The 144179-nt window shown below is 36.1% G+C and overlaps 2 protein-coding genes across 4 annotated transcripts; one reads left to right on the forward strand and one right to left on the reverse strand.

Moving 5' to 3' along the window:
• The first annotated feature begins 7854 nt into the window (after positions 1–7854).
• On the forward strand, positions 7855–47345 carry LOC134853044 (uncharacterized). Its single transcript, XM_063868971.1, has 4 exons — positions 7855–8190; positions 13709–13865; positions 40169–40260; positions 46796–47345. Exons 1-4 carry the CDS (start codon positions 8166–8168, stop codon positions 46996–46998), a joined length of 477 nt encoding a protein of 158 aa, XP_063725041.1. The 5' UTR covers positions 7855–8165; the 3' UTR covers positions 46999–47345.
• Positions 47346–52808: 5463 nt separating this feature from the next.
• LOC134853337 (ankyrin repeat domain-containing protein 17-like) lies at positions 52809–100277 on the reverse strand. Of its 3 annotated transcripts, none has more exons than XM_063869312.1 (27): positions 100260–100277; positions 95034–95115; positions 94824–94937; positions 94697–94757; positions 94235–94536; positions 93355–93921; positions 92833–93225; positions 91946–92554; positions 76137–76320; positions 75203–75837; positions 74578–75045; positions 74073–74392; positions 73646–73832; positions 73138–73426; positions 72241–72793; positions 71833–72045; positions 66683–66851; positions 66171–66368; positions 65415–65598; positions 64267–64665; positions 63599–64063; positions 62835–63053; positions 59238–59941; positions 57945–58637; positions 57188–57690; positions 56456–56947; positions 52809–53340 (listed from the first exon to the last, which is right to left on the reverse strand). In XM_063869312.1, the coding sequence occupies exons 2-27, from the start codon at positions 95104–95106 to the stop codon at positions 53287–53289; spliced, it is 9048 nt and encodes a 3015-aa protein (XP_063725382.1). In that variant the 5' UTR covers positions 95107–95115; positions 100260–100277; the 3' UTR covers positions 52809–53286. The 3 variants fall into 3 exon arrangements, with proteins under 3 accessions (XP_063725382.1, XP_063725383.1, XP_063725381.1); XM_063869313.1 differs by having other exon boundaries at positions 56456–56926; positions 66171–66371; XM_063869311.1 differs by having other exon boundaries at positions 66171–66371.
• Between the last annotated feature and the right edge of the window lie 43902 nt (positions 100278–144179).

A 144179-nucleotide genomic window follows, 5' to 3' on the forward strand; every position in this document is an offset into this window, starting at 1 on the left:
GCGATCTTTTCCATCTAGCTACAGTCGCTTAGGAAGATGTGGATATCGAAAAAAAATTTTGAACCAATTAAAAGATACCACTCACAACCACCATAATTTAACGGATCGTCAAAAAATGTATCGGAAAACCAGAAAACAGTTAGACTTGAAAGAAATATCCGAGAACAGACATGAAAGAATCGCATCGATTAAGACGGAAGGATGACGACAAAAAAACGGCATCGATGAAGACGGAAACTAAACTAATCAACGCAATTTCTCTACTTAACCCTCGGAAACGTAAAAAAAGGATCTTTGGACAAAAATTCACAAGAGTGAAAGTTCTTCCAATTTCTTTCGCGTTTGTCAAAAAAAAAACAAATGTCACTTTCGAATGATCAAATTGCTACACAAAAAACAACGCGAAATAGAATCATTGGAAAATTTTTTGGGAGCCTCAGCCAAAACAATTAAAAAGTGTCACAAATTCGCCGGTAAGACACATGGATAAGAGATATTTTCATTTGAAAACAAAAAGCTCAGATATCCAGAAAAAATACTGACAGAAACTCTCCCACTTCTGGAACCAATAAACTTTGCATTGATAGACAAAAAAGGAAAACCAGTCATATGAAAATGACTTATAGAGTTAAATCCAACGGATCATCTGTACATAAGTCTTACAATCAATTTAACGTCAAAAGAGAACCAACTTTAAATATTGCGCGAAACAATACCTGTATGAAATGAGGCCATACGTTCTCGAAAGTTCACCTTGCAGTCTGTTCGGCGAAAAAAAGAAGCTGCACATTCTGTAAACACAGATTCTCGAAAGTTCACCTTGCAGTCTGTTCGGCGAAGAAAAGAAGCTGCACATTCTGTAAACACAGAGGAAACTTTACTAGACTAAGTAAATCTTGTCGTAAAACTGTAATTATTGTAGATGCCCAAAATAAAGATAATACAGATTTTAATTATTCATCGCATCAACTGGATTTAAATAACGACCGTGTAAATAGAGAGTGCTGTGGAGTGATCAATACATGGTCAGAATCCGGAAAAAGCGACAACGTTGATTTTTCTGTATTAAATCTAACTACGAAGGAAAAATGAAGGTAAAGAACTCAAGAAAATGCTTAACATCGGCCTCGCTAAAAAAAAACAGTTAAAATTAATTATACAAGTGGACTCTGCCAGCCTTGTTAGCTTCCTCAAAAAAGAAATGTCATCTACGAACTGAAATTACGTGACCACCCGTTTGAATCAAACGACAAAGGAATTGTATTGCGGCTTTACTGACAATGCCATTAACATCACTGGCAAACTGATAGACCCAATCTTCTCAATGGGATGTTCAAATCAAGAATTCCACTTTTTCCTAACAGAGAGGAAAATCATCCGATATAAAAACTTGCCAAAAGGAGGAAAAGAGGTCTCACAGAAGGAGGAATAGAGGTCCTCATTTTCAGACCAAAGTTATATGTTAACCTAAAAAGTTTAATTCTAATGCCAAAAAAGATAGAGAAATCGAATATAATTCCACTCTTTTTAAAAAAATAATCGTTCGGGTTGGAAAAACAAAAAATCAAATTAAAAATACCCTTTTTTGAACTTCTAAAGTTTATTCAGTTACAGGATAAAGTCATTACACCTCACTTATTTCAGCCAGTAAAATCCAAACTAAATCAACTCAAATCAGAAAAAAAAAACATTGAATAGTAGGTTAATTGGGAAGAGAAAGATTCATTCTGCAATTTTTTATTAATTGCAAAGAAGATGAGTCAATCAACTTAGCCCCAGACTCTGAGCTCACCCACAAGCAGATAAACAAAAACAAATAACAAAAGCCCAAAAATCACGACCTAATTGATGCACAAGTTCTGAATGATTCTGTTGCAGTCCTTCGGTTCACTGATTTAAATATGAAGAACGCCAATAGCCATCTTTCACTGTATAATTTCACTAGTAATCAGTGTAATTTTGTATTTTATTATAGTAGGAGGGAATATAACCGGCACCTATCAGTTTTTAACTGGGTTTCATGGACCTGGCGATATGCTTGACGAATTTGAAAAAATCAGGTACTCAGAGTTAAAAAAAAACCCATTTAAAATTTGTTATTTAGACGGTATTCTAATTGCATCCAAAGGATTTTTCTTACAACCCAAAAACACTGTTGATAAATTTTCATCAATTTTAGACTACTCTAATATCGACATAGATTGGCTGATATGCAAACGTTTCCAAAAACAATTAGAATACTCAGATTTAAGTTTAAGAATCTGGAATTTCCCTGCTGATAGATAAAACAAAAGCAATCAAAGACCTAACCATTCCAAAAACCTGAAAGAATTTAGATCGTTATCCGGGTCCAGGAACCAGTACCTTAAGATCACCGAAGCCTAGCATCCTTGGGAAGCCGACTACACCACCTGTTAGTTATGAAATCATTTTTTCATTGGATAGAAGGTCACACAAAATTTTTCGAGAGAATTGAAAAAGAAAAAGTAAATCTGACAAAATGAATCGTTTCGACGAAAACCGTAACACCAGAAAAATTACCCTCGCTTCAAATAATGGACTCTTTAGATCAACTCCACGAGAATGATTGGAGTACGGTTTCTTTTGCTTCAAGATCTTTAAGCCCGCGCCAATCGTATAACTTCACTAACGATTTAGATTTTCTAGGTTTGGGCGATAGAATTCCTTAAAAATTACCTATATGTATCAGATTTGAAATTGCTATGGATCACAAACTCCTCGTTTCTGCCCTGTCAACAAGCCACGGGAATAAAACTTACCACAGCAATTTAACTAGATGGGTTGATTGTTTGTTTCCGTTTAGTTTTACAATTAAACACTTGGCAGGAAACGATACGGGGTTCACGGAGCCTCTCATTTTGACGAAAGTTTTGTGGTGGCAACCAAAAACAAAAAAATGGTTCGGTATACCATACGTTTAAATAAAAACTGTATTGCAATGGGATTGGTCAAATTTGGAAGTTTCCGATTACGGAAGATTGCGTGATTACTTTTTAGCATCAGTGCTAAAAACTATGAACTTCCAATTTGTAACACAAAACAAAATCGAAATGAATTTTCTAATTCTAAATAATTTTTTTCGACTTACTCTAATTTGATTCTTCAATAACTTCTATTTTAATTTCTGATTTTTGTTTTTTAATCCTTAATCAAAGCCTAAATAATTCTTTTTCAGATAGAAATTATGTAAAAACGGTAAATATGGCAAACAAAAAAAATTGCAAATGGTCCGTCTACTTCCGGTACTCAAGTTTTTCTTAGAATTTCCGCTTTTATTTGAGCATGAAACATTTTTAAATGAATACCGTGAAAATTTGAAGTTGCTCGAACAACCTTTGGACTTGATTACTTTAATTGATGCAAAAGTGGTAGATCTCTTAACTGAAGAAGGCCCAATAAGGAGACCTATCCTTGAAGCACTTCAAAATAGAGTAAAGACGATTAATTCAATCTCCTTAATTCCATCATTTTGTAGGCGAACTTCATGAATTCGACAGATTGTTATTTATTGATGGCAAACTCGTTATTTCCTTTACACTCATAAATGCCGTATTGAAGATCTTATCTGTATGAAGCCCACCCTGGCAGTTTCTGTGCGAAACATTTTGCACAACGCATCGAAAAATTTTTTTCGATGGGATAAACTGTTGAGAGTTCAATAAAATGGGAAAAAATTAGAATCAGAGTTTCACAAAATAGCAAAATGTCTGAGCCAAACAAATAACTTTGGACCTTGCCATTCCTCTGGATTCTAAGACGGGAACAAAAATTACATCTTATGTATCTTTATAATTTCAATGTTTTCCCATTCCTAAATCTACCTCAACAAACACAGTCATAGACTTTCTCCAAGACTACATTTTTATTTCGCATGGCATTCTAACTTCTATTTGCGTAGATCAGGCCTGTTTTTTGTTTTACTAGTGATTTTTTGAAAATTTCTTAAGACTCTGATGCTCCTAAAATAATAATCGGTACAGTAGTTGATCCCCATTCCAACGGATTAGTCAAAAAACTTGTTCTTATTGAAATATTTAAATAATTGGCAATGGCTCAAGAACTTCAAAATATACGTTAGAAGACGTTATCTCAAAATTATACGAAAACTTCGATTTTCATTTCAATCAAAAACTTAATGTTCGGAAAATGAAATTCACGTCAATAGAAAACCCGATACCATTTGGAGACAACCTGCGTCTTTTAAATTGTGCGATAGAATTTCAGACAAAGGGAAGTCATTTCTAAGCAAGGAACGCACTCTAGACTGCAATTCAGATGAGAGAGTTGAGGTTGACTAGAAGTACACTGTGATGCCTGAGAACCAAAAAATTTCTCTGTGTAAATGGATATGAATCCAACTACCCTTCTCCCTCAAAACCCTCCTCGTCAAGGATACCACTTCAGAGTCCATTAAAGGTAACATCCTTCGGAAAACCAAAAAGAACATCAATGGAAAACTCCTTTAACAGGAAATTGAACCAGGCAGATAGTAGTTAATGCTTTTAAATCTACAATGCTTCTAAATCATCTGACGTAAAAGTCATCAGAAAGTCGGATATCGCTTTCACAAAATCCAACTCAACTCATTTTTGATCTTTCAGAGGAAACGCTTCTATATTCCTTCATCACATTTGAAGCCCATCACTTACTTTTGTTTCCGTTTATCCTAACTGTTCATAATTTTTAAGGCCAATGCCCATTTTTCCGGATACATATTTTAACTTAACGTAGCTTGACGTAACCTCAAACTTAATACTTCATCAGAAAAGAGCTCATCTACTGAAACTAGAGATAAGACTAATTTGGTCTTTTTCTTAACAACGGTTTATTTGTGACAGTTTTTGATATACAATTCATGAAAAATAAAAAAAGACAATAAAATGAAATTTGAACGTAAACCATTTAGTACTATATGCCAAGTTTTAATTTTAGACTCAGAATTTTTGTTTTCACAGTAGTTCAAAGTAAAAGTTATATATCAAGAAAAAAAACCAAAAGTTAATAGACAAAAATTAAAGTTTGCGTCGAATGAATGTTTTTCGAGACAAACGGAAGTATTCGTAGAACCAGTTTTAATCAACGTCTTTCATTTTTGTAAGTGTTTGTGTTGTATCGCGTGTGATGCGAAGTTCCGCTACGTCTCTGTATAGAAAGCTTCTTATCCATACTCCGCCGGAGACGTAACGGAACTTCGCATCACATGGAATACATCAAAAAAATTAAAAGAAAATTAAGACTTTGAAAAAACTGGGTCTACGAATACTTTCGGTTGTCTCGAAAAAATTCATTTGAGGAAAACATACCGCAAAACATTTGCATAGTAAATTAGCAACGGAACAATAGTTAACAAAGATGACAATCTTTGAGCAGGCACCGATTGAGCGGACAAAAAAGTTTTTGAATAACATTATTTTTATAAATTAAAAAATATATATTTCTTGCAAATGTAGTGAAAATAGCTCGCAGCACAGAAAAGATCCGTGATTTGGCAACTAAGACAACAAAAATTGAGCATACAAAAGAAAAGCAGAATATTCAAAGTTACCGGAAAAATTTTCCAAAGTCATACATACTGAAAAAAGGTTCGACCGGGGCTCGAAACCAAAAACGTAGGATGCAAAGGCGACCACAATACCTCTATGCCAAGTGGGAAAGAGTCTGGAAAATTTTAAAATTCAAAATTGAAGCAAGTAAGAAACACAATTAAGTTTTGTAAGAAAAGTTGTCTACGGGACAAAAAAGAACTAGTTCCCGATTGCAAGACACTTGCTATAGCAAGTGTACAAAGAGGGGGAAAGTGATACCGAGACAATGGGCATTAAGTGGAAACTAAATGAAAGGAGCCACCCGGGTTGACGTTCATAGAAGGAAAATGCTAATCATAGAGTTTCATATATGAAGTCTATGGAAAAAATGCTTATCATAGAAAATTCATACAAAATTTAAAAAGCGTTTTAAAAGTTTTTAATGAACATTTTTGGTCTAATTGCCTCTTTTGAAGCTTTCTGGTCATCCAAAAAATAATTTGAAATTTTTAATAAAAAATGCTTGTCATACAATTTTCATGTACGAAAATTATAAAATATTCATTTTGTCATAGAATTTTTTTTTCTTCAAAAATCACCAAAAACCGTGTCTGGGTAACTTTAAATAGATTTAAATAAGTGTATCTATGATAGAGGGCATATTGACAATCAGAAACATAATTTTAATTTCGGTCAGAAAAATGCTTGTCAAAAACTTTTCATATATGAAAAATGTATGATATGCATTTTTTCATAAACAAAAATAAAAACTTGAGGTAAAAATTTTTTTAGTCCTTTTTTTGGCTGCAAATTTGCTTTTGTGCTAAAATATAACTTTCACGAAAAAAAAATTGCAGGCAAAATTTGACATTTTTGAGTTTATAACGCAGTCCAGGATGAGTTTCTCACCCAAAAAACCCAAAAATTACATGAAAATGTTTTTTAAACACGATTATTATCTTTTGTTTCATTTGCTAAAATAAAAATAAGTTTGTAAAAAAACAGGCCTTTTTTTCTCAACCATCATAATTTTCAAGCTAACAATTATCAAGCCTTATTCAAAAAGTTACTTTTTTGGTATTTATTTCCATGTGAAAATATTAAAATTAACCTTTATGGCTGAAACCACCAAATGCAGTTCATCTGCGTGGTAACTGCCACTTACACTCTGGCTTTTCTCATGACAAAAACTCCTTGGTTAATGTTTTGGTGGAAACACGAAATTTCGAAACAAAATTTTTTAAAATTTTTATTTATGGAAAAAATCCTTATCATACAATTTCATAGTATGGAAAAAATGCTTATCATATATTTTCATTTATGGAAAAAATGCTTATTTTGCTATTTTCATACACATACTTTCGCTCTATGAAACTGTATGAAAGAGTAAGCATTTTTTTCATATATGAAAAATGTATGATAACCATTTTTTGTCAACCCGGGCAGCCAACGGAAAGGGCAGACGTTTAATCCCAAAAATCAAAACAAATTGTTCGTATCTAAAATTTCAAGTTGATTTCAATACTTGAATAGGAATATGTACAAGCCTGGATAAAATTAAGTACACGCGCTTAGATATTGTATCTTTTTGGGTTTGTATTCATATATTTCAACTTCAGGTAAAAAATTGTCATCGTCCCAATGACATTGGTGATGTTAACCAATTTACACAATTTGATTAACATTTCCTGTATTAAAAGTTCTACCACAATAAATTTCAAGCTGAGGCAGAAAATTAAAAAACTCAAAAAATAAATATGTCAGCCCGTGTATTTAATTATATCAAGGCTTGTACATACTATTAATAAAGTCCTTGAGTTTGTCTGACGACCTGCTCCTCAATCAATTGTTGGCCTCCAAACTGTTTGGAGATACGTGTAAAAAAAGTGCAGATTATTTGAGCTTTTCAATGCTACAATCGTATTTAATTTGACATTTGGATACGTTACGGTTCTTACATCTTTATAAAATGTCATTTGTTTCTAATTTTTTCCCTGACATGATTTTCTAATATGCAGTTTTTTAGGCAATTCGTTTCTCTCCATGATAAAACATTTGTCACAGGGATAATTTTTTTTACAAGGATCGTTTTCACGATATGTGTGTTTCGCTCTGATGTTTGTTTTACTTGTTTTTTTTCCTCAGTGAAGACCAAGAAGTCATATGATAGTTCAACAATATCACCAAAGCGTTTTACTTAACTTTTATATTACCAATGGTATCAAGAAAAGAGAAAACGTTTTAACTTGAAACAAAATACACGTTAAGTTTTTGAGCTGCTATGAGCTAGATCACTTGATTACCCACTTATCAGCACTGTACAAAGACTTGGCAAAACAAATGCTTGCAAAAATATATGCTAGACTTTCTGTAGCAAGTGCTGGTCCGAATATTTAAGAGTAGCTCGACCTTTAAAAGCTGTGATTTGTCAAAAAAAATCAACTACATTTACTTTTATTAGAGAATTCTAAACTTATATGAACTTAACGACTTTTGCTCGAAAAAAAAAAACAAAACAAAATAGAAGTTTCACATAACTTACCAAAATTGGATAAACACTCGTAAACGAAGATAGTTGAAGCAAAAAAAAACTTTTTACAAGCAACTTGCTCCATTAAAATGGCTGCTATTATCCGTGGCACAGGTAAACATCATTTTATTTTCATTTGATCAAAATTGATCAGCAGTATGTTGTTTTTTATACGACTGATTAAGATCCTAGTAGGATTTTTCTACAAGAAATTATAGGTACTATAAAAGATAATTTCTGACGACGTTAACTTAATGACAAAAAAGTTTTCATCAGCGATCAGGGGCGGATCTAGGATTTTCTCGAGGGGGGGGGGGGTAGCGGATTTTCAAAAAAAAATTCAAAAATTTTGTCGAAATTTTTTTAGTTCGACCAAATTGATTTTCTGAGCTCTCCCAAAGCACTAAAAGACCCTGTTGTGGCCGAAACTTCTGCGCCGCAGGCAAAATTTTGAAGAAACAGGCCAAAAGAGGCATTTTTAGGCACTTTTGGTAAATTTTTACCAAAAAATTGCCATTTTGCGGCGCGCGCTCCCCCCTGAAAATTAGTATTCCAACGCCAAATTAGTGTTCCAGAAGTCAAAGTACTTCTGGCCATTCCGTTTTGCAACTTGTCGAGTTTGAACGGAATTTTTTACTGCCGACTTTTATCCGATTTTAGTGATTCCCTTTGTGTTGTATTGCAAGCGGTGTGGAGCTCCCCTTCGCCTCTGTAAAGAAATTTGCTACTTGCATTAGATTTTTGTGTATTACTTCAATTTCCAGGTCGTTTCCATTGCATTGTACATGCAAGAACGTTAAATCTTTAGTGACTCTTTTTTTTCATTAATCAGGGTCTTTCTCACTTGTGTTCGGTTACGAATATAACCCAAAAACTTCGAGAATGACTAAAAAAAATTTAAAAACGATTTTTTTTGGTTTAAGGAATAATACAATTTTAAAATACAAAAAAATACTAGACGTTGACTTTTCATGCAACTTTCTGTTCTTATGGATATGCATGAAAAGTGAAGGACTAGCATTTTTCCAAATATGAAAAGTGTTTAATTATTGGTCAACCCGGGATGCTTCGGTCGCGGTTAACTTTCCGTTGGCTGCGCCGGTCTCGGATGGGCTAAATGATTTTGTGATCTAAATTAGCTTTTCCTACAGCTGAATTTTGCATTTGCGCAATCACTGCACGCACTCAAGGCAAAAAAATCTATACGACAGAAGCTATTAAAAGTGTATTTCTTCAATAATAGAAGAAAATCGCACGATCAATTGAACATAACATAAGAGTTATGTTCAATTGATCGTGCGATTTTATTCTATTATTGAAGAAATACACTTTTAACAGCTTCTGTCGTATAGATTTTTTTGCCTTGAGTGCGTGCAGTGATTGCGCAAATGCAAAACTCAGCTGTAGGAAAAGCTAATTTAGATCACAAAATCATTTAGCCCATCCGAGACCGGCGCAGCCAACGGAAAGTTAACCGCGACCGAAGCATCTCGGGTTGACCAATAATTAAACACTTTTCATATTTGGAAAAATGCTAGTCCTTCACTTTTCATGCATATCCATAAGAACAGAAAGTTGCATGAAAAGTCAACGATTAGTAATTTTTTGTAATTTAAAATTGTATTATTCCACAAACCAAAAAAAAAAAACGTTTTTAAAATTTTTAAAGTCACTTTCGAAGTTTTTGGGTTATATTCGTAACCGAACACAAGTGAGAAAGACCCTGATTAATGAAAAAGAGAGTCACTAAAGATTTAACATTCTTGCATGTACAATGCAATGGAAACGACCTGAAAATCGAAGTAATACACAAAAATCTAATGCAAGTAGCAAACTTCTTTACAGAGGCGAAGGGGAGCTCCACACCGCTTGCAATACAACACAAACTTAAAAAACTAAGTGGACCCAAGTTTTGTAGGTTTCGATAAAAAAATAATGAGAGCCATCTAAAACTTTCGTATGTCTCGATAAAAGATAACAAGGGCATAGCTAAAATTGGAGGTTGGTGTTTGATTACTTTGTTTTACTGATGTGTGATGAAATGTGCAATTTCAAAAATTGGCTGCCCAAAATCATACCTGTTTCTCTACTAAAAGGAAAGTGGAGGTCAAAAGCTAATGACAAATTGCACTTGAAATCTTCCTAACGACATAACCTTTTTTCTTACAAAAAACTAAGGAGACGCGTCTTCTACATGAAAATTTTTCACAAATGCTTCAATCAATTGAACCCTAGAGTAGTTTGTAAGAAAAGTCATTAAGTTTCTAAATATCTATTTTCTGCAACAAGAATGTCGTAGCAGCTAGAAGGTTTCCAAAACCGGGTTTCTCGATTGACTTAAGAATTGGCGGGGTAGTTTTCCAAAAAAAAAGAAAACGTTTCCAACAAACAGTCAAAAAATCTAAAATTTCACTTGTCCGAGAATCATAGCTTTAATCGTGAAAAGGTTTTGGGCGTAGCCACTCATACAAAAAAGATTCACACAAAAAAGGCATTTCGATTGAACCGAAAACTCAGATTACAGAGGGTATTTCAGATTCGAAAAGAAGTCAATTATCTTCAAAAAACGGTAAAAAAAAACAATTGTCTTTCCGAGTGCCGAAAATACTGTGTTAGAACTAGAGTTTCATGTAACCTCGTATATCCCATCCTAATTCCCCAGAGTACTTCGCTACGAAGGTGTTGTTTATGCAAATGATGCAGCGTGGAAAGCTTCTCATTTTTCACCTGGTTGTTGCCTCCAATCAAATGGCTTTTACGTATGGTATGTCACGCTTTTCACATTTTAAAACGCGTCTTTTTCCATTTCGACAATGTGCTTGGTTTCCATTTTTTGGATTTCAACATGTAAGTTTTTATGCATTTACTTCTTCTTGACTTTAGTCTCTAAGGCTAAAAAACAATCTTGAGACAAGTCGTTTCTGATCTGTCGTTTCGGAACTGTCGTTTCTGAACTGTAACTACATGGAAGTTGCAACTTTTTGAATTCAAAAGGCAAATGAACGACATTTTGAGAATTATAAGTTTCAAGGCGTAATCTAATGAACGACATTTTGAGAAGTATAAGTTTCAAGGCGTAATCTAACCGGCATAAAAGTACTAACTTTAGAGGTGACTCAGTTGTGGAAGCATCCTTGCAAAAAACAAAAGAAACTTCGAATTTATGAGCTAAATATAGTTTTTTGGGAAGCTAATGAACTTAACTTACATTTCTTTCAGCCAAAAAAGACAGATAACGAATTTCAAAGAAATACTTGGTGCGGCGTCAAAAAACGATCATAACTGTTTTGACGGCATTAAGGGCAAAACTTGCGGAAGCTTAAACTAGAAAGTTAAACAAAATTTTCATGCAACATGACTGTCAATAAGAATTCTGTGCATAGATTGGCACAATAGTTTTCCATGAAAAATTGCCGGAATAGTTCTTTTGTTGCCTCATCCGTGCAAAATTATTCATGAGCTGTTTTCTTTCGCCGGACCAGATAGCTTTTTCACTTTTCTTATCTGTCAATGTTTGGTGCTAAAAACGTAAGTCTAGTTCATTAGTTTCCTTAGTTTCCCAAAGATCTAATTTTAGTTCCTAAACTCAAATTCCTTATGTTGTTTGCGAGGGTGTTTCCACAGCTAGAACACCTGTAAAAACAGTTTTCTCAATTTTTTTCTTGAGAAAAACTAGAACACCTGTAAAAAACTAGAACACTTGTAAATAACTTTTTCTCAAATAAAATATCTTAAATTGCAAAAACTTTTTTCCTGCATATGTCACAATTTCAATCTTAAACGGCAAAAAACGTGAAAACAATTTTCGTTCATTTGTTTTTTTTTGAATCCGTAAAGTTGCTTCAATGTAGAGAAGGTGCATTAAAAGTAGAGAAGGTTACTTGGACTGCTGCTTTTTTTGTTCCGGCCATTGAAAAGGTGGAGGAACTTTGTATTCGGACGTGTTTTAGTTATTTTTTCTTTTTTTTTGTTTTCCTCGCAAAATCAGGTACCACAAACAATCATCGGAATGGGTCGAGTGATATATAATAATAAAAGCTTTTCCAGTTGTGATTCGAACGATACTAAAAAATTTGAAAATTACTCCCCATATCGAGAAAAACCGATTTGAAATTTTTGAGTTTTTGTCTCATTTTCTCAGCGAGTGAAGCGAGCGAGCACTCTTATTTTAAATGCTTAAAAGCTTACAATAGGTTAAGTGAAACCGTAAAAGTTTAGTTTACTTTGAGTATTTTAGCCCTTTTTGGAGTCAAAGTTATCAAAAACTCAAAAAACTGCAAAACTTGAGAAAAAAAAATTTCTCGTTTTCGAGTAACGTTTCTAAAGAAATTATTTTTCACTTTGCTTATTTTATTATGAGCGTCGAATGAACCTAATATCCAGTTTTTGCTCAGCTCCTTTTATTACACCACGCCGAAAAAAAAACGACAATAATTTTAAAAAAGTTAAGACTATGGTTTTTTTTTTTTTTTTTTTAAGACTATGGTCGGTCGGAACATTCTGTGCCACTTGCACAGTAACCGACTATCCTTGTTCTTTTTTGTTTTTGTTGTCTGCTGCTCAGATTTCCAGAATGGTTTTTCTTTGTCCGTAGTTGTGTCAAAGTTTTTGGCAATTGGCAATGAGGAGTTATTGTAATTGTCGCTTGTTTTTTTTCCTTGAATTTCGAGGCAGCGTTGATTCCTATCCTAACATCGAGTTATTTGGCTGTATAACTTTTGCCATTTTCCGTAGTTTTTGAAAACTAACTGGGAAAAAACCAAATTATTTTTAAAACGGATTAATACGCCAAATCTAACAATTAATACTTCCTACTTTTTCTTGCTCAATAGCTATTTTCAATTTTATTCAAAAAGTTTTTTTCTACTTAAGTCAACCATAGAAAAACTTAAGACTATGGTTGTTTTTTTAAGACTATGGTCGGTCGGAACATTCTGTGCCACTTGCACAGTAACCGACTACCCTTGTTCTTTTTTATTTTTGTTGTCTGCTGCTCAGATTTCCAGAAGGGTTTTTCTTTGTCCGTAGTTGTGTCAAAGTTTTTGGCAATTGGAAATGAGGAGTTACTGTAATTGTCGCTTGTTTTCTTTCCTTGAGTTGCGAGGCAGCATTGATTCCTCTCCTATCGTCGAGTTATTTGGTTGTATGTTTTTTGCCATTTTCCGTAGTTTTTGAAAACTAGCTTGGAAAAAACCAAATTATTTTTAAAACGAGATAATCCGCCAAATCTAACAATTAATACTTCTCACTTTTTCTGGTTCACGAGCTATTTTAAATTTTATTCAAAAAGTTTTTTTTTACTTATCATGTACAGTTGTTTAGTTCAAACCAAATCCAGTTGTCTTCTTTAGCTTGGGAACTGAGTCCACTCAACTGATGTCAAACATTTCTTCGATTCTTAGTTGTTATAGACTTTGATGCTGTTTTGCAATTCTTAAACGGAGTTTGCAAGCTTAAGAGATCACAAACAACTATAAGTTTGCTGGCGTGACAAAAGTACTCATCATTGCAACATAACATTGCAACTTACCATTGCGACGTAGCATTGCAACAAAGTTTATTAAAGTCTTTATTTGAGAATAATTAGTAACTTCTAGATAAATGTTTTTGAAAAAGTAATGTTTTTTTTCAGGAATTCTGCAGCTTTTGATCATTGCGCTGGCCTCGAGTCTCAGCCTAGTTGCGGCTTATGTTGACGGCTGCGAGGATGACTGGGATTGCCAATATTGGTATGACGATGACGAGTATCAGTGCTGCATCAATGCAGATTGTCATAAATACTGCCTTTTGTTAGTAATTTATTCTTTTACTCTGGGATTTTTTCGGCGTTTTTTAGTGAATCAAATTATACTCCAAACCCATATGTACATTTACAGACAAAATTACATCAATGCAAGCTTCTTCCATAGCACAACAAACTTTGAGAGGGGTATAACTTTTTCAGCTTTGTATAAAGATATTTGTTTTCGTTTTATAGCCACAAAAGTGATTTCGTGAACTGCCTCATGCTCTAATCATTCTGTTTTGAATACAGTTTTTTTGACTGAATTGACATCGAGGGCTCTTGCTTGATTGTGAAAGAATTTCCACTTTCGTTTCCGCTTCCAAATGGGTTCTGCTTTCGTAATACATTCGCTGTAGCGTATCCCTTTTCTGGCAGTAATCTTGATTTCAATGTGTCACCCGCCGTGACACCTGGTCTGATACAATATTCTCACTGGATATCGCTTAATTTCATATTGGCAGGGAAAATATCACGTATGAGCTCTTTTTTGATGTCCTGCATCCAGACATAATTTCGCTGCCTGACCCCATAAACTAGGATAAAGATTAGATTGCTTAGGTCAGACGTTTACCTTCAAAACGGATACTACGCGTTTGTCATTTCCCACTTTCTAAAATTTTTTAAGTCCCATGTTTAAAACAACTAACAAAATAACAGCACGTTTTAGATCAAGTTTTGAGTTTTTAGTCTTAGTTCATTTTTATGTATTTGTTTTGGTTTCAGTATAGCCTGTTAATTAGTCTTGTTTATTTTTTGGTGATCATGTCGGGCAGGATGACACCCGGGTCGAGATCCCGCTCAAAAACCGCTCAAGATTTGAGCGGTTTGAGCGGTTTTCCAGCAAGATTTGAGCGGTTGGAGCGGTTTGGGCGGTGTGGGCGGTTTTTTGGAAAAACCGCTCAAACCGCTCAAATCTTGCTTAAAAAACCGCTCAAAAACCGCTCATTTCTTGCGGTGATTTTTGAACGGTTTTTCAAGCAAGATTTGAGCGGTTTTTGAGCGGTCTTCCCGGGTCGAGGTCCCAGACTCAACATTTCTCTTCTCTGCAAAACTCGAACGAACACGTTCATCCAGGGGCGACCAATATGTAGTAATTTTCCAAAAAGTGCCCAAAAACAGCAATAAAAATCCTGACAGCATATTTGTTGTGCATGTCTAAAACATTGAACATACTCAGTAGAACAAACACAGCGAATATTTAGCTTCCAGCAAGTCCGCATAGACTAACGGATAAGGCGTCTGACTTCGAATCAGAAGATTGCAGGTTCGAATCCCTCTGTGGTCGACTTTTTATTAGATAAACCGCTCAAAACCGTTCAAATCTTGCGCGGTTTTTGAGCGGTTTTTGAGCTGTTTTTTTAGACAAACCGTTCAAAAACCGCTCAAACCGCTCATTTTGAAGCAAGATTTTGAGCGTAATTGTCTAAAAAAACCGCTTAAACCGCTCAAATCTTGCTTCAAATTAGGTGAAAAATCTCGACTCGGGCAGTGTACCCGGGAATACTGGGATAAATTTGGATTTGGATGGTGACTTAAGCTCTCCTAGTGAAACTGGTACTGGTTCAAGTTCTACTGAGCTAATTCTGTGATAAAGCGGGCTTCCGAAAAATCTCGTTTGTTGTTTGCTTTTTTATTTGAAGTCCTCGTAGTGTGCCTTACCTCCAACCCGTAATTTCGCCTCATCTGTGATGTAAGCAACTTTAACTCTTTTCCCCTTGAATATATTTTAAAAAGGCAGTCCTAACTTACGATGCAAAACATTCTGGAGTACTCTAACCTTTTTCGGACAGTTTAATAGCTCGAATTCCAAATTAGGTTCTTTGGACGATTTGGAACCTGATCTAGACTACATTTTATGATTGGATAATTTAGATATTTTACCAATGTAAAGTATTTAATATTAACCAATCATGATCCATCTAACTAACAACCCACTTATTTGTAAGTGCTGAAGTTACTTGTAATTTCAGCACCAGAGAGATTTGAATTTAACTTAGAAATTAGTTGGACTCTCCCGAGCACTTCAGCAACCGCAATAAACCAGTATACCCTAGATCTATTGAGCCTAGCAGAGACTAGTTAAACAATCTGAGACTAGATAGTATAAGAGTAAGATTAGGATCGGTATTAGACTAAGAAGTTGCACGAATCTATCCGGCCGAAAATAAGATAGCGTGACGAGCAGACGGTGTACCCTATCCGAAATTACTCTATGAGTTAACCAACTCGGTCATAACTCATCTGGTGCGACCATAAGTCTCGAACAAGACCTTAATAGCTTAGAATTAACCAAAATAGATTAGAAATTAGACAAAAACATTTACAAAATGTTATACGACAATAATTTAATCGAAATGTCTCTACGACTCAATAGATCAGAGCCAATATTCCGAACCATAACAGAACTACCCGGAATTGGAAGAAGACCTCGAACCAGAGACGACATACGACAAAGTAGAAACTTGCCATATAGCTATATGATAGTTAGGCAAAAACCAGAACAAACTTTTATATTTAGAATACTACTAGCAATGAATTTAGATTTTCATTTGCAAACATAAAACCTTGAAGTTAATCTTCAAAATCATTTCAGGCGCTAAACCAAATTATTAATATACAATAACGATTGATAAAAAGATCTAAGATCGTTTTCCTAAAACTCTGCAGTAATATACAAAACATGTTTGAAAAATATTTATTGAAAAATAAAAAATAAAAATTAGTAGCATGACAATAAATGGTTAGTAATCATAAATCATCCTGTTGTTCCAGCTCCATCACCTAAAACATAACAGCAATCATAAACCCACTAATATCATCAAAACACTAAATCTTTCCTTTACACACATTTAAAATTTTATTAAAACTTAAATTCACTTAATTTTAAAACCAGATCATCAAGGCTTATCCTTGGATCTTAAATCATTTTCTACTTAATTAAATTTCAAATTTGATCATCAAGGCTTATCCTTGGACCCAACAGAACAACTTTGTTCTCCCCCACCCACTTAATTAGTGTCTAACGACCTCAAACGTCGATTCACTACCCAACCCTTTCTAAAGACCTAAGACTAATAGAAATTTTTAAACAAAACTAATCATTCAAATTAGGATAAACAGTGAAGAACTTCGGTTATTCATCCTTCACTTGACCCCCCCTCTTACCAGACCCAGGATAAATCTTAGACTTAGTAAGTTTAAAATAGTATCTAACGAACTACTCGCGTTCTAATTATACCTGAACCTTGTGGATCGATTTACTATTCTCCAACCCTTGAACACAATCACTACCCCTAAGTAAGATTAAGTAAGTTAACACCTTAACTTATACTAGCCACGAGAAAGTAAAAAATCATTCTTCGGAATCGATATACTTTTCTCTCCAACCCTGAACAAATAGACCCAGGTTAAGCTAACCAAAAAATCGTAAGAACTAACAGTTTAGGAAAATAGAAATCATTTAACAACCTTTTGCATCCGTCATCCTAAACCTTATGTCATTTAAAAACCTAGGAAATAAACAAACAATCGTTTTACACAATTGTGAAATAGATAACAAAAAATACGACCTTGTAATCACACCTCATACACAAACAGTTGGATACATTCGAACAAAACGACAAACACTAAAAAGAAAAATAATAACGAAACAAAGACAAATAACACGAAAAAGATTTTCAAAAAATCGAAACGCATTTTCAGAATCAGAAACCAACAGTTTAGACGAACTTTACAAACTAAAAGAATCAATAGATAAAAATTGCCCACTTCACGATCAATTATATTTTTCTGACTCAGAAACAACTTCAAATTCATCAAAAAGAGGAAAAAGAAGAATAAAAAAGCAGTATAAACACAAACCAGTACATTTATACAATTGGAATCAACCAATTCGACACATTAATAATTACATATTAACAGTCATCGAACGAAAAAATGAGCTCAACGCACACCCCAGGTGAAGAAAGTCCAGATGATGATGAAATCTTTCCTTTTATAGTAGATGCAACCACTGATAGAGGACAGCATATATTTTGCAAAAATTTACTATTAAATTTATTTGAACCCGGAATCAGTCCATGTAAAACAGAGTTCCCAGATGTAAAAATCAAAAGACAAATCATAGACCACTACTTAAAAGATATATGCAACATAACACAACAGTATGGAATCTACTCCATAGAATTCACCTCACCAAACCATAATAATAGAAAATATACAATTCAAACAGACGATCTTGATTTAGAATTTTCAAAAGTTTTTTCAGAATATATAAAAAGCATCCAATATCATAACTCACAAAGAGCAAACTCCATATTCACCAATGAAGTTTTCGCAATAATATATAGTTATATTTCGATATTAGAAAACGAAATCCCAATAACAAATGTCTCACCGACAGAAACATCTAAACATTTAAGAGTACGGCATGAAATCACACTACTCTCTAGTTATTTAAACATCATTAAAGAAAATTTCACGAAAGACGACGTTTCACAACATACAAAACACGATCTACAAAAAATTTTGGCATGGTTCATAATAGATTATTTCACACACAATATTGATTTAATTGCACAAGCAAGAAAAAATTTTAGACCCCAAAACTCGAACGATGATACCGCTATCACAGAACAATCAGATTATGTTTGGGACCCCGAATGGTCTCATCCCGCATTTATAAGCTTCCCACAATCAATCTCAAGTCAAGCAATAAGTACGATATCTTACATAAGAGATTATGTAAAAGTAATACCATTAACCATTGATGCAACACCATTAAACTATAATACATTTTTGCCCGATACAAAAAATAATAGTTTAAACTCTACAGTCATACACAATGAAAACCTCAATGGAACTAGGAATCTTACTCAACAAGATATCCAGACACCATCACACTTCATAAATGAAGAAATTGTACACACAACAACTACACAACAAAGTATTTCACCAATACGCCCAAATTTAACAACACCAAGAAATACAAATCCTTCACAAACACAGGTAACCTTACAATCAACCGTTAAACCTTCGGTTGCTCCTAAATATTCACATATGGATTACCAAACATACAGACCCATGACAATACCATCAAAAACACGCAAAACATTCACTAGAAACAACTTTGCAGACCATAATTATAATTATACACATCCATCAAAAACATATAACCAACCACAAAGAAATTTTAACCAATATACAAGATCTCGAAATTGGGATAACCCAATGACCCAACCTAATTCAATAAATTTCCAAACAAATCCTCCACAGGATCACAGTGAAAATTACCCATTTTTTCAACAAAATAAAAATAAAAAACAGACATCTTATCAAATGGATTATTTATCCTCAGATGATGATTTCTTACAACCAGATATATTTGCACCAAATACTCAAGAATATCGTAGACAAGGAATACAGAGAACACGTACAAATCATAGAAATTTTTCTCCACAACCAATAGATGCACAACATCAACAACCAATTCAACAACAAAATCTAATTAATACACAATCTTTTCAACCAATTCAACAACAAAATCCAATGACTGCACACTCGTATCAAGCATCACAAATGCAAAATGAAATACCACTCCCATATTATCTCCAACAACATGAAATAACAAGAAACCAACTTTCAAATTTTTCTCAAATGCCAAATGCAGCAGAATCATTACAAATGACAATGAATCCATACCTTATGGGTGGATCATCAATAACATCAAACAAACCTTTAATGGTTTTCACAGGAACAGACCCTGAATACTCCGTAGAAGATTATTTAAATGCAGTAACAGCAAACCTGATTTTAAATATTGGACCTGAACCAATTAATACGCCAATACATCAAAATTGGATACATCGACGCACAGCGTTAATACAAACAACCTTAGATGGCGCAGCCCAAAAATGGTTTTCAGTACTACCTCTAGAAATAAAATCAAACTGGAAAAGGTTTACACAGGAATTTTCAAAAATGTTTGACTCCGAAAGAAACAAACAACAACAAAGAGTTTTATGTAATGAAATTCGCAGATTACCAAACGAAACCATCAAGCAAATAGCAGTACGAATCGAAACACTAGTTCGAAAAGCATTTTCATTAAATACGCACGACTATAAAAACACAAAGATGACAGAAATCTTAATGATGACCTTAACACCACAATTAAGGAAAATAGCAATAAAAAAGAGAGCATCCCATCCTTCTTCAATTCGAGAACCCGATTTAGATTTTCGAAAACTAGTAGACAAATTAGAACAAGCAGAAATCACGATGAAACTAGAAGAAATGGAAAATCTGAAATTACAATACGTTAACAGAATTGAAACGACTCCCACTAATATTAATAATATACAGGAATCCGAGACAGACCTCGTTGAAAAAATCACTGAAATACTCAATATTTACGAAAAGAACCCAAAATTTAAAGGCAAACCATCTTTCAAAAAATGGTGTAATTATTGCCGACGATAAGGACATAGTATTTCCGAATGTAGACAAAAACAGCAAGACAATCAAAATAAACCTCAAAAATATAAAGAACCAAATAAATCATTCTATCAATACATGAAAAAAGATCAAAATCTACCGAACAAAACAGTCTACAGCAACAACAGTTCAGGAAAACCACTCCCGAACAATACAAATTATACAAGAAATCAATCACCATATAACTCAAGTTATAGAGGAAGATCACCAGAACGAAGAAACACGCATAATTCATCACAAAATCACTACAATAGACCAAATAGTAGAAGTAACTACTCCAGATCAAATTCAAATACACAACGATTTGTTTCTAGATCTAATTCCCAATCAAGAAATAACTACTATCCAAACAACCAATCACGAAATTCATCATACAATAGGAATAGAAACTACTCCTATAATCGAAATAGAAGTTATTCAAACAACCGAAACCAGAATTACCCGAACAATCAATCAAGGAATAACTCATATAATAGATCGAACTATAACAGACCAAACAATAATTACCAAAACAGATCGCGAAATAATTCACAAAATCGACACTCAAGTTATAATAATCGTTATAGAAATTATTCCCAATCACCACACCGGAATAATAATAACTATAATAATTCTAATAATCGCCACAGAAGTAGTACACCTAAACATCAAAGACAAATCAATCAAGTACAATCTAATCCAGAAACAACATCAGACCCTCCAGGTATTGATGACACAGTAACTGATACGTTACAACTCAATCAAATAAACTGTACATCATCAGATTCAGAAAGTGATACTGAAAACACTCTTTCTATCAATATGATAAAAGTCGAAAACGACTATGAATCTGTCATATATGAACAACCCTTTTCATCACACATATATGAAAATCAATCAGAATTTCTTCAAAATTATTACACTACACCCATAAATTCCACACCAACGACGCAAGAAACAAATGAGATTAACACTACAAATCAAACCAATAAAAATACCAAAACAAAATGCTTGAATACAAACCACATTTATCAAAATATACAAAAAGAACAACCCAAAGAAAAAATTTGGACAATACCATTTCTCTTAGAAAGCCCAAGAAATAAAGAATTTCAACCACCAGACCTTGAAATAGATTTTTTAATTGATTCAGGAGCAGAATCAAACATAATAAACATCCCCACATGGAATGAAATAAAAACTTTACACCCAAAGCTAACACCTCTTGAAACCTCCAGTAAGTTAGCAACAGCACAAGGATCAACATTGATAAACTACGGAAAAATCCAATTATTTCTCCTCCCCACCAGAACAATGGAACAAAGCAAAATTTTAAATAAGCCATTTAAACAAATATTCCATATCACTGACATTAAATATAATATCATTGGAATACCATTTATTTCGAAGTATATACCAACAATTAACATACTAAATAGTAAAATATTAATCAAAGATAAATATACAAAAACAAAAGAAACATCCTTAACATTTTTTCAAAGATTAAATAAACAACCACCATTCTTTTCAAAATTCTACCCGATATTTAACCAACAAAGAAAACACCTAAAACCACTATCAGGAAATATCTATAATTTTTCAATCAAACAAGTTCACCAATATGATAAAGAACAAAACAAACAAAAATTTTATATGTCAGAATTTGAATTCAAACCCATTCACAAATTTTTCAAAATCACAATCTCATCCATAAAATATTTGAAAAATTCGAATTCCGATATCATTTCCTTACATGTCTATAACAACACACCTTACCAAGTAACATTACCTTTAGGACTTTTAGGATATTGTGAAACCAACGCTACAATATCACCAATACACGAAAAAGCCTATCGCGTAAATAATATACTCCAATTACTAGATATTTGCCAATCTACAATTCTTAATGAAGAATTATCTATAAATAATATAATAAGTAACGAAAACAGAAATACGGATTATTTCACAAAAACTCCATATTTCAAACCTACATTCAACATAAGTAACTACACAGAGGACCAACAAAAATTTTTAACAATGTTTAATTTCCAACATTCACAAATAACACAAGACGAATTCGAAAAATTAGCCAAACAGCTAATTAAATATTCATCAGTCTATGCAACATCAAAATTCGATGTTGGAAAAATCAGTTCATCACTACATCTCCCGTTAAAACCAGACGCAGTTTTCAAAAAACAGAGAGCAAGTAAAGTACCAATTCACTTACATGATAAAGTGAACAGATTACTCGACATTTTAGAACAATACAACATTATATCACCAGTAAACAAAGAAGAACAACCAAAAGGCAACACATTTATCAACCCTGTTATCATTCTAGCTAAAGGAGAATCATTAAAAATCGTTCTCGATGCTAGATACCTCAATTCACTTATAGATGAATCAAAATGTAATTGGCCCATTGAACCAATACAAGTTATTTTAACAAAAATAAACGGCAAATACTTTACAACCGCCGATATGAATAGTGCATACAATCAAATGCCACTAGATGAACAATCACGACGTTTAACACAATTTGTTATCGGAAACCAACAATATGAATTCAACCGCTTATTCTATGGAATATCCATAGGACCAGCAGCATTTTCAGCTTTTATGAGCAAAATTTTTAGACCACTAATACTCAAGAAAAACGCAATCACCTATTTAGACGATGTTTTTATGCAATCACAAACAAAAGACGAGATGTTCATTGTTTTAGAAAAATATCACCAAATACTTCAGAACGAAAATCTGAAGGCCGCCCCCGATAAATCACACTTCTTTTTGACAAGAGTTAAATTCTTAGGACATAATATAGAAAGAAAAACAATCACTCCATTGAAATCACGTATAGACGCTATTCAAAAACTCCAACCACCAACAAATAAAAAGAAAATCCAAGAATTCCTTGGAATGTTAAACTTTTTAAGTAAATATGTTTATAAAATGCAATTATATCTACGACCATTTTATAACATCCTTAGACAACAAAATAATTTTGAATGGAACACAGAACATCAAACACGATTTGAAGAAATAAAGAAACTTTTAACTGAACAAATTTCAAACACAATTCCAGATTCAAATCAACCATTTTATGCAATGTGCGATGCTTCGAACTTTGGCATCGGTGCAGCACTATTACAATCACATAATGGTACAAATAAAATGAACCTCATATCAGCAAATTCTCGATTATTCACTCAAGCTGAGCTACGACTCTCAACTCTAATGAGAGAATGTACAGCCATAATATATACACTGACAGAATATGAATTTCTGATACTTGGATCAAAACACCCCACAGTTTTATTCACAGACCATAAACCAATCATCTTTCTTTTTACACAAAAGTCTAATCCAAACCACCGAGTTTACAGATTTCAACTAATTCTAATGAAATTTCCAAACTTACATATAGTTTGGACTGCAGGAAAAAATCTTGCATTACCAGACACCTTAAGTCGAAATACACCACCTGAATTACTTACACGAAAAACAACAGTTGAAATACCCAAAAACATAAAATTCTACCTTGCAGAAAACGAAACATCACCCCGATTGGAATGCAAATATGCAGTAAAAACTGATATTGAACAATCACAAATAAATAATTTACAACATTTCCCACTTTATTTAGATTGTCAAAATAATCATTATGAAGTTGATCTACTAGGAACATCAACTTTCAAACCAATCCCATATTCTCAATGGATAAAAAATAACACCCAACAAAAACGAACAAAACAACACCCGCCTAAGAAAGACCATTTTCCACTAATTGAAAAAGAAGATTTAACTGATAAAATAAATTTATCAGGACCACAAACAAATGATTCAAAATACACAATAAATCAAGTTTTTGACCTCCATGACCCACTTGACACAATACCCTTATCTAAATTAGAAATCGAAAACATTTTTCTCCCCCCAACAGAAACAATTACAATTTCAACACTGAAACAATATCAAAACCTTGACCCAGTAATTCGACAACTGAAATCATGGCACAAATATAAAACTAAACCTATCAAAGCAGATACAACTATTTTAGGAAACAAAACACTCCTCCGATACTTTCGCAAATTTAACAACACAACAATTAACGAAAATACAGACCTTTTAGAGTATAACCTGAATGAATCTACAGTTCCCTGTCTCCCTTTAAGTATGATTCTTATAGCTTTTAATATTTCACATACGCAAAATATTAAAGGACACTCTGGATCAGAAAAAACATATTCAAATTTTATACAAAATTTTTACTTCCCAAATGCACCAATTTGGATAAAAGTACTATGCAATGACTTTATAGTATGTCAACTAAATAAACCTTACCCAAATCAAAAACAAATAGCACAAAAACAAGATTTTAAAGGACAAAGCTTGTACTTTAACCATCGTATCTCATTTGATACCAAAGGACCAATTTCACCCTCATCCGAAGGAAACTCCTACATTATGGTAATTGTTGACGCATTTACACATTATGTAGCACTTAACCCAGTACCACATTGTAACGCTTATTACGCTTACACAACACTCTATGAACACTGGATAGCAAAATTCGGACTACCAGAAATTTTAGTTACAGACAACGGTACAGAATTCATAAATAATGAAATTATCACACTATGTCATTTATATAACATTAAACACAAACCACGTACATCTCATGCACCTTGGACAAACGGCTTAGTCGAAGGTATGAACCGTTCATTACAAGAATATCTTAGATGTATCATCAACGGAAATGATACAAAATTTACCGAATGGTCAGCAGATGTAAAATTATTTCCCTTAGCATATAATTCACAAATTACGACAACTTTAGGAATGTCACCATACGAAATGGTTTTTAACCAAAAGCCACGCAAACCAATAATGTTTACAGCAAATTCTCATAAAAACGCACAAGGTTATTGTCAACCAAATAAAGACTCAATTTGTTATAACCTACCTTTACATACACACGATGAAGATCATTTTCATCACCCACAAATTCTTAAACTAGCCTCCGGTACACACACCGAATGGATTCTAAATAGAGATAAAAAACACAATGAAATTTATCAAAAAATAACAAAAAAGTTATTACAAAGACAAAACATTAATGAACAAATCAATTCACGTTTTACACCAGCCTCCGAATTAAAAATTGGAACATTTGTTTTAATACCTAATTTTAATACTCAAAAAGGAATTTCTAAAAAATTACAACCCCTTCGAAAAGGACCATACCAAATAATTGCAAAACCCACTGATGTCACATATAAAATTACCGACTCAAACAAAAAAGAAATCGTTCAACATCGAAACAACCTATTACTTTATTACCCAAAAGAATACGCACTCCGCGAATTAACTCAATTATATTCTTTCACAGGATTAAAAATCATTCAAAATGAACCACATCTGAAAAACACAGAACAAAATGATAACCCCACCGAAAATCAAAACACAAAACCAAACGCCACCAAAAACAATACACAAAACCATAAAGAATCCCCAAAACAAAGAAAAAATAGAAAAATGACCGAACAAATAATACCCCAAGAACAAATCGACAAATCAGAAAATCGAAAAACAACAAAACTCCGAAATCAACCACGTAAAAACTATAAAATATTCATCCCCCAATCTAAAATTTTAAAGAAAGTGGAATTTCAAAAGTAAATTTAACATTATACTCCACAATCTTGAAACCTCCGAAACATTTTTCATTTACATTTTTCAAAATAACATGCTGACAAGTACGCAATAATTCTAGTTCAAAATAGACCAATAGGATTCATCCAATCCGTCACTTTCTCTAACTCAAACTAAGACCAATTAGACGAATCATATAGAACTCCAGGCACATCTATAACTATAACCTTACGACCTCCAGGTCAAAAATAAGCAAACCACTCCAACTTGACAACTAAAATAAATATCACCATAATACCGTACCCCTCCCTTATCTAATAACCCAAAGATCAACAATATTTCCCCAACTCAGACCACGAATACCCCCAAAACAAATTTGTTAACTTAGCCTAAAGTAACAAAATGAACATTTTAATTAGCCTAAAGTATAAAAATCTCACCATACCCCGGATCATTTGACAAACAAAAATAAAGAAAAAGACGACCTCCCGATCACCATAAAAATTGCCCCCAACAATTTTTTACAAAACTCAACCCACTTGTCAAAAAACTAATAAATAATCCGACCACACTAGAAAATCGCCTCGAACAGCAAAAAATATTCGACCAAGAGATCATTTCTTAAATGCTCTTCTCTCAATCAGTTACTCAAATACTCATAAATTTTAAACATTTTTTTACAATACTTGAAACCTTTATAATATTTCTTTTTGATATACTTGAATCTTTTCTAATAATCCTAATCATTTTTTGTAACATTTTTTTAATTTTCTACACTATACTCGAACTATTCCTCCAACTTTCCAAAACCCTTGATTATATCCACAGGTACGATTCATATAACTTGTCTAAATGATACGAAAAATTTTCAGTAGAACTGATATTTTTTTATTGTTTGTAATTTTCATAGCATTCTTATCATCCCTCATTTTGACAATATGTAAATGTATAAAGAAAGCAATCTTCACATTTGCCCTAGCAACAATCCTTCTAATTCTTTTTTTGGAAGAATATTATAATAAACATAAACCTTCCCACTAAAGTAACAATTCAAAAATCCATCAAAAATTGCTACCCAACAGTCACAGAATCAGTCTTCACCGACATCATCCCAAGATAACCCAACACCACCTACAACTACTCAAAATCCTCAAACATCTACACGAATTTCTTTTCAAGACAATCCATACACTTTTGAAGAACGACATGCTCGTTTATCAGAACCACTAGAACCAGTTCAACGACAAGCACCTCTAAGCGAACCAACATATAACCTATACCCAACACTACCACAAGAACTAAGTAGAATAAGAAATCCTAGTCAAAACCAAAATACAGTCGAAATAAATAGACAAATTATACATCCTCGACGAAACAGAAATTTTCAAACTCCCCGAGTTCATTTTGATATACCTCAATCCCCATCACAAAACACTCCAGAAAACCCCATTGGTATATTACCAGAAACCCCTACGCTTCTTTCACAACGTAGCACCTCAAGCCTACCATCAGATTACTTAGGTTCAACACCAACATCTGAACAAATACGTGAAAATCCCTTTAACCCCCCAAACCAGGCATCACGACTACCATATTGGACAACACATTCATTTACACAAGGTGAATTAAATTTAGTCAATAATCCAATAGATATTTCTACGGATACAACAACATCCTCATCACTACCAGAAACATTATCACTACCATCAACACCATCAATAAGCCAGATTTCACCACCACCTTTTAACTTAAATTTTCCAAATAATCTCGACGCCAGATATCGAGAACAATCATCAATAAATATTCCTTTAAGACTAGATTGGAATACATTTACAGCACCTCCACCATTATTTGGACAACATCAAGAAAGTAACCGCCTTCATAACTGGGCACTTAATAGATTACAATATCGCCAAGATGTTCACAACGATATCCGTGATCACAATATTCAAATACTCCAACAAAACAGTTTACAATTAAAGTTTGAAATCACAGTTAAGTTAAACAATATTACCCAACATCCCTACCCATTAAACCCACCTAACATAACAGCTCAATCACTACCACCACCGTTTATAACTACTGAAGTAATATACAAATACGACAGATATACCAAAAACACAATTGGCTACATTACATTTTATAATCCATACTCAGGATTATCATACACATGTATATTCTAAAATTATTAATTTTTCCCCAACTCCTTTTTCTAGTAATCTCAAATCAAAACATAAACCCTTCCCCTCGTACAGGACCACAAGATTTATTAGTAACACATTACGATTGTGAAGAAAATGAACAAAAAACACTACATAAATATGCAATAAATCAAGTATCACAATGTGAAACAGAACCACAAGCTATAGAAACCACAGATGTAATAGCAACACTCTATTCAAAAGCCCGAGCAACAACAGTTACAGGTTATAAATTCACAGCAACATTTTCCGAAAAGAAAGTACATTGTTCACAAGTCTCGAACGGAAACAAAAACCGACTTGACCATGAATCATTCTATCAGAGTAATATAGAACGTCTTTTACATCTCAATCCCGACGATTGTAAAAGTGAATTACTTAGACTAAACATCACACAAAATAAAAACTCCGCAAGAAAGTTAGTTAATTTTCAAGTTTTTTCAGACTCTGTACATCAATCACAACTTGAAAGACACCAAGGACATATAAAACTAGACGAAAAATACCCGTATAACGGCGCACACGGACGATTAACCTATGACCTACACGATAAACATTGGATACCACACATTGGTATAAATGACCCATCAAACTGCAAAGCAGACACAAAAAATAAAGGATACCAAGAAATAATGTTTTTCGATTGGAAAATACAACTCGAAAAAATACAACTAACACGAGATTTATCAGATAATACAATGATCTATCAAGGAATCCGATTACCTTGTAAAAATGATCAAGGTTATTGCGACCCTACAACGAGAACACAAGCAACAATTGTTTGGTTCCCCGAAGATACATGTACAACATTTCAAGTAGCAAAAATACACGCTCGTATGATAAAATTTCACGAAAAATATTTTATACAATCAATTCCATATGAACAAGTCCATCCATCACGAAAACTAAGTTCTAATTTTAGAAACATAGACAATATAGAAAATAAATTGACACGTTTTCAAATATATCAAGAAACAGAACTTGCATGTAAATACAGGAATCCACTTCACAGAAAACAATACTCTGAAATATTAGTTGAATACGAAAAAGGATTCGACATGACCACTGGAAAAGTAAAAATCGACCCATATGCCACAGGTCATCCTCCAAACGAAGGAACATCCTATATACCAGTTAATTTTGAAAAAAGCAACGGACAACCTGGTGGACATCTAAAACCCCATGACACCAGAAGCACACGCTTACAAGAATTATCACTAATGAATACTACATATTTCGGTAATATCCACTATGATATTCATTTAGATATGAAACTAGATTATACAATTAGCCGAATTTTTCAAGAAATGTCACTCTCCGAATTAGAAACACTACACCAACTATGCGAATTAGAACGAACACAAATATTACAATCACTTGCACTAGCAGTATTAAAAATACCCTATGCAGGATACTTATTATCTGGAAATAGATCAAATTTTTTGGACTATGAAGGAAACATCTTATGGTTTTATACTTGTACTAAAAAAGTATCACCACTATACGTTTTTGAAGATAAACGATGTTATAAAAGAATCCCTATCTATTATAAGAATAAAGTACATTTCGTGGATACACTTTCACGAAGAACCTATTTCTGGGATACCGCAGTCCCATGTGGATCAGAAAACAGCCACAATGTAGTACAACTAAACCCTGATGAAAATAAATATTATCTTCTCACTCCATATCCCACATTAATGCAATCACTCAAAAAATTTTCACCAGAAAGCATTCGCGCTATTGCTCGAAACCCAAATATAGACTTACAATCAATAGGAATCTATTCAAAATCAGATATTCAACATCACATTAGAACACAACAATTCCAAGAATTATTAACACAAATGGACACTATACAAAGACAATCAATAGACCAAAATTTACGCAAACTTGCAGAAACCGCAGGATTTGCCGATATCTACACGCAAGACTATAGCGGATATTTTAAAGACATTAAAGATTATATATATCTAAACGGTGAAAAATACCGTCCCCAAGATATATCACCAATTAACATTTTTAGCTTTGTTACACTCAAAAATGAGATCCTCGATTTTCTAGGATGGCCCTACTACATCTTAGAAAAATTGACTATTTTATACGCAATGTTTAACTTTATTGGATTTCTTTTCTCACTCTTAAAAGGAATCTATAACACATGTGCTATACACACACAAGTCAATAGACAAGCAAGTGTAGCACGCATACTCTTTGCAGGATTTTTTGGAATCTTTTCTACATCTATAAACAAAATTCTTTTAGACGCACAAATAAAAGAATATAACACAAAAATAGCAACACGACAAAATACATACGACGAAGAACATAACAATGTAGACATAACGCCAACGGCACCACAATTACCACCCCTACCAAATAACCATCCACTATCCCTAGTACCACGAAATTTTTGAAATTTAGCCATCACACATAATCCAAATTTTCGACTCACCACATCACAAAGTCCCATCCAACATATATTGACACACCAGTCACAAGATGATAATACTTATGAACAAATTATTGAACAACCCCATACCACCGCTTTTCAGTCTCAAAATAATCATTTTTTTAGCCCACGATGAGCCGCCAACTTGGATCACTACACCGATCAAATTCCCACCCAACCAATCTTACCTCTCCAATCCCAATAATACCACTTTTTGCTTTTCCGCCACCCGATTTTCCATCTAGTAATGTAACATCAGGCATGAATTCCGACACTAATTCACACATCTCAGTTTTATATTCCATCTCACAACTCAATAACCCGAATATTGAAACCCCCGATGATTTTGCCAACTCAGAACCATCCCCATCCAATAATTTTCATAACTCTTCTAAATTTTCTCAACCCCCTTTTCAACCCATATTATCCAATAACCCTGACCCAATCACTTCCACACCCTCTTATGCTTCCCAAGTTACCCCAACCTACTCCTCACTTCATTCTGACCAATCATCTCATTCTCCAGACACCCCCCGAATCTCCCCAGAGCTAGATAATTTTATTACCCTTCAACAACAACCCTACCACCTCCATACCCCAACAATAAACCAAATCTCCTCCACAATAAATTCATCCAACCCCCCTACCCCTACACCCTCTTCAAATTATACTGAATCATTAGCACCATCATACACATCAACTGAATCTTCACTAAACACTAATAGAGCTTACCGCACTTTTAAAAGAAAGTTCCCCAACCATCCTTTCCCAGAAAAACCAGGAACAGCCCGTGAATACATCAACCACCCCAAGCATACTAACACAAAAGAATTTTTAGCCATCACCTTACCCTCATTCCCACAATACACCTTAAACACCCCCCACGACACTAACGAAACACGCAACTTTGTAGATGAATACGTTTTAATGCCCACTCTCTCTTGGACCTCATATTATCATTTTACTAACCCTCTTTGCTTACCTTTATCTAACACTCACATCGATATAGAGCGAAATACGGACATGCTATATCGACTCACTACACCACTAACCGCTAGACAATTTACTTACGTTGGATATAAAAAATCACTAAAAACACACACTGCACCTAGAGCTAACGAATATACACTCGAATACTATGATCACAACATCATCAGAGCTAACCAAGATCAATTCTTAGACGACGATCGCTTCGCTAATCCACAAATTACCGAGAAATTTTTCATCAAGACACCATATATATTTACACTAAACATCTTCGACCGAAAGTTTGATCACATTATTTCAGAAGCACTAACAGACACACAAGCATACGAAAGTTTTAAAGAACGCTTCCAAATATTTTCACTAACCTTTCATTTCCTTGCACCACACGAAAGAGATTTACACTGCTCACACGATATTATGTTGCGCACTAAACAAACCCACACATATAGTTATTATCGCTTCATCCAAAATCACTTTGACCTACACACACCCTCTAGACAACCACACCATCGTTTTCAATTCATTAATTCCAAATACACTTCACCATTTTTCCTAAATTTCACATATTGCATTAAAGATACTAACCTTCATGGTATTCTTCGCAATTATGATCCCATAACCCAAATGTACATCTTCTGTCCCATCACCAAGACCTTCAACGCCGAAGAATCCCGACCCTTCCTTATCCCGCACGAGTTTGTACAACCTATAGAAATCCCAATTTTAGAATTCATCCACAACACTAAATTCAATCACAAATTATATAATCTAATCCAAAACACACCTTATGAGTTTGCAGTTGGCACTGAAGAACTAACCACTATTAAGGCACTTCAATTGCTTTGGCCACTGCTTCAGACTAAAAATATCATCCGCATCTTAGCTAAACTACTAACAACTTCCGATCTCATCCACGACATCTTCCCCCACGGTTTTTTCCCCGACGACTAACAGGTAAGTATGAATTAAATGAATATTACTAACTAATTACAATATTAAAAACTCACCATACTTTATCCATGTTTTCTTTAGATTTTTAGCCTTCATCCGACAATCACCTACAAACACCACAAAAGACAAATAAAAATCGCAAATTTCATCAAACAGATTTCAAAAATTCTATTAATCTCTTACACTTATAAATTTATAAATTTAATACCAATGCAGTAAATTCATTTCTAAAATTTCCCCCACAAGCAGTAAATCTAATTATGATGAAAATTTGTAACTTAAAATTCGCCCATAACTAGCAGTAAATTTCCAAATTCTATGCAGTAAATTAATAAAATGCAATTGCAGTACTAACCTTTTGATATTCTCATTCATTCGCACAGAAATTCTATCCACACTCGCACAGCTCGCCCACGAAGAATTGTTTAAAATAATGAATTTCAGTTTCAAGTTTTCACACTCAACAACTCTAACATATAATAACATGTTTCAAACCTTCCTTTAACCCGGTTGGAAAGGAATCATATACTAAACAAAACTAACCAACGCAGCTTACTAAATACCACAAATCATAGAATAACAGCATGACTAAGAAAAGGAAACCAACGGTACCCAAACCGGATTAACCCAGTTTAAAACTGGATAATTTATTCTTTTGAAGACTATTATAAAGTCTAAGAAAGAAATAATAAAACACAAAAAAGTCGAAAGACAAACCCATACCACAAACAATTTGATTTTTGGAAAAAGGACATAACCAACAAGACATAAGAAAAACCACAACAAACCCAACATAAAACGTTGTCACATAACAGGACCCCTCACAAAAACCGCATGAAATCATACTCCCACTCCTGGCCTAACCCACCAGGAAGGACGTCCTGAGCATGCTCTATAGCCGGCCTAACCCACCGCGCTACATCCACGCTTTGTGACCACACCTCTATTTTTAATAAGAGCTACTCAAGTGTGAGTAACTCTTCAAAATAATTGAACTAAAACAAAAAGCTTTTGTGAAAACAACTAACTAAAATCATAATTAAAAAATATTAAACTAATAAATGTTTTATAAAATGTAAATTACATTATGCAATACATAGATCAGAATACAACACCAAGGACGAACATCTAAAGACAAAACGACCCCACTACACTCGAGAGAGAATGGCCAACCACAATCGATATGCCACTCACAATCACAACTCAAAGGATTTAGAGTACGACTTGACTTCGCAGAAAAGGACTTCATTGAACTAGACCAATGACCACCTCGATGTTCAAGTATACGTACAGATCCGAGTAACCAGGCATCCCCTCCACGCACAATCTCCACGCCATTCCCAAATTAGATCAGACACAAAAGAAGTTCTCCACGCAGAACAGAAAAACCTGACATAGCAAACCATTCTGAAATCAGATTTGAGTTTGTTGCAAAGACTTAGTCGTTGTCACTAGAAGACACAACGTCTTATGTCTCTAACTCCAGCTTCCTGGAACTTCTTTAACAAAGAGGAAACAGAAGAAATATGATGTTTGCCAAACACCAACGTCCATCATCCATCCTTCGAATTGCAGAAGAACTATTCTAAAAAACTCTGTAAAACCCGGATGGGTGGAACCTGATCTAGACTACATTTTATGATTGGATAATTTAGATATTTTACCAATGTAAAGTATTTAATATTAACCAATCATGATCCATCTAACTAACAACCCACTTATTTGTAAGTGCTGAAGTTACTTGTAATTTCAGCACCAGAGAGATTTGAATTTAACTTAGAAATTAGTTGGACTCTCCCGAGCACTTCAGCAACCGCAATAAACCAGTATACCCTAGATCTATTGAGCCTAGCAGAGACTAGTTAAACAACCTGAGACTAGATAGTATAAGAGTAAGATTAGGATCGGTATTAGACTAAGAAGTTGCACGAATCTATCCGGCCGAAAATAAGATAGCGTGACGAGCAGACGGTGTACCCTATCCGAAATTACTCTATGAGTTAACCAACTCGGTCATAACTCAGATTTCCGTTTTCCTTCTGGGTCGCTTGGTTCAGATAATTTCAGAGGCTAGGCGCAATCAATGGATCTCTTTCGGTCAGTTTCCGCAAAAGTTCAGATCGTTCGGCGGGCGACATGTGTCTCTGACACCACTCGTTGCCAGCCTCTACTAGTGTTTCCAGTGTTGCTTGATTCTGTCTTCTGTTTGGGTTTTTTCAGTTCGAACTTCAGTTTTGAAACTTTTTGTCCATCTGGTATTGCCTTCAGTCTGCTTCTGGAATCCGATTGATCGCGCATTTCTTCTCAAGTCAGCATATTTCAATAGAGATGTTCCGGAACTGAATTAAACAACTTATCTTTTGCCATAGAGAAGTAACTGTTGGGTTTCCGACCACATAAGGATTAGAATGCGATTTACATCGTACACAGTTTCCTTTTAATTGCTTGGATTCAAAGTTCAACTAAGCCACGACCTCGGTGGTATCCTACTGGGTACAAAATTGAGCTGAATATTTTTTCATTGCAAAAAATCATAAATGTAAAAGTTAAAGAGTAATTTTGATCAGTTTGAACTGATTTTAATGTGCTTTGCTATGCCCCTTTGTATAGATTCTGCAAGAAAAATGATTGTTTATTCTGCTTCCGTATATCTTGTGATTAACGCTGAAGGATCTATTGAATGCTACCAAAATGTATAATTTTCCCCTCATTGTCAAATTTGGTTCTGCGAAGTCTAGTCGTAGTTTAATATTTGGACCAGTGAGTTCTGGTAGCGGTTTCGAGGAATCAATTGGTTTCGCCGATTCAAAGTTCTTACCATAGAGTGAAGACCATCGATAGATCTGACATAAATCAACGATCTCCAGGTGTTTTTGTGGCCATGAAGTTTACGTAGCTGCGTCAACCTTTGGCTCTTGGCCAGGGTGAATCCGGTGCAAGCGATTCATTATTGCGTTCTTGAGACTTATCGTGATTGCCGCTTTGTTGTCGATAATCACTAATTACCGTGAAATTGTCCCTGAAACTCAACAGATATTTCTACAGTCGCAAGATTCCTTCGCGATATTTTCTTGGAGGGGCAAGGGGCATCTTTTGACGGCAGTTCGCCCAATAGATCGCCTTCCTGTAGGTCCGACAGACTCGTTTTGAATGACTTCTCGTCTTTTTAACAACCGGATGACATCCCACATCAATTTTATTGACTCGTGATATCATACAATGCAATCTTGCGGTTTTTTAAAATTGTTTTCAGTCTCAGTGATGCGAGTTTTTTTGCGCGAATCTTCAGAACTATCTGCAATTTTTTAGGCGACATGGTTGCTAATCTTTTTCTTTCTAATTTTCTTGAACATGATTTCCGGTAATCTTTCAAAGTTCCTCCCTCTCTTATTCGAAGTTACTGCTAAGCTGGCTAACTTTTTGGAAATGGACCGCAAATTTAACTTATCTGATGACACTTTTGATGGAACTGAAAATTTAAAATTGTTTGGAAATTGTGATATGGGATTAGAACTAATTGAAATTTGTAAACTAGGATTAGAGTTAATTGAATAGTTGCTTTTGAAAATTGTTGAGTTTGAGGTTATTATTTTGAAAAATAAGGTCCGAGACAATGACCTTTGGATAAACTCGGTTGAGCTCAATTTGCTGCTCTCTCGTTGGTTAAAAACTTTCACCATGCCGTCTCCCGGTTGACGACAATTCTTCACGTTTTGTGCATAAAAATGCAAACTCGACTCTCATTGGCTGAGATTTCCAATCACATGCTCGCCGTCTTCTCACGGTAATTTTTGAACTCGAAGGAACAAGTTTGATTGGTCAAAATAATCGTTCATAATTTTGCCACACTGGCGCTTTTCTGAAATTCGGTCGGTAAGAATTTGATAGGACGAGAAAAATCTCTTCTGAGTTTGCGACCTCTTGTGCTGAGTAAACATCGTCTCCAGGTACAATCACGTTAATATTTTCATAAATGTCGTTTCTAATAGCTTTGTTTGCTTGATAGATACTATGACAGGCTGAATCAAAATTCTTTATTGTTATGGTAACAAACTGTTCCGCAAAATTACAGGTGAGGGTGCATATTATTTGGGATCTCTCGATAGATAGTCGGCTATACCACTTTTTCCCCTGCAGTATGCAAAAATGTATAGTCGAAATGCAACGTCAACTAACTGGTTGATCTTGATTGGTATAAGCTGTTCCCCCTGTTTTCTGTAAGGGCCGATTTTTTGACCTCATGATCTGTAAAAGTGTGGAAATGATTTCCTAGTTTTTTTTTTAAATTGGCAAGACCATAACACTGCTAATCATTTTAGTGAATCGTATTGTTTTTCTGCTGAATTTTATTTACAAATCCCGATGTGAATGATATTGGGGCCCATATCGAAACATATATTTACATATATATAGTAAATAAATTAATAGTCATTGCATCTCAAAATCTTGAAAAAAATTTCACGCAATAGCTCTCCTCAGAACTAACATGCACACGCTCAGTTTTGATAAAGAAACACTCTATTGTAATTTTAGATTAATAACTTACATCACAAAAAAACCTTCTAACTCAGAAGTTTTTCTTAATTTTTTATAGACATATTTAGTTTGCAAACAAATGAAAAGAAAATCAGCGTTTTTTGCAACCTTGGCTAATTTTGATTTACTCCTAGAATATTTGTATATAAATACTTGGCTATACTTATAGATAGAAGACAAAACTGTAATTAGCTAAAGTGTAACAGAGAAAAAATTAAGCTGAAATAAAATTAAGCTGAAATAAAATGGGTGTAGAAAATGTATGTACATAGCTGAAAGAGTTAGTGAAAACCGTATGCTACTAAACCCTTGATATCGGTGCCGCGTGTATAAAAAAGGGGCCATGATTGCACGAGAGATCACTATGAGCCAAAAACTGCTCGTTCTACAAAATCCATATGAAAAATGTGAACAAATTTATTTTCAATACTTTGCTTTGTAACGCCACTCATTTAGCCAGAGTAGCACGTTCAGCAATTATAACGATAAACTCTTTGAGAAGCGGAACGGAAAATAGTGGCTCTTTTACACTTCCACTCTGTCAAAACTTCTATTTATAGATTTGTCGAACGTGCTACAATAGCTAAAAACGTGATGTTACAAAACAAAGTAATTAGAATAAAATTGTTCACAATGGTTATTTTTTTCACAATGTCAATTTTAATTGCGTCATCATAACGTTTGAAAATTTTTTCAAAAAAGACATTGGAATGTTTGGAAAGTAGAAAAGCTAATAAAATGTTTTGGTACTCTTTTCAAACTTGAGGATACTAATTGTAACAAGTTTTTTTTTTTCAGTATGGCTTCAATATGAGTTTCAAAAACGAGTTTCAAAACGAGATAAAAGTGTAAGAAAGGCTGTTCCTAATATGTATAACCAGCATTTATCAAACGCCACATAAAATTAGAAATCAAATTTCGAAAAATCTTGGAAAAAATTATCTTGAAGTGCACAGGGTTTGTGCTCAGATTTTTTAATACAATTTCTGCATGCAAACGTTTTTTGTGTGTATAATGTAGGCCTGAGAAACTTTCTTTTCTGTTTTTTAAGTGGCTTCTTTTACTTGCACATCATTTGCCTCATACACATCATTCGGCTCTCAGTAATTTTATCTGCGTGTTTGGGTACAAGACAAGAGGATTATGAAACAAAATAGTTTAGGTAGCGTTATAAGTGTTATAAGTATATACTTAGACGCGAGGCCGAACTTTGCATCAGTTGCAATACAACGCAACCCTAGCATTGCAAGCTAGCCAAAAGAATATGAGACGATATTGACAAAATCGAAAAAATAAGACAAAAACAAATTTCAGAAAAAATAGTCATAAGACCAAAACCACCAGCATCAAATAATCAATCAGTTTTTACGCAGCAGAATCTAAGCCGACATTTAGTGGGTACCCATTAGTGGGCACCCATTGAGCTGAAAACGAAAACAGCCATAACAAAATGTTTTTATTATAAAAATCTATGGAGCAATTAGGATATAAAAATTTGAATTCTTGCAACAAACTACCTGAATTTTTTAAAATAATATTGACCGTTTTTTGCTTTTCAAGGGGCTCAAGATAAAATAACGAGACCGACAATGAACAAACCGAAACCAATTAGGCCGAAAAAAAATCTTTTAATCGAAAAAAAAAAGAAAATCAAGGAGAGTTTACAACGAAGTTTACAATTCAACCACCTGCCGACCCGAAGGGTCCCCCCTTTGTACTATTTTGAGATACCCATTTTGGCTGACGGACCCTCAAAACTTTCTAAAGGCGCCTTCAATATATACTAAGCGCGCGCCAAAAAAAACTTGATTTTTCGGTCAAAATTTTCAAAAAAGTGCTTAAAAACGCTTTTTTTGGCCCGTTTTTTCAAAATTTTGCCTGCGACGCAGAAAGTGTGGCCAAAACAGGGTCTTCTTTCTAAAAGACAGATTGTTCTGACTTTCAAATAAAAGAACATATTACTTGTGCTCGCTACGGTTTTTTCTCCGGACAAAACGAGATTCTTAAAATAACCATTTTAGCGGGACGATTTGAGGCATGCTTGTTTCTATAATTAAATCCTCACTAAAGGCTAAAATGTTCACATTGTGATTTAAATAACGTACGGGAGGGGGATTTAAGAAATTCTTAAGAAAATCGAAAGTATCCCGAGTCGAGATTTTTCGCCTAATTTGAAGCAAGTTTTGAGCAGTTTGAGCGGTTTTTTTAGACAATTACGCTCAAAATCTTGCTTCAAAATGAGCGGTTTGAGCGGTTTTTGAACGGTTTATCTAAAAAAACCGCTCAAAGACCTCGCAATATTTGAACGGTTTTGAGCGGTTTATCTAGAGAAACCGCTCAGAGACCGCTCAAATCTTGTGCGGTTTTTGAGCGGTTTTTTTCTATAAACCGCTCAAAACCGTTCAAACCTTGTGCGGTTTTTGAGCGGTTTCTTTTAGATAAACCGTTCAAAAACCGCTCAAACCGCTCATTTTGAAGCAAGATATTGAGCGTTATTGTCTAAAAAAAACGCTCAAACCGCTCAAATCTTACAAACTGTCCAGTGGTTATTTTGCTCGAGCATTTGAGAAAAGTCGCTCACATTGTTTTTGGTCAAGACATCGAAAAACTTTTGCTTGATTTGAGATCGGTTAAGCACTTTTTTAAATTGTAGATAGTATTTCAACTGCATCTTAGCGTGGGTTGACCAAAAATGCTTATCCTACAATTTCCATGTATGAAAAAATGCTTGTGCTACAATTTCGAGAAACCGTTCAAAAATCACCGCAAGAAATGAGCGGTTTTTGAGCGGTTTTTAAGCAAGATTTGAGCGATTTGAGCGGTTATTCCTAAAAAACCGCTCAAACCGCCCAAACTGCTCAAAGTTTGCTGAAAAACCGCTCAAACCGCTCATATCTTGAGCGGTTTTTAAGCGAGATCTCGACCCGGGATAAGAAATCTTAAGTCGAACATTTCTCAGTGGACTTCTAAGGACAGTCGGAGCGCAATCAGGTTTGCGCCCTGGAACAAGTTTTTCTTGTTTGACTATATTTGATTATTGTTTTACAGGGATGTGTTCTTACTGCTGCTCATTCCGTGTGCATGCTGCGGAGCTCTTGCCGCAGCTATCTCTGTCGCCGTCTACTGCATCCACAAAAACAGTAACTTCAACTTAAGATAAATCTAGGAGCAATTTATAAACACAAAGTTAAAATTGAGAAAAACTATAATCCAATTTATATCAGAAAAAATATATAGAATCTACGTGGATTTTTCAAAAATATCGAGGAGCAAGTTATAAACACAAAGTTAAAATTGAGAAAAATTATAATCGAAATCATAACAGAAAAAAAATTATTATCGACGTAGATTTTTTGAAATTTCATGGATTTCATGTCGTTGTTTTTGCGTAATTTTGATAACTTCACAGGGTAGCAAGATACAATTAATAGTTAAATGGTCAAAGCATAAAAAACAGGGAGTACTTTTTTATTGTACAGACCTAATTCAAAGAGATTTTTTTCTTAAAGAACTCAAATTTTGGAACTTTAGTTTAGTTCGCTGTACATATGTATCTTATTCTTTTGTTTCTGTCAGTTTTTGTTTTGAGTTTTATAGGCTGGTCAGTTCCTTTTGTTTCTGTTTTGGTTTTTATTTGGTTCCCTCACTTTCTTGGATCCGTCGGATCATCACCACGCCAAAATTTGTGACAGTTTTACGTCGATCTGCGTGGTGGCGTTTTGTCGTTTGTGCTTACTTCTGGAGTCCTTTCGATCGTATCATTTTCCCGCGTGGATCACTTTCCGTCGCCGTTCTCGTTTCCGCTTTACTTACCACTGTCGCCGTTGGCGTGCATGCTTCGTTCGCAGTGTCGTCTGAGTCGCTGCTCGATTCAGCAGTCCGTCGCTTCTTCTGTTTTTCCGGTGACTTTGTCGTCGTCCTTGCCGCTCGCTTGGCTGGTGCCTGTTTTTCACTTTGCGCCCTTGGCTTATCCGCCCCAGTGGTCAGACCGTCGGTTACATAGTCGGCAACAAGGTCTGCTGCTGTCCGCTTAGTGCTCGATGATGGACCTGCGACTGCGTTCAACCGTTCTGGATCTTATCTAAATGCGACACTGCTTCTTCGTAATGAATAGCCGTTTTTCATTTTTACCGTATGCGGAGTTAATTTTTCATTTTTTGGTCATGTTGTTTTTATAGCTGGCTGGGTTTTTGGATCGGCAGGGTCTGTTAGCTGGTACACTGTGTACGCTTCCTTGGGTGGCTTGGCTGCTTTGTGCCGCAATTCGGGGGAGCCTTGTAGTGGTGATGTTCGATTTCTCTTTCAGCTAGATCCTGTTTGTCAAAAATCCGGGGGCCACCGTGGTTTTGTGGTGCCATTGAGAGGTCGCTCCGCTTGTCCCAGTCCTCCATCCGGAAAAGTTCGTCGTTTGATCTCCCGCTCTTCTCGACTAAAGCACACAGTTTTTGGGTTAATACTTTATTCCAATTAAAATTTTCAAACTGGGACGTTTTACTAGGTTTCTCAGCACCGATTTTGCTTCTCTCCCGAGGTGTGCTTCATATTGAGTTAACTTTGTTTATTGTGAAAGACAAATCCTAAGGCGCTCAGTGCAATAATTAGCGGTTTGAATCGCTGTTCTTCTCTTCAGGTATGTTATTACACAAATTTTTAGCGAACCGATTGTTCTTGCTACCATAGCAATTGCGCGATGTTCTCGAACTGGAGATTTTAACAATTCAATTTTCCCGTTTTCTCAAAATTTTTGTGTTTTTTGGAGAAGAACCCAGAGGCTTGGTGCATGTGAAGTTTTCTACGGTGTCCGTTAGTGGCTATATAATTTTTCAGGAATTTAGAGCAGACAGAGGTCAAAGGCCAGTGAGAAAATACATCGACGGCTATAAGGGCGTATTTTTTTCTTCCTTTTATGTAGCTAACTGGCCCCCAACGTTCCAATTGCACTACCTCGTTGGGTTCCGTTGTTACATACGTTTTTTCAAGATTAGCCCTGGCTATATCTGGTTCCAGATTTTTCCGTGCTTCTAAGCAGTCCTTGCAAAATTTGGCCGACGATGCCGAATTTCTGTGCATCATGGGCAACCAGATGTCCTTGGAGGCGGTATACATTTTGTCGCAGCCATGGTGGTAGTAGTGTAGTCGGTTAAATATCAGGGTCGCCAGCGCCTTCGGTATTACAGTTTCGCGTCCATCCACAGGCAGTTTTCTAGGACCGCGAAGTCTGTGAAAAGTAAAAAGTTGTCCATAATACTGTCTAGATTTGTGATTATTTACTTCGCTTTCCGGTTTTTGTCTCTGATTGCATCCCTAATGATCTTCAGAATTGGATCCTTCTTGATGTTCGCCCCACCGTTTTTAGAAAAAGTACGCCTGGGTGTTCCACTCTCCGCACCACCTTGCTGTCCGTTGATATCACTGAATCTATCCACTTGTCGGTGTTTATGAGTGGTTATGAGAGAGCGGAGAATTTAGAGGGAAACGAAATTGTCATGTTGAATTTCTTGAATGTTGTAGAATGTTGAGGCAGTTCTTCCTGGGGATTACTTCAATATCTGAATCGGAGCTGCTTGAGCCCAGTATTGAGACTGCATTAGAAAGGTGATTTAAGACTTAAGTGAGGTTAACGTTTCCTGACTGAATTGAGGCATTTATTATTGCTCTTTTTTATCCGGCTTATCTGGTGTTGAAGTTAAAAAAAGTTTGGGCCATATCGTTGCAGTTTGAGTTATTCAAAAAATTGACGCACAGAAAAGAAAATGAGTAACTTGCTTTTAGATCTTGAGAACGAAGTCTGTTTCTCCGTTTTCCACTCGTGCAAACATTACGCGATATGCAAAAATCATTTCTGCCATTGGCTAAAGTTTGCTCGCATGAATTCATGCCCTCAGCTGGCTCGCTTTGTTTACTTGATGTATTTGCATATTAACGGAAATTTGTGCTACCCTTGGCTGTAACGTAGTTTCATGTTTTTCTGCGCTCTATCGCTCCCTTTTGGCGCGTGTGTTCGGGAAATATCCTTATTTTTGACTTTTTATACTTTTTATGATTTCCGTTGGCGGTTTTAACACTTTATTTATCATGTTTTTCTATGCAACTGTAATTGTAGAGTCAGTTTGACTTTTAGGGGGCGCATCCGACGAGGGGTATCTTGATATACTAAACTAAAATTGATATAGGAATAATCTACCATCCAAATTTTTGAGCCGTAGAGATGTTCTATTTTAAAATCATAAAGCATAAATCTGTCGTATCATTGTATTTATCTACTGAAAAACTTTTTATTACCATTGGGCGAAGAAATTAGTAGCATAAGTAATACTTTGTGATCTGAGATGACTGTATAAAACGTCCGTAAACGTAATTTCTGTAAAGTTCTTGCGCCCATACGACGGCTAGTGATGCGTTAAGATATCTTGACGGAAATGATATAGGTTGCAAATCATCTTGGATGTTCTGTTTCAACATTGCGCCTAGGCCATAGTGACTTGCATCGCACACAATTCGCGTTCCCCGGTGTATCTCGAAAAGTTTAAGCTCAGTTTTGTTTGCCACTAATCGCTTAAAAGAATCGAATGCCGCCTCGCATTCGTTTTTCAAAATGAATTCGTTATTTTGGCTTAGAAGTTGTTTTAACGGTTCGTTAATTTCTGCAAGGTTTGGTAGGAACTTGCGTAAGCTATCCAGGGAACTCATTAGCAGTTTTAACTGTTTTCTGGTCCCCGAAGCTTTCAATTCATCTATCGCTTTTGTTTTTCGGATTATTGGTGTAATTTCGGTAAAGATTTTTTCGTGTTCCAGCCATTCGCAACTTGATTTTGCGAATTCGCCTTCCAAAGTTTTCATGACGCTTTTGCAACGTCGAATTTCTTGGAATTTTCTGTACAAAAAAAATGTGTTCATTTGGGTTCCTTTTGCCTGTGGGACCTCCTTTGTTAGGGTACCCATGATTTTTGAACCTCCGCGGGCGTCGTTGTAAGTCCATTCTGAAAGCTAAAAAAACCAGTAGACTTTCCCCCCACTAATGAGAAGTTACAGTGTTCGCTTGTTTTTGTTTCGAGATCTACTTGCCCGTACAGGTACGTTAAACCGAGAGTTGTAAAATAGACTTCCCCGTATTTTCTTTTACCAATTATTCGGCTTATTCCGTCCAATAATTCTTCTATATTGGGAATTTGATACTTGTTCTTGTGAACCTGCTTATTTAATTCTCTTGATTCAAAAGCAAGTTTTAAACTCCCATCCTTTTTCACAGTGATTACGATTGGGGACACGGAATGTTTATCCGAACGTTCTTCGAGTTTTACGATACGTCCCGCCTGAATTAGACGCGTTATTTCCCTCTCTACTTTATCCTGTAGACTAATGGGCACTCTCCGTTTTTTTTCAGTTGCACTGTTCTTAGTATGTCGAAGAAATCTGCCCGTACTTTGGCTTTTCGTATATGTCCTATTCTAGAAAACAACTTTGGAAACAACTTACAGAAGTCTGGTTGCCACTCATCCAACTCAAGCTCCTCCCGGCATTTGTGTTGTCCTCCGTCACTGTCATCACTCGATCCCTCTGGACCAGCTCCAGTTCCAGTAAACGCATCAAATTGCCCCCTAAGATTGATGAGTGGTTTCCTGCAATAATTGAGATCTTCTGATGAGTGACCCAACCATTGAGCTCAATCGTTGCTTGAGCTTTTCCAAGCATATGGATTCGATTGTTGTTTCAACCCAAGAATTCATTCCTTTCTGGAATTAAATGGATATTGGCTCTTCCCATGGCTCGTATTACTTCTGGCAAGCTAAAGATAGTAATCGGAGAGCCACTGTCAACCCACAACCACTTGTTTTTGCCACACATTTTGGCCAGGACTCTAGCGTTTTGAATTTTGATTTCGTTTACTCTCTGCTTACGTTTTATCGCCATTATCAAATATTTGCTGCACGCAGTGGACGAACCGTATTCTCCATCAATCTCATGAATCACCCATCCAACCGGTTGTTCTTGGTTATTGCTTTCCATACTTAGCTTGCTCCGGTGGTGTTCTTGCTCTTCCTGCACCATTCCAACTTGTCCTCTTCCTCTTCAATGGTTAGTTCCCGACATGTCCCACAGCATATCCTTCCGAAATCTCCTACTTTTCTGCATGCATTTCAAGTAGCATTTTTTGTTGGGCAAAAACTTAAATGTTCAAACGTAAAATTAGGAACATCGCAATTGTAGCATTTTTTTCGGGTTTGACCCCCTTGGTCCGTTTCGGCGTCCGCTTCGCCCTCGGTTTCGGAAATAACCTGTTCCCCGTCGAATATTTCCTCAATGGCTCCAACTTGATGTTGATATATGGCGCTGATGCCGCTGGCTTTCCCGTGTACGACTTGTACTCTCTATTCCCTCGTTCATAGGCAATCCTATTCACTTCTTCCGGCGTTTTTGCTGAACCCGATAACTCCTGCTGGCAATCCTATTCTTTCATGTTCATAATAATTATATCTCATACACTTTCCGCCGCATTTGTGAAATTGCACCGTCCCACCAGGGCGCTGAGTTCCAAGTGGAACCTTTTGAACGTTTCGTGCTCTCGTTGTTTGCGTCCATAAAACAAAACCCCCTTCGTGCGTCACGTTACGTTCACTTTTAAAAACGCTTTTAAAAACCCATGTAGTCCAACACTCGACGATTTTATGTCCACTCCAGATTGCCTGGCTTGAAAAATCCGCTGCGCTTTGTCTCCAATACAAAGATAAAGATTCGAACTAAGTTTCTTCTATTCACGTCCACCGGCAATGCGGGGACTTGGGGAGCTGTTAGCGTGGCAGCGAAGTAGAAGTCGTCAGGATCAATTTCGTAATTCGCTATCATCACCCCATGGATTTTCACAATCCATTCCACCCAGTAAGTCGTGGGTACAGTGTTATAGAATCCCAAAAGGAAACAATGTTCAATGGGCTCTCCCCCCGCTTTTTATCTGCTGACTGCGCTATGTTGAAGTAGGAAAAAGAGTAAAATGTTGAGAAAGTAAATTATGGTAAAGATCAACTGTATTATATCAAATTGAAAGCAAACTGCACATGTTATTTCAGGCGTCTCCAGACGTAGAAAGAACAGTGATTAGAAGAGAGACTGGTGGCCAGACATTCAAAAACTTTATATAAAATTAAACCGTATAAATTGTACCCCAATGTCAAGTTGTTCATTGTTACTAGTTTTGTCCGCCTAATTTAAATCAGCGCTGTAGTATGACTGCGACGGCCGTTTTGCCAATCTTGTCTCAGTGCTCACTGGAGATATTCACAGAAAAATTTGTTTTGCTAGGCAGCTTTTTGCAATCCGGGAACATTTCTAGAGTTTTCTATGGCGGAATTTACTATGGCGGAAATTTTCAAATATGAAGATGGAGTTTTGGAAAACTAAAGCTAAAAAATCAGGATAGAAATTATGAGATTCAACCAGTTTGCTATCAATTTTCCAAGTGAAATTCAGAGTATAAGGGAATATAGTACATAGATACCGAAAAAATTGACGTTTAAAAAATAAATCTTTTTTTGGCCCTGTGTTGCTTCTAAACGATCTCTCAAAAACCCACATTTTTCTAGTACTTTTCGGGAAAATGGGTTTTCACTTTATTTTTAGAACCTTAAGTATGTCATGTGGCATCCCGAAAAAAATATCTAAATTACAAGTTGATTTCAGAAAAGAAGAAACGAGAACTAAGTCACTGGCAGCGAGGAGCGGGCGGAACCATGGCTGGACTGATCCCCTTAAACTACACCTACCCTCCAGAACCGACTGCAGGAGAGCACCTGCATCCAGATCCACCGAAATACCAGGCTAAGCAGACTCAAACGTCTGATGAAGAGAAGACAGTGGCTGGCAAATATCAACGCATGGAATAATCTGGATGTGTGAACAAACAGCTGAACAGATTCAAATTAATTTGAACAAAATGGCAAATGATAACCATACTTAATAGCACATAAGGTTTTCTTGGGTTGTAAAAAACTCCAATATAATAGTATAAAAGAAAGAGTAAGAAAAAACAAAAAAATTATTGTGAAAACTTGAGATAGATTAAATTATTTTGTTATCAGTTGCCAACAGAAAAGCAGATAAACAGATTTATGAAAAAACTGTGCAAACTCCAGCTGTTGCAAAAAATTGTAAATATATTGTAAACAGATGTAAACATTACAACATTAGAAGAGGAAACAAAACGAAGATTTTGAATAACTTTTTTATGATTTTCTTGTTTCTTTGCATATCAATGATTTTCTTTTTAAGCTAGAACTCATCGACGCGCTCATCGATATCTAGGGATCAGTTGTTCAATTTATGTATTCAACTTATGAGTCGACTGTTGTATTCTCTCCATTTTGTGAGTCGAAAAAAGTCCGCAATTGATTGCGTTTGTTTTTTCAGATCTATGAGAACCTTGATCAAATGATCTATAGCTGGGTGACAAAGGTTGGTTCATCGATGTCCACTGCCAAGTTGATTAGTCAAACTATGTCTGTTATTGACTTTGTGCATCAAACAAATTCTGGTACGGTCTTCAATAGTTTGATCGATTTCTCCCTTTTCCCTCACCCTTACGTCGCAGTGCTTGCACAAAGACGAAGCTGCAGTTCGCAAACACAAAGAAGACACCGTAGAAAAAAGCTCTGAAAAAAAGCAATTTAAAAAAACAACGACAGCAAGAGAAATCAAACTTCAAATCGAAACATCAAATCGAAACATCGGACTAGACACTATTAGTCTAAGCTCCTCGCATCTGATCTGATCGATGGTAGCTTTAAAACAAGCTGACAATAGCCACCAATAAAACACGTAGAGAAATTGTTAATTTTTCAATGTTTTGAAGCAAAATAGTATCAAAACGAGAACTTTTATTTGCAAGGAGGTTTAGAAAAAAAAGGTGCATCAGAAAAAACACAACTATGCATGCTAACGCGCTTGTGTTTTGATCAACACTTTTTTACTCTTGAATTTAATGAACTGTTTTTTAAATGATTTTTTTTGCATCATTAAAAATTTAATACTTTTTTTCTTGAGGTACATCAATATTTTTCAACCAAATGTGAGCAAAAAATTCTAACCACTTGGGATACAAAAAAGAATGGCTGGGATACGAAACAAAATGGCTATGATTGAACCCAAATGAAAAGAAAAAACCGAAAATTGAAAGAAAAAAATCTTCAAAAACTCGCAACGACCCTTCAACACCGAATAGTTTTGTTTGTTGCCAACATATTGTGAGTAAAATGTTGACTATCGCTGGTAGAAACATACTCAACAGACTGTTGTATACAGAGGCGAAGCTGATCTTCACACCACTTGTGATACACAAATGATCGAGTATGACTGAAATTAAATCAAACGAAAAAATCAAAAATAATTAAACAAAAATCTTCAAATAAAGCAAAAAATCTCAAAAATAGTATAACAAAAATTGCAAAAAAGCCCAAATAAATCCCAAACGAAACTACCCGCATCATCAAAAACTTTACAAGGAGCTTTTGGAATACTTTCAAATTTTTCAAAAAAGTCATTTTTGCCAGAACTAAGCCGGCAAAAATAAGTTGAGAGTCAGTAATCTCAAGTAACTGAAAACAATCAGTTTGCGAAAATAAGGTCACAAAAGTCAACAGACGGCGATTGTACGAAAAAAAAACGAAATTCTTGTTTCCAAAAAAAACAGGTGCCGGCGGGATTCGATCCAATTTCCCTCTCAAGCAGTTTTGTTACTTCTACACCAGATGCGCCAGACGCTTAATAATTAAACTAAAATAATGCAAGAAAAAACAATCATAATAATTTATTTTAACGTGCACTATTACCCTTGCGTGCGATAAGCAAGGGTACTGCAACCGGGTACTAGATTTCTCTTCCCGAAAACAACTTTGTCCACAGGACTCATCTGGACTCATCTCTAGCTTGTTTCATAAGGTATTCAATTTTCGTAGCGTTCCTGGCCAACTTAGCCTGGAGGTAACGAACGTGCCTGGGTCGATAAAGGTCCTGGGTTTGAGTTTGACCAGGACCTTTTTTTTCAAACGGAAATGTTCAGTTTAAAAAAAATTGACGGCCAGTTATTTTTCTGCCTATCTTTTGTCGGCTTAGCTGTCCCATCTTGGAATAATTTTTTTTCTACGCCCATTTTTTAATGATCTCCTTAGTGTTTGATTTACGCATAGATTTTGTAATTTTACTCACCCGGACTTCATATTTCCTTCTTTATTTTTTTTTGCACAAAAAAATCCTCGGCGCAATTTAATTCGGCATTTATTTGTTGGTTCAATGATCTAGTTTTTTTGTCGTTTCAAGGAGAAACCATTTTGAGACTTTCCTTTGCCCTTTTCACGTTGGTTGTATTTTTACCAATCTGTTTGCTTAAATTTCAATTTTTTTTAAATTTGGAATATTTTAAAAAATTTTTGGACAAACTTTATTTTTTCTCAAAAACTTCTTATTTTCAAAAAAAATTATCATTTGAAAGACCGCTTGTTCCTTTGTGTGCCTGCATGCTCTCCTAGAGTTTTTTATCATTGACCCCTCTGTCTACAGCCTTCGAAAAAGTGTGGGGGAAAATTTGACCTGAATTTTTTTTTCGTTTTTCGGAAACTATCTCTCAAATATGAGTTTTTGGTTTTAATGGATAGAACTGTTTAGAAAAATTCCCTTGCATAACTGGCTAAGATCAATTTGTTTTACACATAAAGTTATGGCCCTCGGAAAAGTCAAGTTTTTGATTTTTGACGGTTATGTGGATCTTGTGAATTTTCTTGAAAACTAACTTCTCAAACTGATATTGTGAGTTCAATGAGATAACAGGCAATGGGAAGCTCCTCTGCATTAGCGGACACTAACATAAAGTTTTATAAAAGAAATTATTGCACTCTGAAAAGTCTAACTTTTGATTTTTTTACCGTAGTTTAAATTTTTTGAATATTCTCAAAAACAACCCTGCAATACCTGAGATTTTAGGATTCATTCTCAAAACGCGTTTCGTGAACTTCCTTTATTTATGCGACTACGCACAAATTTTTTGACTCCAAAAGTTTTGCCGCTCGGAAAAATAAAAGTTTTGATTTTGACCGTTCTTTAGTAAAATTTTTGACTTTTCTCGAAAATTACCCTGCCAAACCTGAAGTTTTGGGTTAAACGAATTTTAAGATTGCGTGAATCCCTTCTGAATAACGTTTCTGTATAATTTTTTCACAAAAAAAACCATGATTATCGGTATTGTCAAATTTTTGATGCGTTAACCGTTTTCTACTTTCTTGCTGACTATCCTGCTAAATCTGGTATTATAAGATTAATCAATTGAACAGGTTGCCGAAAACCTACCTTTCAAATAAGCAAGGCCCAGTTTATTTTTTAAAAATATTATTGCCTGCAAAAAAATCTAAGTTTTGAAATGGACGATTTTTTTTTGGAAACTTAATAATTTTACGCGAAAACTACCGGGCAAATTTTCAGGTTGTGTTCAATCGAGAAACCCGGCTTTGGAAATCTTCTCTTCTTGAGCGGCCAGAACCTGCTGTTTGCAGAAAAAATTCATGGCTTTGGAAAAGTCTTTTGAACGTTTGTTAGATCTTTCGACCGTTTTTCAGAAATTTTTTGATTTTTCTCAAAATTTACACAATCAATTCATGGTTTAAAAAGCTTTTGAAAGAACGAGATGCAATAAATTTTCCTGCAGAAGCAGCAATTCCCTAAACTTTTGTTACAAAAAAGTTATCTCCTTGTGAAAATTGATTGTTTCTAACTTTCTTACTCTTCAAACTTATTATAGTAGAGAAACAACTAATGATTTTATCAAAGCCCAATTTTTGAAATCCTACTTTTCGTGCCGCAATAAACACGTACCCCCAACTTCAGTTGGGTCTTTAATTGTTTTTTTTTAATCAAAACTTTAAAAAAATTTGGCGCACCTAGTTTTTTTTCAACATCTTAACTTTTTTTCGACTTATGTTTTTTTAATGTGTGTTGTATCAAAAGTGGTGCAAAACTCCGCTTCACCTCTGCAAAAAAAAATAATTTTTAAAGAGAAAAATTACCACTATAGAGCTCTTTGAGTTTCAAGAACTTTTACGATTGACATTTTTGTAGATAGAAAAGTACAGTTTCAGTTATGAGGAGAACAAATTCTAGATAGAAAAAATCAGGAACTAAACCTCCGACCAGATTACACGTCTCGTCTGCTTGCATCTGCTCAAAGTAGGTAGCTTGAAAACAGGCAACACTTGCCACCATGCTAAAGCGCTTATGTTTTGATTAACTCTGTGTAACTCTTCAACTTTATGAACTGTTTTTGAATATTTTTTTTTTGGCTAAACATTATTTCATTAACAGCAAGATCATGGTAAAACTTTCAGTTCGGAAAAATCAAAAGCCAAGAAGACATCCCACACTTAAAGAAATCCTTGCTAGTAGCAATTTCAAGGTAAGAACCATAGCCAAAAGCCAGCTGGAAAAGAACCAATAAACAAAAGCTAACAGAAAAAATTATTTAAAAAAAACACTTATCGAATTTTAAAATAAAACTATGTCCTTCAAGTTATTTGAATTTTTAGAACCAATTGAGAATACTGCATAAAGACACATTTTTTTTATTCACTGGGAAATCTGATAATTAAATTTCTTTTTTACAACTGGATGTCGATCAAGTTTGTTCGTGACCGTAACACTTTTGCTGATCGATTTCCCCATTCTAACAAAGGAAATAATGAACTTTAAGGGAAAAAGTCAAACTGCGAAAAAAAACACATTTGTGCCGGAGTAAACTTTTAAGACTGTTCCTTCAAAGAAAAACACAGCTCCTAAATAAGAGTCTGAACATAGTTCATCGACTCTTATAAAAAACTTGAACTGAATGATATCAATCTAGTCATGATATAAAGAAAAAGTAATACGTAGATAGCGGATAGTTGGTTGTCATCTGCTGAGAACTTTTTTTCTCCGAAGTGAGTAGAAAATGAATAAGTGAAATTTCTACATGCTAAGTTGATAAGGTTATCGAGGATAGTAAGATTGCTACAGGACGAGACGTCATAAGTCAAGAATTGTTCACACCGTTTACAGGCCCTCTAATGCTTGGCAGTTAGTTTAACTTACTTCAGTAAAAATTATAATTCGAACTTTTTATACCCATTTAACTCGGAGTCACAAATTACTATGTCAATCTCCATGCAATTAGCTGTTGTGTTGTGAAACGCTAAATTGTATTTAAAGCTGCTTATTTATCCAGCTTACTTAATTTAAGCAATTGACTTCCGCGATTCAACTTCAAAAACGCTATTTACAGGAAAATGACTCGCTACGGATTACACGAAACACTTGCTTCCCCCGAAACTAAGAAGCCTGCTTTTAAGGAAAAAAATCTGGTTTGTCAGCTCCAATTAAATTAAAACCTTACGCCCGATATGTTCGCTATCAATAACGTTTACGGCCTGTTGAACCTTATGCTCGTATGGTACCTAGTAAATCTCCGACTTCAAATTTATCGAACGGTTTGGCATGTTCAAAATTTAGACATTTATGGAATTCTTCTTGGCACGCGGGAGGGTGGGAATAGTGCTAAAAAGATCCCAGACCAAAATTTAATTTCGGATATTTTTATTTTTTGGGATCTAACTTTGGTTTGTAAAATTTAGGCTAAAAACTCAGTTCAGAACGAAAAAATTTTATTACAATAATTGGATTATTAACGTAATTGTTCCATCATAGCATATAAGAATCATCGGTACCAGCAGACTATTTCAGTTGTTCAGATCAGAAACCAGGTTAAATGCAAGTTGCTTATCAATCTATAGTTTATCAAATGCACTACCAATACACTCCTCAAACTATCTCTTTACTCTTTTCTTCTGCTCTCTTGCTTTCTTTTCACCAGTAGTACACAATTTGGGTTTGAGTTTGGGTGGGTTCAGTTTCGAAGCGTGCTGCTTTCTTCTACGTTTGAAAGACGCTTTCTTCTATATTGTCACGTTTGCATAATTTTGTAACCAGTCATGTTTTTATTCGTTTAGAAGGGAAATGGTTGTATCGTGTCTCCTGATTTTATTCAAGAGTGGGGGTAGTAATATATCGTTATAGGTGTTCTCGCGTGTAATAGGAAACATATCAGCAGAGTGTCGAGGGTGGTAGGTAGTAAATTCGTGGGTCGATTTCTCTTCGGCTGATTACATTTGGTTATAGTCGCCGTTGCCTACACCTGATTGGCCCCACGAGAACATCTGAAACAGAAGACAACAATTAGTTAAATTCTGAAACAACGTCTCCACCTCTTTACTTACCAGATGCATCTTTTGTTGATCAGTCATAGCCGTTTCTAATGATGATAATAGTAATAAATTCGTTTACGAATCGAGCACATTACAGAATGTTTTTTATTATAAAAGTACAATTTTAGTAGCAACGTTTCGAATGTTCACAGTAAATAAGTCTAAAAGCTTGTTCTAAACACCAAGACGAAGCGGAACCTTCATCCACCAGCGATACAAAAAAAACAAAGACGATACAAATCCCAAAAGCTTCACTTCAAAAATATTCAACAAAAACGGTGAAAAACAATCAAATTTTTCCAACTTTTAAGTATTGGAAAGGCATTTTAATCGCACTCCACATAATACGAACTACATGCACTAAGCAACTTCTCCATCAACTTACTGCGCCACTAATGCTGCGCAACATTGAACGCGTTTAATTTAAGCAGATATAACTCACGCCTAATAGAAACTAAACGAGCCTCGAGCCCCTGACCTTAGGGTGCAAAAGCAACGACGTTACCTCTAGGCCAAGTGGGATCGAGTCTGGTAGTTATTAAGCTTCAAGACTAAAGCAAGAAAGAAAAGCAAATAAGATTTGTAAAAGTTTCTTAATGAAAAACAAGTCTAGTTCCCGATTACAAGACACTTGCACTAGTTCCCGGTTGCAAGACGCTTGTTCTCGCAAGTGTATTTATAATCCATTTTTGGAACCAAATTTCAGTCGCATTTTTTGGAAATTTTCCGCAAATGTAACAACAATCCATTTTTGGAACCAGAATTCACTCGCGTTTTTTGCTCCATTAGAGCTTTCCTGAAAAAAAAAACACGAACAAAATACATAAACATAGCCAACAGACAGCTGGAAAAGAGTCGGTAAAGGCAACTAAACAGAAAAAAAACTGACTAATTGAATTTCTAGAACAAACTATGATTAGCAGTTTTTTGGATAAATATGACATAATTTAAGAAAACTGGATCAAAAGAAACAAATTTTTTGTATTTCGCTGGAAAGTCTGCAAATTAAATATCACTTTCGAACTTAAAAGTCGATCATTTTTTTCGTGACAAAAACACTTTTGCTGTCCGATAAAGGAAACTCCTTCCTTTTAACAAAGGAAAAGAACTGAAATTAAAAAGAAAAAACTACTCGCCCAATTCACTACTCGCTCACATTTAACAGAAAAGCCGGTTGCTATGCAAGTAGCACTGAATGTTCAGACACAGAGGCAAGCTGCAACTTCGCAGCCACGACCGAGACAGCCGCAAAAATTCAAGCGCTTTAAAATGCACAAAAACTTAAATTTTGCATGGAATAAATTATCACACCAAATTGCGTGTAAAATAAGCATTTCAAAAATCTCAAGAAGTAAATTTCTGACGTGGCAAATTTTAACACAGAGGCGAAGCTGAGATTCGCATTACTTGAAATACAGCAAAAAAAAAGCATTGCAAGCTACCAGAGAGGAAAGAAAAGAGCCACTAAAACCAAGCAAAACGGAAAAAATTTCGAAGAAACTACATATAAAAAGCTTCAAAATTTTGCTGGAATGATGTTCTATTTGCGGCAGACACGTCCAGAAACATATTCGACGGCATTTAATGAAAAATCAAAAACAATTTTCGAGCAAAAAAATGTGGTCATGAAAAACTTCGAACCATAAATTCTATTCTGAGATTTATAAATTCGGTTCTGAGTTTTGTGCGATCCGGAGGAAAACATATAAATTATGGTTCCCTCGAACGACCCAAAATTAGGTTAGTTAGCCGGCCGATGAAATATAAGCCAAAATCATTTAGACAGAAAAACTTTCTAAGCAAAAATAAGGAAATATACGAAGTCAAGGCTAGTAGAAATACAAACTGCAGGAGTAAATGAAAACACAGAAAAGCTACTGCAACGAAAACATAAAAGCAACTCATGCAGCAAAAAAATGGAAGATGTAACAACAAAGCCGAAAAAATATAAGCAGACGAAAAACAAGCCGACAATTTTTTTAAACGGAATATTTCCCGTTTGAACAAAAAAAAACAGGACCTGGTCAGATTTAAAACAGGACCTTTGCCGTCCCAGGCGTATTCGTTACCTCCAGACTAAATGTGCCGCAGATACTAACAAATTTCAATTCATCATAAGCCAAGAGATCAAGTGATTCTGATAACGCGAAGAGGTTGTTGACCCGACGAAAAGTCTATATTCCGATTTGATAACGCTTGCTAATCGCAAGCGTAATTATTATACTGCTGCATGAAACAGCTGTTTTTTTTGTTCTATTGATAAAATACAAAACCATCCACTGCATTAACTTATTACTAATCAAAATTCAAAGCACATGGTACTATAATGCAAATGCAGCCTACTGATTCAAAATGCCAGCAAAAGTAGCACTTTCATTTGCGACTTAGATTGGAAAGAAATTGCAATGTACTCTCACACTACGCTCCGCACGTGTAATCACTAACAGTTAATATAAACATTCGAACATAGAAAAAGATTCCATAAGTCATAGAAAAAATTAGGGTAATTGAATAAGATTAAAAATTGCACGAATGAGACGCAATAATATCCAAAATAAGGTGAAAAATGAACTAAAACTAAACAGAGCTGATATTCAGAGTGATAAATTTAGTATCATCAAATTATTCTGATAATCGAAAAGTTCATATCAATTTTTTTTCGACGCTGAGACAAATTTTGTTATAGTTTTAGAAATCCAAATCATAGATGAAAGGACTTAAATATAAAACTACAACTGAAAAAGAAATCAAAAGTCAAACTACTAAAATCAATTTTTGAGCGCGAACAAAATTTAAGATTTTTTCCAAAACAAAAACGAACAAGACCTTGTTCCTATCCACTTCGAGAAAAGGTCGGAACAAAAATAAACTTTGAAAAACAAAAAAATTTAGCCACCTACGAAACTCAAACCACAGACTTGCTGATTGCTGCCCAACCACAGAAATGAAAACCTCTGAATTGTTTTTTCAATACTAATTGGAGAACTGATTTTGAAGAATAACCAACTCACCACAGACACACACAAGCATAAAAATACAGTTCCAGTTTAACACTGAATGTTCTCACCGTGTCTGCTCCATTGTGAGCAAACTGATGTTGGGCAGCCAAGTTCAAATTCAGAGACCTCTCGTCCATCATCACTCCTCTGTCACAATCCATGCCCACTCCGTTCGAGAGAAAGGGCGCAAAACCCCCCTGTGCTCCCGCTGCATACGACTGCAGATCACCGCGGCCACTTGAGGCCGAATTCAGACCCAGTGCGTTGTTCATGTTCATGTTGCTGCTGTTCCCATTCGAAGCACCAAAGGGAAGGAACCCCCCGTTATGCATGGATCCCATTGGGTTTACCATACTAGGTTGGGGTCCGTTTGGGTTGCTCATTGCAGAGTGGTGACTTGGGAGCATTTGCTGCTGGGATAGGTTGCCAGACTGTGGGTTGATAGGATTGAAGAACTGATTTGGGTTGACCCGGAACTGGTTCATGGATCCAGGGGCCAGTGCACCCATGTGTTGTGAGTTTCCAGAGGCGACCATTTGCTGCGAGACAGATAAATTACCCTGGAAAATTCATGTTACTTGAAAAACTAAATACACGTCGATTGCTTTCAGCCTTTGAGTACGTTATTCGAATAATAACACTTTCACCTCTTTGGTCTATTACTATAATAAATTAGGACCAATTTTTATAATTTTGACAAATCACTTTTTTATTCGTTTTTTCTTTCGACTGCACTGAATCCTTATTAACTTGAATTCAACATACTATCACTACTCCAAAAAACCCAATGTTGAACTTACGTTCATATTTTGCTGCGATGAGTACATATTCTGAATAGAGTGACTATGCATCGAAGCCCCTCCCCCTCCCTGCACTCCCGAAACCCCAGCAGACATATTCCCCGCTCCCCCTTCGTGCCTCATCATGCCCCCACCCATTCCCCCAACAGCTGTCGGATCCACATTACTCATCTGTTGTTGTTGACCCCCACCCATCGACACTGACGGATTCTGTTGGAGGTCGTTTGAGGGTTGAACGCCTGACGAGGGTTGGGGGTAGAATGAAGGTGCATTAGATGGGTGCTGGTTATAGAAATTGGGTAACTGGTGGTGCTGTTGTTGCGATGGTTGTGTCATAGGATTCTGTGCATGTGGGGTAGTGAAAGAGTTCAAAAATTGCTGGCTGCTTTTGTCCATGTTGAAATTTGAGAACGAATTGAACAAGTCAGGTGTGTGATTCGACTCCAGACTGCTATACATTGGGCCTAAGTGTTGGTTGTTTCCTGATGTCAGCCCAGAGAAACCTAGCATTGATTTCAAAAATGACTTCAGCATTGTGTTATTAACATTTGGAATATAATTGATTAAAACTCAATCATATCAAAAATTACGGATTTCTTTAAAATTTTGAGAAGTGATCAACAATGAACAAAAATATTTAATCTGATTTTGTATTACCATACGCTAATAATGAAAAACTTTAGGAGCAATTAAACTGAAGTTTTCCGAGACCTGATTATATTCGTTCGTACTTCAACCGCCTATTTAAATTTCTAACCCAGGTTTCCTTGCGACTGAATTCCACCTCCGTGTGCAGACTTAGCCGCTGGCGCCTTTCTTTCAAACCCAATCGGGGCAGGTCCATGTTTCTTTTCACTTCCAACCGAACTCTGCTGACCTCCAGGTTGATTCTGAGAAGTCGGAATATGAGCCGACGAGTCACTTAACAGACCGGAACTCGAGGCCGAAATGTCTTTTTGGGCACCAGAGTTATAGGACACCACGTGTCCACCTGGTGCGGATTGCGACTGACTTGTCGACGCCTGACTTGACGATAGAGGCGGTGACACCTTCGGTGATGCGACATCGCCTGCGGCGTGAACTGAATTACCTGACGGGTTCCTCGACTTCTCGGGACGTCCGGTCGGCGTTGTGTTCGGATAGTTCAAACTGACATTTAGGCTAGCTGGCCCAGTTGGGTTATTGGACAATGCAGTCATTGACTGACTTGATTCAGGTGACTGAGAGTTAACGGAAGAAAAGAGAGACGAGGGGTCCGATTCTGGGGGGTTTAGACTGCTATTGTTGTTGAACAAAGTGTCCAATGGTATGTTGACAGAGTGACTCATATTGGATCCTCCCACTAAACTGCCTGGTTGTGAGTTGTTACTCGACTGTTGTTTGTTACTACTCGATGGACCGCCCACTGCAGATGAAGTCATACGCGAATCAGATGATTTCAGATTCGAATCTACACATTCAAAATAAAACATTTAAACCATGCTGCAGAAAACTTCCGAAGCAGTCTAAAATCAGGTTTCCATAAACAAGCAAAACTTAGATTATTTAAACAATTAATGATTAAACGCCAGTCAAGATATGAGTTTAGACTTGAACTTCGTCGCTAAAAAATGGACATTAATAGTTATCACTATGATATACATGGCACGAATAAATCAGGGTGACCAGCCAGGGTGTCTCAATGAACGGCAAGTCAATATAATCCCCCAAAAAAAACATTTTCGCCTTTTTGACTCAACTTATAGCGCAAGTAAATACATCTTAAGTTCCGAAAATATGTTTTCTCAAACCTGCTTCAACAGTTTCTTTTCCAGAATGTTTAGATTCAGAGTTTATTTTCTCAGATGAACTGCCCGTGCTACCTGAAAAACCTGCTTCGATCTTTAATGGAAAAAACTTCTTGGCAAAAACATTGATTTGCTGGAACTGCTACCGTGGCACATTTTCTTATTTACTTCTAAATAAATTACTCGCCCGTTAAAATGTTCTATAAATTAATAGCCTCGGCCGAAATTTAATATAAATCTATTCTAGACCCACGAATCTTCACCTGAATGATGCCCTCTGCTGTCAAACTGTCCTTGAAATCCGCCATAACCCCTTCCATCTCCTGTTTCCACATTCGAGTCCAGATATCCCTGCCAAATCTTAGCTGCCGAGCCTTGGTTAAAAATTGAGCTGAACGCATTGTAATTTCCGGCATTATTCTCCATACTTCCGTCTCCCGTTTTCCACGCAGTCTGATTTTTGTTCTGGCTGGAACCCTGGGAAAACGAAGATCTCGATCCGACCGGCCTGCTACCAATAACTCCAACTGACGGGTAATGAGTCTTCCCAGCTCCTCCGTTCCCTCGGGACGCTTCCATAGCTATAACTGCTGGAGCTCCCGACATCTGACTACCTGATTTGTTACTCGGCCCGAATGAAGAGTAGTTTCCTGTCGTCAATGGTGCTCCGGATAGGATCGGGTTCGAACTCGAGACCGGTTGACCGAAACTATTGACATGTCCTCCCACTATAGAACCGTTTTGCGATGTTTTTTTAGCACCCGGCGCAGAGGATGTAAAATGTCCCATAACTCCTCCTGAGGAGCTTACCGACGATAAGGATCCCTGCGGATTCAGGTTCTGGTTATTGGAGTGGGTTAGAGTTTGGGCTAGATTCTTCGGAATATGCTCTGTTATGTCTACTGTCGGGTCTTGGATCAGAATGTCGATCAGCTTCTCAGCCCATTTAACAGATTCTGCGCTGCCACTGAACAAAATAATTACATCTCATTTGCATGGACAAGGAACAAATATATCAACTTTTGACCGGAGGTTGTAATTTGCCTAATTCTTTTTTTTTGAAAAACTCATAATATATTGCATAAAATTCAGAAACATCAACAAAAGCTCATTTATTCTTTCGCAGTTTCTGTAAAAAACTTTTGAAACCGCACAAGCACAATTGAAAATTTGCATTTCTCAAAAAATGAAACAAACATTTCAAATACTTACTGGTATATTCCGGATCATAAAAGTACAAAAATTTCCTCTGATGTTCCATTTCTGATAGCCAGATTTCCAATTTTTTTTCTGTTTCGATTGAGTCAGTCGGAAATTGTGTTGTTAACGTGTAGTTTTCACATAACGAATGAAAAAATGTTACTCTGGTGGACAAAATTGAGCGCAAACTCACGATTTTACTCTCTAAAACGCTTGTTTTTAATGTCCACTTTGGTTTTTACATAGACCGAGAGAAAATCACAGAATTTCCATCTATGAAACTATCCAGATTTGTTTTCAAAGACTTACCAATTTAATCCGGGTCTGAAAAAAAAACAGATTTCGTCATCTGCACTAAATTTTTCAATCCGCGTGAATAATTAAGAAATGACGAGTTCAAGAAAAGTTTCACACTGATTATTTCAATTTTCTCGCTGAGAAAGTTTAACGTCGCTGGAAAACAATTTTACTCCGCTTATTCAAAAATGTGTTGACTACGATGCAGAAATCTGAAATTTTCCGACCCAGATTTCATTGGTAAGTCTGTGAAACCAAATTCTCATAATTTCATAGAGGGTAGCTCTGATGATTTGATCTTGGTCTATGTTAAAGTTTTACTGAAAATCGAAGGAATTGTTCTCCAAGATGGTTATTGAAGAGATAATTTAGAGCGAAAAAACCTGAATTTGCATTTAATTTTGTCCACTAGTTTATAAGGTATCATAGTGATTAATTTAGAATTTTGAAAATCATTTGTTTGCATTAATTTTTTCTTCAGTATAAGTATCTCTTGCTGATTGGCTTCAAACGGTATAAAACGTAAAAAGAAACAACTGGACATATAATGGAGAAAAAAGTTACGCAACTAAACAATTGACATGAAAACTTGTGATCACAAAATCTTTTCATTCCTTGTGTGAAAACAAAACGTTGGAAACATATTTTTGTCTGACTCATGAATTGAAACAGAAAAAAATTGAAATCTGGCAGACAGTGAGCCCCTTACATCAAAGGAACAAAACTCGTATATTTTGATCCGGAAAGAACCAGTTAGTACTGAAAATTATCATTTCATTCTTTGAGAGATGCAAATTCACATCACACTTTCTCGCTCGGCTCAGATAATTTTGCGAAAACTGCTACAAATTTATCAATAAAATCATTGAAAAATGAGCTTATTTTAGTTGTTTTGTTAAATGTTCCAAATTTTTGTAATTTTCTCAGATAAAAACTAGGTACATCACTATCGATGGGAAAAAAACTAATATAGTAGTAACCAACTTATATTCTCTTTTCAAAATATTTCTCTCATATTTTGTTTTTAATTTCTCTAGTAGCGTTCGTTTTTTTTTCTTCAGTATAAAAAGAAAGATGGAAACGAGCTGTAACGAGTCGTTTTTTCATCTCAAATTTTCTGCACTTCATTTTTTCTGCATAATTTTGTTTTAATGCACTAAATTTTTTTCTTGTTTGGCTAGAATTAATTTCTGTCAGCTGCATTTCCTAGCTCACTTAAAATAGTTCATAGAAAAAATGCACTTCTAAAGTTAGGCAACCAAGTTTTGCACATTCTTACAAAATTGGACTGAATGAAGCATCTAATTACACAATTGCATACACGAAACTTGAATTGCTCGTTGACATTTTTATTCTACCAGAGCAGGCTCTATTGCACGCTCTTAGTTCTACTTCAACAACAACATCAACACCCCCCCTCCCTCCCCTGTATCAAATTAAAAAGTATATCTACAAACTTATACAATCAAAAACACGAAAAAATTCATAAGTAGACGCAATAGAATCACAAAGTGCACTTTGGCATCAAACTGCACTCTTAAATTTTACACAAAACAGGATGGGTAGAAAGCTGAGAACATGCAATTTGCAACGCATCCGAACACCATTCGACTAAACGTCACCATTCAGCTAAGAAATACCGTGTTTATTCAGTAGTATATTAGCCCATAAAACTTTGTTTGAACTCCGCAAATACACAACCCATCGCGTAATTGCTACCGCATTATATCTATTACCTATGGCTGCTTAAATTTAAGGTTGGTTTTAATTTGGTTACCTAATTGCTAGAATCATTTCACTGATACATTAATTATCATTTCATTATAATCACCGATCCCATTTTGAATTTGAGCCAAATTTTCAAAAAGGCATTTACGTAAAAATATCCACATTTCTTAACAAATAACATAAATAACGTAGTACTTCCATTTTTCAGCTACATTTTTTCCATTAAAAACCAAAGACTGATGATTGCATTTAACTCGTGAAGATGCACAAAGTCTACCAAAGATTCAAAGTGCAGTTCCCGGTCTACTTTCAGCTAGTTTTGAATATTTCGCAACAATCTATGCAATTTATGAACAGCTTCTTTTAATATAAGATTTTACATAGCCAAATAAAACAGTCGGAGGCGGGTCACTGAACTCAGAGAGACCAATAAAAAGCAAGGACAAAAATAAATCCTATTAAATCTCTTGAATTTCCAGAAGTTTTTATGATCGCTCTTTCTGAAAACAAAAAAATTAAAACCACACTCCGCTTGCGTAAAAACAGAACAAAAAATTAATTTACGGAAATCACAAAACCTGATGCGTTGCTGTCAAATTATTTTAAAAAAACTGCCTAAATCGCATTTCACCGACCGAATGTTGACGATTCTGTCACTGTTATTGCCCCGCTCTCTCTCCCTCTCTAGCTGTCTGTCTGCCTTGCTACTACCACTACTGTGTGCCCCTCCGTTGCCAGACTGCTTGTCTATCTCTATGTGGGCACAGGTGGCCTCCCGGATGGCGTTGATGTTGCAGCCCTGTCTGCCGATCACTCGACTGATGGCACTTCCAGGAACTACTGTCTTCTTAGAACTAAACAAGCTCAATCATTTCGCTCACTCACTTCGTTACACCAAGGGTGAAAACTATATCATACAAACTTAAATTAAAAGCAAAATTACGGATTTTACAATAGATATAAGCGATAACGTTTGTATTGAATCGAAATTAAAGTAACCTATTTTTGAGAAGACGTTTTTCATACGCGTTGATTCAATTATTCATGTGTTTGTTACGAGAAAGCAGCTCCATTTTAAGAAGTCAAACATTACATCATAAAATTTAAAACTTCACAAAGCTTCTGAAAACTTAAAGGAACAAACGTTGCGACTTAAAATATTAAACAGAACTAGAAATAGAAAGAATTAGCAGATTAGAAGAGCGAAAAGATAAACGAAATCTAACTCGTATGTGAAAGGGTACCTGAAACATCAATCACATAAGTTCAAGGTGATACCTGAAGAGCCCAACTGGCTTGAGTCAAAAGAAAGTCTTAAAAGCTTAAACGCATCTTTTGGTTTGCAGAATTGCAAATTTTGAACTGAAATTTAACAAAATTTAAGGGGCACGTGACTCACATTAAACTCTTCCTCGACACAGTCACTTCTTTCCAGCCCTCCTCCCCGCGTCTCGCCGGTTTCCGCGGACTCACATTACTGGACCCATTTCTAGTCGGAGTCACCGACAGATATCCACTGCTGCTATTACTACCACTAGTCGGCGGCATTACCTCCCCATTTGTGGGGGACAAGTTCACGTTCAGTGGTACTGCAACTTTGTTCATGTTTTGAGCATCTTGATTCTTCGCACTCTGCGTGAACGTCGATACAGTTCCTCGAGAGTAGCTACCACTCGATACAGTGTAATGCATGTTGTAGTAGTACTGTTGGTGTTGACTGCTGGTTGCGTTACTAATATTTGTGTTGAAGGGGTGGGGTTTCAAGGTGGATGGAAACGGACTGATTCTTCCTCCTGCCGAGGAGCTAGGCGTTGACGTTTGGGGTCCATTTGAGATGACAACGTCGGAGTGGCATTGCGAAGAACTGGAAGTAGAAAAATGTCTTCGAACAGTCAATTGCAAAGCAATTACTTAGCAAAAGAGCAGTTGCGTGCTGCTCCTTTGGTAAATAAGGAGCAGTTGCGTACTTACAAGTAGTAGACATTATTCTTCACCTCCACAAAAACCAATTTAATTTAAAAAAAACTTACTTTTTGCAAAAAAAAATTCTTTTGTGAAAAACTTTACCTTTTACTTCCACTGGTAGATCCGGACCGTGTCTTATCTTCACGTCCCCCACTGATGTCCATAGATCCACACATACTATTCTGTCCATGACTGCTGCCCATGACTTGCTTCTTACTACTCTGATTACCCCCCACTCCACTTCCACTGACCGATCGACTACTCGCACTGCTTTTACTTTTCCAATTGCCCCCTGCATTTTTCCCAGATCGGGTATTTGCAGAGCTCGAGGATGAGTTTTCACGCTGCATTTTTGCGTGAGTCGATGGAACTGCGTTGTTGTTGTTGTTTTTATTGTTGGAACTGGTGACTTGATGGTGGGCTGTTTTGTTCTTGGCCCGTCTTGGACTGTATGGCGTTCCTGCTGCGGATTGCGCGACAACTGAGCTCTCTTTCTTGTTCCTAAAACAAATGATTCATGGTTATGGCTTATACTTCGAAATTGAAAAAAATCTACATTGCTATTGGCTGCTTCAGACCACCTTATGAGATCCGTAGCAATCAAGGAATTTTGTCTCAGATCAAGTGAAAGTTCAAGAGTTATCAAAATCAAAAATGAACATTGTTTCCTCATCTGTATCTGATTTTCTTGCAAAAATCTTGACCTCTTTTAAGCAAAATGAAAACAACCCATGACTCTGGCCTAATATCATAGCCAACAGACAGCTGGAAAAAAGTCAATGAACGCAAGTATAAAAAAAACCTTTTTATGACTCTGGTACTTCCTTTTTTATTGAAAAAACTCTCAAATTTCATTAAAAAACATGCTCTTAAAGCTCCTTGAATTGCAAGAACAATTCATGCTCGACAATTTTTTATTAAAAAATTTATCCAATTTGAGAAAACTGGATCAATAGGTAACCTTTTTAATTCGCTGGGAAATCTGAAAATTAAATTCCACTTTTGAAGCAAGAAGTCGATCACGTTTTTCGTGAACTTTACACCTTGGTTATTTCAGAGTGGAGTTTAATTTCCTTTTAACAATGGAAATGAACTGAACTTGGAAAAAATCAAACGAAAAACCGCGAAAAAGCAAAATTGAGCCTAAACAAATTTCAAGAATTTAAAAAAAAAATCATCGCGACCTACATAAGAGTCTGAACAACCTTCATCGACTACAAAAAAAAACAATAATAAAATGTGTAATTTACTTTTTCTTGCTGCTGTTTCCGCTCGCTACTGAGCTGCTGCTGTTGTTGTGGTTGTTGCTGTTTACTGATGAGGCTGCTTGTGTGGCGTTGTTTGAGCTCCGGATAAGCATTGAAGTCTGAGTGGAACTATTGCCACTGCTGGATAGAGACACTGAATCCACCATACCCAGAAGCGCGTCATAGTCTGCAAAACATTGTTTAATCAGATTAAATAAATAATATCACCAAATTGAGACTCATAATATTAAATTTAAATGGAAAAGAGAACCAAAAAGGACAAGCAACCGGATTGCATGATCTAAATGGCTCTTGCTCTTAAAACATCCCATGGACATTTATAATTGTAATCGACTTTTATTTAAACTTTATTTTCAGAAATCTAAGAAAGCTTTTTCAGCACCGCTTGTAATTTTATTGCTAGAAAAATAGAATGACAAAAAACTTATTGACACTGAGTACGATATTTTTTGGAATCAATTTAAGTTGATCTTACAATGTAGAGTCCAAAAATTACAGAATAAGTTGCTGACCCTTAGTTGAAAGGTGAAATTTTGCTTCCATAACACCCGAAATAATAGCACGTCTAGAATCTAGATCGGAGATGAGTTCAAATAATTTTCAATAAAGTATTTTTAAAGATTCCTAGTCCATACATGGCAAGACCATTAAGAGATTAATAAAACTGGTCCACGTCAAAGCCAGGAAATAAGTCCATTCAAAGAACGAGATCCTTACAATATGACAGTATATTAATACCTGTCTCATCGTCAGCATCTCCTCCGTCCTTCGAAGTATCCTCTACAACTCCATTGGACATTGAGCTCTGAGCTTTCAGGATCTTTCTGCCTGCGATGCCTCCCGCTGCACTACTGGGCATACTGCCGCCACCAATTTTTCCACTACCTGACAGTTGCTGACTCTTTTCTGCTTTCCGATCTGCACCAGAATTGTCGGCTACTTTTCCATGAAAAACATCACAGATTAAATCAAATTGATCCTAATTGAGCTTATGTCAATAAGCAGTACAATTAGAAAAAAATTATCAATTGTAAAAGACTATTTTATAAAGTTTCTTTTATTTTCCTTCAAAAGTAAGCTATTTAATAGAAGAAAGTTGAACGAAATGGAAATTAATATAGCCCAATAAGAAAATCATGGACGCTACTTTCTAAACTTTTTATTTCAAATCGTGCGGTATGTTTTGAAGAACGTTAAGTTTTACCTACAACTGACATGCCAAATCGACCCTCAACTTAATCCAAATTTACCTGTCGCCTCTTCATCCTTGTCGTTCGCCATTCCGTCTTCGTCTTGACTTTCATTACCATCTTTATCTGCGTCGTTATTAGAGTTGCTGTTCGTCTTTTGCTGCTTTTTCTTCAGCCTCCGTTTTTCACGTTTGCGAGCTGCAGCTTCTTTCTGCTTTTCCTCGCGACACTATAAGCATAAATTTATCACTCATCAATGAACCATATCACTCAAAGGCGGATTTTTGTCACCAAATTATTGCTGATAGCTCAGCACAAGCCCTTGTTAACAAAAAACCAAAACTTTATGAAACTTATTACATTTGAACACGAAAAAATTATTAGACAGCTATGCTTGTAATATTAAAACTCAAAACTATACATTCTATGAAAACGTTAATTTCAGATTTCCCAGCGAAACGAAAATTTATCTATTGTTTCAGTTTTCTCAAATTAAATCTATTTTATCGAAAACGTGCCAATCATAAGTTGTTTCAGAAATTCAACGAGATTTAAGGGGATTTATTTTTTCTTCGAATTTTGAGAAATACCTTTCGAAACGTAAAATACCCCAAATATAACAGAAAATATAGCCAACAGACAGTTGGAAAAGAGTAAATGAATGCAATCAAACAAAAAAAAACCACCGAACTGTTTTTTGAAAAATCTCAACTTCCGAAATTCGAAAATTAGAAATCGATCACGTTTTTTCGCACCATTTCCACGTTCGTGTTTGGAGAGTGCTATTTACGTCACTTTCAGCAAATGATTTTCAATTGAACTCAAAAAATGGATATATACCTAAGTGCATTCATCAATGCATTAATAAGTATGAATGAACATCTGGAGTTATTAGAGCATTTTAGGACTTTTTCCTAAAAAAAACAACAAAAAAATCAGCAAGACCTATATGAGTCTTCACAACGTTCATTACTCTTAATCAATCAAAAATCAAACCGCGAAAAATGAATCTACTGGAAGCGAGTCAATGAACGCAAGTAAACAGAAAACAAAGCCAACATAGTTGGAACAGAGACAATGAATGCAATCAAACAGAAAAAATAGTTTTATGAAAAAATAGATGCCCTTAAAGCTATTTAAAATTTTAGAAAAAATTGTGACTAGCACGTTTTCGATAAAATTGAACTAAATCGCTGGGAAATTTGAAAATTAAATTTCACTTTCGAAACTAGAAGTCGATCACGCTTTTCGTGACCTTTACAGTTTTGCAGTTCGATAAAGGAGTTTGCCTTCCGTTTAGAAGAAATCAAAAGTCAAACCGCAAAAAAAAAAGAATTTGAGCCCGAACTAATTTTATGACTTTTCCTGAGAAAAAATCATCGAGACCTATATAAAAGTATGTACAACGTTCATAGCCGGAACAAATTTTAAGAATTTTCCTAGAAGAAACAAAATAAATTCGAGCGAGAAAAGCATCGCGTAATTAACGTTCGTTATATAAAAATTGATCATTTAAGATTAACAAAAACTTAATTCTTCGAAACGGACTAGTTTTGGAAGCTTCATTTAGCGCATGGAAATAAAAGCTTCTCAAAAACTTCGTTCACTTGTAATTAATATTCACTTGTAATTAATATTTTGAAGACATTATTACAAACTTTATATGCTTTTGTATAGTTCTTTCATCACACCACGCACAACAAATGCCACTAATTCGAAAAAAAATGAAGAAAAAACATTCTAAGCCACTTGCACAGCAACCGGCTATCCTTGCTCTTACATGGAATAGTGTGATACGCGTTTTTCTAGAACGAAAATTTACGATACGCATTTTTCGTGTATGAAGTCAATCAGGGACACTGATTTGGGGAAAATGGAAAAAAAACACAATATATTATATCTGCACGGATTGATTATTGTTCCCCTGCTATCATTCGGTATCTGTAAATAAGGACTTCGTTTTAGCCAATATGATCCTATTTAACAATTCTGATTATTTGAAATTTTCCATCTTTTGGTCCCCCCATCATTAGAAAAATCACTTGCGTTAAAATACCCCTCTGAACTGCAACCACGAGATTGCTAAGCAGCAGCAAAAATGATAAAAATGCCAAGGAAAAAAATGCGAATCCAAGAGAATTCCTTTAATTAAAACGTTAACGTGGCATGTAGGGACACTTGTGTCCAACAACTGAGAAGTTACCGAACGTTTTCGATCCGAGAAAAATTTAAACGAACCAACGGATCTTCCCGAGTTGATATGCGCGACTGATGTCGAGACTTTCAGGACAAACTTTGGCATATTCAGACTTTCATTTACAATTTTTGATACGCCCAGAGTTTCCCGACCAATTTTTGGTACGCCCAAACTTTCCCGACCAATTTTTGGTACGTCCAGACTTTCCCGACCAACTTTTCGATATGCCTAGAAAAAAGTTAAATAAGATTCAAAAAAATAATAAAAAATTTGACTTTGCCTAAATCCATAACTTTTTCCCCTCTAAAGCATGGGAATAACCTCATGCTTTCCACAACCTGGGTTTTAGATCGAAAATTTCTACACCCTAATTTTTTTTAGATGGAACCCTTCATATCAGATTTAGCTAGTTTTTCGGAATAGTGACGAAATTTCAAAAAAAAAAACGGTAAAACTGCAGACCAGCTTTCCAACAAAAAGGGTAAGAAAGATTACACAGGGAAAATCGAAGCACCATGTTAATTTTATTGAACTATTAACCTCAGTATCAGCAGATTAGTTATAGAAAAAAAACCTTAATCTCCAATTTCGCAGGGTGAATTTTGAGAAAATGTGAAACAGTTTTAAAAACTAACCAAAATGTCAAAATGGGCATTTGTCAAAAATAAAGCAGCGATATATGCCATTAAAATGTTTATGCTGAAATAAGCTTAAATATGATTGAATTTATATATACCAAAAGTGTCACCAAATGAGCACTTTTATTTGCGACTTGGGTTAGAAAAAAATTCTTCGTAATAATACACTACGCTCGGCTTGTGTAAAAACTATATCAAATTATAGTTCAAATTCACGATAAATGGCTTGTTTATTGGACCATAAGAGGCAGTCAGATCACTCAGAGCTTTCAGCTTATTCGAGCAGTCCATCTTCCAAAAATAATTATCAGACTGGGTTGAGTGATATATCATTTTAAGACCCTTTCAGTCGTGATTCGAACGAAAAAAAACTCCGAAAAAAAACTTGCCAGTGTTGAGAAACACCGGTTTGAAATAATTTTTGATTTTTCGTCTTAATTCGAGCGATTAAAGCAAGCGAGCAGGCTTACAACAGCTTAACCAGGAAAAATTTGAAATTTAAACCCTAAAAACTTAGCTATAAGCAATTAAAACTATTTTTTGGAATTTTGTAGCTCCATTTTGGGAACCAAAACTTCAAAAAATATGAACATTTTCTGCAAAAAATTTAAAAAATTTTTGAAATCTTTTGAATGTTTTTTATTTTTGTTTTTATAGTAACTTTTCTAAAAAAATGTTTGTGTCTTATTTCCCTGTAAAACTATGAATGTCAAATATGCCTGAAATATTGTTTTACATCAGACTTTTTATCACCCCACACAGAAAAACTAATTTGAAAAAAAAAGCTTTATCTTGTAGTTTTTTAAAGACTATATGGTCGGAACATTTTGTGCTACTTGCACAGTAACCAGTTATCCTTGTTTTAGTTTTGCAATCATTTGAAATCATAATTTTGGAAAAAAAACTTGAAACATTGGGCTTAAACTGAAACGTTGCCATCATTAGAAAACAGAAATCATAAAAAATTTTTGCAAAAATCGATGTATCGTCGACAAAAAAGCTATAAAATCTCTCGGTATCCATAAAACCCAAATGCCTTTCGAAATCAATTGATAGTGAATAATTGAACAAACGTTTCTACAAAAGCCTAACCGCAAGCATCAATGATCATTTGCAAAATTATTCCAGTGTGCATAGGCTGTTAACCAAACGAGCTGGAAGGTCTTGTAAATCTCGGGACTGAAAATTGGAAAAAAAATAATTAGCATTCAACTGTCAATAACTCAACCGTAAGTCAGGAAACCAGAAACACCTGAAAATTCATCTCATTCATTATTACTCAGTATACATGCGGTCTTCAATAGTTTTGATAAAGGTCCCATTAGACAAAAAACATGCCAAACCAGACAATTGAATGTTCAACTATGAGGCGAGGCTTCGCTTCGCAAAAACTAGCGAGAATACGACAAAAATCAGCCCTAAAAAAGCAATAAAAAAGTAGAAATAAGCCTCCAATTCTACAGATCGTGATTATAGCAAAAGTGCCAAATAAATGAACCCTTTCAACAAACTCTTTTCAATTGCGAGCTAGGTTAGAAAATAAGAAGGTTCCTTTTAATACACTAGCTGCTCGCTAGGGTAAATAGCACTGAAAGAAAACTAGCTAGGCGGTAAAAAAGGTGACATACTTGAACAGACCAGACACGTTGAGCCGACAAAAATTACCTTACAGCTCAAAAATTTTCATTCAGCTCTAAAAAAAGTTGAAAATTCGAGATATTTTTGCACCTCAAACTACGTATTATGAGGCCACTAAGCCGATAAGTAATAAGCCGAACGCTTTTAGGCTCGAAAAAAGAATTAAAAAAAAACGAAAAAAAAAAATGAAATATACCGAAATCCAAGTGGGTTAATTTACAATCAACATAAAAAGCTATTTTTCGAATAGTATTAACAGGAAAGAAATTAGTACCCGGCTGCAATACCCGTGCTAATAGCAAAATGTATTATAGCAAATTTCTTGGACATTAATTTTCACAGTTCTCTAGAACCATTTTTGCTACTCAAATTAAACACAGAAAAATCGAAATCGGCTTGATCTTAATTTACTCTCCTCGCAATTGGGTCATTGCAGCGCTATTTACTTTCAGAGCTCTTGTAGACTCTAATAGTTCACCCATATGTTGAATTTAAAATACATGTCCTACTCTATATTTGATGAATTTTTTAAATATTTCAAGAAAAGCAAGAATTTTCAAAGTCTTGGCACTAAAAGTCCAGATATCATCAGAATTTCTACGCGACTGATTATGCCTTTAAAATACATATATTAGTATTTTGAGCACTAATGATTTTTTCGAAAAATTTGATGCCTCAGCAGAGAAACAAAAACTTCGATCAAACTAAAAAAAAAACAGGAATTCGAGTTTCGATACCTTCTCATCGTCCAACTCCTGGAGTAGAGAAGTTGCATTTTTGTTGGCCTGTTCTGCCTGCTTGTCCTTGGCGTTTGAGATGATGTCCAGACACTGGTTGCAGCGCTTGATAAGGTCGTTGTCACTTAGGGTCGCAATGTACCGCAGACATTCTTGGTTGCCCGGGAACTGCGACACCTTCTTCACCAGATATCGCAAAACTTTCACGTGACCCTAAAGCAAAGAAACTTCAAAACATTGCAAACTACAGTTCCAAAACTAAAATTCTGCCGCTTTTTAGATATATACTCGTGTTCATCGCGCGATTACTAATCAAAGCGAACCAAATACGAACCATACTTCAAAATGTCTAGTTCACAAGGATTTCGAACGCAGGCCTCAACGTACTTTATCAACAACTAGTCTCACCCTTCGGAATGCCGCCATTAAGCACGAAATCTTCCTGTTGTCCTGGGCGTCTACATCCGCCCCCGAGGTCACCAACATCATCGCGACGTCCAGGTGTCCCCCATTGCACGCCAACCAGAGAGGAGTCCCGCCTTTTTTATTCCTCGCCTCGACATTTGCACCTCTTGCTACCACTACTTCACAGAAGTTGTAATGACCTTTATCTGCTGCAATAGTCAGCGCAGTATCTCGAGATGCTGGAACCGGAGGAGCATTGACATCAGCTCCGTGGTCTAGGAGGACTCTTCCAACGTCGGCATAACCCCCCGACGCCGCTTCCATCAGTGGCGTGAGTCCAGATTTAGCTCTGTGTTCCATATTGGCGCGACGTTCTAGAAGCAACGATACAACTTCGTGTCGTCCTTGATAGCACGCGAGGGTTAGAGCGGTGTTTCGGTTGGATTCGATTTGAGCGTTTATGTCACTGCCATGGTCTAAGAGGAGTTTCACTGCTTCTCCGTGGCCGTTCATTGCAGCTAGCATCAAAGGTGAGATTCCAAGTCTACTGCCAGTTCTATAGCATGAAAAGTACATCAATGTATACTTCAACTTAACTAAGCACTTTAATTAAGCACAAATAACACTTCAACTTTATTTTTGTTTTCCAGGGTCTCGCCCCGATGAGCCTCAGGGCTCGTGTGCGATCCTTGTGAGTTAAATATTGTATACGTAAATTTTCTCACTGAATAATTCAATTCAATTCAAGCACTAAAAAATCACAATTGCAGTACATTTTCACGTTGCACACTTTTTTCATTGAAAAACAGATTTACTTTTATTGTGAAACTCAAGCACGAAATTTATAGCGAAAGCACTCGCTGTGTTGTATATTCTTTGACAATTAATTCATCTCTTTACCTGGAATTGATTTCAGCACCCGCACTCAGTAACATCTTGATAATCTTAATGTACCCTCCTGACGCTGCCAAACTAAGCGGAGTGTAGTCAGATACATTTCGATGCTCAATGTTTGCTCCCTTCTCCAGCAAAACACAGACAACATCTTCCTTTCCTCCGGAACATGCCAGAGAGAGGGCCGTGTCTTTGGTTCGCTCGCTCGTGGCTTCCAGTTGTGCCTCTGTTTCCAGGAGCAACCGGACAACGTCCACGTGACCACCAGAAGCGGCGAGGATGAGAGGGGTGAAACCTGAAAGAAAACGAACATTTAACTTAACGTAGTTTCAAAATCAACTCAATCGGAAAACTGTTAACATTCCAAGTATAATTTTATATATGGAATTTCAATTCTTCATAGGCGCCCAAAAAGACCCAATTATTGTCAATAAAGTCAAATTATTGGTATATATTCGACTTCAGCCTCTCCCGTGCATTTTCTCTAGTGGAGTGAACGATCAAATCATTCTACCTTTCTTATCCTTGTGTTCGATATCCGCCTTGCTCTTTAACAACTCTCTCACTATGTCTCGATTGCCAGCCGCGGCCGCGATCGTCAACGGGGTGTCGTTATTGCTATCTGTCTGCGCGTTAACCTCCACCGTAGTTCTGCCTCCCATTGCCATGGTTGGTACACCGTTGTTCAAAGCTAGAGCAACCTGAAATATAGATCCATGTTGTAATAGTATCTTCAGTGCATTAAAATGACATCATAATAATCTTCAGCAGTCCTGAAAATTACCAAAAAGAAATTGATCGCCATTTTTTGCATCAAACTTTGCCAGATCTCAGAACCAGAACGTTCAATTCTCGCATCAAATTTTGCTACATTTTATAACTAGAACTCGAAATTTTCATTTTATCTAAAGTTTTTTAGGCGAGAAAACGAAGCAATATACCTGCTGCTGTTGATTCAACGCTTGCGGCATGATCACAGGTTGTCCAGCAATACTTGCCGTCTGCGTTCCGTTACTCGCTGTCTGACCGTTCAAGGCCATAATTTGTTCAGCCGTGAGACCCTGGAAACTGGGAATGACACCCGTGGGAAGAATGCCGGCAGGTGTTGCACCTACGGGATACAGGTCACCGGGTCGGAACATGTAAGACGAGGGGACGTTCTCACAGGGTGAGGTGGATCGGTTTGGGGTTCCGATGCCTTCGGTGGGGGAGGGGTTAGGCGCAAGTAAGAGGTCTCCGGTCTGTGATGTTTCTTGTTGGTCTGAAATATTTGAACGACGTGCTATTGTTACTTCAATCTTAAACTGTTATTTTCAGCATCTTTCAAAAAATTATTTGAAATTTTAAAAAATGAATATAAACTTCAATTGCTTAACAATGATATTTTCCTTGGAAAAAATGTTTGGACTTCACTCGAGAGTCGAGATAGAGAAAAAGAGTCCAAACCTGGTTCGAGATCCATCCTTCCAAACTGTGCCGCCAGCTGCTGGTCTGCGATCATCTTATCACCGGAGTACCCTTGATTCAGCAGGTCGAAAACCCGCTGGGAGGGGTCCGCATTTACTGCCGCAATCAGACCTGCCGCATTCAATACATTCTCCATGCTGAATGTCGATGCAAGGGATTCCGGACTTAGGATGTTGGATGACTGGGAGGCTGCGATTGCTGCTGCGAAGGTGGTTGCTATTGCCTGCTGTTGTTGCTGAATAGTCGGGGTTTGGGGTGCCGACGTAGTTGCCGTGGTCGGAGACACCTGGGATGATGGACTCTTCGAAGAGCTTTGGGAACCTGATTGTTGTTGTTGTTGGGAGGTGGTGTTTTGGGGTGACTGTTGGCTGACATATTGCAGCAGGTGTGGGTTGTCGATTGCAGACGCGAGGGTGGTGGTAAGTTCAATCAGCTTCCGCTGCTCGGCTTAAAATAAAAACACGTTTATTGATTTTAAAAAAACGTAGGACTATTTGTATTCTTGAATCCACTCGACACCTAAATCTTTGTGAGACCTGATGATGATCTCTCAAAGATGTCAGAAAAACACTGTTGCTGAAACAAGAAATGGTCGAGGACTTACTTTCAGGTAATTGCTTCAATTTTTCCAGAATCGCAGAGTCGATCCCAGTCACATTGTTCATGGGATACTGTGGCACCATTGAAAGAGGGAAATTGCCGACGTCAAAGTTCTCCAGAGATCCGTCGAATCCCAGGCCCGATAGAGCCGGGTGGTTGACCAACTGCGGATTTAGGACAGATACCTGCCGATTTGCGTATGAGTTACCTTCATTGCCTATCTCCCCGCCCCCACCTGAACCCGGCGGCCGATTTAAATTATTGATCAGACACTGCTTGCTGTTGTCGACCTTTGGAATGCCGACATTCTTCTGAAGGTTGCAACCTGCGAGAGGATTGGCGGCTGAGAATCCTTCTTCGAGGTATGGCGACGGCCCAGGTTGACTCTGGGACCCAGTTTTGACATCTCCACAGGCCGTGGGCAACGTATGATGCTCACAGCACGGACCTGAATTACCCGAAGTTGATAGGGTTTCAAAAGACGTTTCTGAGCAGTGTTGACCAGATGCCTCGGACGTGGGGGTTTGTTGATTGCATTGACTGGAGGGGTCCAGACAGTCGTGTGGTGGTAAGTGAGAGGGCATGGCCGGCATTTGATGCCAGAGTTGGTTTTGGCAATCGGGTGCAAGCTTCGAGGAGCTGTAAATAAAGAACAGAAAAAACTTCTTTAATTTGAACTACTACCTTCGCCCATATAACAAATTCCCCTATTTTTACCAAAAATAAAAGCAAAAGATATGAAAAACACTACGGTCGGGAAGGTATCTCTTTATACAATAGGAGTACTTGACCATTTTTTCGACAACTGCCCCCTATTCTTTCTTAGGTACCATCGACCGAACTTGAAAAAGTGTGAGGAAGCCATTGCGCAGTTTAGGGAATCTTTTCGATCAAAGTATTTACCGAATTCTGAACATTCTGTGCTATTTCGTTCTTACTTTGTTTGCTGCTGTTGTTGTTGTTGGTGTGCGTGGTGTTGGTGATGCTGTAGCTGCTGTTCCCTGTACTGCTTGGCTGCCTGTTGCACATTTTTGCTGATCTCCTTCTTCTCACTCATCAACTTCGCCTTCTTCTTCAGCAACTCATCCCTCTCCTTCTGCAGATTCTTTGCTATCTCTTGCTCTAAAACAACACCACTTTATTACACAGAGGCGAAGTGGAGCTTCGCACTACTTGCGATACAACACACACAAAAAGAGTCGAATAAAATTAAATGTTAAAAAACACTTGATGAACCAAAACTTTCTTAAGTCTCGATAGAAAAATCTAAGGGCCCAGCTAAAGCTGGAGGTATGTGTCTGATATTGAATGAATTTGCTATATTAATGCGGCCAGAAAAACGTGATTTCAAAATTGGACTTGCAAAAAAAAACTGAATTGTTTCTCTAAAAAAAAGTGAATAAAAAATTTTGAGAGAAAAAAATTTCCCAAAGAGATAACATTTCAATTACAAAAAAAAGAGTCGTCGCTTCTGCGGAGAAAAAAATTCCAGCGGTTCTTTCAATTAAACTTCATCTCAGATTTGATGGTTTAATGGTCTAAAAAACGGACTTTCTAAAACCCAAAACTTTTCCTGCAAAAAGCAGATTGTGGCCGCTTAAGCGGAAAAGATAAGAAGATTCCCAAAACTGGGTTTCTCGATTGAACACCACCTGAGAAATCACGTGGTAGTTTTTGCTTAAAGTCACAAAGTTTCCAAAAAAGCTGACGAAGTTTCAAAACTGACTTGTTTGAAGGTCATTACTTTTTTCTTAAACAAACTGGGCATAGCCACCTATAAGGGTAGGCTTTAAACAATATGCTCTTTCGATTAAACCTATGATATCAGATTTAGCCGGATAACCAGCGAACAGAAAAAAAACAGGTCCTGGTAAGATTCGAAGATAGGACTTTTGCCGTCCTAGACATATTCCTTACCTCCATGTTACGTTGACCGGCAACACAGACGTTTCAATTCATAATGAACCAAGATACAAGTGATTCTGTCAAACAAGTTGATAACCCAAAAAAGTATATTTTACAGTTTGATAACGCTTGCTATTCGAAAACCTAAAGAAAACTAGGGTCCCAGCAAAAAATGGCGATATCTGTTTGATATTCTTTCATTTTGTTGTACTGATGCGAGACGAAATGGTAATTTCAAAAAATTGACTTTGCCAAAAACCTTAGTGGTTTTTCTACTAAAATAAGTGACAAGAGTGATAAGTTTCGAAAAAAAAAGGATTTTCTCCAGAACATCAATTAATTTTAAGACAAAGAGCCTATCCCCTTCTGCAGAGAGACTCTCACAACAGATTCTTTCGATTGCACCTTTCACCTCAGATTTTAAAAAAATTCAAAAAATTAAAAATCAAAAACTTGATTTTCCGAAATCCACAACTTTTTTCTGCAAACAGTAGCTAATTGCCGCTTCAGCAAAAAATATACGCAAAGCATGGTTTCTCGATCGAACACTTAATCTAAGAAGGGCAGGGTTGTTTCCGCTTCGTAAGCTTTGTTGCGTAAGTAAGGAACTTTTCGAGAGCCATGAAATTTTTCAAAGAAATTTGGCGAAGCCAATCATTATTAATAGGTTTTCAACGTATACCCTTATTGTCAGATTTGGCGAGTTAGTGATCGATAAAAGTCAAAATTTTACAAAGAACTATCAACAAATTAAAATTTTGGCTTTTCGAAAATCAGATGTTTATGTAAGAAATGGACTTATGCAGAAGATACTTAAGCACGCTGTTATTTCGATTGAACTCAAAACTCGATTTAGTTTCAAACCAAAAAAAAAAATATTCGAGCGCAATAAATTTTTGTGCGAAAAAAAATTGGACGATGTCAACCATGCAAGCTCCCCACAACAGCCTATTACTTCGTTTGAACTCGCAGTTTTCGAGAAAAATCAAAAATAGAAAAAAAACATTGAAAAATTATCATTTGACGTTTCTGAGGGCGATAACATTCTGTGTACAAAAAAAAATAGGTGTGGCCGCTATTGCAGAAAAACTTTAGACCACCCGTTATCTTGATTAAACCCAATGTTAGATTTGGGAGAAAAGTTTTTGAGAAAAGTCAAAAAGATTCAAAAAACGGTCAAAAACTCAAACATTTGTGAGTCCCGAGGGCCACAAATTTTAGCGTAAAAAAATTGGGCGAAGCCGCTTATGCAGGGGAGCTTTGCACAACCCATCCTGTCTATTGAAACCAAAATCTCAGATTTGGGAGAGCAGTTTTCGAGAAAGACTGTAGACATTGGGCTAAAGAAAAAAAACAGGCCATTATTCAGGTATTGAAGGGAGTATGCGGTCTTTCCATTGTTACCTTTTTAAAAAAAAATCATTAGTGTACTTTTTGAGAAAAAAAAACTTTTTTTTGCAAAAAACGAAAAACTGTTCCCAAACGTCTCAAAAAAATCAGTTATAAAAGCAAATCCCATATATTTCGAAACACCTCTTTTTATCAAACAGGAATTCTAGGCAAACAAGCTAAGCAAGATGTACTGAAAAAACAAGGTCATGCCAATAAGCGAACCCTTGACCTTATTTACGAAACAAAACTTACGAAGCAGAAACAAAGCCGACAATCTTTGAGCAGGCACCAGTTGAGCCAAAAAATATATATATTTTATAAAAAGCCTTTAAAACTTCAACTGGCCCCTAAAAACTGTTATTAACAACGCTTGAAAAAACCACGATACTTGCTTCCAGCACAGCAATCCATGATATGGCACCTAAGCCGTAAAAACTTGACCAGACAAACGAATGTCCGACAACTCAACTTTTACCGAAATTTTTTTTTCAAAGGTCATGCCGGGACTCGAAACCTTTACCTTAGAGTGCAAAATCAAATGCTTTACCTCCAGGCTAAGCGAAAAGGAACCTGGAAGTTGTTAAGGTTCAATAATGAGCAAGATCATTTATTGTAAGAAAAGTTGTTTACGGGAAAAAAAGTTAAGTTCCGGATTACAAGACAAGTGTAAAACAAAAACAATTTCAACGCAAGCGTTTTCTTGTATCAAATATTCTCCTCTGCTTTTTTAAGCTTGACATTACAGCCTTTGCCAAACTTTTCGCAATTTTGGTGATTAATTAATGTGCAAAAAGTGAAGAATAAAAATTTTGAGAGAAAAAATTTTCCCAAAGAGATAACATTTTACTTACAAAAAAAAGAGTCGTCGCTTCTGCGGAGAAAAAATTTCCAGCGGTTCTTTCAAAGTAACTTCATCTCAGATTTGATTTTTTAATGGTCTAAAAAACGGAACTTCTAGAACCCAAAACTTTTTCTGCAAAAAGCAGATTGTGGCCGCTTAAGCAGAAAAGATAAGAAGATTCCCAAAACTGGGTTTCTCGATTGAACACCACCTGAGAAATCACGTGGTAGTTCTTGCTTAAATTCACAAGTTTTCCAAAAAAGCAGACGCAGTTTCAAAACTTTGACTTGTTTGAAGGTCATTACTTTTTTCTTAAACAAACTGGGCATAGCCACCTATAGGGGTAGGCTTTAAACAATATGCTCTTTCGATTAAACCTATGATATCAGATTTAGCCGGATAACCAGCGAGAAAAGACCAAAACAAGGTCAACAAATCAAAAGTTTGAATTTTCCGATTGTCCAAACGTTTGAACCCACGATATCAGACTTGAGAGGATAGTTTTCGAGAAAAGTCAAAAAGATTCACATAACGGTCAACAATTTAAAAAAAGACTATTCCGAGGGCCATATTTTATGTGTAAAAATACGGGCGTAGGCACTTCTGCAGAGATCTTTTCAAAACCGTTCTAATCATTGAAACAAAAAAGTCAGATTTGAGAGTGGTAGTTTTCGAGAAAACAAAAAAAAAATCAGAAATATGGGTCAAAGTCCCCCCTCAGACTCTTTCGAAGGCTGTAGACAGAGGGGTCCAGAAAAAGAGACTCTAGGAGATTATGCGGGGAAACAGGGTAGTAGGCAGTCTTTAAATTGATACCCTTTTTGAAAATCAGTAGAAGCTGAGAAAAACCAAAACGTTTTCAATAAATTGGCCGACAATTTTAATTGCAACAATATATAATTGCAACAATAACAGAAAAAAAACAGGTCCTGATCAGATTCGAAGATAGGACTTTTGCCGTCCTAGACATATTCGTTACCTCCATGCTACGTTGACCGGCAACACAGACGTTTCAATTCATTATGAACGAAGATACAAGTGATTCTGTCAAACAAGTTGATAACCCGAAAAAGTATATTTACAGTTTGATAACGCTTGCTATTCGAAAACCTAAAGATAACTAGGGTCCCAGCTAAAAATGGCGATATCTGTTTGATATTCTTTAATTTTGTTGTACTGATGCGAGACGAAATGGTAATTTCAAAAATTTGACTTTGCCAAAAACCTTAGTGGTTTCTCTACTAAAATAAGTGACAAGAGTGAAAAAAATTGAAAAATAGGAAATTTCTCCAGAACATAATTTATTTTTAAGACAAAGTGCCTATCCCCTTCTGCAGAGAGACTCTCACAACAGATTCTTTCGCTTGCACCTTTCATCTCAGATTTTAAAATTCAAAAAACTCAAAAACTTGATTTTCCGAAATCCACAACTTCTTTCTGCAAACAGTAGCTAATTGCCGCTTCAGCAAAAAATATACGCAAAGCATGATTTCTCGATTGAACACTTAATCTAAGAAGGGCAGGGTTGTTTCCGCTTCGTAAGTTTTGTTGCGTAAGTAAGGAACTTTTCGAGAGCCATGAAATTTTTCAAAGAAATTTGGCGAAGCCAATCAATATTAATAGGCTTTCAACGTATACCCTCATTGTCAGATTGGCGAGTTAGTTATCGAGAAAAGTCAAAATTTTACAAAGAACGGTCAACAAATTAAAAATTTGGCTTTTCGAAAATCAGATGTTTATGTAAGAAATGGACTTATGCAGAAGATACTTATGCACGCTGTTATTTCGATTGAACTCAAAACTCGATTTAGTTTCAAACCAAAAAAAAGGGTTAGGGTTAGGCACCCCACAACAGCCTATTACTTCGTTTGAACTCGTAGTTTTCGAGAAAAATCAAAAATAGAAAAAAAACATCAAAAAATTAACATTTAACGTTTCCAAGGGCAATAACATTCTGTGTACAAAGAAAAATTAGGCGCGGCCGCTATTGCAGAAAAACTTTAGACCACCCGTTATCTTCATTAAACCCAAAATGTTAGATTTGGGAAAAAGTTTTTGAGAAAAGTCAAAAAGATTCAAAAAACGGTCAAAAACTCAAACATTTGTGAATCCCGAGGGCCACAAATTTTAGCGTAAAAAAATTGGGCGAAGCCGCTTATGCAGTGGAGCTTTGCACAACCCATTCTGTCTATTGAAACCAAAATCTCAGATTTGGGAGAGCAGTTTTCGAGAAAGACTGTAGACATTGAGCTAAAGAAAAAAAAACAGGCCATTATTCAGGTATTGAAGGGAGTAGGCGGTCTTTCCATTGCTACCTTTTTTTAAAAAAAATCAGTAGTGTACTTTTTGAGAAAAAAAACTTTTTTTTGCAAAAAGCGAAAAACTGTTCCCAAACGTCTCAAAAAATCAGTTATAAAAGCAAATCCCATATATTTCAAAACACCTCTTTTTATCAAACAGGAATTCTAGGCGAACAAGCTAAGCAAGATGTACTGAAAAAACAAGGTCATGCCAATAAGCGAACCCTTGACCTTATTTACGAAACAAAACTTACGAAGCAGAAACAAAGCCGACAATCTTTGAGCAGGCATCAGTTGAGCCGAAAAAAAATATATATATTTTATAAAAAGCCTTTAAAATTTCAACTGGCCCCTAAAAACTGTTATTAACAACGCTTGAAACAACCACGATACTTGCTTACAGCACAGAAATCCATGATATGGCACCTAAGCCGTAAAAACTTGACCAGACAAACGAATGTCCGACAACTCAACTTTTACCGAAATTTTTTTCAAAGGTCATGTCGGGACTCGAAACCTTTACCTTAGAGTGCAAAAGCAAATGCTTTACCTCCAGGCTAAGTGAAAAGGAACCTGGAAGTTGTTAAGGTTCAATAATGAGCAAGACCATTTATTGTAAGAAAAGTTGTTTACGGGAAAAAAAGTTAAGTTCCGGATTACAAGACAAGTGTAAAACAAAAACAATTTCAACGCAAGCGTTTTCTTGTATCAAATATTCTCCTCTGCTTTTAAAGCTTGACATTACAGCCTTTGCTAAACTTTTCGCAATTTTGGTGATTATTTAATGTGCAAAAAGTGGAGAATAAAAATTTGGAGAGAAAAAATTTTCCCAAAGAGATAACATTTTAATTACAAAAAAGAGTCGTCGCTTCTGCGGAGAAAAAATTTCCAGCGGTTCTTCCAATTAAACTTCATCTCAGATTTGATGGTTTAATGGTCTAAAAAACGGACTTTCTAAAACCCAAAACTTTTTCTGCAAAAAGCAGATTGTGGCCGCTTAAGCAGAAAAGATAAGAAGATTCCCAAAACTGGGTTTCTCGATTGAACACCACCTGAGAAATCACGTGGTAGTTTTTGCTTAAAGTCACAAAGTTTCCATAAAAGCTGACGAAGTTTCAAAACTGACTTGTTTGAAGGTCATTACTTTTTTCTTAAACAAACTGGGCATAGCCACCTATAAGGGTAGGCTTTAAACAATATGCTCTTTCGATTAAACCTATGATATCAGATTTAGCCGGATAACCAGCGAAAAAAGACCAAAACAAGGTCAACAAATCAAAAGTTTGAATCTTCCGATTGTCCAAACGTTTGAACCCACGATATCAGATTTGAGAGGATAGTTTTCGAGAAAAGCCAAAAAGATTCACATAACGGTCAACAATTTAAAAAAAGACTATTCCGAGGGCCATATTTTATGTGTAAAAATACGGGCGTAGGCACTTCTGCAGAGAGATTTTCAAAACCGTTCTAATCATTGAAACAAAAAAGTCAGATTTGAGAGTGTTAGTTTTCGAGAAAACAAAAAAAATCAGAAATATGGGTCAAAGTCCCCCCTCAGACTCTTTCGAAGGCTGTAGACAGAGGGGTCCAGAAAAAGTGACTCTAGGGGATTATGCGGGCAAACAGGGTAGTAGGCAGTCTTTAGATTAATACCCTTTTTTGAAAATCAGTAGAAGCTGAGAAAAATCAAAACGTTTTCAATAAATTGGCCGACAATTTTAAATGCAACAATATATAATTGCATCAATAACAGAAAAAAACAGGTCCTGGTCAGATTCGAAGATAGGACTTTTGCCGTCCTAGACATATTCGTTACCTCCATGCTACGTTGACCGGCAACACATAGACGTTTCAATTCATTATGAACCAAGATACAAGTGATTCTGTCAAACAAGTTGATAACCCGAAAAAGTATATTTACAGTTTGATAACGCTTGCTATTCGAAAACCTAAAGATAACTAGGGTCCCAGCTAAAAATGGCGATATCTGTTTGATATTCTTTAATTTTGTTGTACTGATGCGAGACGAAATGGTAATTTCAAAAATTTGACTTTGCCAAAAACCTTTGTGGTTTCTCTACTAAATTAAGTGACAAGAGTGAAAAGTTTTGAAAAACAAGAAATTTCTCCAGAACATAATTTAATTTTAAGACAAAGAGCCTATCCACTTCTGCAGAGAGACTCTCACAACAGATTCTTTCGCTTGCACCTTTCATCTCAGATTTTCAAAAAATTCAAAAAACTCAAAAACTTGATTTTCCGAAATCCACAACTTTTTTCTGCAAACAGTAGCTAATTGCCGCTTCAGCAAAATATATACGCAAAGCATGGTTTCTGGATTGATCACTTAATCTAAGAAGGGCAGGGTTGTTTCCGCTTCGTAAGTTTTGTTGCGTAAGTAAGGAACTTTTCGAGAGCCATGAAATTTTTCAAAGAAATTTGGCGAAGCCAATCAATATTAATAGGCTTTCAACGTATACCCTCATGGTAATTTCAAAAAATTGACTTTGCCAAAACCTTAGTGGTTTCTCTACTAAAATAAGTGACAAGAGTGAAAAGTTTTGAAAAATAAGAATTTTCTCGAGAACATAATTTAATTTTAAGACAAAGAGCCTATCCCCTTCTGCAGAGAGACTCTCGCAACAGATTCTTTCGATTGCACCTTTCATCTCAGATTTTAAAAAAAATTCAAAAAACTCAAAAACTTGATTTTCCGAAATCCACAACTTTTTTCTGCAAACAGTAGCTAATTGCCGCTTCAGCAAAAAAATATACGCAAAGCATGGTTTCTCGATTGAACACTTAATCTAAGAAGGGCAGGGTTGTTTCCGCTTCGTAAGTTTTGTTGCGTAAGTATGGAACTTTTCGAGAGCCATGAAAATTTTCAAAGAAATTTGGCGAAGCCAATCTAAATTAATAGGCTTTCAAAGTATACCCTTATTGTCATATTTAGCGAGTTAGTGATCGAGAAAAGTCAAAATTTTACAAAGAACGGTCAACAAATTAAAAATTTGGCTTTTCGAAAATCAGATGTTTATGTAAGAAATGGACTTATGCAGAAGATACTTATGCACGCTGTTATTTCGATTGAACTCAAAACTCGATTTAGTTTCAAACCAAAAAAAGGATTAGGGTTAGGCTCCCCACAACAGCCTATTACTTCGTTTGAACTCGTAGTTTTCGAGAAAAATCAAAAATAGAAAAAAAAAAACATTGAAAAATTAACATTTAACGTTTCTGAGGGCGATAACATTCTGTGTACAAAAAAAATATGGTATTGCAGGAAAACTTTAGACTACCCGTTATCTCCATTAAGCTCAATGTTAGAATTGGGAGAGTAGTTTTAGAAAAGAAATCAAAAAGTGGAAAAAAAAACATCAAAAAAAAATTAACATTTAACGTTTCCAAGGGCAATAACATTCTGTGTACAAAGAAAAATTAGGTGTGGCCGCTATTGCAGAAAAACTTTAGACCACCCGTTATCTTGATTAAACCCAATGTTAGATTTGGGAGAAAAGTTTTTGAGAAAAGTCAAAAAGATTCAAAAAACGGTCAAAAACTCAAACATTTGTGAATCCCGAGGGCCAGAAATTTTAGCGTACAAAAATTGGGCGAAGCCGCTTATGCAGGGGAGCTTTGCACAACCCATCCTGTCTATTGAAACCAAAATCTCAGATTTGGGAGAGCAGTTTTCGAGAAAGACTGTAGACATTGGGTTAAAGAAAAAAAACAGGCTATTATTCAGGTATTGAAGGGAGTAGGCGGTCTTTCCATTGCTACATTTTTAAAAAAAAATCAGTAGTGTACTTTTTGAGAAAAAAACTTTTTTGAGGCAAAAAGCGAAAAACTTTTCCCAAACGTCTCCAAAAATCAGTTATAAAGCAAATCCCATATATTTCAAAACACCTCTTTTTATCAAACAGGAATTCTAGGCAAACAAGCTAAGCAAGATGCACTGAAAAAACAAGGTCAAGCCAATAAGCGAACCCTTGACCTTACTTACGAAACAAAACTAACGAAGCAGTAACAAAGCCGACAATCTTTGAGCAGGCACCAGTTGAGCCGAAAAAAATTCATATTTTTTATAAAAAGCCTTTGAAATTTCAACTGGCCCCTAAAAACTGTTATTAACAACGCTTGAAACAACCACGATACTTGCTTACAGCACAGAAATCCATGATTGGGCACCTAAGCCGTAAAAACTTGAGCAGACAAACGAATGTCCGACAATTCAACTTTTACCGAAGTTTTTTCAAAGGTCATGTCGGGACTCGAACCCTTTACCTTAGAGTGCAGCAAAAGCAAATGCGTTACCACCAGGCTAACTGAAAAGGAACCTGGAGGTTTCAAATCCCATATATTTCAAAACACCTCTTTTTATCAAACAGGAATTCTAGGCAAACAAGCTAAGCAAGATGTACTGAAAAAACAAGGTCATGCCAATAAGCGAACCCTTGACCTTATTTACGAAACAAAACTTACGAAGCAGAAACAAAGCCGACAATCTTTGAGAAGGCACCAGTTGAGCTGAAAAAAATAAAAATATTTAATAAAAAGCCTTTAAAATTTCAACTGGCCCCTAAAAACTGTTATTAACAACGCTTGAAACAACCACGATACTTGCTTACAGCACAGAAATCCATGATATGGCACCTAAGCCGTAAAAACTTGAGCAGACAAACGAATGTCCGACAACTCAACTTTAACCGAAATTTTTTTTCAAAGGTCATGTCGGGACTCAAAACCTTTACCTTAGAGTGCAAAAGCAAATGCTTTACCTCCAGGCTAAGTGAAAAGGAACCTGGAAGTTGTTAAGGTTCAATAATGAGCAAGATCATTTATTGTGAGAAAAGTTGTTTACGGGAAAAAAGTTAAGTTCCGGATTACAAGACAAGTGTAAAACAAAAACAATTTCAACGCAAGCGTTTTCTTGTATCAAATATTCGCCTCTGCTTTTTTAAGCTTGACATTACAGCCTTTGCCAAACTTTCAGAATTTTGGTGATTATTAAATGTGCAAAAAGTTAAGAATAAAAATTTTGAGAGAAAAAAAATTTTCCCAAAGAGATAACATTTTAATTACAAAAAAGAGTCGTCGCTTCTGCGGAGAAAAAATTTCCAGCGGTTCTTCCAATTAAACTTCATCTCAGATTTGATGGTTTAATGGTCTAAAAAACGGACTTTCTAAAACCCAAAACTTTTTCTGCAAAAAGCAGATTGTGGCCGCTTAAGCAGAAAAAATAAGAAGATTCCCAAAACTGGGTTTCTCGATTGAACACCACCTGAGAAATCACGTGGTAGTTCTTGCTTAAATTCACAAATTTTCCAAAAAAGCAGAGGAAGTTTCAAAACTTTGACTTGTTTGAAGGTCATTACTTTTTTCTTAAACAAACTGGGCATAGCCACCTATAGGGGTAGGCTTTAAACAATATGCTCTTTCGATTAAAGCTATGATATCAGATTTAGCCGGATAACCAGCGAGAAAAGACCAAAACAAGGTCAACAAATCAAAAGTTTGAATTTTCCGATTGTCCAAACGTTTGAACCCACGATATCAGATTTGAGAGGATAGTTTTCGAGAAAAGCCAAAAAGATTTACATAACGGTCAACAATTTAAAAAAAGACTATTCCGAGGGCCATATTTTATGTGTAAAAATACGGGCGTAGGCACTTCTGCAGAGAGCTTTTCAAAACCGTTCTAATCATTGAAACAAAAAAGTCAGATTTGAGAGTGGTCGTTTTCGAGAAAACAAAAAAAAATCAGAAATATGGGTCAAAGTCCCCCCTCAGACTCTTTCGAAGGCTGTAGACAGAGGGGTCCAGAAAAAGAGACTCTAGGGGATTATGCGGGCAAACAGGGTAGTAGGCAGTCTTTAAATTGATACCCTTTTTTGAAAATCAGTAGAAGCTGAGAAAAACCAAAACGTTTTCAATAAATTGGCCGACTATTTTAATTGCAACAATATATAATTGCATCAATAACAGAATAAAAACAGGCCCAGGTCAGATTCGAAGATAGGACTTTTGCCGTCCTAGACATATTAGTTACCTCCATGCTACGTTGACCGGCAACACATAGACGTTTCAATTCATTATGAACCAAGATACAAGTGATTCTGTCAAACAAGTTCATAACCCGAAAAAGTATATTTTACAGTTTGATAACGCTTGCTATTCGAAAACCTTAAGATAACTAGATCCCAGCTAAAAATGGCGAAATCTGTTTGATATTCTTTAAATTTGTTGTACTGATGCGAGACGAAATGGTAATTTCAAAAAATTGACTTTGCCAAAAACCTTAGTGGTTTCTCTACTAAAATAAGTGACAAGAGTGACATGTTTTGAAAAATAAGAATTTTCTCCAGAACATAATTTAATTTTAAGACAAAGAGCCTATCCCCTTCTGCAGAGAGACTCTCACAACAGATTCTTTCGATTGCACCTTTCATCTCAGATTTTTAAAAAAATTCAAAAAACTCAAAAACTTGATTTTCCGAAATCCACAACTTTTTTCTGCAAACAACAGCTAATTGCCGCTTCAGCAAAAAAAATACGCAAAGCATGGTTTCTCGATTGAACACTTAATCTAAGAAGGGCAGGGTTGTTTCCGCTTCGTAAGTTTTGTTGCGTAAGTAAGGAACTCTTCGAGAGCCATGAAATTTTTTAAAGAAATTTGGCGAAGCCAATCAATATTAATAGGCTTTCAACGTATACCCTTATTGTCAGATTTGGCGAGTTAGTGATCGATAATAGTCAAAATTTTACAAAGAACGGTCAACAAATTAAAAATTTGGCTTTTCGAAAATCAGATGTTTATGTAAGAAATGGACTTATGCAGAAGATACTTATGCACGCTGTTATTTCGATTGAACTCAAAACTCGATTTAGTGTCAAACCAAAAAAAGGTTAGGGTTAGGCTCCCCACAACAGCCTATTACTTCGTTTGAACTCGTAGTTTTCGAGAAAAATCAAAAATAGAAAAAAAACATTGAAAAATTAACATTTGACGTTTCTGAGGGCGATAACATCCTGTGTACAAAAAAATTAGGTATTGCAGAAAAACTTTAGACCACCCGTTATCTCCATTAAACCCAATCTTAGATGTGGGAGAGTAGTTTTAGAAAAAAATCAAAAAGTGGGAAAAAAACATCAAAAAATTAACATTTAACGTTTCCGAGGGCAATAACATTCTGTGTACAAAGAAAAATAAGGCACGACCGCTATTGCAGAAAATCTTTAGACCACCCGTTATCTTCAATAAACCCACAATGTTACATTTGGGAGAAAAATTTTTGAGAGAAGTCAAGAAGATTCAAAATACGGTCAAAAACTCAAACATTTGTGAATCCCGAGGGCCATCAATTTTAGCGTAAAAAAATTGGGCGAAGCCGCTTATGCAGGGGAGGTTTGCACAACCCATCCTGTCTATTGAAACCAAAATCTCAGATTTGGGAGAGCAGTTTTCGAGAAAGACTGTAGACATTGGGCTAAAGAAAAAAAACAGGCTATTATTCAGGTATTGAAGGGAGTAGGCGGTCTTTCCATTGCTACCTTTTTTAACAAAATCAGTAGTGTACTTTTTGAGCAAAAAAACTTTTTTTTTGCAAAAAGCGAAAAACTGTTCCCAAACGTCTCAAAAAATCAGTTATAAAAGCAAATCCCATATATTTCAAAACGCCTCTTTTTATCAAACAGGAATTCTAGGCAAACAAGCTAAGCAAGATATACTGAAAAAACAAGGTCAAGCCAATAAGCGAACCCTTGACCTTACTTACGAAACAAAACTTACGAAGTAGTAACAAAGCCGACAATCTTTGAGCAGGCACCAGTTGAGCCGAAAAAAAATATATATTTTATAAAAAGCCTTTAAAATTTCAACTGGCCCCTAAAAACTGTTATTAACAACGCTTGAAACAGCCACGATACTTGCTTACAGCACAGAAATCCATGATATGTAAGCCGTAAAAACTTGAGCAGACAAACGAATTTCCGACAATTCAACTTTTACCGAAGTTTTTTTCAAAGGTCATGTCGGGACTCGAACCCTTTACCTCAGAGTGCAAAAGCAAAAGCGTTACCTCCAGTCTAAGTGAAAAGGAACCTGGAAGTTGTTAAGGTTCAATAATGAAGCAAGATCATTTATTATAAGAAAAGTTGTTTACGGGAAAAAAAGTTAGGTTCCGGATTACAAGACAAGTTTAAAATTATTACTTTTTTCTTAAACAAACTGGGCATAGCCACCTATAGGGGTAGGCTTTAAACAATATGGTCTTTCGGTTAAGCTCATAAATATGGGTCAAAGTCCCCCCTCAGACTCTTTCGAAGGCTGTAGACAGAGGGGTCCAGAAAAAGAGACTCTAGGGGATTATGCGGGCAAACAGGGTAGTAGGCAGTCTATAAATTGATACCCTTTTTTGAAAATCAGTAGAAGCTGAGAAAAACCAAAACGTTTTCAACAAATTGGCCGACAATTTCAATTGCAACAATATATAATTGCATCAATAACAGAAAAAAAACAGGTCCTGGTCAGATTCGAAGATAGGACTTTTGCCGTCCTAGACATATTCGTTACCTCCATGCTACGTTGACCGGCAACACATAGACGTTTCAATTCATTATGAACCAAGATACAAGTGATTCTGTCAAACATGTTGATAACCCGAAAAAGTATATTTTACAGTTTGATAACGCTTGCTATTCGAAAACCTAAAGATAACTAGATCCCAGCTAAAAATGGCGAAATCTGTTTGATATTCTTTAAATTTGTTGTACTGATGCGAGACGAAATGGTAATTTCAAAAATTTGACTTTGCCAAAAACCTTAGTGGTTTCTCTACTAAAATAAGTGACAAGAACGAATCTCACAACAGATTCTTTCGATTGCACCTTTCATCTCAGATATTAAAAAAAAATTCAAAAAACTCAAAAACTTGATTTTCCGAAATCCACAACTTTTTTCTGCAAACAGTAGCTAATTGCCGCTTCAGCAAAAAATATACGCAAAGCATGGTTTCTCGATTGAACACTTAATCTAAGAAGGGCAGGGTTGTTTCCGCTTCGTAAGTTTTGTTGCGTGAGTAAGGAACTTTTCGAGAGCCATGAAATTTTTCAAAGAAATTTGGCAAGCCAATCAATATTAATCGGCTTTCAACGTATACCCTCATTGTCAGATTTGGCGAGTTAGTGATCGAGAAAAGTCAAAATTTTACAAAGAACGGTCAACAAATTAAAAATTTGGCTTTTCGAAAATCAGATCTCTATGAGAGAAATGGACTTATGCAGAAGATACTTATGCACGCTGTTATTTCGATTGAACTCAAAACTCGATTTAGTTTCAAACCAAAAAAAAGGGTTAGGGTCCCCACAACAGCCTATAACTTCGTTTGAAAAAACAAGGTCATGCCAATAAGCGAACCCTTGACCTTACTTACGAAACAAAACTTACGAAGCAGTAACAAAGCAGACAATTTTTGAGCAGGCGCCAGTTGAGCCGAAAAAAAATATATATATTTTATAAAAAGCCTTTAAAATTTCAACTGGCCCCTAAAAACTGTTATTAACAACGCTTGAAACAACCACGATACTTGCTTACAGCACAGAAATCCATGATATGGCACCTAAGCCGTAAAAACTTGAGCAGACAAACGAATGTCCGACAATTCAACTTTTACCGAAGTTTTTTTCAAAGGTCATGTCGGGACTCGAACCCTTTACCTTAGAGTGCAAAAGCAAATGCGTTACCTCCAGGCTAAGTGAAAAGGAACCTGGAAGTTGTTAAGGTTCAATAATGAAGCAAGATCATTTATTGTAAGAAAAGTTGTTTACGGGAAAAAAAGTTAAGTTTCGGATTACAAGACAAGTTTAGAACAAAAACAATTTCAACGCAAGCGTTTTCTTGTATCAAATATTCTCCTCTGGTTTTTTAAGCTTGACATTACAGCCTTTGCCAAATTTTTCGCAATTTTGGTGATTATTTCATGTGCAAAATGAAAGAAAAATGTATTTCCAACTTAAAACGCGGTGTTTCAGTTTAATTAAATTCGCTGACCGAAAAAGTAGTGACAACAATTGGCCTTAACTAAACAACTATTTTTCAAATTTCGTTACTTTTGGTAGTCAAAAATTTATTTTGATTTTTTTTTCTGTCACCTTTTTCCTCACTTTACAATCCAAATTGTACAAAAAATTATTCAACGAAGAAAAACAAATCTAATGTCACGAGACAAGGTACTACGCATAACAAATTAACCAACACATGAATGAAACTAGCAAACTTTTGAGAACTTTTGTGAGCATTGGTATAGCTAACCTTTTTCATGATAGCTATTATCATCGAAAGGGTACATCGTGCCACCTTGGGCTAACCGCAAGTGATCACAAACATGCGCCGGAACCTGAGCATGTCCAGCTACATGAGGGTTATTCGTGTATTGCTGCTGTTGAGGTCCCGACACTACAAAACTTTCTTGGGTCGACTGGACCACGTCTGGAATTTGGGATTGTTGCAACATCTGGTTGTTTGCATTTCGGGGACAGTTGTAATTATGCACTTGGCATGGAATCATGTTTGTTTTCTGGGTCGCAACGTTCAGGGACATTGGGTTTTGCTGGGCAGGGGGAACCATATTTGGAAGCGCCTGGGTAGGCACTCTGGGTTGTATTTCAGATCCGTAGATTAACTCATTAGTATCGGTTAGTGAATCGGTTATTGAAGGTGAGTACTCGAGTAACAGACGGACAATTTGGGTGTTTCCAGCCTTAGTTGCTTCTATGAGTGCGTTGGACCCGTCTTTGAGGCGCACTGAGGGGTCAGCTCCGTGCTCTAGCAGTAGTTCGACTACATTCTTGTGGTCTCCTGAGCAAGCTAATGACAGTGGTGTGTGGTCTTCGTTTTGACTCAGTCGGTTGACGTCGGCGCCTAGTGAACAACCAAAAAATTTATTCGGTATATGTTTTAGCTTACTTTTCATATAAAGATGAGTTTTTTTAAATGTATTTTCTATTTTCTGAGCCCTGTCAAAACCCCTGAATGGTCAAACTAACCAATTATTTTGTCTACCACTTAGCCTGAAATAGCCGACCAGGTCGCTTCTTACTATCGCCAATCCTATTAAATCTCCACAATGAGATTGCAAGTTAGGATTGCATGGTTCAGTATAAATGAAAACTCCTTTGAAAATGACAAGTACAAATAACCTCTGCTGACTAGAAACTGCACAGTGCACACGTGTCCAGCTCTTGCTGCCTTCATGAGAGGAGTTCTTCCTCCCTCGCTTTCATGTTCCAACTTAGCTCCACAATTCAACAGGATCTCTGCAACCTCATTATGTCCATTTTCACATGCAAACGACAACGCCGTATCTCCCCCACCCGTTTCCAAGTGCAGATCAGCCCCGCTATTGATTAGAAACTTCACCAAGTCGACGTGACCTTGATGCGCTGCTTCCATCAGAGGGGATGAGCCACCTCCGTTGACGTCGGCACCCGCTGTTCCAAGGAGGAATTTGGCGATATTGATGAATCCGTTGTAGCATGCTAACGTCAAGGCTGTTTCTTGTGTTTCCTCGGTTTGAGCATTAACATTTGCACCTAAGAGTCAAATCAAAATTACCCATGTCTCTATGCTTGATTGGTGGATATCAATAGTCTTTCAGCTATGGATTTATTAGCTAAAAGACTACATGTATCTTTATTCATTAAGAACACCATATAACATACCACAATTGACTAGAAGCATGACCATCGCCTCGTGCCCCTCCCTGGCCGCTTCCATCAACGGCGAATACCCTTCATCGTTTACTTCTTCCAAAGAAGCCCCCTTCTCAATTAACAAATTTGCCAGCTGCAGATGCCCCCCACAAGCGGCCAAGGTCAGAGGGGACTCGAAACTCTCGGTCGGCATATTGACCTTGGCGCCATGATCAATCAGCAACTTTGCTACGTCATAATGACCGTCCATGCATGCTTCCATCAGGGCTGTGTGCATTTCCTCAGTTTGATGGTCTTGGTCTGCTCCTTCTTCCAGGAGAAACTTGACCATTTCATAATGACCTTTGTAGCACGCTAAGGTTAGTGCACTCTCCTTAAACTCACTGGAGTATGCATTGATTCCGGCACCCCTTTCCAGGAGTATCCGGGCTATGTCTACCAGGCCATTGCTAGCTGCCTCCATCAGAGGGGTGTGCCCGTTTTCGTTTTGATCTTCGATTCCAGCTCCCCGCTCCAAAAGCTCTTTGGCAATACTGACATGCCCATTGGCGCATGCATAGTGCAAAGGTGTGTTGCCTAAAACCAGGCTCCACCAAATATTATTCGAAAAAAAAACGAAACTTGTGCAGATAAAAAGGGCCGAGTATTCGATAGTACTAGAAGAAATATCAATTGCCCAAGTACCAAAAGTTAGCAGGCCAGTCATTTTTTTTTGTTTTACGCGTGCAAGAAAGTTCCGCTGAACAATTCATATCGGTTCGTACAACAAAAGCTGTTCAACGGAAATTTGCCTAGCAAAAATTTCAATACCATGCCCCCGCCGTTTAGCACGAAAATCACATTTCTGAAAGATAATAAAAACTATTAAAAAAGATCTTATCAGATTTACCGTTTTCGCTTTGGGCGTTTATATTTGCCCCGTGCTCAATTAGAACCTTGGCGCAGTCTTCGTGCCCATTGACAACGGATTCCATCAAAGGAGTCAAGTCATTTTTGGGACCCCGTTCATCGACTGAGTCACGGTTCATGGCGAGCATCACTTGAACAAGATCCAAGTAACCATTTGCACTCGCCAGCGAGAGCAAACATTCTCCTTCCTCTGTTATTTGTGTAAGGTCTTTGCCTTCAGCCATGAGTTTTTTCAGGCAAGCGTCTGAGGGAATCGAGTCCATGGTTGACATTGAGGAATTCCTATAATTTTGAATTGCACTTAATACTTCTGGATAAACCAGCGAGACTGTTTGATGTTAGTACATTTGACCTTCGCCCTCTAATTGCAAATCAAGAATGGCAAATCATAAGGACCAATAATATTAAACCAATAGTCAGATGTAGCAAAAACTGAACTAACTCGTTTGGAAGTTCATCGCTCCCAATTGAATAGGTGTCGTCGTCACTCCCAACTTCTTCGTCTGTAAAATCAAAAATAGGATGCATATATTATGTTAATTCATATTGAATATTTATTCGATTTTCACCTGCTGCTGGGTGACTGTTAGGGTTGCGAGGTGTTGATACTAAATTTTCCATTTGAGAATCAAAATTTGCAAGAACACGATCGTTGAATTTCTCTCTAAGTCCTTTAGGAATACCTTAAACGAATCAAAAGGCATTCAACTTCATAACCAACTTCTCGCAGAACTTAGGTTGTCTAAATTACTGCGGCTTTCCTTGCTGCTGCTTTTTACCTGCTGCTTTCAAAAGTGCATTTTTTGTAGAGTTTGCATCATCTAGGTTAGCTATTTTAGAATCTTCTGCCATAAAATACCTGAAACAACAACCAGCGATTTACGCAAAGTCTGCGATGTTTCTATATGACTTCAGGCGGAGAACGGTGTGTTATTAGTGAAGAGTCAACGAAAGCGTCAAGTAATGTCTCTGTCAAGCCAGTCGGCCACTTACAATTAGTTAGAAACTGAAAAACTGGAAATTAAATTTTTTGGCAAATTTAAGTTTTTGCACATTAATAAGACTTATTTTCCGGATAAACATTTTTTTTGAACAAATTCATCTATATAGAGCAGTGGCCTCAAATGAAGCAAAAGTACATGTTGGGGTAGATTTCCAGGATTTCTCCCCGAACTCGTTTAGCACTTCTCCAAGTTTTGATACAGTTTTGACAGTCGCATGCGATAAGATCATTTGTAATGCATAGACAAAAAAGAAAACTTAATTCAAAAAATATGGTCGCAATTTAAAAATCATTGGAATGTCATACATTAGGGAAAAGTAAAATTTAACACGAGTAGAAGTGAAGATATTAGATGGCTGTAGTTTTATATTTTTTAAAAGGTCAACTAAAATTGGGTCCTTCCGTCATGCGACGGTCCGTGCACAGGTTGGATAGGACCATACACCAACAAACATCGGCAAAACTTATGCTTAAATGAAGTCGATTTTAAAGCATCCAGATATTTCTCAATTGAAATCTAATCTCCACGATTATAGCACTGAGGGATTGTCTATATTGTATGTATTTTTAAGTTTTTGTACCCCCTGAGGCAGAGAATTGCACTCCTTAGAAGTGCAAAACTTACTTTGGTTCCTATAAAGTTTTTTGTTGTAACAAGCGTCGGACGGAGCTGTAACATTCGCCTGGAAAGTACATAACGACGGAAAGTAAAACTATATCAAATAACGACTGATTAGCGTCACGAAAGAGCTTCACGTGCTTTTCACCGTCCCTAACAAAGCCAGTTCACAATGATCCCCATAACCTCGGGTCAAATAGTTGTTACTGCTTAAAGGCTATCAGGCGAGTCGCGCGAACTAACTTAGTGGCTTGTAAGATAGTGACCTCATGGCTGGTTCTCAGTATCCCCAGACCACGAGGTCACTCCTAAAAAGGGGTTCGATACATTATCTTTATAACTTTACCATATTACTTTTGTTTTTGTACAGTAGAGAAAATCACCCTATCCATCGGAGATGGATCGATCATTTCCGTAACCTTTAGCGTCTCATAGCCTGAAAGTGAAAATAGGTGTTATAATTTAATTGCAGGACATCTCTGCAAGCTAAAAGTTATTTAAACAACAGCTCGGGAATGTAACAGTCGCCATACTCAGGTCTCAAAATACCCTAAATACGCGAACGCCGTTAAAAACAGTGTCGGAACAGTCTGTACAATTACTTTTCATTAGACAGTGGAACTTTGATCCATTTCAGATGGAACAACCTAAAACTCTCCTTACCTGAACATAACAATTACAAAACACACTCAAGAAAACTAAAATGGGTACTAACATACCAGCACACTCGAGAATTGGGGTAACTAAATTAATCAGCAAGTCTAGCCTTAAAGGTAATTAAGTTTTATTTCAAGAAGTTTGTATTCAATGAATTCCAGCAAAGGAAATGAGCTTTGACTTCAGAATTGAGTTTTGGAACTGGACCATTGGGAGACCCCAGCTGTCCGCCTTTCCACTGAGGGTTCACTCTGGTCCACTTCTTACTGAGAAGAAAAAAGAGAAAAAAAGTTTAATTTGAACAACTCAAATGAGATAAATGAGTTTTTAAAGTAAAACTATACTGTTCACTGTCTATGAAGGATTTTCACCAACCGCGTTCTAGTTTGTAGATCCTTGATATACGAGCAGTTGTCTAGCAGGTGGTTGTAGTTATCAGCCGTAGATTCGCAATATTTACAATCACATGAGCAGTCCGGTTTGTAGCAGCGTTCAGTCTTACAAATCGCGTTATGTAGGCCGTTGTTATAGTAGCTGGCTATGGCTCTGCGCGTTTGCCCAGTTGATTTTTCGATGTTCAGAAAGTCGTTTTCAAAAATGTGATGTAGCAGTCGGCTAGTAGACGCATATTTGGATAACCCAGACCAGCGTTTCCAGAAGTACCCTGCAACTGGTTTCGCGTGCTCTAAACTGTCTGTAAAAATGCTGCAACCGTAATTAGCCGATGGCAGACTAACACTCATGAATAGTCTGTGTGCATGCTGGAGCTGTAGTTTTTGAATATTGACTTTTGCAAACAAGGCGTTGATGTTGTTTATACCTTTTCTTAGTCTTTCATTCAAGTGGGCGGTTTTCTTGTTGGTGGCCGTCAGAATAAACCCCAAGTATTCGAAGGAGTTGGTGAATTCAATGTCTTCTCCCATGTAGTAGATGCGATCTGTACTCTTCAATCTGCCTCCGCGGCGAAATTTTATGACTTTTGTTTTACCGACATTAACGTTCATGTTGTTGTTTTTACAGTAAATACCGAGCTTGTAAAGGGCCAACTGGATGTCAAACGGTGATGATGAAGTGATTACTACATCGTCTGCATAGAATATGCAGAAACACTTACACTGAACAAAAATTTCTGCCAAATCAGCAATAAACAGGGAAAACAAAAGAGGAGAGAGTTTGTCTCTTTGTGGTAGACCAAGCCGCTGGAGTATCGGGGAAGATAGATAACCATCATTAACGACATGTACCATGTTGTGACGTAGGATATCATGTAGGACGAGCAGAAAATTGTTGGATACACCCATCTTCGCCAATTTTTGTAATAAAGTAGAGCGATCAATGCTGTCGAAAGCCTTACGGAAATCGATGAAGCACGCATAGAGGTGGCCATTTGTTGCGATTGATGTGTCAATGTTCTCCCTGAGAATTCTAATAGCCTGAATGGTTGATCTACCTCTACGGAAGCCATACTGGACGTCAGGAATTTTTGCATGCTGTTCGCACCAAGTGGCTAGCCCGTTGTGGAGTATCGATGTATAACATTTATATATACAGTTTAGGAGGGCTATGCCCCGGTAGCAATCCGGATCTTTTTTGCTGCCTTTTCCTTTGTAAAGCGGTATCAGATTTGACACTCGCCAGGCATCGAGAATGGCTTTTGAGTCAAAACAGACCTGGAACAGCGTAAAAATATGCAAATAAAGGAGACCAAAACTTTGTTTCAAAAAATCACCGGTAATCATATCAGGTCCTGGAGCTTTGTTGTTGGCTTGTCTTGATATTGCTTGTGTAACTTCTGGTAGAGAAACTGGGCGGTCCAGGTCGTCGTAGTAGTCGCATGAACTGGGTTCTTCTGGGAAGCTAACGTCTCTCTCGCCTTGGAATAAGGCTTCAAAATGAGTAATCCACACGTCTTGTTGTACTTGAGATGGCATGTTGGGGCGTTTCTTGCTACTCAAAATGCTCCAAAACTTGGATCGGTCAGCTTCTGCTGTGATAATAATAGTTTCTTTTCGATCTTTCTCGTGTGCTGTGCGTTTTTTTCTGCATAGCGCCTTGAAAGACCGTTTCGCTTGAGAGTAGCTCCCCAAATTGCTTTCCCCAGTATTTGTTAGGTACCATTGTAGTTTCAAAATTTTGTGCGCTTGGTAGCAGTGCCTGTCGAACCACGGCTTTGAATGTCTCTTCTTGCTTGGTCTCGAGATGTTGTAGCTTAATTTAAGGAAATGAGAGTAGCAATTATTTGAATCTGACAGGTTGTCATACATGACAAGTTGATGCTGTTCGTAGGTGTTAGGGTCGAAGAGGAGGGCGTGCTGTTTCTTCTTGTCGACTTTCCCGGCATGAAAAACTATTCTGCAGGAAAAAATCTGATGTTTTGTCTGAAACATCTGTTGCGTAGCCTGAATTGTTGCTGTTATATTTTTTGCAAAGAAAAGATCAATCGTACTCGAGCCATTGTGGGAATAATAAATGCGATTTTCTAGAGAGTTGATGCAGTGAAGGCCAGCAAATTGTAGGTTTTCACATAGAATCTCACCCCGTACGTGATCACCATCAACGCGACAGTTGAAATCGCCACCGAGTAGGATTTTTGCACAGGTGGGCACTGTGTCTAGGAATTGAAAGATGTCAAGAAGAATATCATCAACGCAGGTGTTCGGTGGGTAGTAGCAAACAATGATGTTAAGTAAGTTAACAGATACACACAGCATATTTTCATTTTTATAGACCTCGGTGCTTCTGCAGTCTAGGCTCTTGCTGACGCAAATAGATAAGCCTCCCATAGGCCGTCCTCTCTGTGGCTTCACGGCTTCGGCAAAGTAACAGTAAAGACCTGGTAAAAGGCAAGATATGTCATGTGTAGCTAGCGTTTCTGTTAGTAGTAATAAATCCGTGTCGAGTTCATTGTTTGTCAGTAGTGGAATGTTTGTCTTAGCACCTTCTATGTTCCACAGAATTACTTTCAGCTCTTCTGTGTTAGGTTTCATTGACTGCTGTAGTCATATTGAAACCACCATATTGTTTCTGATAATCCATGTTTTTTCCGAGTCAGTCTCTCTCTTGCTTCTCAGCTCTTGTCGTAGCTCATACTGCTGTGCTTGTTCGGCTTTTGTATAGTCAGGGTTGATAAATACTCCCTTAAATTCATCACAATCGTTCAATTTTTTGCTACTTTTCAGTAGTTTTAGACGTGTTATGGCGTCTTTGAACGTAACGATGAGGAGCGGATTCGCATTGGCGTTGTTTTTCTTCTTGATTCGGCGTGTTGTAAATTCGTCTTCTTCAAGTGTGACAGAAACCGCACTGGCTAGATCTGTTAGCATCTCTTTGTCGGTTTGATCTTTGTCGGCTTTCAAACCACGGATAACAAGGTTGTTTGATTTTTCCGTTTGTTGTTTTTCTTCCGCTTTAACCTGTTCAACAATGGTGGCGCAGAGACTGCTGTTTTTCATATTCTTCGTAATTTCGACGTAAGAGGGTTCAGTCTTCGTTTCATGATGCACTTTCAGTTCTGCTAGTCTTTTTGTGGCACAAAAACCACAAAGAAAGTCTGCTTTTTCTAGAGTTGCAACGGCGATAGTTTTTGGCAATAAAACTGTTGTCCATATATCACAGCCGTCGCTGGAGCACCCTATTTCTTTCTTTATGTAGTTGTTGGAATCTCGTCTTGTAATCATTGTCCCAGATGCTGGTGATGATCAAGATCAATCGTACTATTACTTATCGATTTAATAAGTTTATCACAACAATTATCCACTTCCTACTTGTGTCTGCTTTGTTCGCAATCACTCTGCCTCCTGTTCATGATAGGACAGGTATACTCTAGTGTGAATTTTGGCTGGAAATGGCGAATAGCAATTTCCCGCTGCTTTTTTCAATTACTTTCCCGCGCTTGTAATTCGGTTGTTCTGATCTTGTATTTCTGAGATTTTCAGTTGTCGCAAGAAAGTTGAGCATGACAGGCTCAATTCCAATTTTTGAAAAGTTCCATTTCACCCCAAAATTACGTTGTCAAACTTCCAAATTTGACCGACTGGCACAGAACAATAATCCGGACCCCTCCGGTTCCTTCGATTTTCTTCTTTTGCAGTCTTCACTTTTGGCTTTCCCGCTCGGTTCAACCCTTTCGGTAACAATTGATTTAGCAGAATCGTTACAATTCGGGAGGCTTCTTGTTTTCTTGATAATTCTATCTCCTGATGTCGTCGCAATTTTTTCTCGCTCTCTGTGATTGTGTCTCTGCAAGCGAAAATCACGGTTTTTTTACTCGGTTCAAAGTGACCCTCTCAATCCGTTCTTTTTGTCAAGAAGGACCGCTAATCGCAGGAACTGCTTTTTCGTGCATTCGAACCTCTTTTGATAAAACTCGTAATGAAGAACCATTTTCTGGCGGAACTCTGTTCGAATGACACAAGCGTGAAAAAGTACCTATTGGCGACTGGCTGACGTCAATTACAATAATCCTACTCGTTTTCCACTGTCTCGACCTAGCCAGTTTTTTTTCTGGTCTAAAAAGGGCTAAGTGCTATGTTACCACTTCTAGGCCATCAGCCATACAACTTTTGATCAGCTTTCGCTTACGTGCAAAAATAGCCACATAGCTGGGGTTGGGATACCCAGTCAACATGATTATTATTGAAAACACGTATTGATATCCACAATTTGATATGTTTTTACTGACAGATATTTATCAAATCCATTCGAGATGGATTGACTCTTTCTCGACTCTAACTGCTCATGCTCTGGAAATATGAAAACAAAATTGGGGTGAATTAAATGCGTTCAGGGCATTACAGCAGCTATAATATATCGTTCATGTTTTCTAGCAGTCTCTGGCCACCGGACCTCTGACTCCGTACTCTCCCGGAGATAACTTTGTTATCTCCCAATCTATGATGCACGGGAGGTTGGGATCCGTCCCGAAGGTCCCATTGGACCTTCCGTTTCCACAATATTCTTCTGATAAGAAGCCCCGTTTTTCTTCCATCTTTCAATCTTCTTTTTCGACTAACTTTTGAAATTCGGCTGTCCTGTTTTTCTGTATAATTTAAGTCAAAATGGCCGTTTTTGTTTTTTTCCCCAGAAATGTCCCAGTCCGAATCGAAATTCTAAAAATTTGAAATTCTGGAACATTCTGAGCCTCTTTTTTTCTCGGACTTCGATCATAGCGCCTTTAATATTGTTCTCAGCATACGTTTTGCTCCAGGTCAGATGGTAAGACCGCCTTTTTTTCGCTCTCTGTCGTACAAGACATCTCAGCTACACGCTTCATAGCTGTAGTGACATCGTTTCAATCAGTCAGAAATGCTCTCTTTTATGCACCCGGTCCTATATCCAACTGAATTGACTGATAAAGTTCCGTGTTTCTCGACCTATGACGCATCGCGCGCTTACATATTCATGACGTCATCACAGCACGGAACCAAGTCATCAATCTCTGTCTCATCCATACCATTTCAAATGCTTTCGGTATCTTTGGAAACTTACAGGTGGTTTTAAAAAAGTCCAACTCGTTGTTGAAGTTCACGCTGTTTAGCTGTTTAGGTGTAGGTATATCCATTTCCTGCTCACTCGTTCCAGCATTGGCTTCCAACCACCTCACCGCGATCATGGCACTGACTACAAGAACCGATACGGGTTGGGCTTGGTTGCCCAATCCCGTGGTTGGGCAATCCCGTGGTTGGGCGATACGCCGTTTGGGGTATCGTTTTCTGACTCGAAAAACCTTTTTGTGATGATGAGTTGTGTACTTAGAGTTCACATGTAAGCGCGCAGATGTAGATCTAAAATGTAATTGGTTGTCGCCTGTTTTGCCGCAAATGTAAAAACAATATAGTCCCGCCATTCAAGCCCGAAAAAGACCGCTAATAACAGGAACTGCTTTTTCGTGCAGTCGAACCTCTTTTGATAAAATTCGTTTTGAAGAACCATTTTCTGGCGGAATTCTGTTTGAATGGCACAAGCGTGAAAAAGTACCTATTGACAAAGGGCTGACGTCAGTTACCTTAATCCTACTCGTTTTCCACTGTCTCGACCTAGCTAGTTGTTTTTCTGGCCTGATAAGGGCTAAGTACTTTGTTACCACTTTTAGGCCATCAGCCATACAACTTTTGACCAGCTTTCGATAACGTGCATAAATAACCACATAGCTGGGGTTGGGATACCCAGTCAAACAGATTGTTATTGAAAACACGGATTGATAACCACAATTTGATATGCTTTTACTGACAGATATATACCAAATCCATTCGAGATGGATTGACTCTTTCCTCGACTCTGATATATGAAATCAATATTGGGGTAAATTAAATGCGTTCAGGGCATTACAGCAGCTAAAATATATCGTTCACAATTTCTAACAGTCTCTGGCACCGGACGTATGACTCCGTACTCTCCCTGAAATTACGGCGTTATCTCCCAATCTCTGATGCACGGGAGGTTGGATCCGTCCCAAATGTCCCATTGGACCTTCCGTACCCACAAACTTTTTCTGATAAGCGCCTTGTGAAGTCTTCGTGTCACGATAAGAAGTCCCGTTTTTCTTCTATCTTTCAATCTTCTTATTCAACTAACCGTCGTCTTGAAATTCGGCTGTCCTGTTTTTCTGTATAATTTCTGTCAAAAAGGCCGTTTTTGACTTTTTCCAGAAAAGTCCCAGTCGGAATCGAAATTCTGAAAATTTGAAATTCTGGAACATTCTGAGCCTCTTTTCTACTCGGACTTCCATCATAACGCCTTTAATATTGCTCTCAGCGTGCGTCGGAAGGTTCAACTGTGACAGTCCGCGGACTGGCGCATACTCTCCGGAAATTCTCTTCAGTTTCCCCAATGAACTCAAAACTCCGGGTTATGTTCAAGTGGTGATCAAGTGTTCTTTAAAAAATTTACAAACCGCACCAGAAATTAAATTTTTTCTACCTTACGTTAACTCACCACGTGTCAAAAATGGCATCATACTACAACTCACTACGTCCTTATATTTTCAACAAATATGCACCATGAGTAGTGTTCTAGATAAAATTTATTTTCTGACCACTTACGTCCATCTATCTTTAATTTTTTTTCGCTCTGGCTTGTTTGAAAAGCCTTGGGACGTGGCACGGCCATGCACCCGTTGAAATTACCTCAAATTGATCACCAAGTGTAACGGTTTATACATGCTGTTGCCCTAAATATTAAAAAAAAAAGAAACTCTGTGGCTAGGAAAAACAATGAGATACCCACTCTGCTCGAGCGAGCAATCCAAACTATACCAAGTCGCCACAAAGTGAAGATTTGTCCGCTGCAGGTTAAAAACTTCAGTCGGGTTTAAATAAGTTAGTATACTTATTATTCACCTGTATAAATAAATAATAACAAACTAAACTTTTCATTGTATACCATTAATTTTAAATAACAAAATACAAGTGTTTCAATATCGGGTCTGACCAGGTTCTAACCAAAACAAAAAGTTTGAAGTTTTCAAATCACCAAGCTTAGTTGGCCAGGCTAAGTTTTCACACACAATGACAATTCAGTTTCTTATCTCTACTCGGTTCTGTCTTCGTCTCGTCTTCGCCAACTTTCATGCCATGACATCATGTTCTTGCTGTTTACAGCAGGGAAGGAGATCCACATTCAAATTCTGTTCCCTGTTCCGTCAGTAACTGTTATGTAAGCACAGGCTTACGTTTCGCTCCAGGTCAGATAGCAAGACCGCCTTCTGTTTGCTCTCTGTCGTACAAGACATCTCAGATATACGCTTAATAGCCGTAGTGACCTCGTTTCCATGAGTCAGAAATGCTCTCTCTCATGCACCCAGTCCTTTATCCAACTGGAATGACTGATAAACTTCTGTGTTTCTCGACATTTTTTTTTTCACTTTGAAATGAGATAATCCCGGAATTCTCATTGTTTGTTCAATGTTTTTAAACTTTCTCTTTTTTTTCATTCTCATGTTGTTTTCTGAAACTCATTCAAAGCCAAAGAAAAAATCAAAAAGCTAATTTTTTATACAGGGATGAACGAAAGTCTAACACATAGCCATTTTTTTCCTACCCAAAATGTTTTCTTTTTCGAATGTAACAAGAAAACGTATTTTTAAGCTCTGAAAACGGTACAAAATTTTATTCGTAGATCAAAAGAAGCTCAACCATACCAATTTTTTTGAAACCAATAAGTTTCCGTAGAGAAATGATCTTTTTTCTGCTGCCAGTCATTCTGTTATCAATATTTTTTCTAGGACTCATAACTTTATGAGTCAATTTTAACTTGATTTGAATGTAGTTTCATGCAAAATACCATGACTAGAGCTTTTTAAAGCGCTCCCATTTTTTGCCAAATTAGAGAAAAATAGGTGTTTTGACTAATCGCAACTTTTGCGAAAATTGACTTTTATACCAGTTCCGAGTTTTCCCTCGTGTCTTTGAAGTTTTCCTTTTTACTGAGGAAGGCAAGGTATTTGGAAAACAAAGTAGATGAGTGATTACGATGAACCTATTGTAGTTTTAGTTTCTAAGAATACCTATAGGGGAAGCCGTACCAAAAACAAAAAATCTATAGCCAAATACAAATTGGATTTTGCAATTACATCTAAACATACTTTTAGTTTGAGCATGCGAGGTAGCTCTCGAAGCAATTTTAGAAGCACATTTAGTATTAAAGCAAACTTAATTGTGCTGTAAGCATTAAAAATTGGTTTAGTTCTTTTTTTTAAAACATAAATCCAAAGCTTTAGTTTATGCTTAACTTGTCCAAGTTGATCAGCGGAAATTGATCTGAAATTTTGCATTCAAAGGCGTTGTCACTTGTAAAGATCTATAAATGATCAAAATAAAACTTTGGATGATTAAAAACTGACGTTTACACAGTTTTTTTTGTACAGGTTTTTCAACTAAGCACTTAGGGTAGGCTCTTTTTGTGCATACTTGACTCAAAAGTGTTTTTTCATAATAAAGAATTATAAGTAGTGCATAATATAAAAACCTTGCTATTTTGACCGGTTTGATAATAAAAGCTATCGGTCAGTCATTCGTCTTCAGTACCCGTTTTTGCTTGTTTTGACCGGTCTTTGATTTTTTTTCGTGATGACCTCCATGCTAGTTGACTATCCTTATATGGGACCATGCCTTGAACTCTATGTATTTTGCAGCTAGGATAATACAATTTCGAGGTTAAGCGTAGAATACACCAGTGTTCATGATGTTAGCATCATGAGTAGGTTAAAACAGTTTTAGTCAGGTTTTTAGGTCAATTTTTGTTGTTACAGGTTTTTTTTTTTAATGAGTATACATCAATTTTTAGGAAAATGTTTTTGTAGAGATGAAGGATTTAAATAGGAGTAGTATCAGTAGTTCAGTCTTGAGCAGGATTTTTTCCTAGTAACCGAGTTTATTTGTTTTGGTAAGCATTTAGGAAACATTTATGCATATTTATTAGAGAAACACTAAAACAAGTTGAAGGGCTCGATAAAAGATGTAATATCTCATTGTAAATTGAAGCTAGGATAAAAAAACTTTGAGGTTAAGCGTAAATTATAACAATATTGATGATGTTATTATCAGATTTTTTGTTAAAGTGTTTTCAGTCACTTTTTTGGTCATTTTTTGTTGTTACAGGACTTTTTTTTATTATTGAGTATACATCAGTTTTTTAAGAAGAACTCGTCGTAGAGATGACGGATTTAAGTGGAAGGGGTATCATTAGTTCGGTCTTGAGCAAGACTTTTTCCTAGTATTCGAGTCTGTTTGTTTTGGTAAGTATTTAGGAAAAAAATATGCATATTTATTAGAGAAACGTTGAAACCAGTTGAAGGGCTCGATAAAAGATGTGATATTTCAATGTATGTTGAAGCTAGGATGATAAAAATTTGAGGTTAAGCGTATATTACAAATTTATTGATGATGTTATTATCAGATTTACTGTTAAAGTGTCTTCAGTCACTTTTTTTGGTCACTTTTTGTTGTTACGGGATTTTATTTAATGAGTACACATCAGTTTTTTAATAAGAACTTTTCGTAGAGATGACGGATTTAAGTGGAAGGGGTATCATTAGTTCGGTCTTGAGCAAGACTTTTTCCTAGTACCCGAGTTTGTTTATTTTGGTAAGTATTTAGGGAAAAAATATGCATACTTATTAGAGAAACGTTAAAACCAGTTGAAGGGCTCGATAAAAGATGTGATAACTCATTGTATATTGAAGCTAGGATGATAAAATTTTGAAGTTAAGCGTAAAGTCCAACAGTATTGTTGATGTTATTATCAGATTTACTTTTGAAACTTTTTCAGTTATTTTTTTTGGTCATTTTTTGTTGTTTAATTCCTTTTTTTTATTGAGTACCTATCGTTTTTTTTATGAAAAACTCGTCGTAGAGAGGACGGATTTAAGTGGAAAGGGTATCATTAGTTCGGTCTTGAGGAGGGCTTTCTCCTAGTAACCGAGTTTGTTTGTTTTGGTAAGTGTTTAGGAAAAATATATGCATATTTATTAGAGAAACGTTAAAACCAGTTGAAGGGCTCAATAAAAGATGTGATATCTCATTGTATGTTGAAGCTAGGATAATAAAACTTTGAGGTTAACTGTAAAGTACAACAGTATTGATGATGTTATTATCAGATTTACTGTTAAACGTCTTCAGTTCCTTTTTTTTGGTCATTTTTTTTGTTACGGGACTTTTTTTTATTAATGAGTATACATCAGTTTTTATTAAGAAGAGCTCGTCGTAGAGATGACGGCCCTAAGAAGTGGGAGGGATATCATTAGTTCGGGCTTGAGCTAGGTTTTCTCCTAGTAACCGAGTTTGTTTGTTTTGGTAAGTATTTATGAAAAATATATGCGAATTTATTACAGAAATGTTAAAACCAGTTAAAGGGCTCGATAAAAGATGTGATAACTCATAGTATATTGAAGCTAGGATGATAAAATTTTGAAGTTAAGCGTAAAGTCCAACAGTATTGTTGATGTTATTATCAGATTTACTTTTGAAACTTTTTCAGTTATTTTTTTTTGGTCATTTTTTGTTGTTTAATTCCTTTTTTTTATTGAGTACCTATCGTATTTTTTATGGAAAACTCGTCGTAGAGATGACGATTTAAGTGGAAGGGGTATCATTAGTTCGGTCTTGAGCAAGACTTTTTCCTAGTACCCGAGTTTGTTTATTTTGGTAAGTATTTAGGGAAAAAATATGCATATTTATTAGAGAAACGTTAAAACCAGTTGAAGGGCTCGATAAAAGATGTGATAACTCATTGTATATTGAAGCTAGGATGATAAAATTTTGAAGTTAAGCGTAAAGTCCAACAGTATTGTTGATGTTAATATCAGATTTACTTTTGAAACTTTTTCAGTTATTTTTTTTTGGTCATTTTTTGTTGTTTAATTCCTTTTTTTTATTGAGTACCTATCGTTTTTTTTATGGAAAACTCGTCGTAGAGAGGACGGATTTAAGTGGAAAGGGTATCATTAGTTCGGTCTTGAGGAGGGCTTTATCCTAGTAACCGAGTTTGTTTGTTTTGGTAAGTGTTTAGGAAAAATATATGCATATTTATTAGAGAAACGTTAAGACCAGTTGAAGGGCTCAATAAAAGATGTGATATCTCATTGTATATTGAAGCTAGGATAATAAAACTTTGAGGTTAACTGTAAAGTACAACAGTATTGATGATGTTATTATCAGATTTACTGTTAAACGTCTTCAGTTCCTTTTTTTTGGTCATTTTTTTTGTTACGGGACTTTTTTTTATTAATGAGTATACATCAGTTTTTATTAAGAAGAGCTCGTCGTAGAGATGACGGCCCTAAGAAGTGGGAGGGATATCATTAGTTCGGGCTTGAGCTAGGTTTTCTCCTAGTAACCGAGTTTGTTTGTTTTGGTAAGTATTTATGAAAAATATATGCGAATTTATTAGAGAAATGTTAAAACCAGTTAAAGGGCTCGATAGAAGATGTGATAACTCATAGTATATTGAAGCTAGGATGATAAAATTTTGAAGTTAAGCGTAAAGTCCAACAGTATTGTTGATGTTATTATCAGTTTTTTACTTTTGAAACTTTTTCAATTATTTTTTTTTGGTCATTTTTTGTTGTTTAATTCCTTTTTTTTATTGAGTACCTATCGTTTTTTTTATGGAGAACTCGTCGTAGAGAGGACGGATTTAAGTGGAAGGGGTATCATTAGTTCGGTTTTGAGGAGAGCTTTCTCCTAGTAACCGAGTTTGTTTGTTTTGGTAAGTATTTAGGAAAATATATGCATACTTATTAGAGTAACGTTAAAACCAGTTGAAGGGCTCGATAAAAGATGTGATAACTCATTGTATATTGAAGCTAGGATAATAAAACTTTGAGGTTAACTGTAAAGTACAACAGTATTGATGATGTTATTATCAGATTTACTGTTTAACGTCTTCAGTCCCTTTTTTTGGTCATTTTTTGTTGTTACAGGACTTTTTTTTTATTAATGAGTATACATCAGTTTTTTTTAAAAAGAGCTCGTCATAGAGATGACGGACTTAAGTGGAAGGAGTATCATTAGTTCGGTCTTGAGCTAGGCTTTCTCCTACTAACAGAGTTTGTTTGTTTTGGTAAGTATTTATAAAAAATATATGCATATTTATTAGAGAAATGTTAAAACCAGTTGAAGGGCTCGATAAAAGATGTGATAAATCATTGTATATTGAAGCTAGGATGATAAAATTTTGAAGTTAAGCGTAAAATCCAACAGTATTGATGATGTTATTATCAGATTTACTTTTGAAACGTTTTCAGTTATTTTTTTTGGTCATTTTTTGTTGTTTAAGTCCTTTTTTTTCATTGAGTACCCATCATTTTTTTTTATGGAGAACTCGTCGTAGAGAGGACGGATTTAAGTGGAAGGTATATCATTAGTTCGGTCTTGAGGAGGGCTTTCTCCTAGTAACTGAGTTTGTTTGTTTTGGTAAGTATTTAGGAAAAATATATGCATATTTATTAGAGAAATGTTAAAACCAGTCGAAGGGCTCGATAAAAGGTGTGATATCTCATTTTATTTTGAAGCTAGGATAGTAAAACTTTGAGGTTGAGTGTAAGTTACAACCTTATTGATGATGTTGTTATCAGATTTACTGTTAGTGTTTTCAGTCACTTTTTTTGGTCATTTTTTTGTTGTTACAGGACTTTTTTTTTTTTGAGTACACATCAGTTTTTTAGTAAGAGCTTTTCGTAGAGATGACGGACTTAAGTGGGAGGAGTATCATTAGTTCAGTCTTGAGCAGGGCTTTCTCCTAGTAACCGAGTTTGTTTGTTTTGCTAAGTATTTAGGAAAAAAATATGCATATTTATTAGAGAAACGTTAAAACCAGTTGAAGGGCTTGATAAAAGATGTGATAAATCATTGTATTTTGAAGCTAGGATGGCAAAACTTTGGGCTGAAGCGTAGATTACAACGGTGTGTATGATGTTATAATCAGAAGTAGGGTTAAATTAATTTATTTAGTTTTTTGTCAATTTTTGTTCTTACAGGTCTTTGTTTTAATGGGGTACACATCAGTCTTTTAAGAACAACTCGTCGAAAAGTTGATGGAATCAAGTAAAAGTGGCACCATTGATTCGATCTTCAGAAAGGATTTCTCACAATACCCCATTTTGCTTGATTTGATGAGTATATAGGAAAATTTTTTGCAGATTATTAAAGAGAAACTTTAATAATAGTTGACGAGCTCGATAACAGATTTGATAACTCAATGTGCATTGGAGATAGGATGATAAAACTTTGATATTAAGCGTAAAATATAACAGTAGTGACGTTGTTGTTATCCGCTATGCTGTTAAGTTTGTTTTAGTCAGTTGTTTTTGTGAATTTTAGATGTTACAGGTCTGGTTTTTTCAATAAATCTACATGTATTTTCATAAGTATCTCGCAGTACAATTGATGAATTCAATTGGGAGTACCAACATTCGGATGATCCTTGCTTTGAATGTTGTTGCTGCTGATGCTGTCGTCGTTGCTGTAGTTTTTGTCGTTGGTGCTGTAGTTGTTGCTGTTGTTGTTGTTTCGTTGTTGCTTTTGTTGTTGTCTTGAAGTGTGGTTTTAAATTTTTCTTTTCTTGACTGTAAGGTACTTTTTTTTGCTGCCAAACATTCGGTTACTATTCGACCGCAAACGTCACGTAAATTCTATTTGGCAATGTCAAAAATATCTTTTCTTGTGTTCATCCCTGAGAGATTTTTTGTGGTACATTTTTTAAATCATTTTCTGGGACAGTGTGTGGCTAGTAAAGACATCTTGTTGGTCATTGTTGTTCCAATCATCAGTTCTACTGGGTTAGCGATTGTTGCAGAAGCGGATTTCCGCTGTGTTCATTTTTTTTCCAAAAAATCGAAAAATTGTCATCACAAATTGGTAGTTTCAACTAGCTTCTGGTCTTGGCTACTTAATGTTTCTCCAGTTTTGTCTTAGCTCTCGAATGTTTCTTCAGTTTTGTCTTGGCTACTGAATGTTTACTCAATCTTTGAATTACACAGCGACATTTTTGGGTTGTTAATGCGTTTTGGATATGCTGAAGGTTTATGGGAGTAGCATTTTTTGATTTTGGTTTTTAGGTTTCTGAAATATGTCTTTTTTTGTGTTCATCCTTGATGCAATTTTTTGTGGTACAAATTTTTTTGTTTTTCAGGACAGTGTGTGGTTAGTTTAGTCATCTTGATGTGTCCATTGTTGTTCCATTCATCACTTCTACTGGGTTAGTGATCGTTGCAGAAGCGGAGTTGCTCTGTGGTAATTTTCTGTCCGAAAAAATTTTCGTCACAAATTGGAAGTTTCCACTAGCTTCTGGTCTTGGCTACTGAATGTTTCTAGAGTTTTGACATCTTTGAAATACACAGCGCCGTTATTTTTGGGTTGTCATTGCGTTGTGGGTTTGCTGACGGTTCATGGGAGTTCTGGGTTTTTGATTTTGGTATTTATGTTTCTGAAATATGTCTTTTTTGTGTTCATCCATGATGCGATTTTTTGTGGTACAAATTTTTTTCATTTTCCAGGACAGTGTTTGGCTAGTTAAGAAATCTTGATGTGTTCATTGTTGTTCCATTCATCAATTCTACTGGGTTAGCGATCGTTGCAGAAGCGGAGTTGCTCTGTGGTAATTTTCTGTCCGAAAAAATTGTCGTCACAAATTGGAAGTTTCCACTACCTTCTGGTCTTGGCTACTGAATGTTTCTTCAGTTTTGACAACCAAAAAATACACAGCGACAATTTTTTTTTGGTTGTTAATGTGTTAATGCGTTTTGAGTATGGTGACAGTTCATGGGAGTACTAAGTTTTTAATTTGATCGTTATGTTTCTGTAAAATGTCATTTTTTGTGTTTATCCTTGATGCGATCTTTTGTGGTACAATTTTTTTCATTTTTCAAGGCATTCTATTGCTAGTTAAGTCATCTTGATGTGTTCACTGTTTTTCCCTTCATCAGTTTACTGCGTTAGCAATCCTTGCAGAAGCGAATTTGCGCTGTGGTGATTTTTTGTCTGAAAAAATTTGACGTCACAGTACTGGCAGTTTTTTTTCTTTTTGGTCTTGACTACCAGACATTCCTTGAGTTTTCATAAATTTGAAAGACAGAGCTGCTTTTGGGGTTGATATTGCATTTTTTACTAGTTGATGTTACCTGGCAGTGCTTATTTTTTGATTTCAGTTTTTTTCTGTGGAATCATGTCTTTTTATGTGTCTATCAGTGATGCGGTTTTTCTCGTTACGAGTTTTTCCATTTTTCATCACAGTGTCTGGCTGTCATTATTATTTTGTTGTGCTCATTTTTATTCATTTATTCAGTTCTACGAGGATAGTGGTCGTTACACTAGCGAATTTGCGCTGGAGTGTTTTTGTCTCAATAAAGTTATCACAAATTGGTAGTTTCCACTAGCTTCTGCTCTTGGCTACTGAATGTTTCTTCAGTTTTGACATGTTTGAAATAAACAGCAACAACTTTTTTGGGTTGTTAATGCGTTTTGGGTATAGTGACAATTCATGGGATTTCTGGGTTTTTGACTTTGGTCTTTATGTTTGTGAAAAATATGACTTTTGTTTATTCTTGATGCGATCTTTTTTGGTACAAATTTTTTTCATTTTTCAGGACATTGTGTGGCTAGCTTAGTCATCTTGATGTATTCATTGTTCTTCCATTCATCAGTTCTACTGTATTAGCGATCGTTGCAGAAGCGGATTTGCTCTGTGGTGATTTTTTGTCCGAAAAAGTTGTCGTCACAATACTGGCAGTTTTTCTTTCTTTTTGGTCTTGACTACAAGACATTCCTTGAGTTTTCATAAATTTAAAAGACAGAGCTGCTTTTTTGGGGTTGATAATGCATTTTCACATGTTAATGTTAGCGGAGAATGCTTATTTTCTGATTTCATTTTTTTTCCGTGGAATCATGTCTTTTTATGTGTCTATCAGTGATGCTGTTTTTCTCGTTACAAGTTTTTCCATTTTTTGATCACAGTGTGGGGCTGATATTATCATTTCGATGTGCTCATTTTTATTCAATTATTCAGTTCTACTAGGATATTGGTCGTTGCGCTAGCGAATTTGCGCTGGAGTGTTTTTGTCTCAATAAAGTTATACACAAATTGGTAGTTTCCACTAGCTTCTGGTCTTGGCTACTGAATGTTTCTTCAGTTTTGACATCTTTGAAATACACAGCGACGCTTTTTTGGGTTGTTAATGCCTTTTGGGTTTTCTGACGATTCATGGGAGTTCTGGGTTTTAATTCTGGTATTTCTGTTTCTGAAATATGTCTTTTTGTGTTCATCCTTGATGCGATTTTTTGTTGTACAAATTTTTTTTCATTTTTCAGGACAGTGTGTGGCTAGTTAAAAAATCTTGATGTATTCATCTTGATGAGCTCCATTCATCGGTTCTACTGAAATAACGATCACAGCAGAAGTGGATTTGCGCTGTGGTGATATTTAGTCCGAAAAAATTTTCGTCACAAATTGGAAGTTTCCACTAGCTTCTTGTCTTGGCTACTGAATGTTTCTAGAGTTTTGACATCTTTGAAATATACAGCGCCGTTTTTTTGGGTTGTCATTGCGTTGTGGGTTTGCTGACGGTTCATGGGAGTTCTGGGTTTTTGATTTTGGTATTTATGTTTCTGAAATATGTCTTTTTTGTGTTCATCCATGATGCGATTTTTTGTGGTACAAATTTTTTTCATTTTCCAGGACAGTGTTTGGCTAGTTAAGAAATCTTGATGTGTTCATTGTTGTTCCATTCATCAATTCTACTGGGTTAGCGATCGTTGTAGAAGCGGATTTGCTCTGTGGTAATTTTTTTTCCGAAAAAAGTTGTCGTTACAATTGGTAGTTTCCACCAGCCTCTGGTCTTGGCTACTGAATGTTTCTTCAGTTTTGACAACCAAAAAATAAACAGCGACAATTTTTTTTGGTTGTTAATGTGTTAATGCGTTTTGAGTATGGTGACAGTTCATGGGAGTACTAAGTTTTTAATTTGATCGTTATGTTTCTGTAAAATGTCATTTTTTGTGTTTATCCTTGATGCGATCTTTTGTGGTACAATATTTTTCATTTTTCAAGGCATTCTATTGCTAGTTAAGTCATCTTGATGTGTTCAATGTTTTTCCATTCATCAGTTTACTGGGTTAGCAATCCTTGCAGAAGCGAATTTTTGCTGTGGTGATTTTTTGTCTGAAAAAATTTGACGTCACAGTACTGGCAGTTTTTTTTCTTTTTGGTCTTGACTACCAGACATTCCTTGAGTTTTCATAAATTTGAAAGACAGAGCTGCTTTTGGGGTTGATATTGCATTTTTTACTAGTCGATGTTACCTGGCAGTGCTTAATTTTTGATTTCAGTTTTTTTCTGTGGAATCATGTCTTTTTATGTGTCTATCAGTGATGCGGTTTTTCTCGTTACGAGTTTTTCCATTTTTCATCACAGTGTCTGGCTGTCATTATTATTTTGTTGTGCTCATTTTTATTCATTTATTCAGTTCTACGAGGATAGTGGTCGTTACACTAGCGAATTTGCGCTGGAGTGTTTTTGTCTCAATAAAGTTATCACAAATTGGTAGTTTCCACTAGCTTCTGGTCTTGGCTACTGAATGTTTCTTCAGTTTTGACATGTTTGAAATAAACAGCAACAACTTTTTTGGGTTGTTAATGCGTTTTGGGTATAGTGACAATTCATGGGATTTCTGGGTTTTTGACTTTGGTCTTTATGTTTGTGAAAAATATGACTTTTGTTTATTCTTGATGCGATCTTTTTTGGTACAAATTTTTTCATTTTTCAGGACATTGTGTGGCTAGTTTAGTCATCTTGATGTATTCATTGTTCTTCCATTCATCAGTTCTACTGGGTTAGCGATCGTTGCAGAAGCGGATTTGCTCTGTGGTGATTTTTTGTCCGAAAAAGTTGTTGTCACAATACTGGCAGTTTTTCTTTCTTTTTGGTCTTGACTACAAGACATTCCTTGAGTTTTCATAAATTTAAAAGACAGAGCTGCTTTTTTGGGGTTGATAATGCATTTTTACATGTTAATGTTAGCTGAGAATGCTTATTTTATGATTTCATTTTTTTTCCGTGGAATCATGTCTTTTTATGTGTCTATCAGTGATGCTGTTTTTCTCGTTACAAGTTTTTCCATTTTTTGATTACAGTGTGGGGCTGATATTATCATTTCGATGTGCTCATTTTTATTCAATTATTCAGTTCTACTAGGATATTGGTCGTTGCGCTAGCGAATTTGCGCTGGAGTGTTTTTGTCTCAATAAAGTTATACACAAATTGGTAGTTTCCACTAGCTTCTGGTCTTGGCTACTGAATGTTTCTTCAGTTTTGACATCTTTGAAATACACAGCGACGCTTTTTTGGGTTGTTAATGCCTTTTGGGTTTTCTGACGATTCATGGGAGTTCTGGGTTTTAATTCTGGTATTCCTGTTTCTGAAATATGTCTTTTTGTGTTCATCCTTGATGCGATTTTTTGTTGTACAAATTTTTTTTCATTTTTCAGGACAGTGTGTGGCTAGTTAAGAAATCTTGATGTATTCATCTTGATGAGCTCCATTCATCGGTTCTACTGAAATAACGATCACAGCAGAAGTGGATTTGCGCTGTGGTGATATTTAGTCCGAAAAAATTTTCGTCACAAATTGGAAGTTTCCACTAGCTTCTGGTCTTGGCTACTGAATGTTTCTAGAGTTTTGACAATTTGAAATACACAGCGCCGTTTTTTTTGGGTTGTCTTGCGTTGTGGGTTTGCTGACGGTTCATGGGAGTTCTGGGTTTTTGATTTTGGTATTTATGTTTCTGAAATATGTCTTTTTTGTGTTCATCCATGATGCGATTTTTTGTGGTAGAAATTTTTTTCATTTTCCAGGACAGTGTTTGGCTAGTTAAGAAATCTTGATGTGTTGATTGTTGTTCCATTCATCAATTCTACTGGGTTAGCGATCGTTGTAGAAGCGGATTTGCTCTGTGGTAATTTTTTTTCCGAAAAAAGTTGTCGTTATAATTGGTAGTTTCCACCAGCCTCTGGTCTTGGCTACTGAATGTTTCTTCAGTTTTGACAACCAAAAAATACACAGCGACAATTTTTTTTTTGGTTGTTAATGTGTTAATGCGTTTTGAGTATGGTGACAGTTCATGGGAGTACTAAGTTTTTAATTTGATCGTTATGTTTCTGTAAAATGTCATTTTTTGTGTTTATCCTTGATGCGATCTTTTGTGGTACAATATTTTTCATTTTTCAAGCCATTCTATTGCTAGTTAAGTCATCTTGATGTGTTCAATGTTTTTCCATTCATCAGTTTACTGGGTTAGCAATCCTTGCAGAAGCGAATTTGCGCTGTGGTGATTTTTTGTCTGAAAAAATTTGACGTCACAGTACTGGCAGTTTTTTTTCTTTTTGGTCTTGACTACCAGACATTCCTTGAGTTTTCATAAATTTGAAAGACAGAGCTGCTTTTGGGGTTGATATTGCGTTTTTTACTAGTCGATGTTACCTGGCAGTGCTTAATTTTTGATTTCAGTTTTTTTCTGTGGAATCATGTCTTTTATGTGTCTATCAGTGATGCGGTTTTTCTCGTTACGAGTTTTTCCATTTTTCATCACAGTGTCTGCCTGTCATTATTATTTTGTTGTGCTCATTTTTATTCATTTATTCAGTTCTACGAGGATAGTGGTCGTTACACTAGCGAATTTGCGCTGGAGTGTTTTTGTCTCAATAAAGTTATCACAAATTGGTAGTTTCCACTAGCTTCTGGTCTTGGCTACTGAATGTTTCTTCAGTTTTGACATGTTTGAAATAAACAGCAACAACTTTTTTGGGTTGTTAATGCGTTTTGGGTATAGTGAAAATTCATGGGATTTCTGGGTTTTTGACTTTGGTCTTTATGCTTGTGAAAAATATGACTTTTGTTTATTCTTGATGCGATCTTTTTTGGTACAAATTTTTTCATTTTTCAGGACATTGTGTGGCTAGTTTAGTCATCTTGATGTATTCATTGTTCTTCCATTCATCAGTTCTACTGGGTTAGCGATCGTTGCAGAAGCGGATTTGCTCTGTGGTGATTTTTTGTCCGAAAAAGTTGTCGTCACAATACTGGCAGTTTTTCTTTCTTTTTGGTCTTGACTACAAGACATTCCTTGAGTTTTCATAAATTTAAAAGACAGAGCTGCTTTTTTGGGGTTGATAATGCATTTTTACATGTTAATGTTAGCTGAGAATGCTTATTTTCTGATTTCATTTTTTTTCCGTGGAATCATGTCTTTTTATGTGTCTATCAGTGATGCTGTTTTTCTCGTTACAAGTTTTTCCATTTTTTGATCACAGTGTGGGGCTGATATTATCATTTCGATGTGCTCATTTTTATTCAATTATTCAGTTCTACTAGGATATTGGTCGTTGCGCTAGCGAATTTGCGCTGGAGTGTTTTTGTCTCAATAAAGTTATACACAAATTGGTAGTTTCCACTAGCTTCTGGTCTTGGCTACTGAATGTTTCTTCAGTTTTGACATCTTTGAAATACACAGCGACGCTTTTTTGGGTTGTTAATGCCTTTTGGGTTTTCTGACGATTCATGGGAGTTCTGGGTTTTAATTCTGGTATTCCTGTTTCTGAAATATGTCTTTTTGTGTTCATCCTTGATGCGATTTTTTGTTGTACAAATTTTTTTTCATTTTTCAGGACAGTGTGTGGCTAGTTAAGAAATCTTGATGTATTCATCTTGATGAGCTCCATTCATCGGTTCTACTGAAATAACGATCACAGCAGAAGTGGATTTGCGCTGTGGTGATATTTAGTCCGAAAAAATTTTCGTCACAAATTGGAAGTTTCCACTAGCTTCTGGTCTTGGCTACTGAATGTTTCTAGAGTTTTGACATCTTTGAAATACACAGCTCCGTTTTTTTTGGGTTGCCATTGCGTTGTGGGTTTGCTGACGGTTCATGGGAGTTTTGGGTTTTTGATTTTGGTATTTATGTTTCTGAAATATGTCTTTTTTGTGTTCATCCATGATGCGATTTTTTGTGGTACAAATTTTTTTCATTTTCCAGGACAGTGTTTGGCTAGTTAAGAAATCTTGGTGTGTTCATTGTTGTTCCATTCATCAATTCTACTGGGTTAGCGATCGTTGTAGAAGCGGATTTGCTCTGTGGTAATTTTTTTTCCGAAAAAAGTTGTCGTTACAATTGGTAGTTTCCACCAGCCTCTGGTCTTGGCTACTGAATGTTTCTTCAGTTTTGACAACCAAAAAATACACAGCGACAATTTTTTTTTGGTTGTTAATGTGTTTATGCGTTTTGAGTATGGTGACAGTTCATGGGAGTTATAAGTTTTTAATTTGATTGTTATGTTTCTGTAAAATGTCATTTTTTGTGTTTATCCTTGATGCGATCTTTTGTGGTTCAATATTTTTCATTTTTCAAGGCATTCTATTGCTAGTTAAGTCATCTTGATGTGTTCAATGTTTTTCCATTCATCAGTTTACTGGGTTAGCAATCCTTGCAGAAGCGAATTTGCGCTGTGGTGATTTTTTGTCTGAAAAAATTTGACGTCACAGTACTGGCAGTTTTTTTTCTTTTTGGTCTTGACTACCAGACATTCCTTGAGTTTTCATAAATTTGAAAGACAGAGCTGCCTCTGGGGTTGATATTGCATTTTTTACTAGTCGATGTTACCTGGCAGTGCTTAATTTTTGATTTCAGTTTTTTTCTGTGGAATCATGTCTTTTTATGTGTCTATCAGTGATGCGGTTTTTCTCGTTACGAGTTTTTCCATTTTTCATCACAGTGTCTGGCTGTCATTATTATTTTGTTGTGCTCATTTTTATTCATTTATTCAGTTCTACGAGGATAGTGGTCGTTACACTAGCGAATTTGCGCTGGAGTGTTTTTGTCTCAATAAAGTTATCACAAATTGGTAGTTTCCACTAGCTTCTGGTCTTGGCTACTGAATGTTTCTTCAGTTTTGACATGTTTGAAATAAACAGCAACAATTTTTTTGGGTTGTTAATGCGTTTTGGGTATAGTGACAATTCATGGGATTTCTGGGTTTTTGACTTTGGTCTTTATGTTTGTGAAAAATATGACTTTTGTTTATTCTTGATGCGATTTTTTGTTGTACAAATTTTTTTTCATTTTTCAGGACAGTGTGTGGCTAGTTAAGAAATCTTGATGTATTCATCTTGATGAGCTCCATTCATCGGTTCTACTGAAATAACGATCACAGCAGAAGTGGATTTGCGCTGTGGTGATATTTAGTCCGAAAAAATTTTCGTCACAAATTGGAAGTTTCCACTAGCTTCTGGTCTTGGCTACTGAATGTTTCTAGAGTTTTGACATCTTTGAAATACACAGCGCCGTTTTTTTTGGGTTGTCATTGCGTTGTGGGTTTGCTGACGGTTCATGGGAGTTCTGGGTTTTTGATTTTGGTATTTATGTTTCTGAAATATGTCTTTTTTGTGTTCATCCATGATGCGATTTTTTGTGGTACAAATTTTTTTCATTTTCCAGGACAGTGTTTGGCTAGTTAAGAAATCTTGGTGTGTTCATTGTTGTTCCATTCATCAATTCTACTGGGTTAGCGATCGTTGTAGAAGCGGATTTGCTCTGTGGTAATTTTTTTTCCGAAAAAAGTTGTCGTTACAATTGGTAGTTTCCACCAGCCTCTGGTCTTGGCTACTGAATGTTTCTTCAGTTTTGACAACCAAAAAATACACAGCGACAATTTTTTTTTGGTTGTTAATGTGTTAATGCGTTTTGAGTATGGTGACAGTTCATGGGAGTACTAAGTTTTTAATTTGATTGTTATGTTTCTGTAAAATGTCATTTTTTGTGTTTATCCTTGATGCGATCTTTTGTGGTACAATATTTTTCATTTTTCAAGGCATTCTATTGCTAGTTAAGTCATCTTGATGTGTTCAATGTTTTTCCATTCATCAGTTTACTGGGTTAGCAATCCTTGCAGAAGCGAATTTGCGCTGTGGTGATTTTTTGTCTGAAAAAATTTGACGTCACAGTACTGGCAGTTTTTTTTCTTTTTGGTCTTGACTACCAGACATTCCTTGAGTTTTCATAAATTTGAAAGACAGAGCTGCTTTTGGGGTTGATATTGCATTTTTTACTAGTTGATGTTACCTGGCAGTGCTTAATTTTTGATTTCAGTTTTTTTCTGTGGAATCATGTCTTTTTATGTGTCTATCAGTGATGCAGTTTTTCTCGTTACGAGTTTTTCCATTTTTCATCACAGTGTCTGGCTGTCATTATTATTTTGTTGTGCTCATTTTTATTCATTTATTCAGTTCTACGAGGATAGTGGTCGTTACACTAGCGAATTTGCGCTGGAGTGTTTTTGTCTCAATAAAGTTATCACAAATTGGTAGTTTCCACTAGCTTCTGGTCTTGGCTACTGAATGTTTCTTCAGTTTTGACATGTTTGAAATAAACAGCAACAATTTTTTTGGGTTGTTAATGCGTTTTGGGTATAGTGACAATTCATGGGATTTCTGGGTTTTTGACTTTGGTCTTTATGTTTGTGAAAAAAATGACTTTTGTTTATTCTTGATGCGATCTTTTTTGGTACAAATTTTTTCATTTTTCAGGACATTGTGTGGCTAGTTTAGTCATCTTGATGTATTCATTGTTCTTCCATTCATCAGTTCTACTGGGTTAGCGATCGTTGCAGAAGCGGATTTGCTCTGTGGTGATTTTTTGTCCGAAAAAGTTGTCGTCACAATACTGGCAGTTTTTCTTTCTTTTTGGTCTTGACTACAAGACATTCCTTGAGTTTTCATAAATTTAAAAGACAGAGCTGCTTTTTTGGGGTTGATAATGCATTTTTACATGTTAATGTTAGATGAGAATGCTTATTTTCTGATTTCATTTTTTTTCCGTGGAATCATGTCTTTTTATGTGTCTATCAGTGATGCTGTTTTTCTCGTTACAAGTTTTTCCATTTTTTGATCACAGTGTGGGGCTGATATTATCATTTCGATGTGCTCATTTTTATTCAATTATTCAGTTCTACTAGGATATTGGTCGTTGCGCTAGCGAATTTGCGCTGGAGTGTTTTTGTCTCAATAAAGTTATACACAAATTGGTAGTTTCCACTAGCTTCTGGTCTTGGCTACTGAATGTTTCTTCAGTTTTGACATCTTTGAAATACACAGCGACGCTTTTTTGGGTTGTTAATGCCTTTTGGGTTTTCTGACGATTCATGGGAGTTCTGGGTTTTAATTCTGGTATTCCTGTTTCTGAAATATGTCTTTTTGTGTTCATCCTTGATGCGATTTTTTGTTGTACAAATTTTTTTTCATTTTTCAGGACAGTGTGTGGCTAGTTAAGAAATCTTGATGTATTCAACTTGATGAGCTCCATTCATCGGTTCTACTGAAATAACGATCACAGCAGAAGTGGATTTGCGCTGTGGTGATATTTAGTCCGAAAAAATTTTCGTCACAAATTGGAAGTTTCCACTAGCTTCTGGTCTTGACTACTGAATGTTTCTAGAGTTTTGACATCTTTGAAATACACAGCGCCGTTTTTTTTGGGTTGTCATTGCGTTGTGGGTTTGCTGACGGTTCATGGGAGTTCTGGGTTTTTGATTTTGGTATTTATGTTTCTGAAATATGTCTTTTTTGTGTTCATCCATGATGCGATTTTTTGTGGTAGAAATTTTTTTCATTTTCCAGGACATTGTTTGGCTAGTTAAGAAATCTTGATGTGTTGATTGTTGTTCCATTCATCAATTCTACTGGGTTAGCGATCGTTGTAGAAGCGGATTTGCTCTGTGGTAATTTTTTTTCCGAAAAAAGTTGTCGTTACAATTGGTAGTTTCCACTAGCTTCTGGTCTTGGCTACTGAATGTTTCTTCAGTTTTGACATCTTTGAAATACACAGCGACGCTTTTTTGGGTTGTTAATGCCTTTTGGGTTTTCTGACGATTCATGGGAGTTCTGGGTTTTAATTCTGGTATTCCTGTTTCTGAAATATGTCTTTTTGTGTTCATCCTTGATGCGATTTTTTGTTGTACAAATTTTTTTTCATTTTTCAGGACAGTGTGTGGCTAGTTAAGAAATCTTGATGTATTCAACTTGATGAGCTCCATTCATCGGTTCTACTGAAATAACGATCACAGCAGAAGTGGATTTGCGCTGTGGTGATATTTAGTCCGAAAAAATTTTCGTCACAAATTGGAAGTTTCCACTAGCTTCTGGTCTTGACTACTGAATGTTTCTAGAGTTTTGACATCTTTGAAATACACAGCGCCGTTTTTTTTGGGTTGTCATTGCGTTGTGGGTTTGCTGACAGTTCATGGGAGTTCTGGGTTTTTGATTTTGGTATTTATGTTTCTGAAATATGTCTTTTTTGTGTTCATCCATGATGCGATTTTTTGTGGTAGAAATTTTTTTCATTTTCCAGGACATTGTTTGGCTAGTTAAGAAATCTTGATGTGTTGATTGTTGTTCCATTCATCAATTCTACTGGGTTAGCGATCGTTGTAGAAGCGGATTTGCTCTGTGGTAATTTTTTTTCCGAAAAAAGTTGTCGTTACAATTGGTAGTTTCCACTAGCTTCTGGTCTTGGCTACTGAATGTTTCTTCAGTTTTGACATCTTTGAAATACACAGCGACGCTTTTTTGGGTTGTTAATGCCTTTTGGGTTTTCTGACGATTCATGGGAGTTCTGGGTTTTAATTCTGGTATTCCTGTTTCTGAAATATGTCTTTTTGTGTTCATCCTTGATGCGATTTTTTGTTGTACAAATTTTTTTTCATTTTTCAGGACAGTGTGTGGCTAGTTAAGAAATCTTGATGTATTCATCTTGATGAGCTCCATTCATCGGTTCTACTGAAATGACGATCACAGCAGAAGTGGATTTGCGCTGTGGTGATATTTAGTCCGAAAAAATTTTCGTCACAAATTGGAAGTTTCCACTAGCTTCTGGTCTTGGCTACTGAATGTTTCTAGAGTTTTGACATCTTTGAAATACACAGCGCCGTTTTTTTTGGGTTGACATTGCGTTGTGGGTTTGCTGACGGTTCATGGGAGTTCTGGGTTTTTGATTTTGGTATTTATGTTTCTGAAATGTGTCTTTTTTGTGTTCATCCATGATGCGATTTTTTGTGGTAGAAATTTTTTTCATTTTCCAGGACATTGTTTGGCTAGTTAAGAAATCTTGATGTGTTGATTGTTGTTCCATTCATCAATTCTACTGGGTTAGCGATCGTTGTAGAAGCGGATTTGCTCTGTGGTAATTTTTTTTCCGAAAAAAGTTGTCGTTACAATTGGTAGTTTCCACCAGCCTCTGGTCTTGGCTACTGAATGTTTCTTCAGTTTTGACAACCAAAAAATACACAGCGACAATTTTTTTTTGGTTGTTAATGTGTTAATGCGTTTTGAGTATGGTGACAGTTCATGGGAGTTATAAGTTTTTAATTTGATTGTTATGTTTCTGTAAAATGTCATTTTTTGTGTTTATCCTTGATGCGATCTTTTGTGGTACAATATTTTTCATTTTTCAAGGCATTCTATTGCTAGTTAAGTCATCTTGATGTGTTCAATATTTTTCCATTCATCAGTTTACTGGGTTAGCAATCCTTGCAGAAGCGGATTTGCGCTGTGGTGATTTTTTGTCTGAAAAAATTTGACGTCACAGTACTGGCAGTTTTTTTTCTTTTTGGTCTTGACTACCAGACATTCCTTGAGTTTTCATAAATTTGAAAGACAGATCTGCTTTTGGGGTTGATATTGCATTTTTTACTAGTCGATGTTACCTGGCAGTGCTTAATTTTTGATTTCAGTTTTTTTCTGTGGAATCATGTCTTTTTATGTGTCTATCAGTGATGCGGTTTTTCTCGTTACGAGTTTTTCCATTTTTCATCACAGTGTCTGGCTGTCATTATTATTTTGTTGTGCTCATTTTTATTCATTTATTCAGTTCTACGAGGATAGTGGTCGTTACACTAGCGAATTTGCGCTGGAGTGTTTTTGTCTCAATAAAGTTATCACAAATTGGTAGTTTCCACTAGCTTCTGGTCTTGGCTACTGAATGTTTCTTCAGTTTTGACATGTTTGAAATAAACAGCAACAACTTTTTTGGGTTGTTAATGCGTTTTGGGTATAGTGAAAATTCATGGGATTTCTGGGTTTTTGACTTTGCTCTTTATGTTTGTGAAAAATATGACTTTTGTTTATTCTTGATGCGATCTTTTTTGGTACAAATTTTTTCATTTTTCAGGACATTGTGTGGCTAGTTTAGTCATCTTGATGTATTCATTGTTCTTCCATTCATCAGTTCTACTGGGTTAGCGATCGTTGCAGAAGCGGATTTGCTCTGTGGTGATTTTTTGTCCGAAAAAGTTGTCGTCACAATACTGGCAGTTTTTCTTTCTTTTTGGTCTTGACTACAAGACATTCCTTGAGTTTTCATAAATTTAAAAGACAGAGCTGCTTTTTTGAGGTTGATAATGCATTTTTACATGTTAATGTTAGCTGAGAATGCTTATTTTCTGATTTCATTTTTTTTCCGTGGAATCATGTCTTTTTATGTGTCTATCAGTGATGCTGTTTTTCTCGTTTTTTGATCACAGTGTGGGGCTGATATTATCATTTCGATGTGCTCATTTTTATTCAATTATTCAGTTCTACTAGGATATTGGTCGTTGCGCTAGCGAATTTGCGCTGGAGTGTTTTTGTCTCAATAAAGTTATACACAAATTGGTAGTTTCCACTAGCTTCTGGTCTTGGCTACTGAATGTTTCTTCAGTTTTGACATCTTTGAAATACACAGCGACGCTTTTTTGGGTTGTTAATGCCTTTTGGGTTTTCTGACGATTCATGGGAGTTCTGGGTTTTAATTCTGGTATTCCTGTTTCTGAAATATGTCTTTTTGTGTTCATCCTTGATGCGATTTTTTGTTGTACAAATTTTTTTTCATTTTTCAGGACAGTGTGTGGCTAGTTAAGAAATCTTGATGTATTCATCTTGATGAGCTCCATTCATCGGTTCTACTGAAATAACGATCACAGCAGAAGTGGATTTGCGCTGTGGTGATATTTAGTCCCAAAAAATTTTCGTCACAAATTGGAAGTTTCCACTAGCTTCTGGTCTTGGCTACTGAATGTTTCTAGAGTTTTGACATCTTTGAAATACACAGCGCCGTTTTTTTTGGGTTGTCATTGCGTTGTGGGTTTGCTGACGGTTCATGGGAGTTCTGGGTTTTTGATTTTGGTATTTATGTTTCTGAAATATGTCTTTTTTGTGTTCATCCATGATGCGATTTTTTGTGGTACAAATTTTTTTCATTTTCCAGGACAGTGTTTGGCTAGTTAAGAAATCTTGGTGTGTTCATTGTTGTTCCATTCATCAATTCTACTGGGTTAGCGATCGTTGTAGAAGCGGATTTGCTCTGTGGTAATTTTTTTTCCGAAAAAAGTTGTCGTTACAATTGGTAGTTTCCACCAGCCTCTGGTCTTGGCTACTGAATGTTTCTTCAGTTTTGACAACCAAAAAATACACAGCGACAATTTTTTTTTTGGTTGTTAATGTGTTAATGCGTTTTGAGTATGGTGACAGTTCATGGGAGTACTAAGTTTTTAATTTGGTTGTTATGTTTCTGTAAAATGTCATTTTTTGTGTTTATCCTTGATGCGATCTTTTGTGGTACAATATTTTTCATTTTTCAAGGCATTCTATTGCTAGTTAAGTCATCTTGATGTGTTCAATGTTTTTCCATTCATCAGTTTACTGGGTTAGCAATCCTTGCAGAAGCGAATTTGCGCTGTGGTGATTTTTTGTCTGAAAAAATTTGACGTCACAGTACTGGCAGTTTTTTTTCTTTTTGGTCTTGACTACCAGACATTCCTTGAGTTTTCATAAATTTGAAAGACAGAGCTGCTTTTGGGGTTGATATTGCATTTTTTACTAGTTGATGTTACCTGGCAGTGCTTAATTTTTGATTTCAGTTTTTTTCTGTGGAATCATGTCTTTTTATGTGTCTATCAGTGATGCAGTTTTTCTCGTTACGAGTTTTTCCATTTTTCATCACAGTGTCTGGCTGTCATTATTATTTTGTTGTGCTCATTTTTATTCATTTATTCAGTTCTACGAGGATAGTGGTCGTTACACTAGCGAATTTGCGCTGGAGTGTTTTTGTCTCAATAAAGTTATCACAAATTGGTAGTTTCCACTAGCTTCTGGTCTTGGCTACTGAATGTTTCTTCAGTTTTGACATGTTTGAAATAAACAGCAACAATTTTTTTGGGTTGTTAATGCGTTTTGGGTATAGTGACAATTCATGGGATTTCTGGGTTTTTGACTTTGGTCTTTATGTTTGTGAAAAATATGACTTTTGTTTATTCTTGATGCGATTTTTTGTTGTACAAATTTTTTTTCATTTTTCAGGACAGTGTGTGGCTAGTTAAGAAATCTTGATGTATTCATCTTGATGAGCTCCATTCATCGGTTCTACTGAAATAACGATCACAGCAGAAGTGGATTTGCGCTGTGGTGATATTTAGTCCGAAAAAATTTTCGTCACAAATTGGAAGTTTCCACTAGCTTCTGGTCTTGGCTACTGAATGTTTCTAGAGTTTTGACATCTTTGAAATACACAGCGCCGTTTTTTTTGGGTTGTCATTGCGTTGTGGGTTTGCTGACGGTTCATGGGAGTTCTGGGTTTTTGATTTTGGTATTTATGTTTCTGAAATATGTCTTTTTTGTGTTCATCCATGATGCAATTTTTTGTGGTACAAATTTTTTTTCATTTTCCAGGACAGTGTTTGGCTAGTTAAGAAATCTTGGTGTGTTCATTGTTGTTCCATTCATCAATTCTACTGGGTTAGCGATCGTTGTAGAAGCGGATTTGCTCTGTGGTAATTTTTTTTCCGAAAAAAGTTGTCGTTACAATTGGTAGTTTCCACCAGCCTCTGGTCTTGGCTACTGAATGTTTCTTCAGTTTTGACAACCAAAAAATACACAGCGACAATTTTTTTTGGTTGTTAATGTGTTAATGCGTTTTGAGTATGGTGACAGTTCATGGGAGTACTAAGTTTTTAATTTGATTGTTATGTTTCTGTAAAATGTCATTTTTTGTGTTTATCCTTGATGCGATCTTTTGTGGTACAATATTTTTCATTTTTCAAGGCATTCTATTGCTAGTTAAGTCATCTTGATGTGTTCAATGTTTTCCCATTCATCAGTTTACTGGGTTAGCAATCCTTGCAGAAGCGAATTTGCGCTGTGGTGATTTTTTGTCTGAAAAAATTTGACGTCACAGTACTGGCAGTTTTTTTTCTTTTTGTTCTTGACTACCAGACATTCCTTGAGTTTTCATATTTTTGAAAGACAGAGCTGCTTTTGGGGTTGATATTGCATTTTTTACTAGTCGATGTTACCTGGCAGTGCTTAATTTTTGATTTCAGTTTTTTTCTGTGGAATCATGTCTTTTTATGTGTCTATCAGTGATGCGGTTTTTCTCGTTACGAGTTTTTCCATTTTTCATCACAGTGTCTGGCTGTCATTATTATTTTGTTGTGCTCATTTTTATTCATTTATTCAGTTCTACGAGGATAGTGGTCGTTACACTAGCGAATTTGCGCTGGAGTGTTTTTGTCTCAATAAAGTTATCACAAATTGGTAGTTTCCACTAGCTTCTGGTCTTGGCTACTGAATGTTTCTTCAGTTTTGACATGTTTGAAATAAACAGCAACAATTTTTTTGGGTTGTTAATGCGTTTTGGGTATAGTGACAATTCATGGGATTTCTGGGTTTTTGACTTTGGTCTTTATGTTTGTGAAAAATATGACTTTTGTTTATTCTTGATGCGATCTTTTTTGGTACAAATTTTTTCATTTTTCAGGACATTGTGTGGCTAGTTTAGTCATCTTGATGTATTCATTGTTCTTCCATTCATCAGTTCTACTGGGTTAGCGATCGTTGCAGAAGCGGATTTGCTCTGTGGTGATTTTTTGTCCGAAAAAGTTGTCGTCACAATACTGGCAGTTTTTCTTTCTTTTTGGTCTTGACTACAAGACATTCCTTGAGTTTTCATAAATTTAAAAGACAGAGCTGCTTTTTTGGGGTTGATAATGCATTTTTACATGTTAATGTTAGCTGAGAATGCTTATTTTCTGATTTCATTTTTTTTCCGTGGAATCATGTCTTTTTATGTGTCTATCAGTGATGCTGTTTTTCTCGTTACAAGTTTTTCCATTTTTTGATCACAGTGTGGGGCTGATATTATCATTTCGATGTGCTCATTTTTATTCAATTATTCAGTTCTACTAGGATATTGGTCGTTGCGCTAGCGAATTTGCGCTGGAGTGTTTTTGTCTCAATAAAGTTATACACAAATTGGTAGTTTCCACTAGCTTCTGGTCTTGGCTACTGAATGTTTCTTCAGTTTTGACATGTTTGAAATAAACAGCAACAATTTTTTTGGGTTGTTAATGCGTTTTGGGTTTTCTGACGATTCATGGGAGTTCTGGGTTTTAATTCTGGTATTCCTGTTTCTGAAATATGTCTTTTTGTGTTCATCCTTGATGCGATTTTTTGTTGTACAAATTTTTTTTCATTTTTCAGGACAGTGTGTGGCTAGTTAAGAAATCTTGATGTATTCATCTTGATGAGCTCCATTCATCGGTTCTACTGAAATAACGATCACAGCAGAAGTGGATTTGCGCTGTGGTGATATTTAGTCCGAAAAAATTTTCGTCACAAATTGGAAGTTTCCACTAGCTTCTGGTCTTGGCTACTGAATGTTTCTAGAGTTTTGACATCTTTGAAATACACAGCGCCGTTTTTTTTGGGTTGTCATTGCGTTGCGGGTTTGCTGACGGTTCATGGGAGTTCTGGGTTTTTGATTTTGGTATTTATGTTTCTGAAATATGTCTTTTTTGTGTTCATCCATGATGCGATTTTTTGTGGTACAAATTTTTTTTCATTTTCCAGGACAGTGTTTGGCTAGTTAAGAAATCTTGATGTGTTCATTGTTGTTCCATTCATCAATTCTACTGGGTTAGCGATCGTTGTAGAAGCGGATTTGCTCTGTGGTAATTTTTTTTCCGAAAAAAGTTGTCGTTACAATTGGTAGTTTCCACCAGCCTCTGGTCTTGGCTACTGAATGTTTCTTCAGTTTTGACAACCAAAAAATACACAGCGACAATTTTTTTTGGTTGTTAATGTGTTAATGCGTTTTGAGTATGGTGACAGTTCATGGGAGTACTAAGTTTTTAATTTGATCGTTATGTTTCTGTAAAATGTCTTTTTATGTGTCTATCAGTGATGCTGTTTTTCTCGTTACAAGTTTTTCCATTTTTTGATCACAGTGTGGGGCTGATATTATCATTTCGATGTGCTCATTTTTATTCAATTATTCAGTTCTACTAGGATATTGGTCGTTGCGCTAGCGAATTTGCGCTGGAGTGTTTTTGTCTCAATAAAGTTATACACAAATTGGTAGTTTCCACTAGCTTCTGGTCTTGGCTACTGAATGATTCTTCAGTTTTGACATCTTTGAAATACACAGTGACGCTTTTTTGGGTTGTTAATGCCTTTTGGGTTTTCTGACGATTCATGGGAGTTCTGGGTTTTAATTCTGGTATTCCTGTTTCTGAAATATGTCTTTTTGTGTTCATCCTTGATGCAATTTTTTGTTGTACAAATTTTTTTTCATTTTTCAGGACAGTGTGTGGCTAGTTAAGAAATCTTGATGTATTCATCTTGATGAGCTCCATTCATCGGTTCTACTGAAATAACGATCACAGCAGAAGTGGATTTGCGCTGTGGTGATATTTAGTCCGAAAAAATTTTCGTCACAAATTGGAAGTTTCCACTAGCTTCTGGTCTTGGCTACTGAATGTTTCTAGAGTTTTGACATCTTTGAAATACACAGCGCCGTTTTTAATTGGGTTGTCATTGCGTTGTGGGTTTGCTGACGGTTCATGGGAAATCTGGGTTTTTGATTTTGGTATTTATGTTTCTGAAATATGTCTTTTTTGTGTTCATCCATGATGCGATTTTTTGTGGTACAAATTTTTTTCATTTTCCAGGACAGTGTTTGGCTAGTTAAGAAATCTTGATGTGTTCATTGTTGTTCCATTCATCAATTCTACTGGGTTAGCGATCGTTGTAGAAGCGGATTTGCTCTGTGGTAATTTTTTTTCCGAAAAAAGTTGTCGTTACAATTGGTAGTTTCCACCAGCCTCTGGTCTTGGCTACTGAATGTTTCTTCAGTTTTGACAACCAAAAAATACACAGCGACAATTTTTTTTTGGTTGTTAATGTGTTAATGCGTTTTGAGTATGGTGACAGTTCATGGGAGTACTAAGTTTTTAATTTGATCGTTATGTTTCTGTAAAATGTCATTTTTTGTGTTTATCCTTGATGCGATCTTTTGTGGTACATTATTTTTCATTTTTCAAGGCATTCTATTGCTAGTTAAGTCATCTTGATGTGTTCAATGTTTTTCCATTCATCAGTTTACTGGGTTAGCAATCCTTGCAGAAGCGAATTTGCGCTGTGGTGATTTTTTGTCTGAAAAAATTTGACGTCACAGTACTTGCAGTTTTTTTCTTTTTGGTCTTGACTACCAGACATTCGTTGAGTTTTCATAAATTTGAAAGACAGAGCTGCTTTTGGGGTTGATATTGCATTTTTTACTAGTCGATGTTACCTGGCAGTGCTTAATTTTTGATTTCAGTTTTTTTCTGTGGAATCATGTCTTTTTATGTGTCTATCAGTGATGCGGTTTTTCTCGTTACGAGTTTTTCCATTTTTCATCACAGTGTCTGGCTGTCATTATTATTTTGTTGTGCTCATTTTTATTCATTTATTCAGATCTACGAGGATAGTGGTCGTTACACTAGCGAATTTGCGCTGGAGTGTTTTTGTCTCAATAAAGTTATCACAAATTGGTAGTTTCCACTAGCTTCTGGTCTTGGCTACTGAATGTTTCTTCAGTTTTGACATGTTTGAAATAAACAGCAACAACTTTTTTGGGTTGTTAATGCGTTTTGGGTATAGTGACAATTCATGGGATTTCTGGGTTTTTGACTTTGGTCTTTATGTTTGTGAAAAATATGACTTTTGTTTATTCTTGATGCGATCTTTTTTGGTACAAATTTTTTCATTTTTCAGGACATTGTGTGGCTAGTTTAGTCATCTTGATGTATTCATTGTTCTTCCATTCATCAGTTCTACTGGGTTAGTGATCGTTGCAGAAGCGGATTTGCTCTGTGGTGATTTTTTGTCCGAAAAAGTTGTCGTCACAATACTGGCAGTTTTTCTTTCTTTTTGGTCTTGACTACAAGACATTCCTTGAGTTTTCATAAATTTAAAAGACAGAGCTGCTTTTTTGGGGTTGATAATGCATTTTTACATGTTAATGTTAGCTGATAATGCTTATTTTCTGATTTCATTTTTTTCCGTGGAATCATGTCTTTTTATGTGTCTATCAGTGATGCTGTTTTTCTCGTTACAAGTTTTTCCATTTTTTGATCACAGTGTGGGGCTGATATTATCATTTCGATGTGCTCATTTTTATTCAATTATTCAGTTCTACTAGGATATTGGTCGTTGCGCTAGCGAATTTGCGCTGGAGTGTTTTTGTCTCAATAAAGTCATACACAAATTGGTAGTTTCCACTAGCTTCTGGTCTTGGCTACTGAATGTTTCTTCAGTTTTGACATCTTTGAAATACACAGCGACGCTTTTTTGGGTTGTTAATGCCTTTTGGGTTTTCTGACAATTCATGGGAGTTCTGGGTTTTAATTCTGGTATTCCTGTTTCTGAAATATGTCTTTTTGTGTTCATCCTTGATGCGATTTTTTGTTGTACAAATTTTTTTTCATTTTTCAGGACAGTGTGTGGCTAGTTAAGAAATCTTGATGTATTCATCTTGATGAGCTCCATTCATCGGTTCTACTGAAATAACGATCACAGCAGAAGTGGATTTGCGCTGTGGTGATATTTAGTCCGAAAAAGTTTTCGTCACAAATTGGAAGTTTCCACTAGCCTCTGGTCTTGGCTACTGAATGTTTCTTCAGTTTTGACAACCAAAAAATAAACAGCGACAATTTTTTTTTGGTTGTTAATGTGTTAATGCGTTTTGAGTATGGTGACAGTTCATGGGAGTACTAAGTTTTTAATTTGATCGTTATGTTTCTGTAAAATGTCATTTTTTGTGTTTATCCTTGATGCGATCTTTTGTGATACAATATTTTTCATTTTTCAAGGCATTCTATTGCTAGTTAAGTCATCTTGATGTGTTCAATGTTTTTCCATTCATCAGTTTACTGGGTTAGTAATCCTTGCAGAAGCGAATTTGCGCTGTGGTGATTTTTTGTCTGAAAAAATTTGACGTCACAGTACTGGCAGTTTTTTTTCTTTTTGGTCTTGACTACCAGACATTCCTTGAGTTTTCATAAATTTGAAAGACAGAGCTGCTTTTAGGGTTGATATTGCATTTTTTACTAGTCGATGTTACCTGGCAGTGCTTAATTTTTGATTTCAGTTTTTTTCTGTGGAATCATGTCTTTTTATGTGTCTATCAGTGATGCGGTTTTTCTCGTTACGAGTTTTTCCATTTTTCATCACAGTGTCTGGCTGTCATTATTATTTTGTTGTGCTCATTTTTATTCATTTATTCAGTTCTACGAGGATAGTGGTCGTTACACTAGCGAATTTGCGCTAGAGTGTTTTTGTCTCAATAAAGTTATCACAAATTGGTAGTTTCCACTAGCTTCTTTGACATTTTGACATCTTTGAAATACACATCGCTGCTTTCTTGGTTTGTTAAGGCGTTGTGGGGGTTTTGACGGTTTATGGTAAGTCTGGGTTTTGATTTTGGCATTTATGTTTTTGAAATATGTCTTTTTTGTGTTCATCCTTGATGCGATTTTTTGTGGTACAAATTTTTTCATTTTCCAGGACAGTGTGTGGCTAGTTAAGAAGTCTTGATGTGTTCATTGTTGTTCCATTCATCAATTCTACAGGGTTAGCGATCGTTGCAGAAGCAGATTTGCGCTGTGGTGTTTTTTTTGTGGGAAAAAAGTTGTCGTTACAAATTTGAAGTTTCCACTAGCTTCTGGTCTTGGCTACTGAATGTTTCTAGAGTTTTGACATCTTTGAAGTACACAGCGACAATTTTTTGGGTTGTTAATGCATTGTGGGTTTGCTGACAATTCATGTGAGTACTATATTTTCGATTTAGTCTTTATGTATCTGCAATATATCATTTTTTGTGTTTACCCTTGATGCGATCTTTTGTGGTACAAATTTTTTCAATTTTCAAGACATTCTGTTGCTAGTTAAGTCATCTTGATGTGATAATTGTTGTGATAATTGTTTTTTCTTTCATCAGTTCTACTGGGTTAGTGATCTTTGCAGAGGTGGATTTTCGCTGTGGTGGTTTTTTGTCCGAAAAAATTTGTCGTCACAAATTGGTAGTCTCCACCAGCTTCTGGTCTTGGCTACTGAAAGTTTCTTCAGTTTTGACATCTTTGAAGTACACAGCGACAATGTTTTGGGTTGTTAATGCATTGTGGGTTTGCTGACAGTTCATGGGAGTACTATATTTTCGATTTAGTCTTTATGTATCTGCAATATGTCTTTTTTGTGTTTATCCTTGATGCGATCTTTTGTGGTACAAATTTTTTCAATTTTCAAGACATTCTGTTGCTAGTTAAGTCATCTTGATGTGATCATTGTTTTTTCTTTCATCAGTTCTACTGGGTTAGTGATCTTTGCAGAGGTGAATTTTCGCTGTGGTGGTTTTTTGTCCGAAAAAATTTGTCGTCATAGTACTGGCAGTTTTTTTTTCTTTTTGGTCTTGACTACCAGACATTCCTTGAGTATATATAAATTTGAAAGACAGAGCTGCCTTTTTGGGGTTGATAATGCATTTTTCACGTGTCGATGTTACCTAGGAGTGCTTAATTATTGATTTCAGTTTTTTACTGTGGAATCATGTCTTTTAATGTGTCTATCAGTGTGCGGTTTTTCTCGTTACGAGTTTTTCCATTTTTCATCACAGTCAGTGTCTGGCTGATATTATCATTTCGTTGTGCTCATTTTTCTTCATTTATTCAATTTTACTGGGGTAGTGGCCGTTACACTAGCGAATTTGCGCTGGAGTGTTCTTGTCTCAATAAAGTTATCACAAATTGGTAGTTTCCATTTTCAGGATAGTGTGTGGCTAGTTAAGAAATCTTGATGTGATCGTTGTTGCTCCATTCATCGATTCTACTGAGTTAGCGATCATTACAAAAGCGGATTTGCGCTGTGGTGATTTTAAGTCCGAAAAAAGTTTTCGTCACATATTGGTAGTCTCCACTAGCTTCTGCTCTTGCTACTGAATGTTTCTTCAGTTTTGACATGTTTGAAATAAACAGCGACAATTTTTTGGGTTGTTATTGCGTTGTAGGTATGCTGACGGTTCATGGGAGTACTAAGTTTTTGACTTTGGTCTTTATGTTTGTGAAAAACATCACTTTTGTTTATTCTTGATGCGATCTTTTGTGGTAGAAATTTTTTAATTTTTCAGGACATTGTGTGGCTAGTTAAGTCATCTTGATGTGTTAATTATTGTTCCATTCATCAGTTCTACTAAGTTAGCGATCGTTGCAGAAGCGGATTTGCTCTGTGGTGCTTTTTTGTCCGAAAAAGTTTCTGTCACAATACTGGCAGCATTTCTTTCTTTTTGGTCTTGACTACCAGACATTCCTTGAGTTTTCATAAATTTAAAAGAAAGAGCTGCGTTTTTGGGGTTGATAATGCATTTTTTACATGTTGATGTTACCTGAGGGTGCTTATTTTTTTATTTCAATCTTTTTCTGTGGAATCATGTCTTTTTATGTGCTGTTTTTCTCGTTTCAAGTTTTTCCATTTTTTGATTACAGTGTCAGGCTGATATTATCATTTTGATGTGCTCATTTTTATTCATTTATTCAATTCTACTAGGGTAGTGATCGTTGCACTAGCGATTTTGCGCTGGAGTGTTCTTGTCTCAATAAAGTTATCACAAATTGGTAGTTTCCATTTTCAGGATAGTGTGTGGCTAGTTAAGAAATCTTGATGTGATCGTTGTTGCTCCATTCATCGATTCTACTGAGTTAGCGATCATTACAAAAGCGGATTTGCGCTGTGGTGATTTTAAGTCCGAAAAAAGTTTTCGTCACATATTGGTAGTCTCCACTAGCTTCTGCTCTTGCTACTGAATGTTTCTTCAGTTTTGACATGTTTGAAATAAACAGCGACAATTTTTTGGGTTGTTATTGCGTTGTAGGTATGCTGACGGTTCATGGGAGTACTAAGTTTTTGACTTTGGTCTTTATGTTTGTGAAAAACATCACTTTTGTTTATTCTTGATGCGATCTTTTGTGGTAGAAATTTTTTAATTTTTCAGGATATTGTGTGGCTAGTTAAGTCATCTTGATGTGTTAATTATTGTTCCATTCATCAGTTCTACTAAGTTAGCGATCGTTGCAGAAGCGGATTTGCTCTGTGGCGCTTTTTTGTCCGAAAAAGTTGCCGTCACAATACTGGCAGCATTTCTTTCTTTTTGGTCTTGACTACCAGACATTCCTTGAGTTTTCATAAATTTAAAAGAAAGAGCTGCGTTTTTGGGGTTGATAATGCATTTTTTACATGTTGATGTTACCTGAGGGTGCTTATTTTTTTATTTCAATCTTTTTCTGTGGAATCATGTCTTTTTATGTGCTGTTTTTCTCGTTACAAGTTTTTCCATTTTTTGATTACAGTGTCAGGCTGATATTATCATTTTGATGTGCTCATTTTTATTCATTTATTCAATTCTACTAGGGTAGTGATCGTTGCACTAGCGATTTTGCGCTGGAGTGTTTTTGTTTCAATAAAGTTATCACAAATTGGTAGTTTTAACTAGCTTCTGGTTTTGGCTACAGAATGTTTCTTCAGTTTTGACATCTTTGAAATACACAGCGACGCTTTGTTGCGTTGTTAAGGGCTAGTGGGTTTTTTGACGATTCATGGGAGTTCTGGGTTTTGATTTTGGTTTTCGTGTTTCTGAAATATGTCTTTTTGTGTTCATCCTTGATGCGATTTTTTTGTGGTACGAATTTTTTCAATTTTCAGGATAGTGTGTGTTTAGTTAAGAAATCTTGATGTGTTCATTGTTGCTCCATTCATCGATTCTACTGAGTTAGCGATCATTGCAGAAGCGGATTTGCGCTGTGGTGATTTTTAGTCCGAAAAAAGTTGTCGTCACAAGTTGGTAGTCTCCACCAGCTTCTGGTCTTGGCTACTGAAAGTTTCTTCAGTTTTGACATCTTTGAAATACACGGCGATAATTTTTTGGGTAGTTATTGCATCATGGGTATGCTAACAGCTCATGGGAGTTTTAAATTTTTGATTTTGGTTTTTATGTTTCTGAAATATGTCATTTTTTGTGTTTATCCTTGATGCGATCTTTTGTGGTACATTTTTTTTTCATTTTTCAGGACACTGTGTGGCTAGTTAAGTCATCTCGATGTGTTCATTGATGTTCCATTCATCATTTCTACTAGCTTAGCGATCGTTGCAGAAGGTGATTTGCTCTGTGGTAATTTTTTGTCCGAAAAAAGTTGTCGTCACAGTTTTGGCAGCTTTTCTTTCTTTTTGGTCTTGACTACCAGACATTCCTTGAGTTTTCATAAGTTTGAAAGACAGAGCTGCCTTATTGTGGTTGATAATGCTTTGTTTCCTTGTTAATGCTACCTAAAAGTGCTTAAGTTTTGAATTCAGTTTTTCTGTGGAATCATGTCTTTTTATGTGTCTCTCAGTGATGCGGTTTTTCTCGTTACAATTTTTTCCATTCATGGTGTCTGGCTGATATTATCATTTTGATTTGCTCACTTTGATTTATTTATTCAATTCTAATGGGGTAGTGGTCTTTGCACTAGCGAATTGGCGCTGGAGTGTTTTTGTCTCAGTAAAGTTATCACAAATTGGTAGTTTCCACTAGCTTCTGATCATGGCTACTGAAAGTTTTTTCAGTTTTGACAACCAAAAAAATACACAACGACATTTTTTTTGGGTTGTTAATGTGTTAATGCAATGTGAGTTTGCTGACGGTTCAAGGTTTTGATTTTGGTCTTCATATTTCTGAAATATGTCTTTTTTTGTGTTTGTTCTTGATGCGATCTTTTGTGCTACAAATTCTTTCGTTCATTTTTCAGGACACTGTGTGGCTAATTAAGTCATCTTGATGTGTTCATTGTTATTACATTCATCAGTTCTACTAGGTTAGCGATCGTTGCAGAAGCGGATTTGCTCTGTGGTAATTTTTTGTCCGGAAAAAGTTGTCGTCACAAATTGGTAGTTTCCACTAGCTTCTGGTCTTGGCTACTGAATGTTTCTTCAATTTTGACATCTTTGAAATACACATCGCTGCTTTCTTGGTTTGTTAAGGCGTTGTGGGTGTTTTGACGGTTTATGGTAAGTCTGGGTTTTGATTTTGGCATTTATGTTTTTGAAATATGTCTTTTTTGTGTTCATCCTTGATGCGATTTTTTGTGGTACAAATTTTTTCATTTTCCAGGACAGTGTGTGGCTAGTTAAGAAGTCTTGATGTGTTCATTGTTGTTCCATTCATCAATTCTACAGGGTTAGCGATCGTTGCAGAAGCAGATTTGCGCTGTGGTGTTTTTTTTGTGGGAAAAAAGTTGTCGTTACAAATTTGAAGTTTCCACTAGCTTCTGGTCTTGGCTACTGAATGGTTCTTCAGTTTTGACATCTTTGAAGTACACAGCGACAATTTTTTGAGTTGTTAATGCACTGTGGGTTTGCTGACAGTTCATGGGAAAACTATTTTTTCGATTTTGGTCTTTATGTATCTGCTATATGTCATTTTTTTTTGTTTATCCTTGATGTAATCTTTTGTAGTACAAGTTTTTTCGATTTTCAAGACATTCTGTTGCTAGTTAAGTCATCTTGATGTGTTCATTGTTGTTCCATTCATCAGCTCTACTAAGTCAGCGATCGTTGCAGAAGCGGATTTGCTCTGTGGTAATTTTTTGTGCGAAAAAAGTTGTCGTTACAAATTTGAAGTTTCCACTAGCTTCTGGTCATGGCTACTGAATGTTTTTTCAGTTTTGACAACCAAAAAATTACACAGCGATAATTTTTTTTGGGTTATTAATGTGTTAACGCGTTGCGGGCATACTGAAGGTTGATGGGAGTACTAAGATTTTGATTTTGGTCTTCATGTTTCTGAAATATGTCATATTTTGTGCTTGTTCTTGATGCGATCTTTTGTTGTACAAAATTTTTCGTTTTTTAGGACACTGCAGAAGAACAAGCACAAGAACAAGCACAAAATATGAAAAATTTCAGAAACATAAAGACCAAAATCAAAATCTTAGTACTCCCATCAACCGTCAGTATGCCCACAACGCATTAACACATTAACCCAAAAAAAATTATCTTGATGTGTTCATTGATGTTCCATTCATCAGCTCTACTGGGTAAGCGATCGTTGCAGAAGCGGATTTGCTCTGTGGTAATTTTTTGTGCGAAAAAAGTTGTCGTTACAAATTTGAAGTTTCCACTAGCTTCTGATCTTGGCTACTGAGTGTTTTTTCAGTTTTGACAACCAAAAAAATACACTGCGACATTTTTTTGGTTTCTTAATGTGTTACTGCAATGTGAGTTTACTGACGGTTCATGGGAGGACTAAGGTTTTGATTTTGGTCTTCATGTTTCTGAAATATGTCTTTTTTTGTGTTTGTTCTTGATGCGATCTTTTGTGGTACAAATTTTTTCATTCATTTTTCAGGACACTGTGTGGCTAATTAAGTCATCTTGATGTGTTCATTGTTATTACATTCATCAGTTCTACTGCGTTAGCGATCGTTGCAGAAGCGGTTTGCTCTGTTGTAGTTTTTTTCCGGAAAAAGTTGTCGTCAAAAATTGGTAATTTCCACTGGCTTCTGGTCTTGGCTACTGAATGTTTCTTCAATTTTGACATCTTTGAAATACACAGCGCTGTTTTTTTGGTTTGTTAAGGCGTTGTGGGTATTTTGACGGTTCATGGTAAGTCTGGGTTTTTGATTTTGGTATTTATGTTTTTGAAATATGTCTTTTTTGTGCTCATCCTTGATGCGATTTTTTGTGGTACAAATTTTTTCATTTTCCAGGACAGTGTGTGGCTAGTTAAAAAGTCTTGATGTGTTCATTGTTGTTCCAATCATCAATCATTAATTGCAGAAGCGGATTTGCGCTGTGGTGATTTTTTGTTCGAAGAAAGTTGTCGTCACAAATTGGTAGTTTCCACTAGCTTCTGGTCTTGGCTACTGAATGGTTCTTCAATTTTGACATCTTTGAAGTACACAGCGACAATTTTTTGGGTTGTTAATGCATTGTGGGTTTGCTGACAGTTCATGTGAGTACTATATTTTCGATTTAGTCTTTATGTATCTGCAATATATCATTTTTTGTGTTTACCCTTGATGCGATCTTTTGTGGTACAAATTTTTTCAATTTTCAAGACATTCTGTTGCTAGTTAAGTCATCTTGATGTGATCATTGTTTTTCCTTTCATCAGTTTTACTGGGTTAGTGATCCTTGCAGAAGTGAATTTGCGCTGTGGTGGTTTTTTGTCCTAAAAAATTTGTCGTCATAGTACTGGCAGTTTTTTTTCCTTTTTGGTCTTGACTACCAGACTTTCCTTGAGTTTTCATAAATTTGAAAGACAGAGCTGCCTTTTTGGGGTTGATGGGAGTACTAAGATTTTGATTTTGGTCTTCATGTTTCTGAAATATGTCATATTTTGTGCTTGTTCTTGATGCGATCTTTTGTTGTACAAACTTTTTCGTTTTTTAGGACACTGCACAAGAACAAGCACAAGAAAAAGCACAAAATATGAAATATTTCAGAAACATAAAGACCAAAATCAAAATCTTAGTACTCCCATCAACCGTCAGTATGCCCACAACGCATTAACACATTAACAACCCAAAAAAAATTATCTTGATGTGTTCATTGATGTTCCATTCATCAGCTCTACTGGGTAAGCGATCGTTGCAGAAGCGGATTTGCTCTGTGGTAATTTTTTGTGCGAAAAAAAATTGTCGTTACAAATTTGAAGTTTCCACTAGCTTCTGATCTTGGCTACTGAGTGTTTTTTCAGTTTTGACAACCAAAAAAATACACTGCGACATTTTTTCGGTTTCTTAATGTGTTACTGCAATGTGAGTTTACTGACGGTTCATGGGAGGACTAAGGTTTTGATTTTGGTCTTCATGTTTCTGAAATATGTCTTTTCTTGTGTTTGTTCTTGATGCGATCTTTTGTGGTACAAATTTTTTCATTCATTTTTCAGGACACTGTGTGGCTAATTAAGTCATCTTGATGTGTTCATTGTTATTACATTCATCAGTTCTACTGGGTTAGCGATCGTTGCAGAAGCGGTTTGCTCTGTGGTAGTTTTTTTCCGGAAAAAGTTGTCGTCACAAATTGGTAATTTCCACTAGCTTCTGGTCTTGGCTACTGAATGTTTCTTCAATTTTGACATCTTTGAAATACACAGCGCTGCTTTTTTGGTTTGTTAAGGCGTTGTGGGTATTTTGACGGTTCATGGTAAGTCTGGGTTTTTGATTTTGGTATTTATGTTTTTGAAATATGTCTTTTTTGTGTTCATCCTTGATGCGATTTTTTGTGGTACAAATTTTTTCATTTTCCAGGACAGTGTGTGGCTAGTTAAGAAGTCTTGATGTGTTCATTGTTGTTCCAATCATCAATCAACAATTGCAGAAGCGGATTTGCGCTGTGGTGATTTTTTGTTCGAAGAAAGTTGTCGTCACAAATTGGTAGTTTCCACTAGCTTCTGGTCTTGGCTACTGAATGGTTCTTCAGTTTTGACATCTTTGAAATACACAGTGACGCTTTTTTGGGTTGTTAATGCCTTTTGGGTTTTCTGACAGTTCATGGGAGTACTATATTTTCGATTTAGTCTTTATGTATCTGCAATATGTCATTTTTTGTGTTTATCCTTGATGCGATCTTTTGTGGTAAAAATTTTTTCAATTTTCAAGACATTCTGTTGCTAGTTAAGTCATCTTGATGTGATCATTGTTTTTCCTTTCATCAGTTCTACTGGTTTAGTGATCCTTGCAGAAGTGAATTTGCGCTGTGGTGGTTTTTTGTCCTAAAAAATTTGTCGTCATAGTACTGGCAGTTTTTTTTCCTTTTTGGTCTTGACTACCAGACTTTCCTTGAGTTTTCATAAATTTGAAAGACAGAGCTGCCTTTTTGGGGTTGATAATGCATTTTTTACTTGTCGATGTTACCTGGGAGTGCTTAATTTTTGATTTCAGTTTTTTCTGTGGAATCATGTCTTTTTATGTGTCTATCAGTGATGCGGTTTTTCTCGTTACAAGTTTTTCCATTTTTCATCACAGTGTCTGGTTAATATTATCATTTCGTTGCGCTCAATTTTATTCATTTTTTCATTTTTACTGGGTTAGTGGTCGTTACACTAGTGAATTTGCGCTGGAATGTTTTTGTCTCAATAAAGTTATCACAAATTGGTAGTTTCCACTAGCTTCTAGTCTTGGCTACTGAATGTTTCTTCAGTTTTGAAATCTTTGAAATACACAGCGATAATCTTTTTGGGTAGCTATTGCATTGTGGGTATGCTGACTTGACAGTTCATGGGAGTACTGAGTTTTTGACTTAGGTCTTTATGTTTGTTAAAAACATCACTTTTGTTTATTCTTGATGCGATCTTTTGTGATACAAATTTTTTCATTTTTCAGGACATTGTGTGGCTGGTTAAGCCATCTTGATGTGTTCATTGTTGTTCCATTCATCAATTCTATTGGGTTAGCGATCGTTGCAGAAGCGGATTTGCTCTGTGGCGATTTTTTGTCCGAAAAAGTTGTCGTCACAAATTGGTTTTCTCCACTAGCTTCTGGTCTTGGCTACTGTATGTTTCTTCAGTTTTGACATCTTTGAAATACACAGCGACATTTTTTTAGGTAATTAATGCATTGTGGTTATGCTAATGGTTCATGGGAGTACTAAGTTTTTGATTGTGGTCTTTATGTTTCTGAAATATGTCATTTTTTGTGTTTATCCTTGATGCGATCTTTTGTGGTACACTTTTTTTTTTCATTTTTCAGGACCTTGTCTGACTAGTTAAGTCATCTTGATGTGTTCATTGTTATTGCATTCATCAGTTCTACTGGTTTAGCGATCGTTGCAGAAGCGGATTTGCTCTGTGGTAGTTTTTTTTCCGGAAAAAGTTGTCGTCACAAATTGGTAAATTCCACTGGCTTCTGGTCTTGGCTACTGAATGTTTTTTCAATTTTGACATTTTTGAAACACACAGCGCCGCTTTTTTGGTTTTTTAGGGCGTTGTGGGTATTTTGACGGTTCATGGTAAGTCTGGGTTTTTGATTTTGCTATTAATGTTTTTGAAATATGTCTTTTTTGTGTTCATCCTTGATGCGATTTTTTGTGGTACAAATTTTTTCCTTTTCCAGGACAGTGTTTGGCTAGTTAAGAAGTCTTGATGTGTTCATTATTGTTCCAATCATCAATCAAAAATTGCAGAAGCGGATTTGCGCTGGGTGATTTTTTGTCCGAAGAAATTTGTCGTCACAAATTGGTAGTTTCCACTAGCTTCTGGTCTTGGCTACTGAATGGTTCTTCAGTTTTGACATCATTGAAGTACACAGCGACAATGTTTTGGGTTGTTAATGCATTGTGGGTTTGCTGACAGTTCATGGGAGTACTATATTTTCGATTTAGTCTTTATGTATCTGCAATATGTCATTTTTTGTGTTTATCCTTGATGCGATCTTTTGTGGTACAAATTTTTTCAATTTTCAAGACATTCTGTTGCTAGTTAAGTCATCTTGATGTGTTCATTGTTTTTTCTTTCATCAGTTCTACTGGGTTAGTGATCTTTGCAGAGGTGAATTTTCGCTGTGGTGGTTTTTTGTCCGAAAAAATTTGTCGTCATAGTACTGGCAGTTTTTTTTTTCCTTTTTGGTCTTGACTACCAGACATTCCTTGATTTTTCATAAATTTGAAAGACAGAGCTGCCTTTTTGGGGTTGATAATGCATTTTTTACTTGTTGTTGTTACCTGGGAGTGCTTAATTATTGATTTCAGTTTTTTCTGTGGAATCATGTCTTTTTATGTGTCTATCAGTGATGCGGTTTTTCTCGTTACAATTTTTTCCATTTTTCATCACAGTATCTGGCTAATATTATCATTTCGTTGTGCTCAATTTTATTCATTTTTTCAATTCTACTGGGTTAGTGGTCGTTACACTAGTGAATTTGCGCTGGAATGTTTTGTCTCAATAAAGTTATCACAAATTGGTAGTTTCCACTAGCTTCTGGTCTTGGCTACTGAATGTTTCTTCAGTTTTGACATCTTTGAAATACACAGCGATAATCTTTTTGGGTAGTTATTGCATTGTGGGTATGCTGACTTGACAGTTCATGGGAGTACTGAGTTTTTGACTTTGGTCTTTATGTTTGTTAAAAACATCACTTTTGTTTATTCTTGATGCGATCTTTTGTGATACAATTTTTTTCTTTTTTCAGGACATTGTGTGGCTGGTTAAGCCATCTTGATGTGTTCATTGTTCTTCCATTCGTCAATTATATTAGGTTAGCGATTGTTGCAGAAAAGGATTTGCTCTGTGGCGATTTCTTGTCCGAAAAAGTTGTCGTCACAAATTGGTTTTCTCCACTAGCTTCTGGTCTTGGCTACTGAATGTTTCTTCAGTTTTGACATCTTTAAAATACACAACGTTGCTTTTTGGTTTGTTAAGGCGTTGTGGGTTTGCTGACAATTCAAGGGAGTACTATATTTTTGATTTTGGTAAGTATGTTTCTGCAATATGACATTTTTTGTGTTTATCCTTGATGCGATCTTTTGTGGTAAATTTTTTTTTCGTTTTTCAAGACATTCTGCTGCTAGTTAAGTCATCTTGATATGTTCATTGTTTTCCTTTCATCAGTTCTACTGGGTTAGTGATCCTTGCAGAAGTGAATTTGCGCTGTGGTGGTTTTTTGTCCTAAAAAATTTGTCGTCATAGTACTGGCAGTTTTTTTTCCTTTTTGCTCTTGACTACCAGACATTCCTTGAGTTTTCATAAATTTGAAAGACAGAGCTGCCTTTTTGGGGTTGACAATGCATTTTTCACTT

Source organism: Symsagittifera roscoffensis, chromosome 8 (genome assembly GCF_963678635.1).
Source record: "Symsagittifera roscoffensis chromosome 8, txSymRosc1.1, whole genome shotgun sequence".
NCBI classification, from domain to species: Eukaryota; Metazoa; Xenacoelomorpha; order Acoela; family Convolutidae; genus Symsagittifera; species Symsagittifera roscoffensis.

Excerpts from the sequence above, each read along its gene's own strand:
- LOC134853337 (XM_063869311.1), bottom strand. The coding sequence starts at position 95,106 with ATGGCAGAAGATTCTAAAATAGCTAACCTAGATGATGCAAACTCTACA. Across the intron at positions 72,046-72,240 it reads TAATGGCGGCATTCCGAAGG|GGTCACGTGAAAGTTTTGCG; the intron begins GTGAGACTAGTT and ends TCTTTGCTTTAG. Across the intron at positions 53,341-56,455 it reads CTCACAATGGAGCAGACACG|ATGTTCTCGTGGGGCCAATC; the intron begins GTGAGAACATTC and ends CTTCTGTTTCAG.
- LOC134853044 (XM_063868971.1), top strand. The coding sequence starts at position 8,166 with ATGGCTGCTATTATCCGTGGCACAG. Across the intron at positions 13,866-40,168 it reads TGTCATAAATACTGCCTTTT|GGATGTGTTCTTACTGCTGC; the intron begins GTTAGTAATTTA and ends ATTGTTTTACAG. Across the intron at positions 40,261-46,795 it reads CTACTGCATCCACAAAAACA|AAAAGAAGAAACGAGAACTA; the intron begins GTAACTTCAACT and ends AGTTGATTTCAG.